At 39.7% G+C, this 144,179-nt stretch overlaps 1 protein-coding gene, 1 long non-coding RNA gene and 2 pseudogenes across 3 annotated transcripts; 2 read left to right on the top strand and 2 right to left on the bottom strand.

Annotated features, from left to right (window-relative positions):
• Positions 1-34,734: 34,734 nt before the first annotated feature.
• EDNRA (endothelin receptor type A) lies at positions 34,735-97,513 on the bottom strand. Of its 2 annotated transcripts, XM_055276080.2 has the most exons (8): positions 96,592-97,513; positions 91,837-92,327; positions 57,381-57,508; positions 46,971-47,169; positions 43,637-43,789; positions 39,710-39,843; positions 39,175-39,283; positions 34,735-37,201 (listed from the first exon to the last, which is right to left on the bottom strand). In XM_055276080.2, exons 2-8 carry the CDS (start codon positions 92,254-92,256, stop codon positions 37,061-37,063), a joined length of 1,284 nt encoding a protein of 427 aa, XP_055132055.1. In that variant the 5' UTR covers positions 92,257-92,327; positions 96,592-97,513; the 3' UTR covers positions 34,735-37,060. The 2 variants fall into 2 exon arrangements, with proteins under 2 accessions (XP_055132055.1, XP_055132056.1); XM_055276081.2 differs by lacking the exons at positions 46,971-47,169; positions 57,381-57,508 and having other exon boundaries at positions 96,592-96,871.
• LOC129481119 (uncharacterized) lies at positions 39,831-53,151 on the top strand. Its single transcript, XR_008657265.2, has 3 exons — positions 39,831-40,080; positions 47,035-47,181; positions 50,781-53,151. It is a non-coding gene; the product is annotated as an uncharacterized lncRNA (long non-coding RNA).
• On the bottom strand, positions 70,891-71,646 carry LOC129480392 (general transcription factor IIF subunit 2-like; annotated as a pseudogene).
• Positions 97,514-143,387: 45,874 nt separating the features above from the next.
• LOC129481117 (large ribosomal subunit protein eL31-like) lies at positions 143,388-143,774 on the top strand (annotated as a pseudogene).
• Positions 143,775-144,179: the final 405 nt, after the last annotated feature.

The raw sequence follows: 144,179 nt of genomic DNA, 5'->3' as shown, positions 1-144,179 counted from the left end.
CCACATGGTTTCACTATGACAAACCAAGACCGACACAATGGGGATTTCTCGCCACAAAGGAAGGATATGTGATGTTGGCTAGTAAAAAAGAAAAGGCAAATATTTACTGTAAGCACTATACTAGGGATATACAAAACCATCAGGATTTAAGCTTTTTCTGGAGAAAGATAACATAATGAAGTGGGAAGATTAAGAGCTCATCTCTACTAAAAATACAAAAATTAGCCGGGCATGGTGGCGGGTGCCTGTAGTCCCAGCTGCTCGGGAGGCTGAGGCAGGAGAATCGCTTGAATCTGGGAGGCGGAGGTTAGAGTGAACTGAGATCGCGCCACTGTACTCCAGCCAGGCAACAGAGTGAGACTCCGTCTAAAAAAAAAAGAAAGAAAAGAAAAAAAGAGCTCTAGACTCATATACCTAGGTCTAATTCAGGTTCCAACAGGCTGAGTTATGGTGGGAAAATTGCAAACCTCTCTGAATCCCAGTTATCTCATTTATGTTAACATTACTATCTATCTCAAAGATGCTTATGACTGCATAATCTGGTCCATTGCTATTCTATGACCTATCTTCTTCTACGACTGGTCTCCTTGCTGAACTCTGCTCCAGCCCTCCTAGCTTCCTTGCTGTTCTTTGAGCACACAAACATCTATCTGCTGTAGGCCCCTTGTACTTGCATGCTCCCAATGTCTGAAAAATGTTCCCCCATATGAAATTTGTTTTCTCACCTCCTTCATTCAGCTCTCTTCTCTCTCTCTCTCTCTTTTGAGACAGGTTCTCACTCTTGCCCAGGCTAGAGTATATTGGCACAATTCAGTTCACTGCAGCCTTGACCTCCCAAGCTCAGGTGATCCTCCCACCTCAGCCTCCTGAGTAGCTGGGACTACAGGTGCACACCACCATGCCCAGCTAATTTTTGTATTTTTTGTAGAGATAGAGTCTCATTATGTTACCCAGGCTGATCTCAAACTCCTGCGCTCAAGCAATCTGCCTGCCTCGGCCTCCCAAAACAGTGGGATTACAGGCATGAGCCACCACATCTGGCTACCTCTACTCTCAAATGTCACCTTGGCTTTGGTAATACCTTCCCTGACAACTCTGATGAAAATTAGAACTTATTTTACCTGGCACTACCTTACTTAATTTTTCTCTATAACATTTGTTACTTGTCTCTCTCCCTTCTCTAAACTGTAAGTTCCATGAGAACAGGAAATCAAATCTGTTTTTACGTGGCTGTATCTCCAGAGCCTTGAACAATGTCAGGAACATAAAAAGTGTTCAATAATATCTGTTGGATGAACGAATAATTGCAAAGTGCCTGGCATACAGTAGACACCAAACAAATGCTGATTGTTGCTATTTTTGTCAGACTCTGATTTCTCTTCCCATACCCTGGCCAGCCACCCCTAAGCTGACCTGCTTTCCCAGAGGACTTATGATCTAGTAATAAAATTTACCAATGCAGGAACTCAATCTCCTAATTCAACAGAAAACAACTAGAATATTGTAGTATTCATTCTGGTGATCACTTTTGGGATTTCACACTTATTCTTTGTTTTTTAATGTGTCTGATCTATGGTGGTGCTACCAAATGATTTGTATTAGCAGCTGGAAAAATCTAATAAAATTACTTTGAAAGTGACTTTTGGGCCAGGCACAGTGGCTTATGCCTGTCATCCCAGCACCTTGATAGGCTGAGGCAGGAGGATTGTTTGAGTCCAGCAGTTCAAGACCAGCCTGGGCGACATAGGGAGACTCTATCTCTACAAAAAATAAATAAACTAGCTGAGCATGGTGGTGCCTTCCTGTGGTCCCAGCTACTCGGGAGGCTGAGGTTGGAGGATTGTTTGACGCTTGGAGGCCGGGGCTGCAGTGAGCTGTGAGTGTGCTACTGCACTCCAGCCTGGGTGACAGAGTGAGACTCTATCTTAAAAAAAGAAAGAAAGAAAGAAAGAAAACGAAAAATCAAGGTGCATTTTGAAGCACAGGAGAGTCAGAATTTTTTTTTTTTAATTTATATCTCTAATAGGAAGACTATATTAGAATATAAGACTGCATATGACTATGTCACTGTTTCAGTCAGCATTCTTCAGAGAAACATTAGTTATAAGAAGTTGGCCTATGCAATTATGGAGGCTGGCAAATCCCAAGATCTGGTGGGGGGTCAGTTAGCCAAGGTGATATCTGAGAGTAGAGGTGAATGAAGAAGGTGAGGAGCAAGTCATATGGGAGGACATTTTTCAGACACCAAGGAGAGCCAATGCTTTAGTTTCAGCCCAAACCCAAAGTCCTGAGAACCAGGAGAGCTGATGGTGTAATTCTGGTCTAAAGGTCAGCAAGCTCAACATCCAGGAGTTTGAGTTTGAGTCTTATGGCAGGAAAAAAGCCAGTGTTGGCCAGGCATGGTGGCTCATGCCTGTAATCCCAGTACTTTGAGAGGCCAAGTCAGGCAGATCACCTGAGGTCAGGAATTCAAGACCATCCTGGCCAGCATGGTGAAACCCCATCTCTACTAAAAATACAAAAATTTGCCAGGCGTGGTGGGCACCTGTAATCCCAGCTACTCAGGACACTGAGGTAGGAGAATTGCTTGATCCCTGGAGGTGGAGTTTGCAGTGAGTGGAGATCACGCCATTGCACTCCAGCCTAGGTGACAAGAGGGAAACTCCATCTAAACAAAACAAAACAAAGCAAAACAAAACAAAACAAAACAACACAAAAACAAAGCCAGTGTCCTATGTTGAAGATTGCCAGGTGGAAGGAATTATTTTACTTGGGGGAGGGTCAGCCTTCTTATTCTGATCAGGCCCTTTAACTGATTAGGTGAGGCTCACTCACATTAGGGAGGGTAATTTTTCCTTAGCCTATTGATTTAAATGTAAATCTCACCAAAAAACACTCTCACATAAACACCCAGAATAATGTTTGACCAAATATCTGGACACCCTATGACCCAGTAAAGTTGACACATAAAATTAACCATCACGTTTAGGCTGGGCACAGTGGCTCACGCCCGTAATCCTAGTACCTTGGGAGGCCAAGGTAGGCAGATCACATGAGGCCAGGAGTCCAAGACCAGCCTGGCCAACATGGTGAAACCCCATTTCTACTAAAAATAAAAAAAATTAGCCTGGCGTGTTGGTGCACGCCTGTGGTCTCAGCTGGTTGGGAGGCTGAGGCAGGAGAATCGCCTGAACCAGGGAAGTGGAGGTTGCAGTGAGCTGAGATGGTGCCACTGCACTCCAGCCTGGGTGACAAAGTAAGACTCTGTCTCGGGAAAAAAAAAATAACCATCACATTCACTCTATCTTGTATATCTATCATCAATTCTTCAGTTGTCATGGAATAGTTGTTATAAAGGATAGTGGGAAACAACAAGCTCTTGAGTAAAAACATGTGTAAGTCAGCTCCAATATGTAGATGGACCCATTCAGTGCATGTGTGGAGGCTTTTAATGCTGAAATTAGCATAGCGATCCCATTGACGATATAACATCAGGACTACAACAAGGTCTGGGCGCTTGCATTTTAGTTCCTCACTAGAGATTCAACTTTTAGCAATTCATTTAACCTTTTTTGATTTGGTTTTCTCTTCTGAAAGTTAAGTGGTAGGACTAGATGTTTTTTTTTTTTTTTTTTTTGAAACAGAGTTTTGCTCTTGTTGCCCAGGCTGGAGTGCAGTGGTGTGATTTCACTGCAACCTCCACCTCCTGGGTTCAAGCAATTCTCCTGCCTCAGCCTCCCAAGTAGCTGGGATTACAGGCACCTGCCATCATGACTGGCTAATTTTTTTGTATTTTTAGTAGAGATGGGGTTTCGCCATGTTGGGCAAGCTCTTCTTGAACTCCTGACCTTGGATGATCGGCCCGCCTCAGCCTCCCAAAGTGCTGGGATTACAGGTGTGAGCCACCACGCCTGGCCAACTAGATGATTTTTTAAAGATCACTTGTAGCCCTGGAATCTTTGGTTCTAGATAACAGAATAAGCTGTGAGGGAAGCCCTCTATGCTGCTAGTAGTGTGACACACAGGGACGAAAACAACACATTTTTGGAGTTATGTATGGCAGTGCTGTCTGTCTTGGCAGCTAAATGACAAAAATAATTTGGCCTGGATTTTATTTGTTCCCAGTTGGCTGAAAGTAAACAGAAGTTATTCTAGGAACAACTGTGTCTTCTTTATTCTCTATTTTTTTCTTTTTCTTTTGTTTTTTGTTTTGAGATGGAGTCTTGCTCTGTTGCCCAGGCTGGAGTGCAGTGGCACAATCTCAGCTCACTGCAATCTCCACCTCCCAGGTTCAAGCGATTCTCCTGCCTCACCCTCCCGAGTAGCTGGGACTACAGGCTTGCACCACTACACCCAGCTAATTTTTGTATTTTTAGTAGAGACGGGGTTTTACCATGTTGGCCAGGCTGGTCTCAAACTCCTGACCTCAAATGATCTGCCCACCTCGGCCTCCAAAAGTGCCAGGATTACAGGCATCAGTCACTGCACCCTGCCGTGGACTGTCTGGGTTCTCTATTCTTTTTTTAATTTACCAGACAGAGGGGCTTTTGGCATTTCATGCAGTTACCAGACTGCAGTGAAGGTGCCAGGCTCCTGATCCATGAGAGCCAAGATGTCTACTCTCAGCATCTTGCACAGTGCCTAGCACAAAGTGGCCCCCCATAAGTGAGACATTGAACAAATGCACATGTCTGGCCCCTCGACACAGCACATGAAACACCCTGGGGTACCTGACTTAGTTCATTCGTGCTGCTATAACAAACTATAGTAGACTGCATGGCTTATAAACAAAAGAAACTTATTTCTCACCGTTCCAAAGGCTGGAAGTCTGAGGTCTGGGTGCCAGCATGGTAGGTTCTGGTGACAGCCCTCTTCCAGGTTGCGGGCTGCTATCTTCTTCTTGTATCCTCATATGGAAGAAAGACAGCAAGAAAGATCTCTGGGGTCCCTTTAATAGGGGCACTAATCCCATTCATGAAGACTTCACACTCATGACCTTATCTCTTCTAAAGGTCCCACCTCCTAACACCATCACAGTAGGGATAAAGCTTCAACATATGCATTTTGTGGGGGCACAAACATTCAGGCCACTGCAGTGCTTGCCCTGCTTTGGAGATTGCAGTGGTTTGGTCAGTTGCAGTGCCTATGAAGCCCCTCTCTTCACTACTGCCCTGCACTGTGCTTTTCTAACAGACACCAGATGCATTCTACCCTCCCTTCCATCTCTGTTACTTTGAATCTCTGGTATTGGTGTCAACAGCCCCCTTTCCCACGTCCCAGGCAGGGTAACCTAGACACTCAGTCTTCTGCTATACCTTGACTTCCCAGCCAAGATGGTGGAGGTAGGTATGAATTACTTTTATTAGTGCAGCCTTCAGCAGGAACCAGAAGAGTGGGAGCTTCTGAGGGTATTTCTTCATCCAGGTCTCTTGCCCCTTGTGGCCACTGAGAAAAGAAGAACTTTGGAAATCAAACAGAGCCTCATGGAGGGAGTGAGAAACTGGGGGTCTAAGTATGTGGATGGAAACAAATTGCATTTTTATTTTCATTCATTTCCAACTTAAAATTAACATTTGCTTCAGTTATGAATATAAAAAACACATCACAGTGGTACTAGCAGTACCTATGACTTTGTCACCAATAGAAATCACAGATATATTCAAATCATATTAGTTACTGACAAATCTCACAAAATACTATCTATGCTCAGGCCAGGCGCAGTGGCTCACGCCTGTAAACCCAGCACTTTGGGAGGCCAAGGCGGGTGGATAACTTGAGGTCAGAAGTTGAAGCCCAGACTGGCCAACATGGTGAAACCCCGTCTCTACTAAAAACACAAAAATTAGTCTGGCGTGGTGGTGCACGCCTGTAATCCCACCTACTCGGGAGGCTGAGGCAGGAGAATCACTTGAACCCAGGAGGCAGATGTTGCAGTGAGCTGAGATCGCGCCACTGCACTCCAGCCTGGGAGACAGAGCGAGACGTGGTCTCAAAAGATAAACCAAAAAGCAAAACCTTAAAAACAAAAATCGCCTATGCCCATCACTATGTGAAATTATGATAGTTAGATAACCTGCCCCTAGATTTTATTATCTAATGTGTTAATAAAGAAGACATATATTGTCTCATCACAAATTTGTTTTTTAAAAATTATTTCAATAACTATGTTTTAATATAATTGATGTTCATATAATTCTATGCATTAAAAAATGCATTGAAGAGATTTCTTCACTAGACTTCCAAGGGATCCATGATCCAAAAAAGATTAAGAGTCGCCTGTACAAGGAGAACCTTGCACTGAAAGAAATTAGTCATTGAGGTGGTATTGGTGGCATAGCATTTGCTGAACAAAATATCTTATTCAGGCATTCCATGAAATTGTTGTAATACTATTTAGCAGTATTTTGATAGTCGAATGGTTTCCAACTTATTCTTAGTTCCTTATTAGGCTCAGCTAGTTTCAACATGTGAGAATCAATAAGTTAGACTATAAAACTATTTCCGACAACAAATTAAAATGTTTTCTTAGAAAAGTTTAACTAATCCCTTGGCATCTTGACAGATACTTTCCCTCTTTGGTAAAGATGCTAAAGACTCATTGAATGGCTTAATATCTCACTTTGCCCTGTGTGTTGTGGGGTAGAATCTTTTATTCCTTTAAATGTCATGTTATTTATTTATTTTCTCCACATATAAACATTTCTCTTTGGAGAGATCAGAAGATATAAATTATTATCGATTTATTTAGATAGAATGCTTTTATTTGGCTTTGTATACAAGCTAAGTGCTCACAAAAGGTATTAGATTAATGAGGCTGGAGACTAAAGTCTTCTGTTTATCTACTTATTTGGGAAGATCTCTAAGTCATTTGGTGTAAACATGCTTGTCCTATGTAGCTAATTGACTCAAAGTTGACTCAGGAAACTTCAGAGCTTCATCCAAGAAGCCTTAAAACACCAGCTACCACTTTAAATCATTGTATAAGTAGCTTATTCCTTCCCTTTCCTCTTCATCCTTTTGCCTTTTCTTCTGGGATCACCAGGAAGCCACAGATTGGTATTCTCAGACTTTTCCTCTCCTTTTTGGATCCAAATACTTAAAGTGCCCACAACAATCTCCTTTCTAGTCTTTCCTAAATTCATTTTGTTCTTCTTTCTACCTCTTCTCTTAGCCCTGTGTACTTACTTTGCTCTGTTAGTTGTGTTTAGCAACTGCTTTCTGAATTAAACAGAAAAGTGGATATGTGGATTTCCAGTCATATTCTGTGAAGCTCCTTACTGCATAATCTGACCCAGGAGGGGGAGCCTCTGGTCCTACCGGCCCTGTTTCTGCAAGAACAGCTTTTATCCATTGTGTTTGCCTGAACATCCCTAATAAAATATCATTTGAACAAAGGATTTTGTGGGTAAAGGGTTTGGAAATCACTGAACTAAAGAATGCTCTTGGACTGGTTTACCGTTAGACTTTGGCTCTGGCACATGTTAGGAGAACACTTTGACCGTTCAGTTATCCAGTGATGTAAATCATGATAAATGTGTATAATAACAGTTATTATAATAAGATAATATGTCTAATAACAGTTACTCTGTTGGTCCCTGAAGCCACATTTTCATGTGGCCAAAAGGACAGAACTATGTGATTAGTTATTTTTCTTTGCAGCCTGTACTGGGTTGAATAGTGTTTCCCCAAATCCATGTCTACCAGGAACCTCAGAATGTAACTTTATTTGGAAATAGAGCCTTTGCAGATGTAATCAAGTTAAGATAAGGCCATACTGAATTAGGATGGTCCCTAATCCAATAACTGGTGCCTTAAAGGAAGATGGAAACTTGGACACAGAGACACAAACATACACAGGGAAGAAGCCATGTGAAGACAGAGGCAGAGATTGAAGTGATGGATCCATAAGCCTAAGATCACGAAGGATTGCCTGCAGCCACTACAAGCTAGGAGAGGGACATGGGATAGTTTCTCCTTCAGAGCTTCCAGACAGAACCTTTCATTTATCTCTCTTACTTCATTACCTGCTTCCTGAGATCATTTCCCAAATAAATTACCTGCACTTTTTCTCAAGTCTGTGCCCAAGACAGTGAGTACTGGAAGTGGCTCTCAATGAGTGGTGGTGGATACCTGCAGCCATAGCTCCTTGGGAGGCTGAGGCAGGAGGATTGCTAAGGCCCAGGAGTTGGAAGCTGTAGTGAGCTATGACCACACTACTGTGCTCCAGCCTGGGCAGCAGAGCAAGACCCTGTTTCTTAAAAACAAAGAAAGACAATCAGGTTGACCTTGCTTAGTGGGACTGAATCACTCAACAGCCAGATAGCAACAAGAACCCTGTTGCCAGTGGAAGTAGCATCATAACTAAGAGTCTCAGAGAAAGTCTTGGTTAGGCTGATGGGGAGCCCTTGGGGAAAGATTTCCCATTAGAGGAATCCTGTGATGAGCAAGAATGGACCAGCTCTAGAAACTTTGCCATGTTTAGTCTTCGACCAGGACTATGTGGCCTTTGAGTGAATGCTGCAAAAGACCTCAAAGTTGAGGCAGCTGGAGGCTGTCAGATAACTACATTCCTCATGGCAATTTCTTCCTTTAAAGGAGATCTGAGTGGTACACCCCAACAGCTGGATGCCTAAGTCTCCATTCTGTGTGGAATTGGATTTTATAGTGTCAGTTGTGATGATGAAATTCCAGAATAGCAGAGGTCAGGTAGTAGCATTTAACCATCAGTATCATGGTGGATGTAATTATCATGCCAGGTAGAAAGACCAGAGTTGCATCTGGGGCACTGAGTCCTGCACATATCTGTGGCAGTGTCTAATAGACTATATTTTCCTTGGGGTGAATGAGATAAACAGTGAGCTAGTACATTGCTTGGCTTATACAATCAGAAAAAAAATCAAGAGTTGCTGTGAAGAAAACTGGTATCAGCTACCATACTGGAAACCTGCAATCTCTGGTCCAGTTTCCAGCTTAGTTAATTCTTTTGATCAGAGACCACCAATTGGAGAGGCTGTGTCTGCCTAATGAAAGACCCCTCAATGCCACTGCAAGCATATACAATATACTTATATCAATCCTAACTCAAAGGAAACTGTAGCTGTTTAACAGAGTAATTGTACGCTGTAGAAAGAGGAAGACTTTTGAGAGCTTTTGGACATAGGATCTGAACTGATGCTGATATCAGGGGATCTGAAAATGCTTTCATGGCTCCATGATTACAGAGAAGACACGTGGAGTCTTGGCCTAGATCTATGTTACAATATGTACAGTGGGTCCAGAGACCCAACCTGTGATCATTTCCCCAGTCCTCTTGGGCATAATTGAGATTGATATTCTTTGCAATTGGAAGAATGCTCGTATTGTTTCACCCACCTGTGAGTAAGAACCCTTATGGTAGGAAGAGCCAATTGGTTAATGCAACTACTTGACTTCTGCTATTCTAAAATCCTGTCATCCCTGAGATTGTTTCTCCAAGCCAGGACAATTAATCAGAGCAATATTATATCCTGGGTGGAATTGCAGAAATTAATACCAATTTTGAATATTTAAAGAATGCAGGAGTGGTGGTTCCCATCATATTCCCATTCAGTTTACTGCTATCATCCCTGAAAAAAATCAGATGGATCAAGATGGGTGATGATGAGCTGAACCAAATGGTAGCCCCCAAAGCAGCATCTTATTAGATTATAGTATCACAGGTCCAGGTCCAGCCTCTGGCACTTGGTATGTGGTTGCATAACTGCCCAGTGGGTTCACCTTGCCCACTACCTAGACAGAGCTGATTTATCAAGACAGGGGAATTGTGATAGAGAAAGTAATTCACACAGAGCTGGCTGTGAAGGAGACCTGAGTTTTGTTATTACTCAATTCAGTCTCCCCGAGCATTTGAGGATCAGACGTTTTAAGGATAATTTGGTAAGTGGGTGGCAGCCAATGAGTTGTGGGTGCTGACTGATTTCGTCAGGGAGTCGAAGCTGTCTTGCACTGAATCGGTTCCTGGGTGAGGGCTACAAGATCAGATGAGCCAGTTTATCGATCTGAGTGGTGCCAGCTGATCCATCGAGTGCAGAGTCTGCAAAATATCTCAAACACTGATCTTAGGCTTTATAAGAGTCATGTTATCCTCCAGAGCAATTTGAGGAGGTTCAGAATCTTGTAGCCTCCAGCTGTATGACTCCTAAACCATAATTTCTAATCTTTTGGCTAATTTGTTAGTCCTACAAAGGCAGTCTAGTTCCCAGGAAAGAAGGGGATTTGTTTTGGGAGAGGGCTGTTATCATCTTTGTTCTAAATTGTAAACTAAATTTCTCCCAAAGTTAGATCAGCCTACACCCAGGAACGAACAAGGACAGCTTGGAGGTTAGAAGCAAGATGGAGTCGGTTAGGTCAGATCTCTTTCACTGTCTCAGTTATAATTTTGCAATGGCGGTTTCAGTTGTTGATCTGGCAAATGTTTTCTTTTCCCATCTGGAAAGAGGATCAAAGCAGAGGACATTTATGCAGAAAAGACAGCAAAATATATTCCGTGCTGCAAGGTTATGTTAACTCTTCAGGTTTTTGTCACAGTATAGTAGGAAGGAACTTTGTGTATCTTAACATTCCACAGAGCATCATGGTATTTATTATATTGATGACATCATGTTAATTGTGTTGGTGCAAGGAAGTGGGAAGTATGCTGGATACCTTGGCAAGACCCATGGGTCTTGGGTCATAGCCTGGGAGATAAATCCTACAGTGATTTAGGGGTCTGCCATACTTATGAAGATTTTAGGGACTCGATGGTTTGGGCTATGCAGGGATATCCCCTTTAAGGTAAAGCAAGTATTATTGTACTTCAAACTTTTCACCCCCCAAAAAGAGCACAGTAGCAATGGGCCTCTTTGGACTGTAGTGACAGTACATATTCTACTTCAGAATACTGCTTTGACTAATTTCTTAGGTAAGTGGGGAGACTGTTTTGAGTGGAGCTTGAAGAAGACTCAGAAGCAGGTGCAGCCTGTAGTGCAAGCTACTTTACTGCTTAGGCCAGAAGACCAGGCATATCCAATGGAATTAGGAGTAATAATGCTAGGTAGGGATGATGTGTAGAGTTTCTGGAAAGCCCCAGTAAGTGGTACACAGGAAAGACGTCTAGAATGAGCACAAATTAGCATATCAGAGAGGTACTCACCATTTGAAAAACAGCTTCTAGAATGCTACCACAGTAGAAATTGAGTGCCTGACAATGGGAGTATCAAATAACTATGGGCTTTGTCATGAGTTAGATTCTCCAAGTCATAATGTCAGGAAGGTGAAGTTACAATCTTGTATGATAGAAATACTACATTTGGGTTTCATTCCTGTAATCCCAGCACTTTGGGAAGCAGAGGTGGGAGGGTCATTTGAGGCCAGGAGTTTGAGACCAAACTGTGCAACATAGCAAGACCTCGTTTCTACAAAAAAAAAACAAAACAAAAAAAAACAAACAACCAACTTAGCTGGACATGGTGGCATGTGCCTGTAGTCCTAGCTACTCAGGGAGGCTAAGGCGGGAGGATTGCTTGAGCCCAGGAGTCCAAGGTTACAGTGAACTATGATTGTGACACTGCACTCCAGCCTGGGTAACAGAGTGAGACCTTGTCTCTAAAAAAAAATAACTAACTAAATAAAAGCACATTAGGGAGCTTGTCAGAGGGCACAAATAAGTCACAAAGTTCCAAGGACAATGAGAAAAATCACAAATGCGTGAAGAGAGAATTAAAGAACATATCATTTTAAATAAAAATGTGATTGTTAAATGTCTCATTAACAAATATGGATACTGAGGACACAAGCAATATCTTCAAACTTTTGAAAGAAAATGACTCTGTACCTAGAATTTGTTATCCAGCAAAACTATCAATCTAGTTACAGGGAAAAAATAAAGACATTTTCCAATATTTTCAAAATAAAGTCATTTTTTTTCCATTGAAAAAATTACCCAGGGATGTTTACTAGAAAAAAAAAATAAAAAACTTAAAAAGATACAGCATTCAGAAACAGAAACCAGGAGTTCAGTGGAAATCAGTTGCAGCCATCCTGCAGCTATATTTGGGATTCATGCCTGTAATCCCAGCTCTTTGGGAGGCAGAGGTGGGAAGATCACTTGAGGCCAGGAGTCATCCTGCAACTGCTTTCCTTGAAAGCTCAGAATGTGGTAATAGCACATAATAGAACAGGAAGCAGAGGCTCTGTAAAGAACATCTTTTTAAAAATGGTGTCCATCCCAACTTGTGTAACTAAAAACACAGAGCATCTTAATATCCTGAAAGTGTATTTCTCTATAGTCATCAAAATAATAAAAGGAAGACAATTAGAAGGTAAAAAAAACTTTATGTCATGCATAGTCCAAATACAAAATGAAGCAAGGCCCATACTGCCCTTCTGGTTTGTACTGCAGCTTCTAGATAGTTCTGCCTGGTCCTGTCTTGGTCAGAAGATGAGGCTTTCCCATTGTGATACTGTCATCCTGAGGCAAGAGAATAGGGCCTGGAGGCAGGGTACCTAAGGACTTCCTAGAACTAAATCAAACGGAACACTTTAGCTATGACAGGAAATATCCTCTTCATTTATATAGGGTGTACACCAAGTAAATAACTTTGTAACTTCACTTTAGATTCTTCATTTACATAGGGCACACACCAAGTAACCAGTGGAAACCTCTAGAGTGTATATAAACCCCAGAAAATTCTGTAACTGGGCTCTTGAGCTACTTGCTGGGGCCCGCTCCCACCCTGTGGAGTGTACTTTTGTTTTCAGTAAATCTTTGCTTTCGTTGCTTCATTCTTCCTGTGCTTCATTTGTGTGTTTTGTTCAAGATGCCAAGAACCTGGACATCCTCCACCAGTAACAATCTCACAATGTGTCAAGTTTCCAGAGATTGGTGAGCATTTTTTCAAACTAAATACTCATTGATGATGGGCAGTAAATGCTCCTTGGATGTTAATGTGAGTGACAGCTTGGGTTGAGTCAGGTTCCACTCCATTCTTTTTATTGGGATAGAAAGGTCTTCCTCTACCCTTTCGTTGGGGTTTGTCCAGTTCTTCCTCACATTTCTGATAGGCCCTTCTGCTTTCTTTTACATCCTCTCCATCCCAGTCTTATCTACTTTCTGGGAGTAGAAACATTGATACTGCAGGCACACTTCTGGGTCTTTATGACTGGCATTTTGTCCAGTGGCTTCGATTTTACTCTGACTGTTATAGACTTGGTGGCTACTTCCAAAGCGGGTAACTCATTTCTGTTATAACAAGATATAGAAAGGAAATTTCCCATTGGTTCAGAATTTTAGCCAAACTCTCAAAGCAGAGGAAAATGGTTAAAGTATCCCCACATTCTTTTTTTTTTTTTTTTTTTGGTAGAGTCTTCCTTTGTCACCCAGGCTGGAGTGCAGTGGCGTGATCTTGGCTCACTGCAACTTCCGCCTCCCAGGTTCAAGTGATTCTCCTGCCTCAGCCTCCCTAGTAGCTGGGATTATAGGCGCCTGCCACCATGCCCGGCTCATTTTTATTTTTTTTGGATTTTTAGTAGAGATGGTGTTTTGCCATGTTGGCCAGGCTGGTCTTGAACTCCTTGAGCTCAGGTGATCCACCCACCTCGGCCTCCCAAAGTGCTGGGATTACAGGCGTGAGCCACCGCGCCTGACCCAAGTATCCCCACATTCTAAAGAGAAGTGTTAGAGATTCACTATTTGCTAAGGATTGGCTACTGGGCAGCCAGACTGGCACAGCTACCATTGCCGGCAACAGCTTACTTCACGGAAGGCTATTTGTGGAAGAACACATGACTGTGATGACTGGAATCTCCGTGGGACTTTCCCTGCCATCATCTAGCCTAGAGCCATCCTTGACGGATGCTCTCTGAGTTGTGGAGTCACAGCTCCATGGAACTGGAGTACAGTTTGGTGAGATAATTATTGGGAGGGTTTTCTTATTTAAATAGTTTAAATAAAGTGGTGAGAGTGCTTTCCTGGAGTTTGGGAGCATGTGTGACTCCAGAGACCAGTGCTTATTGGTCACCTCAATAATTTTAAAGACAAGGAGAGGCTGACTGGTTTCCTCTGGCAGCTGAGGGCAGCTATGAGGAAAAGCTGCATTTAGAGGACAGGGCATCAAGGGCTAAATGGATGCCAGGCAGGTGACAAGGCTCAAGTCTGCTTGAAAGATCTTTGTCTTCCTGAGTGAGGAGGCCTTGGCAGGAAGAGGCCATGGGGTGTACTGCCAGAGGATAGAGTTGGGTGAGGGTGGTGATGAGATAACACCTGGAAGGTGATTTAAGTGCATTGCTCATGTCAGGAAAGGGTGCAATTTGGAGATCTCTGCAGCTTTGTGTGTGGCTCTTGTTCATCAACGCTGTCAATGAACACCTGCCACATTAAAGGGCCCGGGCAACTATTGTTGGCCAAAGGACAACCACCAACATGACCTAAGCGAAAATTCTTTTGCTCCTTTCTCCTCTGATACCTCCTTTCCCTTCCTCTGCATCAGATGAACCTGCAGTAAGAAGGGAAGAAAATTGGAAAGAGCAAGATCATTCTATCTTTCTCCCCTGCTGCCCTGAGTGTGGGTCAGGCCTGAACTGGAGGAAGGAAAAGAGCCTTGAAATGATGGTAGGATTTTGGTTAGACTGAACTGGACATTTTAACATCTAAGAACATGACTTTTCTAATATCTGAAAGTGGCAGCATCTGCTTGGGTTACTCTTAAAGAGTACACAGGGTAAGTCTGATGAAGCATTTTTTAAAAAAAATATAGGTTTTATTATTATTCATGTATGGTAAGGCCAACAGATTAGGAGATGTGAGTGATTGAGAAGATGGCTTGTTATACTCAGATCCCAAGAGAAGAGGGCACGTCATGCTGTTGTGGGGGCCACCTGGGGAAGCACCAGGGTTGGCTGGAAAGCTGAGAGACGGAAGGGAAAATTGGCAGGAGCCTTCACTGTGATTTCCACAGGAAGGAATGAGTGAGGCAAGGTCAGCAGGCGTGTTTGGATTGGCTAGTTTAAATAAAGTGGTGGGCTCTGGGGCCTAGGGGCTGTCTTTGGTTGTCTGGTTTTTACTCCTGGGGTAATTAGGGCAGAGGAATAGTGGCCCTGAGTGTGAGAGTGAAACTGCCTTTGCAAAATTATGACTGAGATAGTGACAGAGATTTAACCTAACTGACTCCATCTTGCTTCTAACCTTTAAGCTGTCCTTGTTCATTCCTGAGGGTACGCTGAACTAACTTTGGGAGGAGCTTAGTTTATAGTCGATGGTTTAAAACAAAGATGATAACAGCCATTTCCCAAAGCAGACTTCCTTCTTGCTGGGGGACTAGATTGCCTTTGTAGGACTCCCAAGCCACAAGATTAGAAATTATGGTTTAGGAATCATGCAGCTGAAGGCTACAAGATTCTGACCCTCCCTGCACTGCTCTTAAGATCAGTGCTTGAGAAATTTTGCAGACCCTGCACTTGACAGATCAGCTGGCACCACCCAGATCGATAAACCGGCTCATCTGATCTGTGGCCCTCACCCAGGAACTGACTCAGCACAAGAAGACAGCTTCAATTCCCTAGGGTTTCATCTCTGATCCAACCAATCAGCACTCCTGACTCACTGGCTTTCCCCCACCCACCAAATTACCCTTAAAAACTCTGCTCCCCGGCCAGGTGCGGTGGCTCACACCTGTAATCCTAACACTTTGGAAGACTGAGGCAGGCGGATCATGAAGTCAGGAGTTTGAGACCAGCCTGACCAACATAGTGAAACCCTGTCTCTACTAAAAATACAAAAACTAGCCGGGCATGGTGGCGCATGCCTGTAATCCCAGCTACTCAGGAGGCTGAGGCAGGAGAATTGCTTGAACCTGAGGGGTGGAGGTTGCAGTGAGCCAAGACAGAGCCACTGCACTCCAGCCTGGGTTACAGAGTGAGACTCTGTCTCAAAAACAAACAAACAAACAAACAAACAAACAAACAAAACTCTGCTCCCCAAATGCTGGGGAGACTGATTTTAGTAATAATAAAACTCCTGTCTCCCACACAGCCCACTCTGTGTGAATTACTCTTTCTCTATTGCAATTCCCCTGTCTTGATAAATCAGGTCTGTCTAGGCAGCGGGCAAGGTGATTACAAGAGTTCAATAAAGGAAGTGGTTGGGGCAGGGGCTCTGGGTTGGTTGGTTGCGTATGGAAGGCATGCTTTCAGGGAAGTTCTTTATTATCTCTAGATATGGATGAATCTGGGAGGGGCACTCCCACCCCAGGTCAGCAAGGCCTAGATGCCAAAGCATCAAATACAGAAATGAGAGAATATGGTTCTTACAGGAATGTTTGAAGGCAGTAGGAAAGGAATAAAACGAGCTGTTCTCTGATGTTACCTAATTAGGTTCATCCTCTGTACTCTTTAAGAGTAACCCCAGGCCGGGCGCGGTGGCTCACGCCTGTAATCCCAGCACTTTGGGAGGCCGAGACGGGCGGATCACGAGGTCAGGAGATCGAGACCATCCTGGCTAACACAGTGAAACCCCATCTCTACTAAAAATACAAAAAATTAGCCGGGCGTGGTGGCAGGCGCCTGTAGTCCCAGCTACTCGGGAGGCTGAGGCAGGAGAATGTCGTGAAACCAGGAGGCGGAGCTTGCAGTGAGCCGAGGTTGCGCCACTGCACTCCAGCCTGGGCGACAGAGCGAGACTCCATCTCAAAAAAAAAAAAAAAAAAAAAAAAGAGTAACCCCAGCAGATCCCAACCCTTTCCTGCCACTTTCAGGTATTAGAAAAGTCATGTTCCTGGATGCTAAAATGTCCAGTTTAGTCTAACCCCAAACCTAACTGATCATCATTTCAAGGTTTTGTCTCTTCCTCCAGTTCAGTTTAGTAAAATGATTAATTCATATGGTAGGCCAGAGTTGGGGAGGGAAGACAGACTTTAATTTTTCCTTTTATAAAATATATATACATATTTTTACCATGTTTATGCATTCCTTTTATAGACAACATGTACCATTTCAAAAAAACTGTTACAAAAGAAACAGAAAAAATAGTTTTTAGAATCTATATTTTTGAATTTCCCATTACAAAAAACTCTATAAAAATGCTACTGGTTGTATTTGATAAAAATTTTGCACTTGATTTTCCACTATTTAATTTAGCATTGGTCAAACTCTTTGAAGGTGGCAAACAGTGTTTTTCTTTCTTTCCATTTTCAGCTACTGCCTTCTTAAGCAGATTTTCAATGACCTAAGTTCCACTGGAAGTAGACCTAACATAACTAGGGTGAACAGGAAACCTCTGAATGTGAAAGTGAACACTATTAATACTTACATGAGGGCAACAGGCATGAACTGGAACAACCTTGGCCATGCTGGGACGTATGTTCACCCTAAGCAAAGGTCTTCTTCATTGGATTCTGTTTGCTTTATGGATAAATTTCAAACTCTTTAGAAAAGCACACAGCCCTGTATAATTTGGCCCTAGCCTATCTCTCATGCTACTCCATGCTTCCATTTTATGCTTGGGCAGAGTGTAACTGATTGTAGAGCCATCCCTGACCCACCTGCAAGCTATGCTCAACCCTCTGCTTGTTTCTGGAAGTTGGCCCATTCTGCACCCCACCTGATTGACCTCTCTCTTCACAGGGATCATGCTTATCCCTACTCAACAATTTTGTTAATTTCCTGCAGAAGAGCCTTGAGGGGGCAGCCTGTGCTACCATGTGCTTATTTGCTTATTCATTTATTTACTTTGAGATAGGGTCTTACTCTGTTGCCCAGGCTGGAGTACAGTGGTTTGATCATGGCTCACTGCAGCCTCAAGGTGCTGGGTTCAAGATATCCTCCCATCTCAGCCACCCAAGTAACTGGGACTATAGGCACCACCATGCCCAAATAATTTTTGTATTTTTCATAGAGATGCGGTTTCACTATGTTGCCCAAGCTGGTCTCGAACTCCTGGGCTCAAGCAATCTGCTTGCCTTGGCCTCCCAAAGTGCTGGGATTACAGGTGTAAGGTACTGCACCCAGCTTATGTGCTTATTTTTATTATTCTCTGCCACATTGTTTATACTTGTCTTAGTAACTTACTTACTTAGGTCTTGGTCCCTCCACTAGAATCTGAACTCCTCCGTGGTGACAGCTGCCTCAGTCTGTTTTTAATCATTGGCCCTGACATTTAAATATTTGTTGAATGAATGAGTGAATTAATGAATAACACACTTCAAATCCATTTTCTTAAAAAGCCTACAGTCTTTAGAAGGCAGAATGACTTATTCTTGGACAGAAATTCATGGATGTATCTATCTAGAACACCCATGAATTTGATCTTGATATCATTAATGTAAAACTTGCTTATCAGATTAAATGATTACTTTGAGAGGATGGATATTAAATGCATTGAGATTTTAGACCTGTTTTGAAGATCAGTTCTTTCTTTTATATATTTGTATTCTTTACCGATTTAACTTTTTATGAAACTCCGTCAGACAGGATGACTCAGGGCTGGAGCTCTGAGTTTTAATTTATTATTTTTTCCCTGACATCCTGCAGTTTGAAGTATAGTCTGCTACCCAGATAACTGTAGATAAATATGAAGACTTACCTGGATTTAAAAGAACTAAGATGGTTCTGTAACTGCTTATGGAAGATGTAAACACAAGAAAGGGATTATCATAAGGATGGTGGAAATGTTTTTTTGGTTTAGAGTACAGGATGTTGCTACATAGCCTGGCCTCTGTTTTTATGACTCAAAGAGAACTCAGAACTCTTTGATCTCAGTAGAGCACATAGTATCTGGAAAAGGAAATAATCTAAATATCCATTAGTAAGGCACTAGTCAAATAAATTATAGTAAATCTATACAGTGGAATATTAGGCAGCCATTGAAGTCAGTGAGGCAGCCGCTGAAGTCAATTTCTTTTTTGTTTTTTTTTGAGACACAGTCTTGTTCTGTTGCCCAGGCTGGAGTGCAATGGTGTGATCTCAGATCACTGCAACCTCCGCCTCCCAGGTTCAAGCGATTCTCCTGCTTCAGACTCCTGAGTAGCTGGATTACAGGCACACACCACCACACCTGGCTAATTTTTGTATTTTTAGTTGAGATGGAGTTTCACCATGTTGGCCAGGCTGGTCTTGAACTCCTGACCTCAGGTTATGTGCCTGCCTCGGCCTTCCAAAGTGCTGGGATTACAAGCGTAAGCCACTGTGCCTGGCCTGAAGTCAATCTAAGTGTTGTCAGCACTTAGATATGTAAGTATGTGTATAGGATGTATAAGATGTATACTTAAATGAGGGCAACAGGCTTATACAACATTTAGATGTATAAGTGCTGACAACATTCCATATATTAAGTGGAAAATATAGAATAATACATAAAGAATAATACCATTTTTGTTAAATATATGCTAATGTGACAAGATACAAACATTAAACTATTCAAATTTTTTTTAACTTTTAGTTTTGAGATAATTGTAGATTTTCATGCAGTTGTAAGAAATAATACAGAGATTCCATATGCCGTGCACACAGTTTCCCCAGTCTTCTACACTATTGTACAGTGTCACAACCATGAAATTGACATTAATACACTTCATTAACCTTAGGAAGATGAAGCTATTTTTAATTAATTTTTATTTTTATGAAAATTAAAATTCCCAAAGTGCAGTGGTGTGCACCTGTGGTCCCAGCTATCTGTGAAGCTGAGGAAGGAGGATCGCTTGAACTCAGGAGGTCGAGGTTGCAGTCAGCAGTGATTGTGCCACTGCATTCCAGCCTGGGCAACAGAGCAAGACTCTATCTCAGAAAACATTTATACATGCACATAGTTTAAAAATTAGCGATGAAGACTTATTACTACTAAGTATGAACAGACTAATGTCCCAATTGTCTATTGCTGCATGGCAAACCACCCTGATATGCACTGGGTGAAACCGACAACAATTTTATTATACTTCATGATTTCATAGATCAGGAATTCAGGCAGGGCTTGGCTGAGTGACTTCTCTGTTCCACATGGCATTGACACGGTATGTTTCAGCTGGTGGCTGGCCTGGTCTGGTGGGTCCAATGTAGCTTTGTTCACATGCCTGCTGTCTTGGTGAGGTGGCCAGAAGTTTGGGTTGAGCTAGTTCTTTCTGTCTTTTTCTGCAGTCTCAGGGCCTCTGCATGTGTTTTCTTGAGCAATGTGTTTGGTCTTCTGGAATTATGATTCATGGATTCAAGAGACCACGGTAGAGGCTTCTAATCCTCTTAAAAGCAAGACTGATCATGGGAAACTGTCCTGTCCACTAGTACATTATTGGTAAGTAGTAGAGGCCAGCCAAAATTCTTGGAGAGGGAAGATGGGCTCCCTCCCTCCATGTGAAGGGTGTCATTTGTGGCCATCTTTAATCCTCCACAGCTTAAATGAAAAACAGAAGCCCTCGCTCATCCTTCACTTCTCCTGATGCCTGCTCCCCTGAGACAACCACTTTCAGCTGTCTAACTGCTTATGCTGGTGTTTAACGCCATGTTTTTGAACGACATGGCTATCTGCCATTTCCCTGGATTTATCAATTTCAGACATTGGCTTCTTTTCAGAGTAGAGGGGGTCTTACCTCAATCTTTCTCTTTCTCTCTAATCTCTCTCTCTGTGTGTCTCTTTCTTGCCCCCTTACACACACACACACACACACACACACTCACGTAGACACACACAGAGATACACACATACACAGACACACACACTTTCCCTTCTCTAATTACCGCAAACACAGCAATGTCATAATTTGGACAATATTATGTAATCTACTAATTCTATTTCCTCCTGGAGACCAAATCTCCCTTCCAGAGCTTTCTGCCCTCCTGCTGCAGTCTAGACTGGCTTCTCTAAGCCTGTGGCTGTCAGCTGTCATGCCGGGCGTTCTCTTCATTCTTATTCTGGGAAGTCTGTTTGTCTCTTTCCTGGGTTGGGGCCCCTGTTTGTCTGAATCTCTTATTTTCTCTTTTTTGGTTAACTACCTTGTTTTACTGGAGATAATCTATTTTGGCCCCCAAACACTCATCTTGGGTTTTTCCCCTTCCTTCCTTCCTTCCTTCCTTCCTTCCTTCCTTCCTTCCTTCCTTCCTTCCTTCCTTCCCTCCTCCTCCTTCTTTTCTTTCTTTTTTCTTTTTCTTTTTTCTTTCTTTCTTTCTTTCTTTCTTTCTCTTCTCTTTCTTTCTTTCTTTCTTTCTTTCTTTCTTTCTTTCTTTCTTTCTTTCTTTCTTTCTTTCTTTCCTTCTCTCTTTGTCTTCCCTTCTTTCCTTCCTTCCTTCCTTCCTTCCTTCCTTCCTTCCTTCCTTCCTTCTTCCTTCAAGCTTTCTTTCTTTCTTTCTCTTTCTTTCTTCTTTCTCTGTCTCTCTCTCTGGAAGTCATTTGTCCTGTTGGGCATAGGAGGAAGGTAGTAGTGAATGTTTGGGCGACCTTCTTTAGCATGGGAAGCAAATCTCTCCCTTCTCTTTCAGAAATGGGAGGTCTGGAAATACTGTTTCTGGAGAAAGCTCTTCCTGACCTTCAGGAAAGGAATCAATGCCCTGGGGTCCAGGTTTAATGGATTATCATTCCTGTTAGCCATTAATAGCTACTGTGTCAGAAAAAAGAGAAAATAGAATTTTTTCGCAGTGGCAACAGGAGAAAGGGGACATAGGTTAAATTGGCTGAGGAATGGGGGAAAAGTGTATGTGTGGAGGTGAACACAAGGGCTAGCAGGGAGGTCACTGCCAGAGAAGTTCCACGCCCTACCCTGATGGTCCTGGTCTGTATTGGGAGCTTCGGTGCTGGCCTTAAGCGTCCTGCAGGTGAACCACAGCCACTGTGGGTGCCCAGCTGAGTCCTCTTTCCTTTACTCCGCAGCAATCAGAGGAAGCTACTCTCTGATTTGTAACCTACTTCTGTCTCCAGGACAACCATAAGACCAAAGGACTCCTTGGACACCTAGTCAGGAGGGTGGTGAGTTGAATTGAGCAAGCTTGAGCATCTCAAAGTGAAGTGGACACTTGTGCTTTATACAGAGTAGAAGTATAAAGACACTTGCGCTTTATACAGAGTAAGGCCCAAATTGAATTAACCTGGAGTGAGTCTGCAACAAGCCTAGCATCTGCATTTCTATAACTGACCTCAGCTAACACTGGAGCTACTTAAATTCCCAATGATTTTAGAAAACTATTTTTTTTTAAATGTGTGATTTGAAGGTAAATGAACCTATTCCAATTTAACTGCTTTATTTTTGTGGTTGTATATATAATCATATTTAAGCAATTTAAAATCCAAACTCCCTTTTGGAGCTGTTTTATTTTCTGAAGGGTCTTCCTTCCTTTTTCTTATGCCCAAGATGGTGTCTGGGTGCAGAAGGGAGCTTATTTACCTTCTGGCTTTGGGGAAGGGCTCCTTCCCCAAGTGATGTGGTTCTCTCGTTTCCCTGTTGATCACCAGTTGAGATATGTACTCACCTCACTTGACTTCTATCCTCACTGTGTCTGCTGATAAAATGTCAGTTTTGTCCTCCATTAGCTTTCTGGTGTACCCTGTGTAACCCGAGGCCTTCAGTGTCATCTCACCTCTCTCTGTAGTGACCCAAAGCAAGTTCATAGATTCCTGACTCTTGGCTAGCTTCTATGACTTTCTCTAGGAACAAGTAGGAGCTTCTAGCTCTTTTCTATACTGCAAGGGAAAGTGTGGGAAACTTGAGGATGGCTAACATAGTCCCCTGTAACAACTCATGCTTCTTTCTCCTCCTCTGCAAACCCCCATGCTGGTTTAGGCCAGCAGGCACTATGTGTGGTGTGATGGTCTGCCCCCCGTCCCAGACAGGAATTGCAGTGCCTGAGGGCCTTTTTCCACCCAGGGCACAATTCGCCAGTTTGAGGTTTCTAGCTTGTCTCTCTTCTCTGCCTCATTTCTGGCTCCACATTCAACCCCTCCACTGGTTAAATCTTAGGGATCCAGAGTGGGACCACTGAGATCCTAAAGAATCCAGACAGGGTGTGTACTTTGCTCCCTGCTAAGCTCTCCTGCTGTTCAGGAGGGGTGTGTGCCCTCTCCTCTATCTGGTAGATACTTCTTTCACCATTGGTTTTGAAATCCTCCACTGATGACTTTGTTGTTCTGGGTGTTTCCTCTGTCCTCTCCTCTCGTATCTTAATGGTGGATAGGGTTTTAGGGATTAAAAAAACCCTGGATTACTGAAAAGAAAAATGTTTAGAGAGGCATTTAAGATGATTTTTCTTATTATCACTTTTAAACCCATTGCTGAAGGTCTAGGTCCTATACCTGTTCTGTTGGAATCTTGGCCAGTCTCACAGTTTTTCTGGTCATTCTTAGAATAGTTATAATGGCCTTTGTTTAAAAAATGATTTCATATGAAAACTAAAATATGCAGATCAGCATAATAATCAAACCCTTATACTCTTACCTAAATGTCATTATGTAGGTTTCCCCCAAACATCACCTCCTCAGGTAGGCTTTCTCTGACCATTAAACGTAGCCTCATGGAAGTTCTAGGAAACCTTTGCCATTTCCTATGGTAACACCTTGATTTAGTTCACTGAACATATACATATTGGGGGCTTACTATGTGGCATTCAGAATTACTCTAGGCACTAGGAATATCACAATATATAAGATAAAGCAGGTCCTTTACCTAGTGGAAGGAGACAAGCAGTAGGCAAACAAATAGCAAGAAAAATATCATTTAGCAGCATGTGCTATGCAGAGAATTTTTTTTTTTTTGAGACAGAGTCTCACTGTGTCACCCAGGCTGGAGTGCAGTGGTGCAATCTTGGCTCACTGCAACCTCTGCCTCCCAGGTTCAAGCAATTCTCCTGCCTCGGCCTCCCAAGTAGCTGGGACTACAGGCACCTGCCACCACACCAGGCTAATTTTTTTTTGCATTTTTAGTAGAGACGGGGTTTCACTGTGTTGGCTATGCTGGTCTTGAACTCCTGACCTCGTGATCCACCCACCTTGGCCTCCCAAAGTGCTGGGATTACAGGTGTGAACCACCACACTCAGCCTATGCAGAGAATTTAAACAGAGTGACATGATAGCGTGACTCAGTGGCTAGTTTAGATTGTAGGGTCAAATAAGATCTCTCCAAGGAGAGACCTGAAATCAGGACAACCACCTTTAACTTGTTGCATACTGTGTGATCGACAGAAGCAAAATCTTGTAGGATTGTGCACCATGCAGCATAATTTCTGGATGAGAGTTCATGAGCATAACCACAGAATAGTCTTTGGAGTATTCTGCAACAACCTGGTGAAATGATGAGTGATTCCATGCATGGTGAGAGCTAATGCCATTATTTTGCCTCAACTAATTCATGGTTCAGTAGAATATTAAGCTCCCATGATCCTTCTATATTTTGATTGAAAAAGGCCCGAAATTCTGGGCTGATTACAAAAATGGGTGGCTATACCACCTAACCAAGTCCCCAGGAGTTTTGCGATTCATAGTATAATTGTTGGATATTTAAAATGATACTGGATCTGAGAAATAGGTGGACAATGTAGAGAAAGTGAACTCAGAATCCCTTCTGCCTAATAAATATTGAGCCCAAGTATATTTGGAATCTAGCACTTGGTGGAGGTGTGTGGGAGGGGAAGGAAGGAGTTAGAAAACAGTCTACTATTTTTTTTTTTTTGAAACAGGGTCTCACTCTGTCACGTAGCTGGAGTGCAAGTGGCATGATCTTGGCTCACTGCAACCTCTGCCTCCCGGGTTCAAGCAATCCTCTAACCTCAGCCCCCTGAGTAGCTGAGACTACAGGCATGCATGAACATGCCAGGCTAATTTTTATATTTTTTTGGTAGAGATGGGTTTCACCATTTTGCCCAGGCTGGGACAATATACTATTTTATAGATTTTCCGTGGACATACACAGGAGTGGAAGATAGGCATGTTAGACTGCCCTGGGGCTTCATTCCTGCAGCCACCCTAACTGATAGATTTGGAACACTTAGAAAGACTCTTTAATGTGGAAGAGCTTTGATATTAGGACATATCTGTCAAATAAAAGATTAAGGGATAGTTATGCAGATAGTATATGCCTTCAGCTTTGGAAATGTATTTTCTCTGGTTCTCTAAGAAAACATGCATATATAAAAAAAAGATTTTGATTTAACTTGAGTATATAGTGTATAGTCAACTGTTAAACTGAGGAAGTTTAAACACCATTATCATAAAAAATTATATATATATATATACACATATACATATATGTGTGTGTGTGTATATATATGTATATACACATATATATATATTATGTGTGTATGTGTATTTGACCACCAGAGCAATGAATATCCCTTATGGAAAAAATCTGCACAGTTATGTTTCCACTGGTACACAAAAATAGCCTTGAGCATGACTTAGATGCCTTCTGACTCCAGCCCTAGGTGAATCTTCCCCTAGTTCCCCTGGCTAGATGGTGGCCAAGGTAAAGTATTCATACTGGTGCATTGTATGGTTATCTTTCCAGGATGCTCCTATAAGGCACTATTTAAAAAGGCACTGATATAGTTTGTATATTTGTCTGTGCCCAAATCTCATGCTGAATTGTAATTCCCAATTGTATTAGTCCATTTTCATATTGCTATGAAGAAATACCTGAGACTGGGTAATTTATAAAGAAAAAGAGGTTGAATGGACTCATAGTTCCACATGGTTGGGGAGGCCTCACAATCATGGCTGAAGGCAAAGGAGGAGCAAAGGCACATCTTACATGGTGGCAGGCAAGAGAGCATATGCAGGGGAACTGCCCTTTATAAAACCATCAGATCTCATAAGCCTTATGAACTATCATGAGAATAGCAAGGAAAAAACCTGCCCCCGTGATTCAATTACCTCCCACCAGGTCCCGCCCATGACATGTGGGGATTATGGGGGCTACAATTCAAGATGAGATTTTGATGGGGACAGACCCAAACCATATCATTCCACTCTGGGACCCTCCAAAATCTCATGTCCTCAAATTTTAAAACCAATTATGTCTTTTCAACAGTCCCCCAAAGTCTTAACTCATTTCAGCATTAACTCAAAAGTCCACAGTCCAAAGTCTCATCTGAGACAAGGCAAGTCCCTTCTGCCTAAGAGCCTGTAAAATCAAAAGTAAGTTAGTTACTTCCTAGATAAACTGGGGTACAGGCATTGGGTAAATACACTCATTCCAAACAGGAGAAATTGGTGAAAACAAAGGGGCTAAGTCCGAAATCCAGTGGGGCAGTCAAATCTTAAAGCTCCAAATGATCTCCTTTGACTTCATGTCTCACATCTAGGTCATGCTGATGCAAGAGGTGGATTCCCGTGGTCTCGGGCAGCTCTGCCGCTGTGGATTTGCAGAGTACAGACCCCTCCTGGCTGCTGGCATTGAATGTCTGCAGCTTTCCCAGGTGCACAGTGCAAGCTGTTGGTGGATCTACCATTCTGGGGACTGGAGGCTAGTTACCCTCTTCTCACAGCTCCACTAGGCAGTGCCCCAGTGAGGACTCTGTGTGGGGACTCCCACCCCACATTTCCCTTCTCCACTGCCCTAGCAGAGGTTTTCCATGAGGGCCCTGCCCCAGCAGCACATCTGTGCCCGAACATCCAGGGGTTCCATACATCCTCTGAAATCTAGGTGGAGGTTCTCAAACCTCAATTCTTGACTTCTGCTCACCTGCAGGCCTGACACCATGTGTAAGCTGCCAAGGCTTTGGGCTTGCACCCTCTGAAGCAATGACCTGAGCTGTACATTGGCCCCTTTTATCCACAGCTGGGACACAGGGCATCAAGTCCCAAGACTGCACAAAACAGGAAGGCCCCAGGCCCAGCACACAAAACTGTTTTTTCTTCCTAGGCCTCCCTACTTGTATTGGGAGGGGCTGCGCATGAAGACCTCAGACATGCCCTGGAGACATTTTCCCCATTGTCCTGTAATTAACATTTGGGTCCTTGATACTTATGTAAATTTCTGCAGCAGGCTTGAATTTCTCCTCAGAAAATGGGTTTTTCTTTTCTATCGCATCATTAGGCTGCAAATTTTCCAAACTTTTATCCCCTGCTTCCCTTTTAAACACAAGTTCCAATTCCAAACCATATCTTTGTGAATACATAAAACTGAATGCATTTAGTAGCACCCAAGTCACCTCTTGAACACTTTGCTGCTTAGAAATTTCTTCCACCAGATACCCTAAATCATCTCTCTCAAGTTCAAAGTTCCACAGATCTCTAGGGCAGGGGCAAAATGCTGCCAGTCTCTTTGCCAAAACATAGCAAGAGTCACTTTTGCTCCAGTTCCCAACAATCCTCATCTCCATCTGAGACCACCTCAGCCAGGACCTTATTGTCCATATCACTATCAGCATTTTTGTCGAAGCCATTCAACAAATCTCTAGGAAGTTCCAAACTTCCCCACATCTTCTTGTCTTCTGAGCCCTCCAAGTCTCTAGGAAGTTCCAAACTTTCCCACATTTTTCTGTCTTCTTCTGAGCCCTCCAAACTGTTCCAACCTCTGCCTGTTACCCAGCTCCAAAGTCGCTTCCACGTTTTCAGGTATTCTTATAGCAGTACCCCACTCTACCAGTACCAATTTATTGGAGTAGTTCATTTTCATACTGCTATGAAGAAAAACCTGAGACTGGGTAATTTATAAAGAAAAAGAGGTTTAATGGACTCAGACTTCCACATGGCTGGGGAGGACTCACAATCATGGCAGAAGGCAAAGGAGGAACAAAGGCACATCTTATATGGTGGCAGGCAAGAGAGCATGTGCAAGGGAGCTGCCCATCAGATCTCATGAGACTTATTCACTATCACGAGAATAGCCTGGGAAAAACCTGCCCCCATGATTCAATTACCTCCCACCAGGTCCTTCCCACGACAAGTGGGGATTATGGGAGCTACAGTTCAAGATGAGATTTGGGTGGGGACACAGCCAAACCATATCACCAATGTTGGAAGTGACACCTGGTGAGAGGTGTTTGGTACATGGAGGCAGATCCCTCATGGCTTGGTGCTGTTTTCATGATAGTGAGTTATCACAAAATCTGATTGTTTAAAAGTGTGTGGAGATGAGTGAAGAGAGTTTCCCCCCACTCTCTCTCCCTTGCCCCTGCTTTTGCCATGTGACATGCCTGCTCCCTCTCCATCTTCCACCCTGATTGTAAGCTTCCCAAGGCCTCCCTAGAAGCTCAGCAGATGCCAGCACCATGTCATCTCCTGTAAAGCCTGCAGAACCAGGAGGCAATTAAACCTCTTTTCTTTATAAATTACCCAGTCTCAGGTATCTTTATAGCAATGCGAGAATGGCCTAATACAGGCACTTTTCTATGTGTGGCACAAATAGGCCTTTGTCCTTAAGCCTAACGTACAGACAGAGGACATGGAACTCATAGGAAATCCTATGCCCAGAGACACAGGCACTTTTGACCGTCAGTGAAGAACCTTCTTCCTTTCCAAGACTGCCATTTCCTCCCCCTCTCACCTTCTCTGGGAACTTCATCTATCAAGTATCTTTTTATTTTCATCCCTACACAATTTTTTCCCTTCACTGGCATCAATTCTTCTATCCTAAAAACGCTGAGGTTGTATTTTTCTTGAATATACATACACCTTTCCTTTGCCCCTGCTGTTTCCTCTGGCTGCCGCCCAAGTTCCCAAGTATTCTCACAGTCACACTCCTTGGACAAGCAGCCTGTGCTTGCTGCCTGCACTTTCCCGCCCAACCTGACTTAATCTTGTTACCTCTCTTACTGGTTTGCAGCTTCATAAATGACTCAAATTTTCACACGACAGCATTTGAGAGGGGCATGTTCTCTAAAGGGAAATTGCAGCTGCTTTCTGGCATGAGTAACATTTGGAGACACAGAAACGCCTAACAGCCATACCCCCTGAGAGTCTGAAATGGAGCTCCTACAGGGGTCGACGTGACTGTCCCACAGAAAAGCCATGCTCTTTGACAGCAGCTGGGACTGCAGCTGTGGGGGAGGAAGCTTGGATTGTCAGTTAGGAGAGAGATTTTAGTATATTATACTACGATGGCCCAGTAAAGAAAGTGAAAGAGTAGTTTTAAATAGGAGCCCAAATTTAGTATGCTGAAGAATCTAACATGATCAATGTCTGGAATTTGTCATTTATGTTCAGTAGTGAAATAGAAATTGTGTCTTTGCCCAGATTCTTCCTGAAGCTGATCTTGAACCAAGGATTTGGGTGTAAGTGGTTTGTTAAGGCACAGCTTCCAGAGGAAATTAGTAAGGGAGTGGAAGAAGTAGGCTGCGGGAAGGAAAGAGACAAACTAAGTAAAGTTGAGATGTCAGGTGAAGTCCCAGACTCAGCCTGATCTCCAGGGTGCAAGGTGTTTACCCCACCTCAAGATACAAGAGCTGGTGTAAGTCCACACCAGTAAGTCATTGGCTATAGGTGGGGGTGGAGGAGGACATACAATTCCCAGGCAGTTCTTCTTCTTACAGTCTAGGCAGGCTCCAGTGTCCAAGGGCGAGCCACCAAATGTTGCAGGTGTAAATATTAAGCAATAGAAACACTGAAGCTGAGACTGGGAATGGTGGCTCATGCCTGTAATCCTAGCAGTTTGCGGGACAGAGGCAGAAGAATCACTTGAGCCCGGGAGTTCGAGACCAGCCTGGGTAACATAGCGAGACCCCCTCTCTACCAAAAACAAAAAGTAAAAAAATAAAAGAAAGTCAGGTGTGGTGGCACACACCTGTACTCCAAGCTACTCAGGAGGCTGGGGTGGGAGGATTTCTCGAGCCCAGGAGGTCGAGGCTGTAGTGAGCTGTGATCACACCACTGCACCCCAGTCTGGACAAAAGAGCGAGACACTGTTTCAAAAACAAACAAAATCCAACAAAAAAACTCCAAAACATTGAAGCTGGAGATGAGTGCAGAGAGCTGGTAAAATGGATGCAAGGGGGTCCGGTCTGGTCTTTGACAGTGTCTGCTTACGTGTCCCTAACGGTGTATGCTCCTCCATCATGATGGTTCCAGTGTAAAGTGTGGCAATTGCATGGCATCTGGAGCTGCTGAACTCTTCAATGATGGATTAACCCAGGACTAGTTTGGCCATTCTGGAGACATCCTGGCTATAACTGGTGATATTAACTATATGCACAAGCCTTATGATCCAGCAGCAGTCCTGCTTACATCTCACAGAGAAATCATGCAAATCCCCCTGGAGACTTGACAATGATGTATAGCACTGTCTTGTTTAGGGTAGCAAAGGACTGGATAAGTAAGATATATATCCCCATATGTATTAGTCCGTTTTCAAGCTGCTGATAAAGACATACCCGAGACTGGGCAATTTACAAAAGAAAGAGGTTTATTGGACTTACAGTTTTATGTGGCTGGGAAGGCCTCACAATCATGGCAGAAGGTGAAAAGCATGTCTCACATGGTGGCAGACAAGAGAGCTTGTGCAGGGAAACTCCCCTTTTAAAAACCATCAGATCTCATGATACTTATGCACTATCACAAGAATAGCTTGGGAAAGACCTGCCCCCATGATTCAATCATCTCCCATTGGGTCTCTCCCACAACATGTGGGAATTATGGGAGCTACAAGATGAGATATGGGTGAGGACACAGAGCCGAACCATATCACCATATATAAGGTTTCCCTCCATATATACATGGATTGTTCATTAATTATTGTTCTGTAAGAGTTTTAAAGACATTATTGACATATTTGATATATTCTTTTTATAATTTGAAAGGGAAAATTATTTTTAAAAACTAATAACAATTGATGAATGAACTGAGCTAAATATGTCAAAAAGGAGCTGAAATAAGGAGTAGCAAGATATATAGACAAATCTCCTTTTTTTTTTTTTTTTTTTTTTGAGACAGAGTCTTGCTCTGTCACCCAGGCTGGCATGCAGTGGAGTGATCTTGGCTCACTGCAACCTCTGCCTCCTCGGTTCAACCAATTCTCCTGCCTCAGCCTCCTGAGTAACTGGGATTACAGGCAGTTAATCCCACCTGCCACTATGCTTAGCTAACTTTTGTAGTTTTAGTGGAGATGGGGTTTAGCCATGTTGGCCAGGCTGGTCTTGAACTCTTGAAATCAGGTGATCCGCCCACCTTGGCTTCCCAAAGTGTTGGGATTACAGGTGTGAGCCACTGCGTCTGGCCAATTCTCCTTTCTTTGGGAAGTCACCCTTCTACCCCCAGCTCCAGGGGTTGGCCCTGCTTGCTAGATCTAAGTTGGTCAGCAGAATTCCATTTGTCCCAGTGGAATTTTGACTGATAGGGACAGTAATCCAGGCCTAACCCTATCAGGTTTCATAACATAGAGAAAAAGTTGGACCTATGACATTAATTTTTCATTAGACACAAATATATTCCCTTTACCTGCTCAGACTTAGATGTTCTCATTTTAGGATATTTTAAAAGCACAAGCATTTAATTGAAGTTAACCCTAAAAGTCATACTCTGAGAGAAATAGAGAGCTATAGTTCATGGAGAAATGGCATTATTCTGAAAAAAGCATGCACAAATGGAATGAGTAAGAGGATGAGTGGGCTGGCTCATGCCTGTAATCCTAGCCCTTTGGGAGGCTGAGGCAGGTGGATTCCTTGAGCCCAGGAGTTTGAGACCTCCCTGGGCAACATGGTGAAACCTCGTCTCTACTAAAAATACAAAAAGTAGCGAGGTATGGTGACATGTGTCTGTAGTGCCAGCTACTGGGGAAGCTGAGATGGGAGGATTGCTTGAGCCCAGGAGGTCAAGGCTGCAGTGAACCGAGGTTGTGCCACTCCACTCCAACCTGTGCAATAGAGTGAGATCCTGTCTCAAAATAGAACAAAACAAACCACCCATCCTGCAAAAAAAAAAAAAAAAAAAAAAAAATGGAGTGAGTCAGAGCTGTCCTCTGTATGCTCTGGATGTGCCTTGGGCCTGTGATTTGGCTGACAATGTGGTAGTACGCAGACTGCGCAGGGTCATTACTCCCACTTGGGACAAATCTATCACACAACATCAAGTATACAATTTTATCTACCTTCATAGAATCAAATTCAAGTAAAAGATGATCAGTTCCATTTAGATAAACTAGATAAAGGGTCTGTGGTTTAGGACTAAAAGGGAAAAATTTGTGGAATTCTCTATATTCCTCTGGGAAGATTCCATGACTCTTCCGATTATAACTAGGGTTGGCATTGCTGTTCCTAATTTATTACCACCCCCAAAGAAATACAGCTGATAGAATCTACTGAATAATATTGATGCTAAAAGCTTGGGAAACTAGGAGATATAATGAGTTCTGGCCTCATCAAATCAAAAGTGAACTATTCTAGCATGCCTCAGAGGGAAAGCCCAGTTTTGCAGTTACAATGTTATTTTCAATCTTTGATTCTTTCCTGATTCTAGGAACCCAAGTCTGTCCCCTTTCAGTTTTAAAAACAAAAAAATTAAAGCATATCAATGCTGACCAAATATAGATCCTGGTTTGTCTTTGTTACTATTTAGAGAAAAGTATGGCAGAAACTTCTTCAACTATAGGATTATTAAAAAAACAAACAAACAAAAAAAAACACTTGGTTTTCATTGTGAAGACCCCGTTGGAATTTCAGAAACATTCAACTGCATATGGTAAACTTGCGCTCTGATTTAACTTTGCTTTGAAGTATGGAGTAAAATCAATAAATACAGGGCTGTACTCTATTATTTTACAAATAAAGAAATAGAAGACTCAGTATCATGAGCTTGGAGTGGTTTGGGAAGGCTGGCAGTATGTTTCCTTCACTCTACACATAAAAGGTTTTCCATGCTATCTCATGGACTAGTGATACTCCTAAGAACAACAATAGAGGTAATAGATTAGTCAAAGATTGATATTTGTCTCAGGTATTTCCTAATTATATCTAGGAATTGTGTTTCATTATTTTGATAATTTTAAATTACTTTTGAATGGAAAATAATATGTATTTACTGACTTTATAAAAACTCACAATGTAGAGACAATCTATATTGCTTATTCTTATGCCATTCTCCTAGAGGTGACATAAAGTTCATGCAAAGTAAAATGAGAGTTGTGGAAGCAAAGGCCCTCGTACTTGTCTGCTGATGTTCACCAACTGAAGTTAAAAGAATTTTGACTACTGTTTCCTTTGTGCTTTTACCAGCCCCTATGCTGACGTCTGTTGAGTCACCACAAAGCTCGTCACTGCATTTATTTATTTATTTGTTCATCTGATTTCCTGTTCCCAGCTATTAGCACAATGTAATATGATGATTGTTCATGGTATTTGTGTTGAGTGAACAGATAAATCAAGAAGGGGATGGAGGGATGGATGAAATGATGCAGCACAGGGATTTTTAGGGCAGTGGGGCTCTTCTGAATGATACTGTAATGGTGGATATGTGATATTATATGTTTGCCCAAACCCATAGAATGTCAAGCACAGAGTGAACCTTAATGTAAACTATAATCTTTAGTTAATAATATTGCATCAATATTGGTTCATTTACTGTAACAAATGTGCCACACTAATACAAGGTGTAAAAAATAGGGGGAAACTGTGTGGAGAAGGGGGAGAAAGGAGGGCATGTAGGAATTTTCTGTAATTTTGGATCAATTTTTCTGTAAACCTAGAACAGCTCTAAAAAACATAAAGTGTATTAAGTTACAACAAAAGATGATTCAAGATAACTTAGATGAGATGGTCTTAGAATGTGTGTATTGCAAGCAACAGAAAACCAGATTTAACTAGTGTAGGTGAAAAGGTAAATGTGTTGGTTTGTTTACTGAAGCCATGAGAAAGCATCAGGGAGAGCTAGAACTGGGGACTTTAATGCTCTTCTTCATCTTCATGACACTCTAGATTGACTTTCTTCATAATGCTCAACCACGGAGTCCGGCCACACCCAGGCTCACAACCTCCCAGCCGTGCTTTAATAAGAAAACAGCTCTTTCTGACTTAGTTCTTACTGAGAAACTCCCAGAGGATGCTGGTCAGCCTCACCTAACCTAATCACTTATAGGAGAGGAGAGACTGGCTCTAACTGGAATATAGCTGTTTACAAGGCTGGAAACGAGTAGGTGTGTCAGGAGCCTATTGTGGTTATCCTGGCAAGAGAATATGGTGCTCAGACTAGGGAGGTAGAGGCAGAGACAGAGAAGTGGTCAGGTTCTGGATATATTCTGAAGATAGGGCTCTCAGGACTTATGGAGATGTTGGCTACAAGGTGTGAGGAAAAGCAACGAGCAATGACTTCAAAGTTTTTATCCCGAACAACTCCTAAAAAATGGGACTGTCTATAACTGAGCAGAGGAATATTAGGCAGTGCAGGCTGGAAGATATCAGGAGCTTCATTCTGGATATATTACGGTGTACTAGCCATCCAACTGTGAATGTCAAATAAACAGTTGGATATATATGAATCTCTTCCTCCAGGTATCTACCTGACATATTGCTTACTGACTGTAATTGTTTATTGCCTAGAATGCAAGCTCCATGGGATCAGGGACTTCGCTCGTTTTGTTTACTATGTCCCCAATATCTGGAAGAATGCCTGGTGCATAGTAGATGCCCAATTAAACTCACTGGAAATGTAAATGAAGGAATGAATGACAGAGTTAAATGCTCAGTACAACAAAATAGGTTGGTTGAGAATAGAGGTAGGAAGTACCTGTTTGATAGTAAATTGCTTTCCGGGATATTACTAAGGAGAGGTTTGCAACAGGCATTATGTAACAAACATTTTCTATGGAAAACTATGTAAAAATGAAGAGACACTTCAAGGTTTCTGTAAACTTTTATTTTATACTTATGGGCCACTGCCAACTCAGGGCCTTGGCTTCTGGCTCATTTCTACAAAGTTACTTGTTGAAAAGATGAAGTAAAGGTAGAAATTGGAAATATTCCTACTAGTAAACCACAGTTACTTACCAGTCCATAAATAAAATGCACATTGAAGCCTTCAGAAATCTATGACTTTCTGAATTTATAAAATGCATTTTTTTCATATGAAAGAAACAAAGCATCTTGAAAAAAAGACAATTGTCTAAACAAAATGGTGTGAACCTATGGTTTATATTATAGGCATATATCACTGCATATGATGCGCCAGTGGAATAATAGATTTGACTGCTAACACACAAAAAGGGCAGTACTTCTTAGCCTTGCAATTCAAGCAACTGGAACCTGATGTTATTTTACCTGTGCCTGTCCTAAAATATGGTCCAACAAATTATCTTACCTAATTTATTATCAGCAATCTGTCTGGTGAAGTCTGAAAGAAACAGACAACCTGGCAATTTCATCACCACATTGAGTTGAGGATAAGAACAATATAATACTTCAAAGTGTAATGACTTTTGCTCCAGCACAGGAAACAATATGATCCCAAATACTGCTTCATCAAACCAACCAACCAAACAAAACCCTATATTGCTAGTCCACAGCTCATCCGCTTTCACGCTGCCTCTTATATCCCATTTGTAATGGTAACATGGTTACAAGATTTATGAACGCAGAAGGTTGTTATAGGTTAAAATGGACTGAGGCAGGTTGTCATGATGAACAATCACCTAGATTTTACTCAGACTATGCACTTTGGCACAACTGCGGGGCACAATTATTAGATTAAATCCATACATACCATCACACACATGCATATATCACACACACAAATACATTCCACAGAGACAGTCTAGAAAAATGGTCTAAAAGAAATTTACAATTGTTTATATATATATACACACACACTAGTAAAAATTTTCTGCTGTACTCACAGTCTGTAAACATCTGGGAAAATGCCTGGCAAAAGTTACTGTGGGCCCTTTGAAATGGTGACAATGTGGGAGGGAGACGTTGGGGTGGGGATTTAGGTTCATACTGAAAACCCCGAGAAGTGAAGAATCTTAAGTTCTGGTGGCACATGGGGGTAATTATTTTTCACTGACATGATAAACTCATCTGGTCACTTCAAAATTATGTTTCCTATATGGAAAAGGGAATGATCAAAAAAGACTTACTGCCAGTTAACATTTTAAGAAAAATTAAGAGAATAGGAGGTGATATGTATATACATATATATGTCACTATTACAAATACCTGAATGAAAATTTCCAAATCATCTGAAAAATTCAATCTTTTCCTCTTAGGTGTGCTTTAGACTTCTATATACAGTGCACTGAAAGTCTCAGGCAGAGTTAAATGACACATACATTAAAATTTTGGTACTTGACATTGATTTTTCTTACAATATTTACATGAAAAACAGATTGAACTTGTGAAAAAGAACTATCTGATTGAAGCATTACTTTTGAATTTAACATACAAAACATGTTCAAGATCCCTTGTAATAAAACACCATTTAAAAAAGAAAATACAGTTTTAAAAAAATTCTTTGAGTAGCATCTATTAAATTGCCAAATGTGTCATCAGACTGTGCTTTAGGGGCCTGTTGTAGCTTTAGAATTTGTGTTTTAAAAAAATAAACAGTGACATGGAAAATACTAACCTAATTGCTCACCTGAATACTATTTTTGTCTTTTTTTTTGCAAACTATGTGTAAATAAGTTCAAATAATCATGTTAGGCTATTACGCAGTTAAAAAATACTGGCACCAAATGACATTTCAAATAAAAGTGACTTGAGCCCATATTGTGTTTGGCTGAAGGACAAAAAAATCACTTAAAAAAAGTAGAAAATCTTGTCATAATCTCTAAAGTTTCATGGTGACCAGTTCCCATTGAACATTCACCAGAACTGCCATAAAAGCTAGCCATGTACTTGAAAGCTCTATTTTCATGCAAAAGTAGTAAATATCCTTCTGGTTTCATTTAACAGTCTTCATTCTCCCCCAGCTCCCACCATTTTTTAGTGCTGAATACAACACGCGGAATATGTAAATCAGATCAATTAAAGAAGTACGATTCGTAGATGTTGTGGGTGGATAAACCAGTCTACCCTTGCGGTTTTGGAAAGCATTTCTTCTTGGGTGTGGGAGTGAGTTAAGGAAGAAGGATCAGAGAAGAGATTTCCGGAGTCACAGTTGCCTTGTGATTTTTTTCTCTGAGAGGATTATGGGAGTACCGAGGAGTGCTTCTAAGGGTGGTCAGTTCATGCTGTCCTTATGGCTGCTCCGGTCTGTGTTGTGGTTGTTTTGATCGTGGTTCTTCCACTGGATGCTTGTTCCGTTCATGGGGACCGAGGTCATCAGACTTTTGGACTGGTAACAGCAGCAGCAGAGGCATGACTGGGGGAAGGAGGAGATTCGAAGTAAGGCGAGCCTACCAGCCCATTCCCAGCCAAACACAGCGGCCCTGGGCCACGCTAACGAGGGGCAAATGTCCATTCGCATTCGAGGGAAGTGAACCTTGACAGTAACCTAGAGTGGAGAGCCTGTTATCACCAGGCAGGAGTTACACTGTCCATTCCAGTGCAGAGAAATAGAACCCTTGTTTCTCATTTTAATTTTATTACCAAGTGCAAAAGAAAGGGAAGGCAGTGTTGGTGAGAGGAAGGGCTCTCCACGGCTTGGGGCAGGCATGGGTAGGGCTGCGCTGGCGCGGGGGGTGGTCTTAGCATTTCTTCAGTGTGCACCACCTGTGTGGCTCTCCACACCAGGTACCCCATCAGATTCTCACAACAGCCTTGGATGTTCTCCCATTTTATGCTATTCCCTCATTTTATGAATGAGGACAGTGAGGTCCAGAGAGGATAACGAGGACTCTCTAGATTTGGGCTCTTTCTCTTGGATATGCTGCCTTTTTAGGAAGATTCATCAAAAAGTGGGATTATTTTCTGATAATTTTTACCTTGATTTTCCCTCCCCCAATGAATATGTAAATTAATGAGTAAGTAATAATTAATTTCAGCTTATATAATGTACTAATTTTAACCTGCATGTTAGTCAATCCATTTTGGGCCGAGTGTTTTGTGACTGGCAGACATTTCCAAGAAGACCTCAGAAGTACGGCCCCAAACTTCCATACTGAGTTTCATCTGTTTGTGTGATTCCTTGGTTAATATATGTCTGCCTCTGTTTAGACTGTAAGTTCCATGCAGGCCGTTACTGTGTTTTTTCTCTCTACTCTGTCCCTAATAGTAATCAACTCATATTGAGCACTTATTATTTCAAGCATTTTACATATATTACCCTCCTTATGAGAGAGATACTGTGATCATCCAATTTTATAGGTAAGGAAACTGAAAAAGGAGAGGCACTAACCAGACCTGGGGTAGACAGTTAGCAAGTGCAGGGCTGTAATGTCCATCGAGGCTCTTTGCTTCCAGAGCCTGCATTCTTGACCTCTACCATACTCTGCCTCATATGTACCATAAGCTAAAGTTAAACAGCCTGGTCCAAGATAACAAAATCCAGTGAGGATTAAGCCTATGCTAAAATCATTTCAGGAACCAGAAAATGACACATCAATAAGACAGGCTTAGAGCTTCTGAAGGACGTGGGTGGCTGAGCTGGCTGGAGGTTTGAAAGCAGAAGGAAACTGATTTTGAATACAATTATATTTGTTCAGATTCCCACAGCAATAAGCATTTACTTTCCTTGAAGATTCTATTACTAAGTACACAATTAAATAGCATTTAATGAGAGCTTTCTTTTCTTTTCTTTTCTTTTTTTTTTTTGAGACCGAGTCTGGCTCTGCCGCCCAGGCTGGAGTGCAGTGGTCCTATCTCGGCTCACTGCAAGCTCCGCCTCCCGGGTTCACGCCATTCTCCGAGTAGCTGGGACTGCAAGCGCCGGCCACCACGCCCAGCTAATTTTTGTATTTTTAGTAGAGACAGGGTTTCACCATGTTGGCCAGGATGGTCTCGATCAGTGAGAGCCTTCTTAACAATAGAGCTTATATTTTGTCAAGACTTTGGTTCAAGTCTAAGACAATGTAAGGTATGAATAGGTCTTATGTACTCTCTGTGGCCTGGAGCATACATTGAAACATTTCTCTCTAAAGGAGGATTCTAAACTGGCATGTGATTTAGTCCTTTTGATTTTAACCTCTTTGTATGTGGTTGTCTAAATAGGAACTGCTTTTCTGTTATGCCGACAATCTGACTCTCTTTCTGGGTAATAAAACATGATTTTCACTTCACTGCTAAAAAGGAGTACAGCTGATCAAAGTAATATTACAACTGGAATTGGCTGTGTCTGTTGACTGTTTAATATACTCATTTTGTTGTCTTTAAAAAATACTTGAAAAATCATCTTACCTGGAAACAATTTTTAAATTTCTTGCTCACAAAATACAGAGCTATGGGGTTTATACATGAATTCATGGTTGCCAAGTTAATACCGATGTAATCCATGAGCAGCAAGAAACTAGAGCAAAAGAAAATGGTGTAGAATAATTAGAATATATTGTTTTAAAATCTGCTCACTAGCATTTCTTCCTAGAATAAGCATTTTTCTTGCCCAGAAGCCATTTCTTATGGGTGGCAGTTAGAATTTTGTAAAAAGTGCTTGTTTAAATGGCAGTTTCAGTTTTGCAGGACAGTTACAGATACATCACTAGTTGGTTAGCTCAAACCCTTATGCACAGCCTCAGGAGGGGAGTGGCAAGATAACAGATGTGGCTTGCACACATTTTGGGATCAGTTATAGGCTATGTCAGCTAAAGAAAAAAATCAACTTTGCAGTTTTAATTTTCAGGGCTAATGGGCATGTAGAGTAGATGGTTTTGTAAAAGTATTATAAATATGAAAATCTGAGAAACTCCAATTTTCTAGTGAGTACATAGGATCATACCTAAGTAATTCACATCGGTTCTTGTCCATCTCGTTATACACAGTTTTCTTCAATATACGGCTTAAATGAAGAGGGAACCAGCAAAGAGCAAAAATTACAACCAAGCAGAAAACTGTCTTTGCAACTTCTCGACGCTAAAGGAAAGTGAGAGAAAAAGAAAAAGGACAACAAATTTAGTATTTGTATACTAGATGCAAGAACTACAGTACCAGGAAGTAGGAGACATCAGGGAAAGAATAATTCAAAGAAGAGCCAGGAGAACAGCCTGGCTTACAGTGCCTCTACCTCTTCAAGATTCTAAGGTCAACGTTCTAACTAAGGAATTGCTAATGATGCTTCTGGGCAGCTTCCAGGAAGGACGGGGGTCTCAGGTTGGTTATTAGGGCAGGACAGAGGTTATATGCCAGGAGAGAGGTGGAAACTGGCTGGAGGCGAGCCAGCTGAGTCTGTGGCTGTGTGTGTGTAGGTGGCTGAGTCTGCCTGTGTGTGTGTGTGTGTGTGTGTGTGTGTGTAGGGGGGTGGGGTGTGACCGCATGGGGGAAAGGGTTAGCTAATGACTCTTAATAACAGGTAACTAATTAGCATTAATGATGGCATGGCAGGCAAGGAGACTGCACATCACATGATAATGCATGGACAAATCAACAAAGACCTTGGGAAAACAAAATAGGAGTGGGGACCAGAAAAGGAAAAGTCATAGCACTATGTTTTTTCCTTTTCCTGATCTTGAACACAGCTACTATTGGGATATTTTTGCTCTTTAAATTCTTTTCTTAATGACATGTAGTTCTTAATGACATATAAAAATATTATATACTGTTTGCAAGCAGAAGGATGAGGGTAAAGGATTATCAGCAGTGATGACTAGAAAATCTGGAACATGCTGACCTTGGACTGACTTCATGGAAGGTTTGCATGCCTTTGAGTCTGCTCAGGATCAGAAAAACTATAAATTAGGAATTATCTGCAACCATTCATTGGCGTGCATTATTTGAGTATTTTATTGCATGCATTTAGAAGCCGGACTAGGAACACAAAATGCAAGTTGTCTGTAACTGGGATCAGTTAATGTCAAAATAAAACTGATTAAAAACAGGGTCTGGAAGGGTAATGCTGGCTCAACCTGAAACATACAACATTAAGTCTGGGAAGCCTACAATAAACTCACATGATTGGCTGAGCCATTCAAAATATTCTGGGGCAGTTTTCATAACTCACTACTCTAGCTCAAAGAACTGGGAATTCTTTAACCTCTCATAGTTATTGGGCTAGCTGGGATATGGCTTCGGAGTAATGACTGAGGGAAGAAATAAAATATTCACATCTTCAGGAATGGGGGCTCTTTTTAACAGGGTCATTTTGTGTGTCCAGAAAGACAGTGTGCCCATAAAAATAGAAAAGCAGTGTATTAGGGGAGAGGTTACCTTTCCTGAGTGCATACTCAAAGAGGATAATGCTTTTAAAAGCAGTATTAGTACACTGCCATGATAGTCTGATACTTGCTTAACCAATATCCATTCTCCTGTCTTCCTTACCATCACTCTGGTCTTGATTTGTTAAGGCAGCTGGAGAACCTGCCCTAATTATCTACATGGCCACTTGGCACAGTTTTGTCCCATTAGATGAAATAGAAAGCATTGCATGGGTTTCCGGAAGAGTTACTGAGAAGTATAGGGACACTCCTTTGATGCACACCCACGATGGGTTGTTTTCTGTTCTTCCCCTCTTGCTGCTTGGAAATCAGATATAAAAGTAGAGCTGCTGCTACTGTCTTCTGAGACTGAAGCAAAGATCAGCAAAACAGTAGATACCTGGCCTCTAACTTGGCTTGACCACTAAATCTTGATGTCTGAACTTTTTGCTATGGGGGAAAGATAAACTCCTTCTTGGTCAACTAACAGTTATTTTGGGTTTTGTGTTCCCAGCATCCAAACACAACCCCTAATTGATAAAACTGTCATCATTATGATGAGGAGAAATTAGAGACAACCAAGCAAGAAGCAAAACTATGAGCCCCACAGAGTATTAGTCAAGATGGCAAGGCTTTGTGTTCTATGCTTGCAGTCCCATCTGCAGGACCTCCAGCCACCCTTGCTCTTCTGTACTTAGGATTTGCTACAGCTTTGAGTGGCACCAAAAGGAACGTTAACTGCATGAGGGCAAAATTTTGGGTTCTAATCTCCATTTGGTTGAGCAAACCTCTTAATCACCTGTATAATAAACAATATATATCCTCCCGATCTCAGAGGGTGCTTGGAGGAATCAAAAAAATAAGAAAAAGACATGGAAATGGAAATGCACTTTAAAAACTTAAAAAATGCTATGTAAACATGAAGCAGCATATGACAATTATTTAATTGTTTCCACAATTAATTAACATTATTCCAAAATTAAATAATTAATTATTTCCACAGCAAATACCACTCATAGCTTAAACAGGCTCAATCATGGTGTGAATGCAAAAATCCATATTTTAAAACACTGTTTTTCACAAACTCATTCTAACTACCTCCATTCCAAGAATGAGAGGAAATAATTGTAAACATATTAAGCAATTGGAGTATTTGAAACTTTCATGCCTGAACAAAGTCATACTAAGGTTTCTCAATGTAATCTTCCTGCTAAATGTCAATGAAAGATAATAGCTACCATTTTTATGGCATGTTAGATTTTATAAAGTACATGCATACACATTCATCCTTTTGATCCTCATACTATTGATTCATATATTATGCCCAATTTACAGATAAAAAGCTGAAGCTCAGAAAAATCAGTATAGTAGTTGAAGAGTTGCTGATGAGGAACTATGCGTGCACATGGTAATTATATAGGACAGATGTACAGACTCCATCAACAACTCACATTAACTTTTGGTGTAGTTGGCCATCATTATATACTTTTCTGTTGCAACAGGGAACTTACCTGAAGTCCTAGGTTTACTCTTAGAATTAATGTAGATTAACATTTGCTTAATACCTACTAGGAGCTGGGTACTATTAGGCACATTACATGTCTCAGGTAATCCCCATGATGTATTATTACATACATATTATGAGAAACTAGAAGTTCAGAGAGATTAAGCAATTTGCCCAAGGTCAGAGAGCCAAGTATGAGTCTAGTTTTGCCCTTGAAAGCCCACAGCTTTATCTGTTCTAATTTCACCCAGGAGGGACCAACATTAGCCTCCTATTGACATGTTCAAATTCCTTCTAGAACTTTGGATCCTCCAACACTTTACCTCTTCTAATGTACATGATCCCATTTCCTAGCATAAGTCTCACATTAGACATTGCTCTAGAGAGGTTCATCTCCTTTTTCCCATTCCCCAAATGCATGGTTCCTATTCCACGTTCTAACTAGACTCCTGTTCTTCCACCTGAAATGCTCTCTGTCAACTTCTTCCCCATCAAATCCCACTTATCCTCCAAGGTCTGGTTCAATCCCCCTCATCTATGAACAGCTTCCCTATGACTCTATCTCATACCATTCCTGGCTTTCCATAGCCCAGGCTACTTTTACCACACCTGTGGTTCTATTTTTCAGTTGTTTTGCATGCGTATTTTATTTCTACAACAAGACTGTAAATCTGCATGGGGAGAAAGTCACATGCTTCTTTGTGTCCTGGTACAGTTTCAAGCCCAGTTGAATGCACGAACTCACATACACACATGCTCAGTACACTCCTGGCAAAATAGAGGGATAGTTCTTCTCTATTTGGGCCCAGCCTTCAGGACCACTTGTTTTATAGGCAGGTTTCACATTTTACAAAAGAAATTTCTAACACTATTACTATAAAGAAAACAGTTACAAGATAGTATTTTCATTTTAGGAAATCAGGCTAATTCTACTAAAGACAGTATTTACAGGCCTGCTGCTGTCAAGGACTAACCAGTCCTGGCCAGATTTTCATGATGTTATGGGATTTACCTGCTTAAGATGTTCACTGAGGGCAATTCTCAAGCTTCCATTCCTTCTGTTCAACATCTCACAAGTCATGAGGGTGTAGAAGATCGCGGTGCACACCAAGGGCATACAGAAATAGAACCCGAAGAGCCACCAGTCCTTTACATCTTGGTAGAACTTCAAAGTGAAAAAAAAAAAGAAGAGAAAAGGAGGAGCAGAGTCATGTCAATTAACCGTGCTGTGCCTCTGGTAGCTTTAAGGTCTTTAAACTTGCAGATACGTCTGTAAAATCATGCTTTCAGCTTGCAGTAATGGGTTTGGGAGTGGTCCTCAAAACTCAATTAAATTGGAAACTTCAGAAATTATCCTGGCTTTAAACAGCACATAAAGAAACTGCACTTACAAAAATTATCTTGACAAGGATACTTTTCATAGATTGAAGGTTTCAACTACACAATGGAAGAGCCCTAATCAATAAAAATAATGTCCTTCTAAAGCTCATAAAACATGATTTTGAGACAAAAGAATATATATGTTTATCTTTATTTCTTCATGAACCTCAAAATTTTGTTAGTGCCTGCTTTACTTTTGACTATTTTGGTGAAAGTGTATTTAACCTGAAACAGTGAAGGTTATGAATGGCTTATCTGTGTAGCTTTGGTTAATAGGGGTTAACCCTCTGCCTGGTATGCCTGCTATGTGACCTTAAAGCCAGCCACTTTGAACTTCAATAGCTATACTCTTCTCCCTCCTTTAATACTTACCACCTGGAAACTATTGAGGCAGCATATCTCAACTGAAGGCATGTCTGGTATTATCTAGCTGGGCAGGATTTATAAATACCAAGATTATTCAGTTTTACATCTGCTTAAAGAAGAAAACTTAATACCCTATAAAAATGGAAAATGAAAAATGATATCTAAATTCTTCTTCCCACGAAATTAATCACCAACTTGGGACGAAATGCTTTTTCTTTCCTTATAATGCTTCTTCAGATTGTTAATTTACTAAGGACAATGCAGTTCCCACAGTAAAAAAATAATCATGTTGCTCTGTAAAAAATGGGACAGTTTCTGAATATAGAAAGAGGCTAAGTGGGCTGCATTTATAACATGCCTATTAAAATAATCTAAAAATGGTTCCTAAAGACAAAAAATTTGGGGGAGGAGTTCTTGACTATTTTTATGCCACAGACCCTTTTGGAAGTCTGGTAAAGACTATAATCCCTTCTGAGAATAATACTTTTACATGCATAAAATAAAATACATAAGACTGCAATGGAAACCAATTACATTAAAGCACAGCTATCAAAATATTACAAATTAAATTTGATATAGTAATATTGTGTTTATTCACAAATAACAAACCTAATGATGGTTCTAATAACTACTGAACTGTTGAAGTGCTGAAATTCTGAAGAGCATAAATAATATTTTGAGATTATACAAGTGTTATATGGCATAAAAATGTCTGCTATTTTTATTACTGAAAAAGTCATGATACTGGTAAACACTATGGTGATTTGTTGGGTACATTCATAATAGAACGAAATGATAAATTCAGTTAGAAGTTAGTGAAAATAAACATGTTGTTTCTTTTCCAACCAAGTTCACAGATCCCTGAATTCTATCCTCAGGTTAAGTGCAAACTCCCAAAGGAGTTGGTTTATTCTAAACTGCTTACACAAACATTTCCCTGTTCCCAACACACTGTAGAAAGATTTCAGTCCTGAACTTAAAAAAAGTCGGGAGCACTCTCTCTCTCTTTTTTGAAGTGCAACACGAACACTCCTTTGAGCACCCATTCTCCCTTCTTTTGTGTCCTCTTTTTCCGGGTGCATTTGCTGGCTGGGTATAAATGACCCAGAAGCAGCTGCAGAGGGTCTGGAGGCTGACCCTTGAGAGGGCTGAATGGAGTCCCCTGCCCCCTCCATGGCAAAGGCCCACAGAGAAATGGGTAATGCATGTCTTTGGAACTGATGTCATCAACATGGGTAGAGGGGGGCCTACCATCAGTCTAGGGTAAAGTTGAAGAGCAAGAATGGAAAAAATAGGGGAAATAAATTTAGAAAAAGAGAACAGGACTTCAGACTTGGAATGAACTCTAAAAAATTATCTGTTCAACTCATACCCTTTACTGCAACCGTCTAGCCCACCCATGCCTGAAGGGTAGCTACCCTTTACTTGAACACGTCTAGATAGAAGACTCTGTCTTTATGAAACAGCCCATTTCATTTTGTCTGGCTCTAAGGATTAGTAAGCTCCTTCTTATAGTGAACCTCTTTTCTCTAATGTTTGCATCTGGAATATCTAGATTGCTTATTCACACTGCCCAAATTCTGACAATCTCCTACTGTCTACTTTGTTTTTCACTTTGAAGACTAACCCAGTAAGAAACTTCAATTTTAAGTTGTTAGCTTGGCAGTTTTCATGAGCACTTTTAATTTTAAAACAATAATTTCCAAGCAGGATAACTGGTCAACTGTAAAACCACGAATTCTGTGAATTCTCCAAGTTGGGAAAACATACCTTGAGATGTCTGTAAATAATTACATGTGGAATGTGAGCTACATGAAACTTACATCAAAGCACTAAATTATACTGATTTAAGAGAAATAGTTATCCTTTTGGTTTCCCTCCTCAGTCCACATGTTAGTTTTGCAAAGAAAAGATGCATTTTAAATAGGTTTCCCAAAATAGTCATGTGATTAAGCTTTTCAGAAAAACATTAATATGGTCAGGTGTATTAAAAAAAAAACAACTGAATTTGTTAAACCAAAATATTCTTTTAAAAAGTTCTACAATTTTATATTATTTGTATATTAGACACAGAAACCGTACTAATATAAGTACATGTAAGTACTACTCTCTACTTTGAATTAGTAAATCCATCTTTAAAGAATGTGAGAAATGTGCTTCTCCCCAAGTGACATAAGATAAACATCAGCACGTCTTCTAGATGGAAATTGTTGTGTTGTATTCATTATTATAAAAACAAATAGCATATGTGTGTATGTATATATATATATATATACACATACACACACACGTGCGCACACACACACACACACACACACATCTAGTCCCTCTTAGTAAATTTGCTTTGGTATTCTTAGTGGTTTGGTGCAGAATAACAGATGTGTCTACCATTGTGGTATAATATAAGAGTGAAAGCCAACATAACTGTTCTATTCAAGAATCTAGACACAGGTTTAACATCTACTTTTCATGCAACTGAGGAATATTTGACAGAAGAAACCACACTTGGCATTGTGGCGACGTCATCAAGTCTCAAGATGGTGAAGTCTAACGAAGGACCTCTTCCCTTCCCTAGTTAATTCCTTTTAAACGTTTAGTACCTCCATGAATTTTGATGTGGCATTGAGCATACAAGTTTTATGCTGTTCACCCCTATATTCAAAGGGTACCATGACGAAGCCAATCGCTTCAGGAATGGCCAGGATAAAGGACAGGATCCAGATGGAGACAATTTCAATGGCAGTTACCAAAGGAATCCCAATTCCCTGAACACGACTCCAGGAGGCAACTGCTCTGTACCTGAAAAAAAAGGTAATGGAACCAAGTTGTTAGGAAATTTTAAATGTATTTCAATTAAACAAAAATTGTAAGTGGCAGGAAGCTCCTCCCCATTTCCAATACCAGTAATTGTCTTTTTAGGAATTTTCTGAGTCTTGGTATGAAAACCAAGTGGGGCTTTTTATTTATTTATTTTTTTTGAGACGGAGTCTTGCTCTGTTGCACAGGCTGCCAGGCTGGAGTTCAGTGGCGGGATCTCAGCTCACTGCAAGCTCCGCCTCCTGGGTTCACGCCATTCTGCTGCCTCAGCCGCCCGAGCAACTGGGATTGCTGGCACCCGCCACCACGCCCGGCTAATTTTGTTTTTGTATTTTTATTGGAGACGGGGTTTCACTGTGTTAGCCAGGATGGTCTCTATCTCCTGATCTCGTGATCTGCCCGCCTCGGCCTCCCAAAGTGTTGGGATTACAGGCTGAGCCACCACACCCGGCCACAAGTGGGGCTTTTAAGAGTTCCACCCATTTGGAAATCAACTGCCTGGCAGGCCTGAGGTCTGAGGTCTTTATTTGGTCTAGTGAAATCTTAGGAGAGTTTAGAATGTGGCGGTAACAGACAGCTGTGCCTATGTTTTTTAAGCTGGGGGAGAAATTGGATGGATGGGAGGGATCATGAAAGCTGCTGGTACTTGTTATAGTAATATCTTATTCCTCTTTATAAAATAAAAAAAGAAACCTTAAAGCATTATCTATGAAGTGGGCCTAGATATCCTTGAGTGAATAATGACCACAGATATTCCATTGTTTCCTCCCTTCTTTTACCCTCAAAATATGAGCACGGTGGGCTTGTACTAGGTGGCAGTTTTAGTAAATACCTATTTGTGGTAAATGTCAAAGAAGGACTATATCACTCCCATTATGGCCCTGTGCTAGAGCAGATACAACTTATTTAAAGACAATTTGGTTTCTAACCAAATTAGAGTTTACAATCTAACAGAAAAGAATGGTTCATACAGAGTATATAACATAAATGTGACTGAACGATTATGTGAATCAAAAAATTGTCTGGTAATAAGAAATTATGCTCACCCTATTTTTTACTTCACTATTTTAATGATAATAATCACATTTTTAAATGTTATATCTAAGGAAGGTCTGGTTTAGAAATCCTATGTTCTTTGACCTGATGTGATGGTCTGATGCTAACTGCTTTTAGACTTACTATTAAGAAGAGACCTGTGACGTGGTATGGTATTTTTGTGGCCTCATTCCTGAAATTTTTGTTGCTGCCGTAATGGAAAAGAAACATTTTCTTTTTATAGTTTTCATTAGTTAGTGCCAGAAGAAGGCTGTAAAACAGATTGAATGCACTGGAGACAGGTGCTCATGGGTTTGCAGGACATACAAAGTAATGTAGAAGATTAATCAATAAAGCCAAGGCAACATACAAGCTACCCATATCTGCCAAGACGAGCCCCCATCAGTTATACTTAGTGTACTGTCTCAGTACATTTACACAGTACATCTGTGAAAACACAACTCTTAGAATTATGCTGACTGATTCTTCATCAGAATTCCCTAGAGATGAGCATGTATAGATTTGGGTATTTTATGATGATGCCACATGGCGTATTATATAGCACAATTTGCTGGAGAAATGTTTTATAAAATATTTTTAGGGTAAATAAGATTTGTGTACAATACAAATCTCAAAAAAGTCCAGATTATTTCAAAATGGGATAAAATACAGCTATGCAAACAGACCAAGAAAATCCTTTTATGATATAATCAAGATTGAATTTTAAAATTTATGGTTATTTCCATAAATTGTCCAGTGGGATAAAAATCACTGTTTATTTTTCTTTGTTCCCTTGTTAAACTGGCAGCCTGATACCCAGTAAAAGCTAAGAGGAATGGAGACAGGATGTCTATATCCCAAAGCTGTCAACGGAGTTACATCTATTTCTTCTTCCCTTCTCTCAGGTTGTTTACCAGGGAAGGTGATTTAAATAAAACACCCTATTTCATTAGAGAGTAAGAAAACCTGATTTCCTTGCCATGATTTGGGGTGAAAAGTGGCTTAAGGAATAAAATGTGGTCAACACGTTCTTATGACGAACATGTTCTTATGACGAACATGTTCACAGACCAGCTTCATTTTTATAAAGTGCCATGAGTTCCCAGAATATTACACATCCATAATCCAATGTAAATTCAACATTCACAAATAAGTAGAAGTCATTTTTAGAGTCTAGTTTAGCAAATAATTCACGATCAGTCTGCTCCTTCATTAACTCACTCACTGAGAATTAGAATATTTTCCATTTATAATCACACAGGTCTTGATAACATCTCCATGAGATACGGGGAAAACAACCATAAGAACAATTAGAAACAATCATTTGTGATAATGGAGGTGGGGAAAGGTATGGAAACCACAAAACACTGGATGTTTCAAAACTGATTTCTATTTTGAATATAATGGCACAACACACTGACACACAAATGTACTTTTCTCATGAGGTGCGATTATAAACAGCCTTCCATCTAGTCAGTAAGTATATACATCTCTCTTTGTAATAGTCATTATAAAATAAAACAAATTAAAAAGATACCACTTCAACAAAATCTGTTTTTTTGTTCTTTTCTTGTTTTGATTCTCATAGGCATAGTTTGAATAGACTATAATCATATGACTCACAATTTTTAAATTTTAGCTTTATTTACATTAAAAATACTCTCCTATGTTTCTACATGGGCGTGGCACTTATCAATTTAATGGCTACACAGTATAACAAGATTTTGATATAATTTACTTGAATCTTTTTTCTATGTTCAAATCATTTCTAGTGTTTCACAGTTGTGAATAAGACACCTATAAGCTTGTTTGTACACATAATTTTTTTTCTCTTTCTGAATGATTTTTCTGGATTAATTATCTTGAGTGGGATTACTGGATCAGGGAATAAATAGGTGGCTGAAATGCCTTAACAAAGAAGTTTCTACCAAGTGCCTGTCAATGAATGCTTGCCTGTGTTAGAATTTATTATTTATTCTTATTTGCCACTTCCATAAGGTACAGTGCCACTCCTATCTTTACCTCTGCACATCTTTAATTAACAGCAAACTTGATCATTTGTAATGGTTGTTAATGATTTATATCTCTGATACCATATGGAGGTTTGGAAGCTAAATGCTAGCAGGAAGAATTCTTTTTTAGAGATAGGGTCTTACTCTGTCATCCAGGCTGAAGTGCAATGGCACAATCATAGCTGCAGCCTCCAATACCTGTGCTCCCTTAAGGGATCCTCCTACCTTAGGTTCTCTAGTAGCTACGACTATTGGTGCCCACCACCATGCCAGGATAATTTTTAAAAATATTTTTTGTAGAGACAAGGATCTCGCTATGTTGCCCAGGCTAGTCTCGAATTCCTGACTTCAAGCCATCCTCCTGCTTCGGCCTCCTAAGGCTGAGCCGCTGCAACTGCTTGGCCAATTCCAATTTAGAAGAGAATCAGGTGTGGTGAATTAAAAGACAGCTGCAAATGCTTTACCACTTCTTCAGTTGAGTTCTTAAATTGAGCTGGCCTGTGACTACTTTGATCAATTGAGTGTGGCTAGAATGATGTTTTGCAGTTCCAGGTCTGGCCTCTGAAAGGAGCCTTGAGCCTGCCGGAGCAAAAACATTGAGAGGACCCTGAGACTACATGGAGGGGGAGATGGGCTCTGCTGAGCTCAGACTTCCAGCTGTCCCTGCCAAGGTGCCAGGCATGTGGGTGTTGCACCTCTGACACAAGCTCAGAGTCAGCTGAAGTTCACCAACCCCAGCTGAAGTGACAAGGAGCAGAAGAATTGCCCAAATTCCTGACCTTCAACATGGTGAGATATGATAAAACGGTTGTTGTTCTGAATTGCTAAGTTTTGGGGTAGTTATCAAAGAGAAATGGGGTAGCAAAATTAACCAGTTGCCTGATCTTGAAAATAGAATAAGATAAAAGAACAAATAACTCAGTGCAATAGTGAACAGACTCCCAAATAAGATCCTATTGCCCTACCCAGCCTTGGACTTTGTCCAGTTCCCTGCTCATGTCTTCTGGCTCAGACCCTTCCTCTGTGTCTTCACTATTGTCACGGTGCAATAGAAAACTATAACACCAGGAAAATAAGGAGAAACCAAGTCCAACTCTAACAAAGAGGTTTTTCTGAAAACCACCTTCATGTTTCTTGAGTTAGGATATACCTTTGAGAATATCACAGAGACCACTGAGCAATTATTTGAAATGATGGATTCAAGAACTGACATCAGCTTTTCAGCCATATAAAACAAAGCTGCCTTATTAATGGATCTTTGCAACTTTTCCAAGTATCTAATAACACATCACTCTGGAATAGTTGTTAAAAGAGTTTTATCTTTTTATAGCCTTCTTCCCCAGGCAACTTTTAACAAGTTGGATCTGTACCCAGACCTTTTTACTGGTCTGATCCCATCATCATCATCTTCCACTTTAACACAACTTTGCAAAGAACAACAGTGATCCCTCCTACCCCCCTCCTGCTGCTGCTTTTTTTTTTTTTTTTTGCCTCCGAACATACTCAAAGTAATATATAAAACTTGTCACTTTCAGCATGTAAAAATACCTATTTTAATAGCTGGTAATGGCTGGTTATTCATTTCTGTTGGGAAAAGTTTGTTCGTTATAGAAGTATACTGCCTTAGAATTAAAAAGATAATTCACCGAAAAAGCTGGATAGGGGTCAAAATTTGTTTCTGAATTTCTTCAGTTCCTGATTTGTCTTTTTCTCAAATGACCAAGGATGTGAAACTAGATTTGTGGAGGAATTATTCAAAAAGTTAAACTGAGACAAGTCCATAGTTGAAATTAGCAATGAAAGCCTATCCATTCTGGCAGAAATCATGTGCTTTCTCTCAGTCCTGTTTATCTTATTCAGATTAAAAGCTGATAGTGAGAAAGCTAGATCTTTTCTTTGATCTTACATCATTCTGTAATCATTGATTAATGAAGTAATGAAGAAATCCTATAGAACTTGGATGTATGGTTTCTCTCATTTTCTTTCAAACAACTCTGAAATGTGAGATAATTATGTTTTTAAAATACTGTGTAAAAAAATCATGAGAACTCTTTGTCCTGGGCCATAACTTATTCAGCTCATAAAATGAAAGTAGGGATTCACAAACTGCAACAGATTCCAAACTCCCTTTTCATTCCTTGTTTCATTTTAAAAAGTGTTGTTTTTTTTTGTTTTTTGTTTTTTGTTTTTGTAGTAGTAGTAGAATATAATGCAACCAAATGAAGAGTTAAAGCAAATGGAATCTTATCTTCAGGAATTAAGTGTGAATGATTCATTCTCTCGTGTGAAAGCTTTTGAAATAGAAATGTCAAATAGATTCCCTACATACAAGTCCTGAAGCTTAGGGTCAATACCAAATGAAATGTAAAAATAGTAAATTGTGTGTCTAGGGAACAAAGAATGATTAGTTTATTTTCAAGGAAAAACCTTTTGGATTAAGGCTGATTTTTGTGAGAGTGGAATTTTAAAATAGTTCATCTCCTTGATCTACAACTCAGATCAAATCTTAATGAGATAGATTCTTGGCATCATTTTTTCTTACTTTCATTGTTTTTCTTTTCTTTCTTTTCCTTCCCTTCCTTCCTTCAGTCCTTCCTTTCTTTTTAACTAAGAATCACTCACATTTCATTTGATACACAACTATTTATCGTGATGGAACATCTTATTTCTCTTTCTTCATGCATGAGATGAAGAGAGGAGGTGGTATGGGTGAGGTGACCCGACACTAGATATAGGAATCTATGACCTAACCTTCCCGCTATCTTCCCGACTCAACACTGGGCATGATTGAAGCTCCGCATGATGCTCCGAGATCCCCCCAAGGAAGAAAGAGGAGGCAGAACAAAAAAGTGAGGAGGAACCAGCTCTGCCCCCTGGGCCTGTGAGAGGAGTGTCAATTTTTCCCAGCTTATTACTTTTTTTTTTAAAAAGTTTTATGAATGTTTAATCTGAAGGTTTTAAAATACTATATCTTAAAATACATTTATAATTTTATTCAGAATTTCTACCATTCTTTTAAAGTTCAGAAGGGTCTTCCTTCCCTTTCCAGAGATCAAAAAGATAGTCTATTTTCTTCTACTGCTTTATGGTGTAAACAAAAAATAAAATTCTAAGCCCCTCAAATGACTGAATGGACCCCTCCTCTTGGCCAAGGGGATTTCAAAGAAACCTAAAATACGAGTTCAGGCCATGATGGGAAGGGGATGTCGGATCTGCCTCTTCATACTTTCCTCTCTTTGGAATTCAGGCACAACAGGCCAGCATTAACGTTAAAACAGATCTTAAGACTAACAAAACAGGACGGGCGTGGTGGCTCACGCCTGTAATTCCAGCACTTTGGGAGACTGAGGTGGGTGGATCATGAGGTCAGGAGATTGAAACCATCCTGGCTAACATGGTGAAACCTCGTCCCTACTAAAAACAAAAAATAAGCCGGGCATGGTGGTGGGCACCTGTAGTTTCAGCTACTCAGGAAGCTGAGGCAGGAGAATGGCATGAACCCGGGAGGCGGAGCTTGCAGCGAGCCGAGATCAAGCCACTGCACTCTAGCCTGGGCCACAGAGCAAGACTCTGTCTCAAAAAAAAAAAAAAACCAAACAAAAAAAAAACCCTAACAAAACAGACTCTGTGTAGCAGTGAGATACCAAATCCCAAGCATGCTCTAGTATAGCATTACGTAACAGAGAGAAGGCCCTGAAAGAAATAGAAGTATTTCACTCCAAAATATATTTCTTTGAGCTATTTGAAATGGCCCTGTATAGCCATCTCTTGTGGGGAAAATTTACATTCTGTAGATAATTCCCTTCCATTTCCAGGTCTTTTCCTGATCCAGGAGAGATTTAACTAAGAGTCTGGCACCTTTTAAGATCTGATAAGAGACATTTACCATCTATTCTCATACTACCTGGAGACTTCATCTACATAGAACCTTGGCTTCCACAACCCTCTTATCCTAACCCCAAGCACTTCTTGTCAGCATTTGCTGACTTCAAATCTTTAGGCAAAACTTAACTCTTTCAACTAAATGCCAGTCAGGGAATCTTTGAATGCACCTATCACCTGGAAGCACCGCCCTGCCCTCCTCACCCAACCTCCACTTCAAGATGTCCCATGTTTCCAGGCCAAACCACTGTAAACCTTACATGTATGGATTTATGTTTTTACCTGTAACTTCTTTCTTCCTAAAATGTATAAAATTAAACTGTAACTCAACAACCTTGGGCACAGGTTCTCGGGACCTCCTGAGGCTGTGTCACGAGTCATGGTCTTCACATTTGGTTCAGAATACGTCTCTTCAACTATTTTTCAGAGTTTGGCTTTCTTCATCAACAATGGTTTGAGTTTTTACATGCTTGAGTATAGTGGTTAAGAATGCAGACTATCAACATTTGATTAGTGGCTCCAACACTTAGTAGCCACGCTGACTTGGTTAATCTCTTTCAACCTCAGCTTCCCTGTCTGTAAAGTGGAGATAACACACTAACTATCACAGTTACATAAACTAATTTTTTTTTTTTTTTTGAGACAGAGTCTCACTCCATCACCCATCCTGGAGTGCAGCTGCTGTTGTCTAACCTCGGCTCACCGCAACTTCCGCCTCCCGGGTTCAAGCGATTCTTGTGCCTTAGCCTCCCAAGTAGCTGGGACTATAGGTGCCTACCACCATGCCTGGCTAATTTTTGTATTATTTGTATAGATGGGGTTTCACCTGTTGGGCAGCCTGGTCTTGAACTCCTGGCTTCAAGTGATAGGCCCACTTTGGCCTCACAAAGTGCTGGGATTACAGGCATGAGCCACCTCACCCAGCCCTAAACTAATTTTTGTAAAGCATTTTCAATAGGGCCTAACACTTAGTAATACTCAGTAAATGGTAATAATTATAAATATTATTATTGATATGTACAGAAGACTTTAACAGGTTTTTTCCCTCAGATGGCTAAATAGCATTATTTATTGATAAATCTTTCCTCCCCCGATTATATTCAAAGTGATTTCAGCCTATATTATTAATACATTCTTGTGTATTCCAGCACCTGAGTTGAGTTTTCCCACTGATTTGTCAGTGTGTTCATGGGTTTGCATTACATTGTTTAAAACACTGTAGCTTTATAGCATTTAAAATGACCACATAGGCCACTGCATTCTAGTCCGGGTGACAGAGCAAGACCCTGTATTTTAATAAAAAGAAAAATCATATAGGAAGAACGTGTGTAGGACACATTGTTCTTTTTTCAAAATGTCATGATTATTTTCCCATTTCTTTTCTCTACATGAATTTTAGAGTTGTAACTAAAAAATTTAATTAGATATTATAACGAAAATACATGGTTACATCTCTGAAAGAAATGTAACTTGATGATATGCAGCTTGATGAATACAGGAAAAATTTTACTTGTATTAGCAATGTAATAGGTGCAATTTAATGCTTTTAATTTTTAGATAATATAACACTTTGAATGAAAGAAGAAATGATGTTGGGATGCTGGGAGTGGGAACATCAGAGTGAGAATTTATTAGTGAATCAAATCCACATCATAAGTGTTTATTCAGCTTTTTATGGTCTAAGGTACCATGATCTATTTAGTCAAGTGGAGATTATACAGTGGCCACCTATGGTATGTAAGTGTTTTTATGCAGCAGCCTTTAACATCTAATATAATGTAGATGTAACCCAAAGAGACCCTAGACTTTCCTACAAATGACTGAAGGGTCTTATTAATAGATGATAAAATTATTTCTGATCTTTGTGTTTACCATTGCAATGGGAACATTTTTGTCAACGGTATGATTGCATTTTAAATTACTAATGAAGTTTTTTTTTGTGTTTTATTTTTAATAATACATTTTTATTTTGTGTTTCACAGTTATAGCCATTTATTTATTTATTCCTGGGCTCAGGTGATTCTCCCACCTTAGCCTCCTGAATAGCTGGGACTACAGGCATGCATCACCATGTCCAGCTAATTTTTTGTATTTTTGGTAGAGATGGGGTTTTCCTGTGTTACCCAGGCTAGTTTCAAACTCCTGGGCTCAAGCAATCAGCCCACCTTGGCCTCCTAAAGTGCTAGGATTACAGGTGTGAGCACCGTGCCCAGCTGACATAAATTTATAACAAGGATACCATTCTAATTTTCTAATTACTGATTGAAGGCACATTTTTATGTTTTAACAGTAACAATTTTTGTCCTAACAACAATTATAAATGTAAAATAACAGAATATCTGTAAACGCTTTAATGTTCTTTAGGAGAGTGAGCCTTTTATTTCTATAATGATGAGACTCAGGTTCCCTGATAAAGTGATTGTCAGGGAATGAGTTAGAATGAAAACCTCTTCTAAAGTGTATGCAGGCTAATTAAATAGGTCATTATACACCACTTGTGTGAGATTATAGTAAATATAAAAGAGTACCACAGATGTGTTATAAAGTTCCTAATTTCATTCTTATAATTGCTGCTATGAAAACCAGAAGGTAAAGAAAATACCATCTAGAAGTTCACAGAATTCAGAAGGGCTTCTTTAGGGAACGCTTAACAATCATGTGTGCGGATTCTGGAAAGAATTCAGAAGGGCTTCTTTAGGGAACGCTTAACAATCATGTGTGCGGATTCTGGAAAGACTTCAGGACATTTGATGGAGTTTTCGGAATTGGATAAAGGGATGCTTCTGGTGTTGCCCTCTTTTTAAAACTTATGAAACATTTCAGTCTTTCAAAAAGGCAGGGAGAAGAACATAGCAATATGGTGCACTTATCTCTCACTCAATTAAACATTACAGATATAATTGAACAGTATCTTTTTTTATGATAAATTTACCAGGTGAAATATAGGATTTGCATATCCTGGAATCTCCTTTTGACAAAGTTTATTCCATCTAATATGTTAATTTTCCCTTTATTGCCAAAAGGGTGTCAAATGGGTATTCTTGATAAAATGCTCTAGGTACATAATTGTCGGAGCCAAAGATGGCGAATAATCAGCAAATGTGGAAGGCAATTCTAAACAGCAAAGGCAAGATGGTTAATGCTTTAATTCACTTGAAGCTAATCAACAGCTGTCCTGGGCACCAATTCTCTTGACTTCTCTTTTTTTTGAGAAAAGTGCTTTTCTAAGCCCAGCAAAAGAGCAAAGGGAAAGAACCACATTACCTGTCAACACTAAGAGCGCAGAGGTTGAGGACGGTGATCCCCACTGAGGACTTCTGCAAAAAGGGGAACAGCTTGCAAAGAAATACGCCAAAGTCATTGTGATCAAAAGGCCAGCGCCCAGCCAGCAGCTGAAAGAAGGAGACACAGTGGTAAGAAATGGTAGAGCTGGCATGGAGCATCTGGGCACTTACAGTTGTAGTTTTGTGTCCCAACTTCTCAATTTTATTCACAGTGCTTTCCAGTTAGCACTGTAGCAAAAGAGTATTACTATTGTTATTTTTTTCTTTCAGATTTTAAAGCCTCAGCAATTTTTAGTCTGGAAAGATATCAATATAATTTATTATTATTAATATATAGTAACATGAATATATTGTGATATATTTAATATATAATACTTAATATAGTGTATTAATATTATAATACATACTTATATATTAAATATATTATGGTTATATAATACATTTTAATAACAGAGGAGATGTGCCTTTGATCTCACATCAACTAGTCATGCTGCCTACTTTTCAAACAGTAGCAAAAGTTTGGGATTTTGGGAGACAGCTCAGCTGAGAAGCAGACAGTGGTTTTTTATCTGTGCTTACTAAACCATGAGTAAAGCAAATAATTTCAACTACCAGAATTGGCAGATTATATTATCTCTGAAATTAAGAATGAAAGGTTAGGGAGAATACTGGAAAAAAAAAAGTGGTGTAGAAGCTACTAATTTTGGCAGCTAGCTAACACCTAAAGCCAATTTGAACTTACATTTTCCTCTGTGCTTAAGGGGCTGACTGTGCTTCAATAGATGTGATGTAAGTGGCTTTTCCCTATGTGGGCTCAAACTTCCCCTTACTATACAGAAAAATGTGGTTACCTTGGATCTGTTGGTATCATATGCAGAAAAATCTGTTCTTCCATGTTGACAATTTCCAATCTTGTTTGTAAGGCAAGAGTGGACGCCCTCTAGTGGCTGTGCTGGGTAGCAGGCACATAACAATAGCTACCAGTACTCTGTATTTGTCTAATTAGGTATTATACTAGGAGCATGGGCTTAAATAATAGCTCAGCTACCTAAAAAGGGGAAGGAAGTTCCTGCTGAACATATGATGCCTTTTCAAGTGTGAAAATCGTATTGATTTCCTTTCTAATTTTTTGTTTAGTGACTCAATTTAAACTTACTCAACTCACTAGGAAACAGTATCCTACTAACTTTACAAACTCCTTTTTCTTTTTTTTTGAAAAGTTCTTTTTGCCATAGTAAATCTAAGCTAAGCTTTGAATTTCTTTTCTACTATTTCCAAAAGATGATGTGAGGTTTAATTTCATGGTCAGTGTGATCCATAACATGAGTCCTTTGAAAGAGATTGGGAAACCAGTAGCCCGTAGATAAAGAATGAGAACTTGGTTACACAGGGCAGTCTCTCATTCTTTGATTTTTGGCTAAGACCCTATAAAACTTCATTATAGAAGTTTTCCCTCTTTAGTTTTCAAGATTACTTCCCTTTCTTCTAAATAGTTTTCGAAAAGAAACTTTTTCTTCAATCCAGTTGTGCCTCTGGTTTCTTCTTCATCTCACTATAAACAGTCTCAATTGGTCTCTTCTCAAAATTTCCTCATAAACTTTTGTCCAAGGACAACCGCAAAACTCTTTGCACAAACACTGCCTTCATTTCTTATGGTTTTCATGAAGCTGACAAATAATTATGCCATTGCTGACTGCTGGTTATTAATGCTTGGTGCAAGTGAAGACTTAAAACACTATTTCTGGGATGAATCACCCTATAAAAACAAGAAAACCTGAAAACTACTTTTTATAGAATAAGAATTTAGAATTCTGGCCCAGAATTATAATTCTTCAAAGACCACAGATATGTAATTAAAACAGCGTAGGCACAGTTATGAGATATACTCTGGAATGGTTGAATTGTTTGTTCATTCCCAGAGATTAAGAGGACCCTGATAATCCACATGAATGGATTTCCCAATTTACACATCTAACAATGAAAGAAAAGAAAAAGATGTTCTTGCTTAATAAGGGAGACTCTGAAATCCTGTGAAGGTCTCAGTGGCAAGTGCTAAGAAAATTATCCAGAAAAACCACAAATGATCATGGATTCTCTCAGATTCTTCCAATCTCAATTACATTTTTTCCTTTTATATGCTTTCTTAAACTTTTAACTAGGATTAGGTTAGGGTTAGGCATAAAGAAGGACAGAGAGGAAAGACATCATGGAATCAGTGCAAAGCAAAAAGATCATGGAATTGTCTTTCTTTGAGACAAATGGGTGTGTTGTTGGTGGTATTCTTTTTCCTTTTCCTAGGAATGAGCATTGATTCTCCTTGGGAATTATAGATAAAGGGGAAGGAAAGAAATCATTGGAGAAAATTATTAGGTGTAATGACTGTGTAGACTTCCCTAACTTGTATCTCCTTCATTCTGAAAGGATGTGTGGGTAGTAAGTGTCCAAGGCTGCTAGGAGGAAATTAGGTCCCTGCCTATAGGCAACATCCCCCTCTTTTCCTTTTCCTCTCTGGTTCCATGTGGCTTCCTCAAAGAGGCCCTCATTAACTATCTAACCTCAAGCAGAACCTGCTTGTTAATGTCTTCCATGGAACCAATGTTGGAGCAGTCCTACATTCAAAATCTCCTTTCAGCTTGCTCTGCTGGAGCAGAAGCAAGAGTCCTCATGGAGGCAAACAGTGGGGCTCATCAGTTTCTCTTATTTAGCAGAAGCACTTGGAGCTTCTGAAGGACTACTGGGAATGCATCCTGTTATTTACTAGCACTTAAAATTAAAAATATAGTACATAAGATGGTAAAAATTAAGCTGTATAAAAGCTTATCTAATGAAAAGTTAAGTCTCCCTTCCAATCAAGGCCCCCAAACTCCCTGCCCAAAGGCAACCACTGTTAATTGCTAAGTGTGTTTTCTTCCAGAAAACATCCTACGTACATAGAAGCATATGCTTTTTTTTTTTTTTCAAAAAGAAAACAAGTGGGAACATATGGAAATAATCTTTTAGTACTCTATTATGATCTTTTTTTCCCGGAGTAATTTTCTGGAGAGCAATTCTATTGCTTAATCAAAAAGTTTTGATTTTTAAAAGCATGTTAATGAAATAGACTAGGAGAGGAATAAATAAGTAACTGTTTAAGAGAATACATCCTAGACCATGGCAAAGAACTCACTGATTTCATTAATGTTAACAAGCTACTGTCCATTCAATGAAAAAAAAAAAAAACAAAACAAAAAAACCCAAAAGAGTCTGACAAGCTGACGAGTCGTATTGGTTCAAAGGGTTAATCAGGCACCTCAGATCAGTCATAGCTTATTTTTGTTACAAAAGAGTCTATGTATCCTAATATTTATAATTTGCCACCCTCATATTTATAATTTCCAAGGACATTACACAGTACCTAGCACATAGTATTTGTTGGATGAATGGATGACTCCAACTATTAAATCAGATCATATTTTCATGGTTTGAAATGAGACAGTACCAATTTTGCCCTGAAAACACATTCACTTTGAAATTTATTTTCTATATGAAAGTTGTTTATCAGTATCTCAAAGTAGTGCTCCCACTCTTTATGTTGAAAGAAACCTGCCATCGAGTTGTTTGAGGAAGTGGGAGAATACTGTGCTATTTAAGAGCCTAGGCTGAAGAGAGGCTGCCATTTACTCTTTGCTTGGAGACATCTCACTTTGGACTGTGATGAGACTGCCCACCTTCCTAAGAGCTGCAGGGCAGGCCCTCAGAAGTGAGGCACATCCCGTGGTCTAAATGCACATCATGTTCTCCTCTTCTCAAGCAGATCACAGAAGAACACCACAGAAACAATCACGGAGACACAGAAGGCAATCTGATGAGCCAGGATTTTACATGCCTTTGTTCTAACTCAGGGGATTTTTTTATAGTTGAAATATAATTAAAGCCCCTGATCCCCACCTGAAAATGAAAGCGCTTCTAAATGGCAGAGATTAATATAGGAATTTTGCATTTGTGTGGTTGATTTGGATTATATCAAAATCAACATCATAAAATTGACAGGCTGCATGTTTTAACCCGTCAAAAACAGATTTAGGTAAGAACTTGTACCGTATGATACACTGATATGCACCCTGTTTGTAGAATGGATAGAGCCAAATGCAGGATGTACATTCACCACTGTATTTAGTGCAATGCAAGATCTCACTTGGTTGGGACCTCTTAAGTACGGGGAACATATCTGTTTACATTAGTTTTCTGGAACATACTGACAACCAGAAAGTAAACAAAAATGTAAGGAGCCAAACAGTTGTGAAATTTATGCCCTAAAGCTCATGTGCTTTAGTCCTCAGCAAACTGCCTGAGTCTTCACCAGAGGGGGACTGATTCTCACTTTACACCCAGTGGTGTAAAGCTTAGCTCTTATTGTGCTCTAGCCCATTGCACATCCAGAGCTGTTCATTAATAGAGACTCTCCAGAGGCATAGTTCTCAGTGTTGCCTGTATATTAGAATGATTTTGGGAGCTCTTCCATATCCCAGTGACTTGGCCATCACCCTAGGCCAGTGCTTATCCACCAGGGGACAATTTTGCCATCCCCCTTCCCCCCACCACCACAGGGGACACTTGGCAATGTCTGAGATATTTTTAGTTATTACAGCTGGGGGTGGGTGTGCTACTGGCATCTAGGGGTAGAGGCTTAGGATGCTGCTAAACATTTTGCAATGTACAGGACAGACACCCCCAACAAATAATCATCCCCCTAATCAAATATCACTGGTGCTGAGGTTAAAAAACTGTGTCCTAGACCGATGAAATTAGAGTCTTTGGAGGGGGACATAAGCATTAGTAGTCTTTAAGGCTCCCAGGGGATTCCCAAGGACAGCCAAGGTTGTGAATCGTTGCTGTGGAGCAGCAGCTCCCAAGACTTAGCAGCTGCAGAATCACCTGGAGGGCTCATTGAAACACAGATGGCTGGGCCCCATCCCCAGAGTTTCTGATTCAGTAGGTCTGGGGCAGGGCCTGAGAATTTGCATTTCTAGCAAGTTCTCAGGTGATGCTGATGCTGCTGGTTCACCAACCATACTTTGAGGATCACTGCTCTAGAGGCACCATGGTCAGCAAAAATGACAGCTGACAGTCAAATGGAACAAGAGGAGCAGAAAAAGGTATAAAATATAGTCACAAGACATAAAAGATCTTGGGCTGGGTGTGGTGGCTCACACCTGTAATCCCAGCACTTTGGGAGGCTGAGGTGGATTGATCACTTGAGGCCAGGAGTTCGAGACCAGCCTGGCCAATGTGATGAAACCCTGTCTCTACTAAAAATACAAAAATTAGCCAGGCGTGGTGGCACGCGCCTATAATCCCAGCTACTTGGGAGACTGAGGCAGGAGAATCACTTGAGCCTGGGAGGCAAAAGTTGCAGTGAGCCGAGATCATGCCATTGTACTCCAGCCTGGGCAACAAGAGTGAAACTCTGTCTCAAAAAAAAAAAAAAGAAAAAAAATCGTAATGTTTGGGGCCGTGTAGCCTGTATCCCCTTACACTCTCACCCGAAGACATCAGTTCCTAAAGACATCAGCACATAAAGTCACAGTACAGTAACAGATGTTCTACTGCCCCAGGCCTCACCAGCTTAGCACTACAAAATAAGGCTGTTCTCCCCTATATTCAAGATGGGTTGTGAACCTATAAGACTTAGGTTCAAGTACGAGATTGACCTGTTGCTAACTGTGTGACCTTGGGTAAGCCAGTTCCCTGTTGTAAGTCTGTGTTTCTGTATTTGCTAAATGGGGGTAGTTCTCATACCTGCCACAAGGATATGATGCTCATTTGGGGTGCTCAAATGGGTTAATGCATATGAAAGAATCCTGCAGACTGAACATATACCACACAAACGTTATTTTGAATTGCTATAATTTGTAATCATAAACTGAAATGTACCATTTATGCACAACCATGAAAATATAAATGAACTTATGCCTCTTTATCCATTCCAGATGTTAGTATACCCTGCTACTTAATCCTATTACTTATACAGTATTTTTGTTATTGTCATGGCATCTTAAAATGGTACAAATAAAACTAGTGGCATATTTTTCTTTGTGCTAATTTTCCTCTCACCCCATCCTGTGAGGCCGAAGGATTCTTCTCCTCTCCTTTATCTCCTGTCTGTCCTAGACAAGAATGAGGGATTTACAAGCACAGTCTGTAATAGCTGCAAACCTCAAAGCAAGGAAAACCTTCTCTTCCCTTCAATATGAATTATTATAGGGTCACTTAGAATTGGACATGACTGACCAGGTATCAGGCTTTAAAAACTGAGGTTCTGAGGTTTTTTTTTCTCTCTTTCTGGCGGAGGGACTGGGATGTAAAAGTTGGTACCTAGTTGACTCAGTAGCAAACAAAAACATCTTCCAACAGCACAGACTGAGATGATTATAAAGCTTGTGATGCCCAGGACAGGCCATTTATGAGAACGTGCTGTCTGGCCACTGCAGATCTCAAATCAGATACTACGAAATAAGTCACTGTGTGTGACCAATAATAGATTTTGTTCTTCTGTTATGCATTAATTGCTTCAGGATTGAGACAGAGCATTCATACAAATGTCATAAAAGCTATGACGTCTCCCTATCCCCTATCCATACACTTTTTCCTTTGAACAGGCTTTTCTTGCCTCCTGACCAGTGCAAGAATTCAGGATGTATGACAAATGCAGAGTAGAGCAGAAATTCCATAAATGGTTTTGACTCTGGCCTTAGGTGCCCTCCATGAGCTGGGGGGATGGAGAAGCCCTCCTTTTAATCAAGACAGCTGGCTTGGCATAGTAGCTCGAGCGTGGGCCCTGAAGCTGGATTCCTTGGGGCAGACTGACCCTAAGCTCTGCTGTCTTCCTGATCTTGTGACGTTGGCGTGCTCGTTAACCTCTGTGCCTGTTAGTTTTCTCTTCTATAAAATGAAGATCGTTCTGGTAGTTACCACAGAGGATTACTGTGGGCCAGAGAAGAGAGAGTCCAGAGGAAGGGCTTGGCAGAAGTCAGAATATGGAAGTGTGAGCCATAACTATTGATGGTTCATGGTTATGGTCACCCATGGTCCAGGTCACCAGGTGCAGGGTGGTGGCAGGCCACACAAGAACAAAAGACCCCACTCTCTAGGAACTCATTCCTAGAAGATAAGCAGAAATAAGGGCTTCTCAAGAAGCTCTAAGCAATCTTCCCTGGGGACTCCACAGAAGAAGAGGGTGGTGTGACCTAACAGTAAAGAGAACAGGCTCGGATGACTTTGTCCCCTGGCGTGACTTAGACATGTTAACTGTTCCTCATGGAAAACTGCAGATAAAGAGAGTGCCCATGCATATGGTTGATGTACTAAATGGGTTCATACATGAAAAGCACTTACAGCAGGGCCTGATCTATAGCAAATCATAAACGTTAGTTCCTGTAGGAGATGGATTCTGAGGAACTGCTTCTTGCTAAACTGCATTTAGATGGAAAGAGATGGAATTGTTGCTACTCACTAACCACATCTTTCACTATTGAATATTCGGTGTTTCAGTCTCTGCTGAGGTCTTCACTTTTTAGAATCTGAAATACATAGATGTTAATAACAACAAGGTGGATGAGAGGAAACAAGGAGAAAGAGAACTTTTTAAAGCCAGAGTTCCAGAGCCATGAAGATTTTTTCCTTCGAGGACAGATTATTCACCCAAGATATGGGCTTATCACCCCTGAGAATCTCAGTCACCTGAAGGCTGGGAATCAAGAGGAACATGTCTTTTTAATAACTCTCTTTGCTGTAAGAGTACCAATCCAAAAGTGAGGGACTTGAGGCTTTTACTTATTTTGTAAGCATACGACCAAAGGATCACTGGATAGAGAAGAATGGAACTTTAAAGAAGAAAAATTAGAGAGCCTCAATATTGAAATTGCAAGGTTTGTGCTGATTGTGTGTGTCAATACTTTAAGGTTTAATTCATAATGGAGAGAAGACTCATGCTAGAAAGAAAGAAACTTGGTTTTCCTGGAATGGAGAAAAGATTTTCCATGTGTTGTGAGTGGAGCCCTACATTTTGTCGTAACAACATACAAGCACAGTTTTGGGCCTTATTGTGTATCTGGGTCAGAGCTCCCATCACAGAAATGGGGTGCTCTGACCCGGACAGATAATAAGTCCCAAAACCTAATGGAAAAGTTTTATAGTTGATTTTAATCATCAGTCTCTATGGTCAGACATGCTAGTGCCTATTTAAAAGAAACAGGCAGGCAAAACCAAAGCAGAACAAAACAAGATAAAACAGAATAGCAGAGATCCTCACATATAGATTTAGGTAGTGGATCCCAAAATCTTATCAGTGATGTAGGTGATGATGAATAGGAAAAAGGGAAAACAAATGGCATATTTGAAAACATGCAGCTGATTTAATGATCTAATGTATAAGTTCTGAAGAAACTTAAGTTCTTTATTGTAAAGTGTGTCATGTGGTCACAATTATCTTAAGTGGAGATGGAAACAATGAGTCAACAAAGATATGGTATGCAGCATGAGCAAAATAATACCATATGTGTGTTCCGGGAAAAAAAGAATAAAGTAGAATAAAGCTGATGCTCTCACTGACTTGATGGTAAATAAGGTTGAGGTGATTTTGAATATTTAACAACAGAAATACATTAGAAAATAAAACTTCACAATTACTCATAATTGGGGCATAAAGCAAAATAGAAGACGAAGTCAGGATGGCTGGCTTACTAATCATATTATGAAACTTCAGATAAGAATGGCATACATTTTAATAATTCACTATAAAGTTTTAGAAGCCAGGCTGTCTTCTAGGGAAATGCAATTTGTGGTGTCGAGAGTATTAAAACCACAAAAGTTCTATTGAATGCAGAGATGGAAGGATGGAACATACTGAAGGAGAAGTTAGAAATGCTGGCTTCCAGTCTAGCTCTGTCAAAAATCTAGAAGATTTAGCTCCCTCCTCTGCCAAAGAAGAAATGTTAGGCTAGAACGAGATACTCTGAATTCTCTGCCAGCTCTGAAATTGTATATTATTTTCATATCAGAACTCTAGTCTGTAACTAGTTTATCTGAAACTATTATTAACTCCATTTATCTCTAAACTAACCTGCACCCTTCCCTGTACTGTATATGATTAATTTTGCTTTCTCAATTTCTTTTCATTCTTCTCATGAAAGAGTGCTTTAGTCCCTTTTTTTCTACCTAAAAAGATTAAGGATGTCAGAACTTGGGGAATCCCACAGATTGAAGCCTTGAGACTATTTATTTACCTTGACTATATGAACACTATTTCATTACTCCCAAAGGAAAAGCTAAAATACATAGTAAATTTGCCCAGTGAGCTGTAAGCATCATATTGTATACACAATTTGAGTTATATATAAAATGTAGAAAAAATATCAGTTAAGTGGCAATTTTAAGCTTCCAACCACGGGTCTGTTATAAACAATAATGTAAAATTAAAGCTTTTTGAAAAAGTTATAAAAATTAGTTTGATGTTACTTTATGTCTTATGGTCATTTGGAAATGAGATAACATTAGGTTGTACTAGCCTAGAATGATAGATTTTTACCTAGTTTTACTTCTCGTCTTGAAGTTTGATATATATTGTATCTCCACTATAAGCATTTTGTTTATTTTTAGTAGAACAACAAATATACAAATTTGAGGTCTAATACAATCAGCCTACAGTGACACTGGGCTCCTTTCCTAGACACCTGCAAACCCAGAGAGCCTTCTTTTGCCATTTTCTTGAGATTAGGACCAGTGTTCTATTTCCTTTCCATCTCTCTCAAAGGACTAGATACATTGTTCTACACGCAGCAATTGCCTAAGAAATATTGACTGCCAAGAAAACCAGCCATTTAAGTATATTTTGTAAAGACAAATCTGATCAACACTGTTCATCTTAGGTTTCAAAAATTATAGCATTTTACACTTGGATGGGAGCTTAGAGATCATCTAGGTCAGTGGTTCCCAACCTTTTTGGTACCAGGGACCCGTTTTGTGGAAGACAATTTTTACACGGACCTAGCAGGGGGGGCAGGATGGTTTTGGGATGATTCAAGCATATTACATTTATTGTGCACTTTATTTCTATTATGATTACATTGCAATATATAATAAAATAATTATACAACTCACCATAATGTAAAATCAGTGGGAGCCCTCAGCTTGTTTTCCTGCAACTAGATGGTCCCATCTAGGGTTAATGGGAGACAGTGACAGATCATTAGGCGTTAGATTCTCATAAGGAATGCATAATCTAGATCCCTTGTGTGTGCAGTTCACAATAGGGTTCATACTCCTATGAGAATCTGATGCTGCTGCTGATGTGACAGGAGGCAAAGCTCAGGAGGTAATGCGAGTGATGAGGAGTAGCTGTAAATACAGAGGAAGCTTCACTCGCTTGCCTGCCACTCACCTCCTGGTGTGTGGGCGATTCCTAACAGGCCATGAACTGGTACTAGTCTGTAGCCTGGGGGTTGAGGACCCCTGATCTAGATCACTGGTTCTCTCAGTGTTGTATGCAGACCACTGGGGAACCCTGGGAACCTTCTGTGAGCTCTGCAAAATCAAAATAACACTCAGAGGTTATTGCCTTTTTTCACTGGTTGACATGTGCACTGTTAGTACAAAAGGGATAGTGGGTAAACTGCTGGTGCCTTCGCATGAATCATGACAGTGGTACCAAACTACCTAAAGGTCATTGTACTCTTCACCATCACACATTTGCAGGAAGAAAGCTGATGGTGCAAAAGAAATAGAACTTGAACAAAGTCATAGGATACAAGATCAATATGCAGAAAACAACTGCATTTCTGCATACTAGCCATGAAAAATCTAAAAAAATTTAAAAAAATTCCATCCAAAACTGTACCAAAAAAGAATAAAGTAGTTGAGAATACATTTAACAAAAGAAGAATTGATATTATTAAGATGGCAATTCTCCCCAAATTCACCTAAAGGGTCAATGCAATTCCTATCCAAATCCAAGGAAACTAACAAATTCATCTTAAAATTTACATAAAAATATAAGGGATCTAGAATAGCCAAAACAATTTTGACAAAATGCAAAGTAGGAGAACTTATAGTACTTATTTAGAAACTTACTATTAATATAAAGCTCCGGTAATTAAGACAGGATGGTATTGGCATAACAATAGAACACAGCTCACTGGACCAGAAAGAAAGTCCAAATACAAGCTCTTATATTTATTGTCAATTGAGTTTTAATAAAGGTCCAAGGCAATTTAATGAGAATAGTCTTCAAAGAATGGTGTTGAAAAACTGAGTATCCATATGCAAAAAAATAACTTAGATGCCTGCCTCATATCATACACTAAAATTTAACCAGAAAAGATTACAGACCTGAATGTAAGAGCTAAGCCTCTAAAACTGTTTGAAGAAAACATAGGAGAAATTCTTTGTGATCTTGGGTTAGGCAAAAATTTCATAGATAGGACGCTAGGGCATGATCCATAGAAGAAAAATTTGATAAACCGGATTTGATCAAAATAAGAATTTTTGCTCTTCAGGCTGGGCGTGGTGGCTCATGCCTGTAATCCCAGAGCTTTGGGAGGCCGAAGTGGGTGGATCACCTGAGGTCAGGGGTTCGAGACCAGCCTGGCCAACATGGCGAAACTCCGTCTCTACTAAAAATACAAAAATTAGCCAGGCGTAGTGGTGCATGCCTGTAATCCCGGCTACTCTGGAGGCTGAGGCACGAGGATCGCTTGAACCCGGGAGGCGAAGGTTGCAGTGAGTGGAGATCGCCCCACTGCACTTCAGCCTGGGTGACAGCGAGACTCCATCTCAAACAAAAAAATAAATAAATAAAATAAAGAATTTTTGGCCGGGCGCAGTGGCTCACGCTTGTAATCCCAGCACTTTGGGAGGCCAAGGTGGGCGGATCACGAGGTCAGGAGATTGAGACCACGGTGAAACCCCATCTCTACTAAAAACACAAAAAATTAGCCGGACATGGTGGTGGGCGCCCGTAGTCCCAGCTACTCGGAGAGGCTGAGGCAGGAGAATGGCGTGAACCTGGGAGGCGGAGCTTGCAGTGAGCCGAGATAGCGCCACTGCACTCCAGCCTGGGTGACAGAGCGAGACTCTGTCTCAAAAAAAAAAAAAAAAAAGAATTTTTGCTCTTCAAAAGGCATGAAGAAAATAAGAACAAATCTGCTAACTGGGAAAAATATTTGCAAATCATACATCTGATGAAGGACTTCTGTCTAGAATCTGTAAAGAACTCCTACAACTAAAATAAATGCTTAATTAAAAATGTGCAAAGATTTAAATGAACATTTCAGAAAGCAGATATATAAGTAGGTAAGGACATAGAAAATGCTCAACATCCTTAGCCATTAAGGAAATGCTAGTTAAAACCACCATGGGATACCACTATACACTATTTGAATGGCTGTAATGAAAAAGACTAACAATAATAAGTGTTGGGGTGAGGATGTGGAGAAATTAAAACCTTCATATAAAGCTAATAGGAATGTGAAATGGCACAATTTTTTTTGATGTTGGTATAATCTACCAATGTCATTTCCCCAGTTTCACATATACTAATTTGTGTGCATTTAGCTCTATGCAATTGAGTAACATGCGTAGGTTTGTGTATTTATCAATCAAAGTCAAGATACAGAACAGGTTTATCACCGCAAGGACCCTTTTTGATGTCCTCTTCTACCCATATTTCCCTTCTCTCCCCTTCCCAATCCTAACCCCTGGCAACCATTAATCTGTTATCCATCTCTATAACTCTATCATTTCAAGAATGTTATATAAATGGAGTAATATAGTATGCAATCTTTTGAGATTGGCTTTTTTCACTCAGCACGGTTCTCTGGAGATTCACCCACATGGTTGTGTGTATCAATGACTTGTTTCTTTTCATTGCTGAGTAGTAGTCTCTGGTATGGATGTACCATGTTTGGTTTGACCACTCACATTGAGGGACATCTGAGTTGTCTCCAGGGTTTGGCTATTACAGGTGAAACTACTGTGAGTGTTAATGTACAGGTTTTTTTTTTTTTTTCCCTCAAAATAAGGAACTTTGGCTTTTTATTCCTTTTAAAAGTTTCTGTAGTTGATTGTTTTTCTCTTCCTGTACTATTCTCTTTGATTCTGCACTACCTCAGCTCCTCAGAGATACAGCAAGGGCAGAGAGTCCTCATTGAAAAACCGTTTCCTAATTTTACATGCTAAAAGCTAATATTTAAGAGAAATCCTCTTAATCCTCCAACCCTTATTCCCATTGTGAATAACCTGGTTTAATACAAGTTAAGTCTATAAATAAATTTGTTCTTTCTCCTCAAAAAACACTGAAGAAACTTTACAATAGTTATAGGTTTAGAAAATTTACCGAGAGAAAGGAAAGTATTGCCACTTAGCCCCTATTAACATACGGTGTTCAAGCCTTCCAGTATCAACGCGTTTTGCTTAGCATTGCTGTTGTTTCAGTAACATGCTGGCTAGGAGCTATCTTAATCACTCATTTCGTCTCCTTGATGATGTCTGTACTCTGGTTTCAGCTCCCACGTGTTTATGTGGATCTCTTTTACATTCTGAAGACCAATTTCTTTTAAGAGTTCCCTCAGGTATACCACAGGTTGTTTTGCGATGTCCACCAAATCTTAAGATGATAATATTGATATTTCTAAAGGCTGAAAATAGCATGTCTGAAACTTGTTGTTTATTAGCTGGAGCTTGTTTTCCATCTGCTTTCTCTTTCCTTTCATATTCAGTATTGTATTGATTAGCAACAGGTTCGAAACTGGCTGTTACAACTTTGTCCAGTTGTTGTGATAGCCTTACAGGTTTGGAAGATTCTTCTATTTGCAATCTTTTTAATCTCATGTACTTTTCACTGGCAGTCTGTTGGCATTCAGTTCTTTGTACCACTATTCCTTCCAAAGACAGCTTATCTGATGAGCTCTCAGAAAATATTGTTCATATACGGCCTCCAACATTTTGCAAGACAAATGGATGTTCTTTATGAGCACTGACTGAAGCTGCTTTTCCGCCAATATCATGAATCTTTGCAAGATCTTCAAAGTAAATGACACCTCAGTCCTTCCTTGAGTCTTGGCAATCCACAGTTTCCCAACTTCACCTCTTCCAGGGGCTTTAGCTCTTTGCTGTGACAAATATTCAGGAACCTGCGAGGATACTGGGAATCCGGGGAAAGAGCAATGTACAGGTTTTTGCATGAACGTAATTTTCACTTCTCTGGGATACATGCTCAAGAGTGCAACTGCTGGGTCTTATCGTAATTGCATATTTAGTTTTATAAGAAACTGCTGGCCGGGCGGGTCACTCACGCCTGTAAATCCCAGCACTTTGGGAGGCAGGCGGATCACGAGGTCAGGAGATTGAGACCGTCCTGGCTGACACGGTGAAACCCCATCTCTACTAAGAATGCAAAAAATTAGCTGGGCGTGGTGGCAGGCACCTGTGGTCCCAGCTACTTGGGAGGCTGAGGCAGAAGAATGGCGCGAACCCGGGAGGCGGAGCTTGCAGTGAGCCGAGATAGCGCCACTGCACTCCAGCCTGGGCGACAGAGTGAGACTCTGTCTCAAAAAAAAAAAAAAAAAAAGAAACTGCCGTCGGGGCAGGGTGGCTCACGCCTGTAATCACAGCACTATCGGAGGCTGAGGTGGGTGGATCGCCTGAGGTCAGGGGTTCGAGACCAGCCTAACTAACATGGTGAAACCCCGTCTTTACTAAAAATACAAAAATTAGCTGGGCATGGTATTGCACACCTGCAATCCTAGTTACTCAGGAGGCTGAGGCAGGAGAGACTTGCTTGAACCTGGGAGGTGGAGGTTGCAGTGAGCTTAGATCATGCCATTGCACTCCAGCCTGGCAACAAGAGCACAACTCCATCTCCAAAAAAAAAAAAAAAAAAAGAAAAAAGAAAAAAGAAAAAAGAAAAAAGAAACTGCCAAACTCTCTTCTAGAGTGGCTCTACATTCCGTTTCCACCAGCAGTTTCTCTTCATCCTTGACAGAATTAGGTGTTGTCTCTCTTTTTTTTTTTTTTTTTTTTTTTAAATTTTAGCCATTCAGATAAGGTGTAGTGATATCTCACTGTGGTTTGACTTGATTTTCCCTAATGGCTAATGATATTGAACATCTTTTCGTGTGCCTATCTGTCATCTGCATATACCCTTCAGTAAAATTTCTGTACATGTCTTTTGTCCGTTTTCTATTTGGATTATTCATTTTTTTTACCACTGAGTTTTGAGAATTCTCTATATTCTAGATATGAATCCTTTTTTTTTTTTTTTTTTTTTTTTTTTTGAGACAGAGTCTCACTTTGTTGCCCAGGCTGGTATGCAGTGGTGCAATCTCGGCTCACTGCAACCTCTGCCTCCCAGGTTTAAGTGATTCTACAGCCTCAGCCTCCAGAGTAGCTGGGACCACAGGTGCATGCCACCATGCCTGGCTAATTTTTGTATTTTTTTTTTTGTAGAGACAGAGTTTTGCCATTTTGCCCAGGCTGGTCCTTAACTCCTGAGCTCAAAGCAATCTGCTTGCCTTGGCCTCCCAAAGTGCTGGGATTATAGGCGTGAACCACTGCACCTGGCTGTTGTCTTTTCCGCCTCTTAACAGGGTCTTTTGCAGAGTAAAAGTTTTTAATTTTGATAAGGCCCAATATTTTTTTCTTTATGGATCATGTTTCATGAGTTTCCCTGTTGAAGCAGCACAGAAATTATAAATTTTTAATATATCTTGAGCTTTGGTACATGTCTTTTTAATATTCCATGTGACAAAGAATTGGTGGTGATATTAACGAATGTAGTTTTTTGATATTATATAATTAAATAAGGCAACATCGAGAAGATCCTTATAATTGGTAAACTAGTAATTCCTAACCACCAATGTCTGATGTTGCAAAACCATGCTTATGTAAATGATCTATGCAAAGTACAGGAGAGACAACATATTTTAATGTAATAGTGTCTGAAAAGTTCATTAATATGGTTTCAGATTACACATTGCAACTAATCTTTACAAAACTGCCAATGGGAGAGTTTTGATGTAGTATCAAAGAATATTCACAATTATCTGAAAAGATGATTAAAATTCTCATCCTTTTTTAAACTACATTTTTTTGTGAGGCTAGAGTTTTTTCATATGCTTCAGCCAAAACAACATAGTACAACAGATTGCAGAAGCTGATATGAGTTTTAGCTGTCTTCTATTAAGCCAGACATTAAATAAACAGACTTGTAAAAATGTAAAACAATGCCATTTTTCTCACTAAATAATTTTTTTGTTTTGGAAAATATAATTTTTTTCATAAAAATATACTATTTATGGTAACATTTAATGGGGTTATGTTCATGAAAACTAATAAATTTTTTAATAAAATGATCAGTTTTAACTTGTAACATTATAAATATCCATCAATATAACATAGATGAAGAAAAATTTGGTGTCCTCAATGATTGTTCAGAGTATAAAGGGATGCTGAGAACAAAAATTTGGAGAAACACTGATCTAGATTAATACTCTGTTTTGACGATGAAACTCTGAAGGTCACATAGCTTGTCAGAGCATCTTTATAATAATTTTAATATTTAATTTTCTTTGCTGGTATGGCAAAAAAATTACAATCTGTATTTCTCTTCCTTTCAAAATTGTGGTAATCACTTTTTTGAAAGAGGTGGTTGCAATTTCTAATCGACTGTAACTTTTAACATAATTATTTCTATCTACAATGAGCAATATAGTGGCAGGCATCAATATGGTTCAATACAGAGGCAGCTGAGCATTTGTTTCTACACATGGGAACTAAAAGATCTTTTCCTGCTCTTTCCTGATTCCTGTTCCCTGTGATTTCTGCTTGTCCTGGGAGCTCTGCCTAGATGCTGGAAGCTCAGTAGATTGAGAGTCTTGTCACTTAGCTCGGTCAGGACAAGACTTGCAACCAAGGTATTCAACCAGTTGAGTAGATTATGTATTACCTACATTAATTTAGAATTGGCTTTCTATTAATTTCTGCTAAAAAGAAGTGTGTGTGTAGGATGAATTCAACAAAGTGAAGCCTCATATCTACAAATATTTTGTACAAAATAAATTTTAAAACATATCTGAAAAAATATAATGGTGTTTTACAATTCTCCCAAATTTTGAAATGACATTTCTCTTTTTTATGAAAACTAAAGCTCTCAAAACAAACTCAAGGCTGAACAAAAGAAAATGTAAAAAGATTATTTTATTTACTGGAAAGCCATTGTTTTCTTCAAAAAACTAAACCTATGAATTTAGGTATAAAATTTAAAAGTCAATTTCAGGCTGAATTCATACTACATGAAGTTATAAACTAAATAAATGAAAAAAAGCAGTCATATCGGTCCTAAAAATATGAAGTATTTCAGCAATTAGGCTAAATACATATTTTTGAAGAGATATCTCCCATTCTATTATCCTAGATTATTTCCAAAAAAGCTACAGACATGTTATCACATGACATTAACACTCAGTTGTCGCCGTAAAGTTGTCATTCAGAACGTCTGTCTCAGTCCTCAACTACTGCCTGAACAGTAGAAAGGTCTGGGGTAAAGTTTGGATATTGGCTGCTAGGTTTTTCATTATGATCTGTGTCAAAAAATGGGAGTCGAAACTGGATGGAACTTAGCTACTAAAATTCATAAATTAGTTTTCAAAACTGTTATATTTGGAAAAAGTACAATTCGTCAGACTCAATGCACAGGCTTATCTTGGTTTCAACCTGAAATATCAAAAAGCTGTTCAAGTTGAAGATGAAAATAATTTGGTTCCATTATGAGTACTTTTTTGATATATAAATGACTGGGCAAAACTGGCACAAATGCGTCACAAATCCTTCTTCTAAATATCAATAATCTAATAATTAGAGTTTATATATTTGACAATTTTCAGGTGCATGAATTCTGAAATAATTTAGTGTACAGGATCCACTGACAATCAGTGATTGCTTCAGAGTAGAAAAAATATCTAATTTTCTATGATACTTTCTTGAATTAGTGTCCTTTTCATTATGGGTAAAAATGTATACTTTTGCAAAAGTAAATGACACATTAAATTATCATTGGGCATTTGATTCAGTGACCCAATACGTTTTCCAAAATTAGTTTCCTATTTTTTCACCATTTTTTATAAGTAATCTTATTGTATAGGAACAAAAAATCTTCCTCCCTGACATTTTCTATTTAAGATAATCCAAAGGAAAGAGAAATGCCTAATCTAAAAATATGTTTAGGCAATGGGGAAATAGGAACTCCTACATTGCTAATGAGAGTGCAAGACAGCACAATTATTATGGGGGACAATTTGGCAATTTATATCAAAGTAATACAGACACTTGACCTATGGCACAGGAATCCTATGTGTGGGAATTTGTCACATAGCTGTACCCATAGATATAAACATGACATGCACATGGTTACAATTGTAGCATAGTCTGCAAAAGCGAAAGATTGGAACAATTGATTGTATAACCTATGGCACTCTCCCACAATGGGATACTATGAAACTATTTAAAAAATGAGGCAGCTTTTCATATATTGATATTCGGAGAGCTCCAGGATACACTGTCAATTGAAAAAAGCAATGTACAGAACATTGTGTAATAAACAGGGGAGAGAATAGAAATATATATTTGGATTTTCTTATATTTGCATGAAGAAACACTGGAAAGATACAGAAGAATCTTTTAAAGGTGATTCGCTACAGAGGGTGGGAGTTGGGAAATTTGGTGATCAGGACTGGTCTAAGAGGAAGACTTCTCAATGTATGCCTTTTTCTATTTTCTTGATTTTTGATCCATTTGAATATATTCCCTATTCAAAACATGAAAAATTAGGATTTTCTCTAATTTATACAAAGGCATAAATGTGCGAGACTGTACCTCCTACTAGTGTGGGAACTGCCCCTGCACAGGCATGTTTTTAGCAGAGAAGAGGTAGTCTGAACAGAATGTGGCATGTACCAAGGATCACAACCCCAAAAGTAATTGAAGGACAAATATTGAGCCCTCAGGCACTTAACTTTTCTCCACTCATTCATTTATCCAAAATTTCTGGCTAAGAAAAATATACTTCATTAGACATCTTCGGTTCTAATACCAGCTTTTTCTTCTGGGCCATTTCTACAAATAAACTAAATGTTTATCACTTCATGAGGGTTCACTGGAGCTACTGCAAGCAAGTAAAGAATTTCAAAACCACAAGAGAGATGGGCTTTGGTGTAGATACTGAGAGGCTCTTACACCAGCCTGTTTGGAGGGCCGATCCAAATGAGTGCCTCTGCAAAAATCATGAATAGGTCAATGCTCTGGTTCTTCAACCTGCTTTCACATAGCTGGAACTACATATGTTGACTCCTCACATTTTGAGAGTCCATGCTCCCTCCCTTTCTTCCTCAAATATATGAAATGTTACTTGGGTGCTGGCAGAATGACATGGTTGAGTCCTAAGGATGGGTCTCCACTACCCAATTCTGCTTTTTTTCCCTCCATCCCCTGTAGTTCCCTTGTCCTTTCCTCCCAACATTTTTTTTTTTCCTTCCAAGCTGGAGTGCAGTGGGAGCAATCATGGCTCAGAAGCCTCGACCTGGGCTTAAGTGATTCTCCCACTTCAGCCTTCCAGTAGCTGGGACTGCAGGCACGTGCCACCACACTCAGCCAATTTTTGTATTTTTTGTAGCAATGGGGTTTCATCATGTTACTCTGACTAGTCTCGAACTTCTGGGCTCAAATGAGCCTCTGGCCTTGGCCTCCCAATGTGCTGGGATTACAGGCATGAATCACCACACCTGACCACTAGCAGTTTGGAAAAATCTAATGTAAACAGAGAACATCTGTGTCACAAAAAATAACATGTATGCACACACACATACACCTAGTGTTAAAAAATGGAATATATTTCTTATCTTATCCCCCACTTTGCCCTTTGTCTAAGACATGGCTTTTCTGTCCATTATTAAAGAAATAGTCCCTGATTTTTACAGCATAGAGGTAAGAAAATTCATCTGTTTTTAGTTATGATCATGTAATTCAATTGGTCCATCCAAAGAAATATAAAGTGTTGTGATTTTCTGACTGAGTAACTTCAAGTATGTAAAGCTTTATCTTTCAGACTTTTAGAGGCTGGGTGTGGTGGCTCACACTTGTAATCCCAGCACTTTGGGAGGCTGAGGCGGGCAGACCACCTGAGATCAGGAGTTCGAGACCAGCCTGGCCAACATGGTGAAATCCCATCTCTACTAAAAATACAAAAATTAGCTGGGTGTCGTAGTGGGCACCTGTAATCCCAGCTACTCAGGAGGCTGAGGTAGGAGAATTGCTTGAACTCGGGAGGCGGAGGTTGCAGTGAGCCAAGATTGCATCACTGCATTCTAGCCTGGGTGACAGAGTGAGACTTCATCTCAAAAAAAAAAAAAAAAAAAAAAGACTTTTAGAGAGTAACTATATTTTCTTATGAAATTTCTCTAAAATAAATGAAAAATCTTCATCATCTCCTTTTCCTTTTTCTTTTTCTTAACTGAAACATAAATGGCTACCCAAAAATCTAGCCACCTGGCTTAGTGCTGCTTTTAATTACCCAAAGGACAATGTATTGAATATTTCTAAGTGTGTGACAAAGAATTTAAAAATTGTTTAATTTTGATTAGAAAACATGTGAATTGTGGTTGCCAAGACCTCTCATGAGACCAAGGTTCTGATATTTACTAACATAAATCGAGACAACGAAGAGACAATAGACCCTGGTTGTTGTAACTGATGTTGGCTGTCAGCTTAGGAATAAGCCTACTTTGTGTCATTATGCCTAGTGGGATACCATGAAATGGTCCCTTCTTTATTTATTTTTTTCAAATAAAAATAATGACTTGAGGCCGGGCATGGTGGCTCACGCCTATAATCCCAGCACTTTGTGAAGCTGAGGAGGGAGGATCACTTGAGTCCAAAAATTTGAGACCAGCCTGGGCAACATAGTGAGACCCTATCTTTACAAAAATTCAAAAAATTAGTTGGGCATGGTGGCATGTGCCTGTAGTCCCAGCCACTTGGGAGGCTTAGGTGGGAGGATTGCTTGGGCTCAGGAGCTTGAGGCAGCAGGGAGCTGTGGTTATGCCGCTGAACTCCAGCCTCGGTAGTAGAGTGAGGCCCTTCCTCAGAAAAAGAAGAAAAAGAAAAAGAATGACTTGGGAGGTCAAGTGATTTATTCAAGATTAGTGATAAACCATTTTAAAAAATAAAACATATTTTGACTTCTTGAGATTATGCCCATTTACTTCTTGGGGTTAAGGCATTAGGCACTTAAAAATATCAAAGGTTATGAAGTGTCTGGGCACAGTGGCTCATGCCTGTAATCCCAGTATTTTGGGAGGTTGAGGTAAGAGAATTGCTTGAGTTTAAGAGTTCAAGATCAGCCTGGGAAACAGTGAAACCCCGTCTCTGTTAAAAAGAGAAAAAGGTTGTGAAGCCTTATTCACATTTCTGAAGTTCAGATCTTGGGCTTTGACTGCCTGTGGGTCCAAATGGAGGTAGATGAGAGCCAGGGATGAGAGGAAGGGGCAGGGCAGTTGGTGAGATGCCACCAGGCTTGACAAACTTTTTCCATAAATGGCCAGATAGTAAATATTTTAGGCTTTCTGGGCCATATGGTGTCTGCTGAAACTACTCTCAAAAGCTGCCATAGAAAATACGTAAGCAATAGGTATGGCTGTGTTCCAGTAAAACTTCATTTACGAAAACAGGCGGTGGGCCAGATTTGGCTCACTAGCTGTAGTTTGCTGGGCCCTGGGTGAGCGAATCAAGCAGCAGAAAGCAGCAGTGCTTGAAAGTGGGTTCTGGACGGTCACCTTAGTGCATACCACTCCCTCTGGGTTGACTTCCTTTATGATGGTACAGGAGCTGGAGATGATTCTGAAGTCACTCCATACAATTAATGAAAATATTACTGTGAAGCTATTTCCCCAGAACAAAAAGCAGGAAAAGTGTCAATGACTCACTTACATTTAAACTCTTATTCATCAGATTGCAAAAATGCAGTGCTCAGACATTTCACAGAGTTCTGAATGACTTCCTGGGAGTGTTTACATTGTAAGATGGTTCCATTTCATACGTGGTCAGTGGGTTTTCATAAATAACATTTCTTTTTGGGATGTTGCAAATGCAAATTTTGCTGATGATATTAAGAGAAATTTTTCTTTTAGCTCTGTCTTCATGTGTTCCAATTTGGTAAATTTCTATGACAACCATCCCTACCCTGGCAATCTTGTACTAAGATGCTAATCTTTCTATTTTCAATGAACATTTTTAGAGGTATTTCACATTAAAAATAGTATCTTTGTGTTCTTCGGTTTCAAAAAGTCCAAGACAGGCTGGGCGCGGTGGCTCAGACCTGTAATCCCAGCACTTTGAAGGCCGAGGTGGACGGATCACGAGGTCAGGAGATGCAGACCATCCTGGCTAACACGGTGAAACCCCGTCTCTACTAAAAATACAAAAAAATTAGCCAGGCGTGGTGGCGGGCACCTGTAGTCCCAGCTACTCAGGAGGCTGAGGCAGGAGAATGGTGTGAACCCGGGAGGCGGAGCTTGCAGTGAGCCGAGATCGTGCCACTGCGCTCCAGCCTGGGTGACAGAGCGAGACTCCATATCAAAAAAAAAAAAAAAAGTCCAAGAGAATACTTGAGTATAAAACTCCGCTGGTATCCAGGCTAACTTTATTGACTATTTGCTTGTATCCTCAAATAGAACGTGAGCAACTTGAAGGCATGGCTAGCCTAGATTCCTCTGTGTTTTCTACAGGTACTTAGTCAATGTGTGAGTTGATCTGGGAATTATCCATTATGAAGGCAGATAATAGATTTTCTTGAAAGGCAAATAATTATCATGGACCAAATTCATACACAGGCCACACAAGTCTTAGAGCCTTTAGAATTAGAAAAGAATTCTGGGCCAGGCATGGTGGCTCATGCCTGTAATCCCAGCAATTTGGGAGGCTGAGATGAGAGGATTACTTGAAGCCAGGAGTTTGAAACCAGCCTGGGCAACAAAGCAAGACCCCATCTCTAAACAAAAAAAAAAAGAATTCTATTGCTTAGTTCTTAATTCTGTACCTTACCCTAGTGTAATTCTCCAACATTACTGAATAGTAAAATATAAAAGGGTTATGGTCAAGAAAAATTACATAAAAAGTATATATTTAGATACATTTAGTATGTAGCTATGTTGATACATAAATATTACAGATATCATTATATACACAACTATAGGTTTTTATATCTATATACTTACATATTCAACATATATATGCACCAAAAAGATGCATAGGAGAATGTCCACAGCTGCACTATTCAAAATAGCCCAAAACTAGAAACTACTTAATAATGCCCGTCTTTAGTAGAATTGATAAAGTGCGATATTCACACAGTGAAGTGCTATACAATAATGAGAATGACTGAAGTACAACTGAATGCAACAATATGGATGACTCTCACAAACATAATGTTGAGTAAGACAAGCCAGACACAAAACAATACATATAGGCATCATAGGATTCCATATGCTGGAAACACAAACACAGGCAAGCAAATTCATGCTGTTAGATGTCAGGAAAGTGAGTGGCTTAGGGGTTAGGATAGTGACTAGGAGACTTCAGGGTGCTGGTAATGCTCTGTTTGTTGATCCTGGTTACACATGTGTTCATTTTGTGAAAATTAACAGAGCCGATGCTTAGGCACGTTATTCTATGTGTATGCTACATTTCAATAACATTTTTAAATTTTAAAAAGTATTATGACTCTTAAATGATATAACATAACCGTAATTTTCATAGATTTCACTTCTTTAAGCAAGTAAAATTTATGGAAACAATGAAAATATGCAGAGAAATACCATACTTATGACGTCAATGACACCATTTTAAAAGAGAAACTTTGCTGTATTCTAGATATTTCTATTTGGTGAAAACTGAGATTTAAATCTTCTTTCAAACTAAAAGTTCACAGTGGTTAGAGATTTTTTTTGTACAGACATTCTGCAAAAGTACTTTGGTGGCATAAAACTCATGTCGTATGTGGTATAATGTGTTATTCAATATTTTGTTAAGAAACGTGTATCCATTACCTTTCATATTTTGATAAGCAATATTTTGGACATTGAAAAAATTTTCAATAATGTTTCCTTTATTTGTTGCTTTTAAAATTAGGAATTAATAATGAAGTTCCTTATGCATTAGATTTAATGGAAAGGTTTCACAAAAGGTAGGTTTTATAGGCAAATCTTTAAAAATTGAGGATTACTGGCATCTTTTCAATGATCGGTTTAGACATATCCACAAATGTCATCTATTATGCTTCCACATCCTCCTTTTTTTTTTTTTTTTGAGACAGAATCTCGCTTTTTTGCCCAGGCCAGAGTGCAGTGGTGGTATCTCGGCTTACTGCAAGCTTCGCCTCCCGGGTTCACGCCATTTTCCTGCCTCAGCCTCCTGAGTAGCTAGGACTACAGGCGCCCGCCACCGCGCCCAGCTAATTTTTTGTATTTTTTTAGTACAGACGGGGTTTCACCGTGTTAGCCAGGATGGTCTTGATCTCCTGACCTCATGATCCGCCTGCCTCGGCCTCCCAAAGTGCTGGGATTACAGGCGTGAGCCACCGCACCCAGCCCACAGCCTCCTTTTAACTCCTGCGCATCTGGTAAACCCCCAAGGAGGAAAGTCTAGAAAAGCAGCCTCTAGCTTTTTCAGTCAAGCCTGATGTTTCTAACCCAACTGAAACTATGGGCTAGCCATAGACATTCATTCTTCTGTATCCTGTCCACAGACAAATTGCCTTGCCTTTTAAGTGATGACTAGATGAGCCATTCGTTTGGCAAAACGCATTTCTCTGAGCAGATGTGTCGAGGCAATCAGTCCATCAAATAACTCAATCTTCCCTCTCAGTTTATTTATTTTTTATTTTCTGGCTCTCCTTCTGTTAGTTGACCTCACTGACAAGACAATGAACATAGGCTACACAAATCCTGTTCACCAGATGTCCCAAGGCCATCTGCAAGACTTACAACATAGATGCTATTTTGGAGTGCAATCTATTGTACACATTTTCTTTACAATGTGTTACTTCTGTCTTAAAGAAGGAACTAATGAAGCTGTTGGATTTAGTGGAGAAGATAAAAGGAAATGATTTTCTTCTTTGAACAGTCTTTGAAAATCTATTTGTGTTAGGGATGACATTTTGGTAATGATAAGGTTTGTCTTACGAGGTGTATGGAAGAATAGTATAGCAGGCTGGCTAACACCACAGCCTCTGGGATCAGGCTGGATCCAAATCCTGGACCTGACATTTCTAGCTGTGTGACTTTGAGGAAGTTATTTAACACTCTGGGACTCACTTTTTTCATATTATCATTCAGGCAACAGTAGCATGTCATAGATTTGTTGGGAGGGTCATACGACTTAGCTTGGCATAGAGTAAACGCTACACTTTAGGTAATATTCTCATGTTATATATTAGTATATATAACATATTTTAAGTTGCATATTTTCCCTTCATTGATTTAGGAAATACTTTTCAACATAGTAGCCAACACCTAGGCTCAAGCTATCCTCCCACCTCTGCCTCCCTAGGTGTTGGGATTACAGGCTTGAGCCACTGTGCCTGGCCAGAATGTTCCTGTTAAAATGTAAACCAGTTCATGTCACTCATCTGGACATAACTTTCCAAAAACTTCCTATCTCATTCAGAGAAAAAAGCCAAAGACTTTTAAAGGTGTATAGGTTTTCCTTGTTTACCCAGGACAGTCCTGGTTTATGCCTATTGTCCTGACATAATAGTGTCTCCCTTCACTCTCAAAATTGTCCTGTTTGGACAATAGATGATATAGTCACCATGCTATCAGGCCCTATGTGCTCTACCTCTCCCCTACTCTTGCTCCACCCTCATATCCTTGTGATCTCATTTGCCACGACTCTCTCTCTCCCACTCAACGACCATGGCCTCCTTGCTCTTCCTTTAACCCTCCAGGCACATTCCTGCCACAGGGCCTTTGCACTTGATGTTTCCTGTAACTGGAATGCTCTTACCTTACATAGCGGCATTGTTTGCTCCTTCATCCCTTCTTTTACTCAACTGTCACCTTGCATTGAGATCACCCACTCAATATCTCTCTTCTTTCCACTCCCTTTCCCCATTGTACTTATCTACTTAGCACTTATCTTACATACTATGTATTTACTTATTTTTTTCCCTTTTTGTCTTGCTCTTCTACCAGAATCCACAAGGGCAAGGATGTCTGTCTGTTTTGTTTGCTGCTATTTACCCAATGTCTTTATTGAATAAATGAAGAGCAGTTAGAGAATAAATACCTTATATTACTGAGTAAACAAGTGGTGAATGAGTTGCCATCTTTATTGCCTTCTAGTATAAATTTGATCTAAAATAACAGGAGTCTTATGTTTAGGGCAAGTATGAGATGCAAGATTTGACTTGCTTCCTTTCTTGGTACTAGTCTCCAAGGAAGTTGTTTTAAAAGTTGGAATGTCAATAAAACTCTTAGAGGTGTTTAAGTTCTGAGAAGCGACCTCTAAATGTGCACAATCTAAAATAATATTAAGTCTTTCTGAGGGCACATTTGATTTTAGGTTCCCGAGCCCAAGAACATTGAAGGCTTCAAACCTTCCAAATTTATTTATTTTATTTTTTTCCAGGTTGCTCTTCTGCAAAAACGTACCAAATTTAAATAGATGCTTCAGAGCATGCAGTTTTGTATAATATTTGATGTTCAAATTTAAACATAAGGCTACCAAAAATTAATGCTGAATGACACATTCAGTTTTATTATTAAATTTAATTTCAACCATTAACTTTTAATCTTAGGACAGTTTTTCCAATAAAAACTAGACCTAGTTAAAAATAAAATTGTAGATATAGAAAGCAGTAGTTCTAACTCCCAAGAGAATGTGGTAGATCCAGAAGGCAGTTGTAGAATTTCTGGCAGTATATCAAATTTATTTTGATGGAATTTCTTAGAACAGCCTTTATTTAACCACTCCAGTCTCAAAATCAACTTCAGAGACAACAAACTTGATTCCCCAGCCCCCTTCATTTTAGTTTGCACACTCTTTATACTAACTGTATATACTTTGTATAATAATCAAGCAACTCATAAGACTACCCTATAGAAATACTTCAGGATAAAATGGCCTGAACTTCTGCTTTTATTGATCAGAATGCTGGAACCAGAGCAACATTTACACACACACACAAGCACACACACACATACACAATGTATCATGCGAAAATTATTTTCTCAAACCTAAAACTTTCCTGCATCATTATTTTATGTTAAATTTAGAATATAGCAAACTCTTCCAATGAGCTAAATGAACACTTTGATGGGGGAATATCATCAGCCATGAATATATTTTCATCTCAACACCTTACTAACAAGAACAGGACTGAAACCATCTCTCCCTCCTCAGCCATGGGAACAGTCTTGCAGTGATGGACGGTTTCCACCCCCCATCACTGACGCGGGAATAACTGTGCTGTGAGCCAAATGCCGAGGGTTAGCAGAGTAACCTCACATGAGAATAATTATTTAACATGACCATGAGAGAAGGCAATGAGGTTCCCAGACACAGGAAACGAAAAGTCAGAAGGGGAGGTAGAGTTGGACAGGGTTCTGAAGCCTTTCCAGACAGCAACTTCCTTATAACAAACAGCAAATTGGCTAATAAATTTATCACTGTCATTTTATATGTACATATATTCTTAAGCTAGCTAGTTAGCATAATGTTTTGCAATGTACATATATCTTAGTATTGCCAGAAAAATCAACCTATTTCGTTTTCTCTCAAGAGCAAAAAAAAAAAAAAAAAAACTTCTGTGATATGAATGTTTATTTTGATATTCCAAATCACTTATAGGTTAATATTTCAATCAAAACTACAGTTACAACTATGCTTAAAGAATGCACAGAAATAGTTAACACAATGCCTGAACCATGAGACAAGAACTCTTGACCCCTAGAGACAAAGGGAAGGGGAAAATCATCTTGCTGTTATGTGCTGCTCTGCTTCCCACGAGCTTCTCACAGATTTATGGACCCTGAGACATTCTGATTTTCAGAAAAAAAGGTAGAAATTCAATAAACTCAATAAGCAGGTCTGCTTGTAGATCTGGAATTGCATGGGAGAAAAACATTCTAATAGAGGCAACTATAGTGCATTTTCTTTTTTCACTCATTTACCAAATATTTTTAAAGCTGGGCACAGGAGATATAGTGATAAATGAGAATGATGGCAGCATGCCTCAAGGAACTTGCAGACAGGCCAAGGAGCTGGGAAATACAATAGAGTATGTTTTAAGTGCCAGTACAGGCTTAATAAAGGGGGTCTTGGGAGTGGCACTACCCAGTTTGGATCATGGATACTTGCCAAAGAGATGAGTAAGCTAACATCCAAGGAATAAAGTGGAAGAAGCCAGAGAAGGCCTGAGGAAAAAATATTCCAGGTAGAAGGACCATATTCCAGGCAGAAGGACTCAGATAGATAGACCAGGTTAGCTGGAGTATAAAGAGGTAGCAGAAAAGCGTGGAAGGAGAGGTGCTCACAGAGGAGGCAGCGTCAGAGCTACCCTATGGGAAAACATCTAGCTGGAATACAATGCACCAGTGAGGAACAGAGATCTTGGTCAAGGGACACATTTTCTCTCTTAAAATTTAGAGAATGCAGTTTCTATAGCTAATTTTATGATGATAGCATGATTCTTGGAGTACATGAGAAAAGTGTGTTTTTATTTGCGTGATGATGCAGTAAAAGGGAAATATGCTTATCACACACAGAATTTGGTGGGTAACTTGACTAAGTTGGGGAATAGTATGTGCATACCACTGATAATGTCTTCTGCCTTGTCTATAAATGAAGAATCCCTTTGACAAATCATCATCATCGTCATCACCACCACCCCCCCACCATCATCATCATTTTAATTTGAATATCTCAGATTAATCTGATTTGAAGTTAATTTAAGAGGAAGGCCCTTATCAAATCAAACCATAACAACAAGCATTACTGAACATCTACTATGCTTGAGGCATCTAATCTGTAAGTTGTGACAATTTATTCTTAAGACACAATTTGCTGTGGTGATTTGATATGTCAAGAAGCAACTTTTGTAAAGCTGCCCCAGAAGGATGGATCCCAGTTGCACAAGATGTCAAAGGCTGTGTGAACATGGAGATAACTGGCTCTATGTGGATGTCTCTCATTTCCACATTGTTCAGATCCTCTGCCAGAGCAACATATTGAGAGTCTTGACTTTTCATTGCAAAATATTCGTGGTAATTTCATGCAGAAATAAGATGTGTTTATTTTTCATTGTTGTCCTCAATAAGGGGTGGTTGCTTAGGGTAGACAAAATTAGTAATCAACAGTTACTGGATTCTATCATTGTTGTTCTCACAGATCTGCTTTGTGCCACATGCTAAGTGGAGACATGATTTACATGGCATATTATCCATGGCATCAACTCCCTGCTATGCAAGTCAAAAGCGTCTATGGCAAGCCATTGGACTGTACCTCTTACTTCTTTCCCTTACTCCATCTCTCTCATACATACATTTCCCCGCATTCTTGTTTCTGCTTAAGAGATGAGGTACAGTGATATATGGAAATGTCTGTGTGTACATATGGCAGAGCTGTTATCCTGAAGCTACATGGTGCCAAGCCTTGGCTCATGTACAAATATCACTTGTAGGGCTTCCACTCTGTTCAAAATTATAACTCATCTCCCTATGGACAATACTCTATGGCATACATGTAATCTCATGAATCATTAAATAATACAATTATTAAATTCTATACTTCTCATCTATTTTGTCATCTAGTAATCAGGGGTTATTTTTGGTCTCCTAACATGGATACAATGTTTTAACTATTTTGCCATTCTAACAAATGTAAATATCCTATATACAGATTAATTTACTTGGCTAAGTTTTTGTTCTTCTTGAAAATTTAGGATATCAGATAATGTAATTTATTGACAAGAATGAATCCACCAGCAGTATGGGTTATAAGCTTGGGTATATGAAAAAATCTGCTAACTCCTTTCCTTTCCTCCTTCCTGCTTTTGTCAATCTTCTACTGCAATTAGTAATATTATCCTTTTTTTGAACAACTAAAAATCAGTTATCCTTTGATAATCTTAGAAATAGTTTTTTCTTCAACATTAGCATTTGCAAGGCCATTGCGTTTGAAAACCAAGAAGGCAACTGGCATTCATTGGCTTGCCTTGGTTCCTTCTGCCTTGCATTTTACTTTCTTAGATTGCTGAGTTTATTTTATCATCAGGTTGTGTGTGTGTGTGTGTGTATGTGTGTGTGTGAGTGTATGTAAGCAAGGGCTATAGGAACTTCTTTTCATCTTTTGGGTTATTTCTGTTTGATGCCACATATATAATTCTAGGCCTAGCTCATTTTTCAAACTAGGATCTGTAAATGCTTCAGCAGCAGCAATTCAGTGATTATATTCAGTCTCTTTGAGAATGTTATTTAGGGCAAAGTACGTTCCTTGGGGGTAGTGATAGCATTTTGACAGAGCTGAGCCATGCATGTTGGGAATTAGTAGGAAGGAGGTGAAGCATGGCCAAAGTGTGGAGGGCCTTGATTGCTAAACATGGATGACAAGGGGGACAGGTGGGAGCTCCTAGGTGCTTTTGTAGAAGCAGTGGCACTTGACAGATGGAAGCAAAGTCCCGGATATGTTATGGGGAAGAGGCTCTGAAGATATGGAGATCAATTAAGAAATTAAGAAATTTCTGAAAATTTAGGTGTGGAATGACCCCACCCCACCTTCCATGCCACAGGCCATCCGGAGCCACCAAGCAACAGCTACACAGGTTAATGACATCCGAAACAGCCAGCTGTTTGATATCTGTTGCATTACTTTTCAGTTGCATTTTATATCACATTGATCTGTGAAACTGTTTCAGTACAATCTTTTTCAAAGTGAGAGAAAGGGAATAAAACGTTAATAGGAAGAATACTTTATCATGCCTTCTTCTTTTTCTTGTAACATTATTACAGTCTTATCAGCAATTCTAGCTTGCCTCAGATATTAATACAATCTTTAAATGGTCTACTTCCACTTATGCTGACTCTGATATGACTCAAAGCAATGTTGTCTGTCTGGAGACACCTTAGAACTGAGCATAAAAGCAACTAAGAGTGGGTGATGAGAAATTTCGGAGTGGGTACAATGTATATTATTCTGGTGATGGATACCCTAAAAGCCTTGACTTCACCACTATGCAATATATACATGTAACAAAACTACACTTGCACCCCATAAATTTATACAAATTAAAAAAGAAAAGCAATTAATATAATTGTTAAACACAAAAATAGGTGTGATTCAAAACTCATCTTTCTTTGAAGAGCATATTAGATACTTTCAACTATTTATTCTTCTTTCCACCTAATCCTTCTAATAGTGAGGGAAATAAAGAAGGCTCACACATCCCTTTAACTGAATATTCTCCAACTGTATGCATTATTTTCATAGCTACATAAATGTAATGGTAAAGTGAGATGGACAGCTGCTACCTTGTCCTGCAATACAGAGGTAGTGAACTTGATATAGTTAGAGGAATCTATAGGTTTAATATGTGACAGACTCCAAAGCACCAGAATTTTACTGTGGGAGGCAGCTATGGGGGAAAGGGATGGGGGCCTGTGACTCACATTGCTTGGAAGAATCTCTTGAGTATCCTGGTTAGAAGTCAGAAGAATAGCAACATGTATGATCTCATGACCTAGAGAAGAGGATGACAGAAAGATGTGGAGATCGCTCCTAAATACTGTGAGGCTTTTTAGCACACTCCAGTGCTTTTTTTCTCTTTTCCTCTGGAAAAAGATTGAAATAACTGAAGAGTATTTTTTTTTTTAGTCTAAAGGTTTACTTTCTAAAATTAATGATAGTTAACTGACTCATTACATGAGTTTTGGAAAAACAGGAATTACACAAATGTACTCCTACCTATGATGTAAAAGTACCAGTCAAACTGTCCACATTATTCAGAACTACAGTAAGGTATACAAAGTATTGGATTCCCAGGAGGGGAGAACAATATGGTCAAATAAGAATATGTTAATTTTTATTCATTGCTAGGTGAATGTAAAGCAAAGTTTTATTTGCATTTTTACCAAATCTGGAGACATGCCTGATGATCTGACTTAAAAGGTTGCCATGGAATAGAAATGATGCTTAGTCTGGTGATTGGCAGTAGCAAGTAGAGATAGCAGGTATCCTTCCCAGCAGTTGTGGATATTGATTGGCTAAGAAGCTGCTTTGCACATGGTCAAATCTACATAGTGTGCTTCAAGGTGAACAGCAGCAGGGAGTTATTAATGCAGAGATGGTTAATTATTTTCTTGAGCCATGATGGGTTGGTTCGCTAGTTCATAAGTATGAATAATCAATGTTTGATACTCCACACTCTGGTGGCTGAAGAGTCAAAATTTGAATTTTCCAGTTTATCATTAAGGACAAATGTCAGGAGAAAGTCAAGTGGTTGTGTACACATAGTATTTCATAAAGAGAAAACTTTTTAAAAGAAAAGATTAAAGTTATGTAGCATATGCTAAACATTTTAAACCAATTATACATTTTCAATTTTGCATCATAGTTTAGTTCTAAATTCCTATTTAAAGCTCTAATAGAAAACACATGTATTTATGCTATCCTGTGGAAAGAGATGGCAATTTTTTGATTATTCTCTAATCTCTTCAATTTTGGAAACAGTGTATTGGTGTAATTTTGGGAAGTTTTTATTTGCAATGTCAAAATTGTAACCATTGTTTTCATCTATATTGTCAGATCACTGATTTTTCTGCTAGGGTAATATAATTTAATCACAGCTTAAGTGTACTTATTGGAAACTGAGAGATTACTGTTTTACTTAAAATGTGTTATATCTTCAACTGACAAAACTTGCTATTTAAAGTAATATTTCAGAATAATACCTCTTAGAATAGTTGCTTTCTATGCATAATACATAGAAGGAAAAAACAAGGCTGAAGAAAATACTCTTCCTGTGTTTAGAATAAACACATTTCATAAAATCTAGCATAGATCAGGCCATTTCATTTGAATTTTAGTATATTTGAATTCTTGCAGCAATTTTTCCCTCACAACAACTAGACCAAATATGGAATACCTAATTCCTTCAGCTTTAGTTTGTTTTGGGACTAAGTAGTATCTGATATAGTTTGGATGTTTGTCCCCTCCAAATCCCATGTTGAAATGTAATCCCCAATGTTGGAGGTAGGAACTGGTGGGAGGTGTCTGGCTCATGGGGGCAGATCTCCCATGAATGGCTTGGTGCTGTCCTTGTGTTAGTGAGTGATTCTCAAGACATCTGGTTGTTTGCAAGTGTGGTGCCTTGTCCCCTTCTCTCTTGCTCCTGCTTTTGCCATGTTACGTGCCTGCACCCCTTCCCCCTCTGCCATAATTGGAAGCTTCCTGAGGCCCTCACCAGAAGCAGATGCTGGAGCCATGCATGTACAGCGTACAGAGCCATGAGCCAATCAAATCTCTTTTCTTTATAAATTACCCAGCCGTTTTTTTTTTTTAATAGCAATGTAGAAATGGCCTAATACAGTCTGTAAGCAAGGTTAGTTATCTTCCTCTCACACTGAGGCACTGACTTTGTTGTGTTTTTTTTTGGTTCCTTACTGCCTAGCTCAGGGGTGGGCACACAGTGGGTGCTTGATAAATGCAGACTGAAGAAATGCAGGAGACCACAGTAAAGCAGGCCAATTTTAAGTAGTATTAGTTAGTAATGCTGCTCAGCAAGGTCAACACTGGCCTGCTATCATGTGGACCCCATTATCTCTAAGTCACCCAAATCACTGAGAAAAGCCAGGATGCCCTTTGGCTTTAATCATTAATCTAGACAGTCAAAAGAAAATAAATACCATTCATTTCAAGCTGGACTGTAGATATCTGGCTTTGGAACAGCATCATATTCAACAGGTAGCTAAACTCAAGGATATGTTTGTTTCAAGTATTTTCTGGGCCCAGTAGCTCTCACTCTGGAAATTGCATTTCATAAAAATCCAGGGATCTTGCCAAGACTGCCTATCCAACCAGCAAGCTCAGGGATGGCATGAGAATCCAAGTCATGAAACACCATGATTCTGAACCATCATCCCTGAAATACTATTTTGTTACAATCAAGATAGAAACTAAGGGTAACATAAGACAGATAATAAAATTTTTAAATCTTAAAACTAGTAGTTAGAAGATAGCAGAAATAGCTCTCCGTAAAAACACAGATAAAATTCCAAAGGTCAGAAAAGTCTGCAGCAACTCTCCATGTGGAATCAGAGCATGGGTTTAAACCTGCAAATACATTTGTGGTTACTTCCTACCTTAAATACATTGATAGGGAGATCAATGACCACATAGATAAGGTCTCCAAGGGCAAGACTGGCTATCAGCGCGTTGGGGCCATTCCTCATACATTTGTTCTGGTAAATGATCCTGAGCAGAGTTGCATTCCCCACCATTCCCACGATGAAAATAGTACAAGATATCACAGTGTTAATGTATTTGAAAGCTGAAGTAATTTTAGTCTGCTGTGGGCAATAGTTGTGCATTGAGCCATTGCTGGGTAGGACCAAATTAGTGGGTTGATGAGTGGTAACCAGGAAGCTGAGCTCTGTGCCACGAAAAGTGGTGAAATCATCCACATGGTTGCTTAGATTTGTGCCATATCTCTCAGGATTATCACTGATTACACATCCAACCAGTGCCAGCCAAAAGGATGCCCTGAGGCAATGGGTTTCCATCTTGAGGCAAATTTGAGGAAATATCTCTTATTGCACTTGTGCTGCTTTTACACCTTCACTCTTTTTTTCACCTGAAACAAAAGGAAAAATAATTTTTGTTACAAAACCCAGTTGCCAAAAAGATCATAACCAATGATTATTTATTGATTCAATTAAAATGCAGGATATATTTGGTGATTAGATAAGATGTATGTATATCAGGTTACCCTATGACAGAGCAAAACCAGAAAAAAACTAAAGCTCTATTAGGGCAAGCTCTATCTCCTCTATGTCAGTCTCCATCTCCATCTCTATCATCTCCATCATCTCCATCATCTCCGTCATCTCCGTCTCTGTCTCCGTCTCCATCTCCATTTCCATCTCTATCGCTATCTCTCTCTGTCTCTATTTCCATCTCTAGCTCTATCTCCATCTGCCTATCTCTCTAGCTTTGTCTCTCTCACTCATCTCTATACATAACTATACTTATATCTACATCATAATATGGATGAGGCTATGTCAGTTTTTCCTTTAAGTAGTAGTTACTTCTTTCTCTACATTCAGGCTGATAAGAATCTGAATTACAAAAATCTTCAAGAGTTGAGATACAAACATATTTTTTAATGAAAGAGAAAAGGCATTACATGCTGAGTAAAGGGTACAGAGTATTGAGGCATTAAATAAAATTATCGAATGTAAAAATTCAATCTTCTAAAATGTGTGCTGTCTTACATATGATAAATAATGAACATAGGAATAAAGTGCAGCACAGGTAGCCATCTAAACTGTTATGAAATGTTAATCAGAACTCCGGTTAATACCATTAACACATCTAACAATTTTAATTTCAATTAAGAATGAAATAATTGATAAAAACAAAACATTTGTTTTGAAAACCTTGATGATTAATATATAAAATCTAAATTTTCTACAGGAGTTTTTTTGCTTTTTCATTTCTCAGAAATTATCCTCACAATGCAGTATTTGTCGATGAATGAAATAGGAGTAATGAAATTTCCCAGGCTAGTCATAGTATTTGGTTTTCCAAGGGACATCTGTCCCCATGCTATCTTTTAACCATCCTATATAGCTACATTTATTTTATGCCAGTCACTGTACTCAGTACTATATGTGCATGATTCCCTGTAATCCATACAATGGACCTGTGGGGTAGATCCACGGTTCAATTTTGAAGATAGGGGAACAGAGGCCCAGGAGGGTGAGGCAGCTTGTCAAGGCCACAGGTGATGGGTGGCAACACTGCGATTCTAAGGCAGGTCAGTCCAACTCTGAGCCGGAGCTGTTAACCACTAAACCATCCTGTCTCTCATTCTCGTGCTTTATTTGTATGTAAAATATTTTAAAGAAGTCTCCAGAGTTTAGATGAAGCAATAGACTCAGGAGGGTGGTTAGACATTTTTAAAGACCATCTGGTGTGGTTTATCTATTTATTTATTTATTTTTAAGTCACTTGCAGAGAGCAAGTGGTCCTTCCTGTCCAGGAAGTCTAGGAGACCTTAATAAGGAATAATCAAAGATAACTAAAAATAGCTCATCCTATTTCAATATTTTATATATTTCCCTTTCTGTAGGCTTTTATGAATCTTCAAATGAAGACATAATCTGTTTATGCAATGGTGCGTGTACGTGTCTGTGATGTATATACCCAGGTCATAATTTAATCTTAAAAAAAATTGAGTCCTGGCTGGGTGTGGTGGCTCATGTCTATAATCTCAGCATTTTGGGAGGCCAAAGCAGGAGGATCGCTTGAGCCCAGGAGTTTGAAACTACCCTGGGCAACTTAGTGAGACCCTGTCTTTACAAAACATAAAAAAGATTAGACAGGCATGATGGCGTGTGCCTGTAGTCTCAGCTACTTGGGAGGCTGAGGTGGGAGAATCACTTGAGCCCAGGAGGTTAAGGCTGCAGGGAGCTATGATCGAGTCACTGCACTCCATCCTGAGCAGCAGAGTGAGACCCTGTCTTAAAAAAAAAAAAAAAAAAAAAATTAAATAAATAAAAAGTAAAAAAAAAAACTGAATCCTTTTTCTGAGTGTATTCAAGGTTGATATTAACCACTTTTAGGAATTTTGACAATTATCTTGGGAAATCAGTAAAGCTTAGGTTTGGCCAATATGTGGATAAAATAAGATTTATTCAAGTTGTATAGAAAGTATAGGGTATATATAAAGTGCAAGTATTGGATACTTTTGCCTTCCCCAGAGATTTCCCCCTGAACTCTGAAATAATAATAGTATTTACATATAGTAACTTACTATATATGTATCTGTTATCTGCCTTGAGCTTTACAACTCTAGGTAGGCAGGAGCAGTATCTCCATTTTACTTATAAGGAAACCGGAGTCTTGAAGAAGTATTTAGGTCAAGGTTTCAAAGCCAAGAAATGGCAGGACACAAAATTTTGCTTATAGGACTTGACTCACTCTGATTAAATGGGAAAAATATCAATTTTTCAAGGCTAGAGGCAGGCCATGTATTTGTCAGCTCTGACTAGACTTAATTATAAACAGTTTGCAGTTTTTTCCTGCTTCTTATAATCTGGAGTGAGTATCTGGCCAAAAATTGATAGACCTATGAAATGACACCATTTCCATTCCAAAGGGAAGACCAGGACTCCAAGAGAAAAGCTTCTTGTCATCCTCCTCTTTGGATCACAGATATGGGGGGAGAAGAAATATTTTCATATCTTGTGCTGTTTAGTGACTAACGTCTTCTAGCTTCCCAAATGAAAGGGAACCTTCATTAACAGCTTTCTTAAAAATGAGAGAGAGAAGGCCTTTTGCAGAAATGGAATGGCTCTCTGCTGGCTAAAGTCGGCTGGGAACTGACCTGTGAACTGACCTGGCTACGGTGGGTACTGCTGTACTCATCAGAGGTCTCGTGGTGCTTTGAACGTTAGCATGCTGGTCTGCTTGGTTAGCTGATTATGGCAGGAGGTAAGGCCAGCGCTGTGGGTTCTTAAAGCATGAGAGCCAGCTATCATTAAAAACCCCTTCCTTCCTCCTCCAACAATGACACCACCACAGAAATCATTTCTGATGACTTCTCTGTCAGCTCTCCACACATGTTAAGCTGCAAAACTAAGGGATACTTGGCAAAGGCCTGTGGGTGTCATATTATCATTGGCCGAAAAGTACAAAACCAAATGAAAGAAGCGCCTCAACTGCAGGTTCTTCCCAGGTGGGTCTGTAGCTCATTTCCAGGAATCTGAGTCAGGCTGTGCTTTGAATCATCAGTCATAATCAGTCATAGCGCTAGTGAAGCATCTCAGGTTCAGACCTGAAGGGCATGGTCTATAGATTCAGCATTCTTCCTGTTTGGAATCTGAGAGTTTGGGGAGTGCAAAAACTATTATTAAAAAAGAGGACTGAATCCTTATGCTTACACTTTAACTATTTAACATATGAGACTCTCAGGATCAAAGTTCACCTGTAATTGGTAATTTGGAAATTTAGACCTTATCAAAATGGCATGAGTTTAGAGCATTCAATTTACATGAAATGACTGCCAAGATGTTTCTCAATTAGCTAACACATAGACAACTACAGGTGGAGGAAAAAACAAGTAAAAGTAGGAACTTTCTACAAGTTTTCTGAGGTTTTGCTCTCCGGTTAAGAAATGAGCAACTCTCCTTAGAGACAACGCCTGACTTTAATATGCCTCCCACCCCCAGCTCTATCCGGGGAGAGCCATTAGGATGATGTAAACAGAGGGTGATTATCTAGAAGCAGCCCTTGTTTTCTGCACGTGAGAAGCAACAAGTGTCCTTTAAAGGAGAGCACAGAACAAAACGCCCAGACCTCCACAGGCAGGTTTCCAAAACTAGCTACACAGGGGGTTTTCCCAAACACCTCAGTCCCTCACACCGAGTGCCCTTGGCTACCCTTGGCATACCCAGACCCAGATGTGGGGGAGGAAAAGCAAGCCAGTAAGAAAAGGCTGTGGAGCCAACTTCACAAGTAGGCGCTGGAGCAAGCCACAGAGCTTGGTGTTCCTCAAAGTTCTTGCATGCCTGGGGAAAAGGGGTCACCCAGGGAAAACTATTGGGCTTCCTCTTCCTAAAACTCCGAATCCTAAATCCTAACGTGGGGAGGTGACGTTCCCCGAACCCTACACGTTCCCGGAGCGCACCCCTCACGGAAGGCGCCCGCCTCCCCGCGCGCCCTGGGGCAAGTGGGTGCCAGCCCTTGCTGCGACGGGTCGCCCAAGCTGCAGGGCGGTCGGACCAGAACGTTTCCAGCTCTCGTCTTCTCCCGCCCGAGGGGCCCAGGCAGGGTCTCCGCCATCCCCGCACCCGCCCCAGTCCCAGTCCCCGATAGGAAAGACTCGCACCGACCGTGGAGCTCGGCGGGCGCAGACAGCTGCCTGGTCCGCGCGGCGCCTGGGCCAGAGGAAGCCGGAGTCGGCGAGGGTGGGTGGCGCGGAGGGTGGCCGGTGTTCAGGGCTCCGGCGCGGCTGCGGCTCCGGCTGCACAGCTACCCCGGCTTCAGAAAACTTCCTGGGCACTGCTTCTCCGGGGGAGGTCTCGCTGGGACCCCAATCCCCGGCGACGAGCGGGTGGGATGGATGAAGCCTCTCCACCGCCTCTCCACAATCGTCAGACCAGCGGGATGACTGTACGCGCGCGCGAGGGCTCGCACGAAAAAGAAAACTCTGGAGGAACACGCCTCCAGTCTGTCCTCCCCGTCTCCTCCCAAAGCTCCAGACCTTCCACTCCACTCCGGGACCGCAAGAGCGTCCTAACCTTCCAGCTATCCTGGGACGCAGCCACTAAAAAGCACAAAGCTGCCGCCCCCTTCCAGGCCTTTTTTAACTATTTCCTTCCTGAAAGAAGAGGTGGGGGATGTGGAGGAGAGAGGGTAGAGTTTGACAGACAAGACTCAGAATTCCGAAAGGCCTTGCACAGGAACCCATCTTCTTAGTGCAGGCAGATTTGATCTGTGATGGAACAACTGGACACAGAGCCAGGGCCCACGGGTGGTTTCTTCTCCGTCTTCCCTGCACCCTTTGCTTGGCTTGCGTGCTCCTTCTTAAGCTTAGAGGCCGTTGAGGAGCCGAAGTGGACAGCAGTTTACTGGATCAGGTGGTTTGCTTCTGTCTTGTCCCTTGTAGCCAGCATCCCACGGCTACAGACCTCCAGCCCAGGGCAAAGAAGGAGTCTCAGGAGAGACTATGGAAGGTTCCAGTGCGTGGCTCTGTGAAACCTCAAGAAATTCAAACAATGAGGAAGCAGACCTTACAGAAAGTGGGTCTCAACATCTTTATCATGGCAAATACTTTATCCTAAATTGGGGGTGGAAGAGGAGATGAGGGACAAAGTCCACTGCCTGTGACATGTGAGTAAAAACTGGGGGCTCCTCAGGGAAGGCCTGCCTTGGAGTCCTTCAGTGCACTGCTAGAGTCAGCACATTGTAGAAGTGTGAGGTTGGAGCACTGGTCATGTTATATCCCATGCTGTTCCGGTTATCTGTTGCAGCTAAACAAATCACTGTAAAACGTAGTGGCTTAAAACAACAACACTCATTTACTCTGCTTATCAGTCTGCAGTGTGGGCAGAGCTTGTCTGGGACAGCTTGTTTTTGCTCCATGTAGCAGGGGCTGGAGGATCCACTTCCAAGATAGTTCACTTGCTTGGTGTTGAGTGTTAGTTTTTCTCCACGTGCGTCTCTCCACAAAGACTTGTGGAGACTTGTGGTTTGGGCTTCCTCACAGCATGGTGGCGGGGATCCAAGAGTGAATGTCCCCAGAGACAGAAAGTGGAAGCTGCCAGTTTGTTAAGGGCTGGGCCCAGAAACTGGCACCGTGTCATTTCTGCTCCATTCTATTAGTCAAGCAGTCACAAATCCCAGATTGAAGGTGAGGGTATATAGAGCCCAACCCTCAATGTGAGGAGTGTCAAAGAATTTAGGGACCATTTTGTAAAACCATCGAAGAGATCTACAGAAAACCACCACTGAAAGAGGCCTTAATAGTCATCTAGTAGGGTTAGACTAGGTATTACCCTGTGCATTAATCTTACAGCTTCTCTATGAGGGAGAATCAGCCAACCAGAATAATTAATAGCTTTTATAAGTGCCATCGTTTACATTAAAAAAAGGTGACCCCTTGGGCATGTGGCTTGGCAAGGTGACAATATTTTCGGGAAAGAAAAACTTACTGCTTCCTCCCAAAAGAGGCAGTTCACAACTTGGCCTATGAAACATGTGCTGGATTTCAGCCCTTATTCACTCTGTGGCCAGACACACTTGGACAGTGCATCACCTGCATATCTGAATGTGTCAGTCTGTCCAGTCTTTGCTAGAACACATCCATCAGGCCCTATCTCTTGAGAAAGCTGATCTCACTGTGGCGTAGGACTAGTTACTAAAAATTCTTCCTTCACACCTATTAGGATAGCCATTATAGTAAAACAAAAGCAAAAACAGCAAAGAACAAGTGTTGGCAAGAATGTTGAGAAATTGGAACCCTTGTGCATTGCCAGTCTGAACGTAAAATATAGTGTAGCAGCTGTGGAAAACAGCATGGCGGCCCTCCAAAAATTAAACATAAAATTACCCTATGATCCAGCAATTCTACTTTTTGGTATTTACCTAAATAATTGAAAGCAGAGTCTAAAACAGATATTTGTACACCCATGTTCATAGCAGCATTATTCAGAAAAGCCAAAAGGTGAAAACTAGCCAAAAGATGGAAACAATCCAAATATCCATCAATGGAAGAATGGATAAACAAAATGTGGTATATACATGTATGTATATGTATATAAATACATGTACATAACACAGAACATTATTCAGCTTTAAAAAAGAATGATATATGCTACCACATGGTTGAACGTTTAAGATATTATGTTAAGTGAAATAAGCCAGACACAAAAGGAAAGATAGATATTTTATGATCCCACTTAGATGAGGTACCTAGAATAGTTAAATTCATAGACACGGAAGGTAGAATAGTGATTACCAGGGGCTTGGAGGTGCCGAGGGGAGAATGGGGACTTACTGTTTCATACGTTTCAGAGATTTAGTTTGGGGTGATGAAAAAGTTCCAGTGACGGATGGTGATGATGGTTGCACAACAATGTGAATGTACTTAATGCCAATGAACTGTACACTTTGAAATGGTTTAAATGGTAAATTTATGTTATGTATCTATTACCATAATAAATTCTTCCCGACATCAAAATGAAATCTGCCTCTATACATTACCTGTTGATCTGCCCTCTAAATTCATAAAATGAGTTTACTGTCTCTTTTAAGATCTTTAAACATAAATAAGTGTATTTATGTGAATCATCAGCATAGACCTGCCTTTGTAAGAGAGTAGGATTGCCTCATTCTAGATGAGAACAACATAAATGTTCTTTAGCTGTTGGAGATTTATATCCTCATTTTCTCAGCTTTACTTGGGGAAAATGACTTCAGGGGACTCGAATCTGTTTTTAGTCAAGTTAACTTTACCTCCAGTTACCCTTCTCCCCATAGATAATACTTTATATACTTGCCCCAACTCTATATTCCATGCTTTTTACTTTCAAAGAACATAGAATTAATATATTTGACTAAGCTTTTCAACTTGACTTCCAAAGGTTATTTCTTTCCCCTGGAAAGTGGGTTGGATGCAGATTTGCAGGTTTTCTGGGTTTCGGGGAAACTATCCTGATCACACTTGACTTCTGGTTCAAGTAGCTCATTAAGTGGAGGATTACTGTAATGAACTTATCTTGGCATCATGTTAGTATTGTATTGATTTCATGAACAAAAATTGCTGAAGATTAAGAAGTACTCAATATAGCACTTAAAAACCATTTTTTTTCATGTGTCCTTGGGGCAAATGTTCTTCTGAATTTAAGTTTCTTGATTTAAATTTGTAAATCCATTTCACAGTTGCTAACTCCCAAGATCCTCAAGCTTGAAATGCAGTAGTGGTTTTGAGTCTCACAGTATTTGCTAGAGATGTTGTGTTCACGGTTAAGCTCTCTAGGAGAAATGAAACATGAAGGTTTCAGAGAAGAACCACAAAGACTGGTTGTGAGAGTAAAGGCAGAGAAATTGGGGAAATGTATGTCAGAGACCTGAAACTGTCACTACAGCCTTCTCATTGGTTTGTGCTGTGGCCAAGACTATTGGCAGCAAACAACACCTGTCTGGAGATGAAAAGACAAGCCCTATTAGTTGAAGATCCATTTTTAATTAAAACTGACTAGAGGCAATTTGTTTTTGAAGTAAGCACAGTCGTGTGCCATGTAACATTTTGGTCAACGGCAGACCACACGTGGTCCCACAGGATTATAATACCTAAGTTACAAGAGATTTGAGAAATATGCTTTTTTAAAAAAAGAGGAAAAAAGATTATAATACTATATTTTTTTTTACCATACCTTTTCTGTGTTTAGATATGTTTGGATACACAAGTACCATTGTGTTACAACTGCCTATGATATTTAGTACAGTAGCTTGCTGTACAGGTTTGTAGCCTATGAGTAATAGGCTATACCATATAGCTTAGATGTGTAGCAGGCTCTATCATCTAGTTTGTGTAAGTATACTCTATTATGTTCACACAACGATGAAACCACATTTCTCAAAACATATCTCCATCATTAAGACACATGACTGTACTCCAAAATTAGTCTATAGATGAGCTGCTGGAGATTCTAAAGTGCTTATGCATTGCAACAATGTTGCACATGGTGGTTTAGACCAGGTTATACCATTAAAATATATTTAATATATCATGTAGCCCAAAGTTTTTTTTAAATTGCTGGTGGCCCCATTGGAGAGCTGAGAAATCAATCAATTTTAGTATTACTAATGATAGGGTAACCAGATATTAAGTGTCCACTGATCATATATTCCATCCATTTAAAAATGTTTCAGTTGGCCGGGCGCGGTGGCTCACGCTTGTAATCCCAGCACTTTGGGAGGCCAAGGCGGGTGGATCACAAGGTCAGGAGATCGAGACCACGGTGAAACCCCGTCTCTACTAGAAATACAAAAAAATTAGCCGGGCGTGGTGGCGGGCACCTGTAGTCCCAGCTACTCGGAGAGGCTGAGGCAGGAGAATGGTGTGAACCCAGGAGGCGGAGCTTGCAGTGAGCCGAGACTGTGCCACTGCACTTCAGCCTGGGTGACAGAGCGAGACTCCGTCTCAAAAAAAAAAAAAAAAAAAATGTTTCAGTTGAATATAATCAGGTCTTCAGCTGTAACTTCCAGTTTCCAACAAAGATAGGGAATAGATGAACAAGGTAAACAAATACCATGAGGATGCAAATAAACAAATCTGGAAGTTACAACATTTTACAGGGCAATTAACCCATCTATTCAACAAGTCAAGCAATGAAAAGATGATTATCTTTTTCTAGATTAAAAGAGATTTAAAGGAACACAACATCCAGTTGCGCTGTTCTGGATTGGATCCTGGTTTGGCTAAACCAACTATAAAGCTCATTTTTTTGTGCAGGCAGCTGAGAATACTTGGATTTAGACTAGGTACTAGATGCTATTAAGGAATTATTAATTGTATTAAATGTGAAAATATTATTTTGGCTATATAGAAGAATGGTCTTATATCTTAGAGATTATTTTAGGGGGAGATATAACTTACTTTGAACTACCAAGGCACAAACAAACAAGGCACATGTGTCTTAATGATGGAGATATGTTTTGAGAAATGTGGTTTCATCGTTAATATGACATGAGTTAAAAAAAAAAAGTGAAAAGTACAATGAAATACAGTGGTGGACAGGCATAAGACAGACATTCCCATCCCAAAGGGAGACATAGGCAGGACCATAGGGCTATTCAGCTGCAAACGTGCATGGGTTATTCTTTAAGGAAAGGGAAGAATGGCCCCAAAGGTGATTCAGAGATCGTCGGGGCTGCCACTCCACCCATGGGCCTGGGATCAAGGCTGTTTCCATCTCACTTTCAAAGGGTGGGATTGCCTCTTGGTTTCAGCAGGCCAGGATGGCACCTTCTAGTGCCTCAGGAGCAGGGTTGCCCCACAGAGCGACAGGGTGACATTTTCATCCCAACATGCCTGAAGGGCAGAGTATGGAACTAAAGTGGATTATTTTCCAGTCTTAAGATCTGGTGGGATTTTCCCTGCTAGGTTTTGAATTTGCTTGGGAGCTATCACTCCTTCCTATCTTCTGGTTTCTCCCTTTTGGAATGAGAATGTCTATCCTCTGCCTGTCCACCATCGTATTTTGGAAGTATGTAATTGCGTGGTTTCATAGGAACACACACACACAGAGAAATTTTGCTTCAGCATGAATTGTACCTTGAACCTCACCCATATGTGATTTAGATGATTTTTAAATGACTTTGGACCTTCCACTTTAGAGTTGATGCTGAAATGAGTTAAAACTTTGGGGCTGCTGGGGTGGAATGAATGCATTTTGCAGGTGAGAAGGACATGAATTGTGAGGGGCCAGGGGCAGAATGTTATTTTTGTATCCTCCCGAATTCATATACTGAAGCCCAAACCTCCACTGTGATGCTGTTTGGAAATAGAGCCTTTTGAAGGCAATTAGTGTTAGATGAGGTCGTGAGAATGGGGCCGTCATGATGGGATTAGTGCCCTCATAAGAAGATACACCAGAAAGCTTGCTTTCTCTTTCTCTGCTATGTGAGGATCCAGTGAGAAGGCAGCAGAAAGAGACCCCTGAACAGAACCAGACCTTGCTGGCACCCTGATTGTGGGCTTCCAGATTCCAGAATTGTGAGAAAATAAACTTCTGTTGTTTAAATTGCCCGGCATAAGGTATTTTCTTATGGCAACTGACTAAGACACCAATTTTGCTTCTATTCGTAAATTTATTTCAATGTTTCTGATTGCTTATATGCATGTGGGTTTATTGAATTTTCTTTTGAACTTTTAGTGGGAATGTTCCCTATGGCCATATTCTTCTACAGACAGTATTATTTAGTTAGAAGGCCTTTTCCTCATCTGGATAGTTGCCAAAACATAACAATGCCAGTAGAATGATCCCTTTAAAATAATAATAATAAACACTGTTTTTACATTTACCACGTGCAAACATGGTGTTGAGTGCTTTGTGTGTGTTATCCCATGTAATTAATACAACAGCACTACAAATTACTGTTTTGACTCCCAGTTTACAGAAAAGAAAACTGAAGCCTAAAAAGGTTAGTTGACTTGCCCAAGGTTATAAACTTAGTGCTATGGTTTGAATGTGTCCCCTCCAAAATTCATGTTGAAACTTAATCCCCATTGTGGTGGTATTAAAAGGTGAGGTATTTTGGGTAGTGATTTGGTCATGAGGGCTCTACTTTAATGAATGGATTAGTATTCTTCTAAAAGAGGTCAGAGTGAACTAGCCACAGCCCTTTGTAGCCCCTCCATCCCTTCTGCCACGTGAGGACAGAGCATTCATCTCCTCCAGGAAGATGCAGCAACAAGGCGTCATCTTGGACACAGAGAGTAAGCCCTCCCTCTTGGATTTCTCAGTCTCTAGAACTGTGAGAAGTAAATTTCAGTTCTTTATGAATTGCCTAGTCTCACGTATTTTGTTATAGCAGCCAAATGGACTAAGACATTTAATAAGTAGCAGACAGGTGGAAATGATGTTTTTGGGCTGGAATGAACCTTAGCAATCATCTATACCTACTCCCTCATTTTATGGAGAGGGACAGAGTGTAAGTGGATTAAGTTTCCCAGTGATGGCAATGGTTGCTTAGTAATTAAGTTTCCTAATATCTGGCAAGTACTCTAATAGTCCCCTAACAAAACATCATGGAAAGTTATTGTTTTGCCTCCAGTTGCAGTAAATTTTCCATTGTATCATATTTAATTGACTCCTACCTACATTTGCCATTAGTCTCTTTTCCCATGCCACTTACTGCTGCCTCTTTGCCATCTTTTACTATGCTCTCAGGAAACTTCATCTTTTAATTCCATCTGCATTAGTCCATGTTAACCAAAGAGTGGAAATCTCATTTTCCTTCATTTTGTAGGCATGTATCGTAATTCAATGCTCTTTTGAAGCTTCAAAATCTTCCTGCTGTGATGGCAGTAAATCTTTGAGCGGCAAGAAACTTAAAAATCTACAGACAGCTTACATTCTTTTTCTTTGGAAATAAAACATAAAGTAGTATCTGTGGCTGGCAGAAAGGCTGTATTATAAAATTAACTGCTCCATTTCAATTAATAGAAAAGATAAGAGAGGTTTTGTCTAGACGTAGAGAAAATGAAATCCAATTAAAACACTGTACATTAAGAAAATTATGTTGACACAAAAAATAAATATAAGTGAAGGGAAAGAAAAGTCTCCAGGCAAAAAAAATCCAACTCTTCTATGTGTATTTTGCTGTTACTGATGGCATCTGTGGCAGTTAAATTGATTAGAGCATGACCAGAGTGGGGTCATTCATGAGTCCGAGCCCCAGAGAGCCTATTAAACTTGTCCTTGTCATTATTCTGGAGTTAGATTGGCAAATGTTTTTTGGAAAGGACTGGATGTTAAGTATTTTTGGCTTTGAGGGCCATATGGTCTCTGTTGCAATGAACCAACGTTGCCTTTGTACTCAAAAGCAGCAATAGAAAATACGTAAACAAATGACCATGGCTGTGTTTCAATAATACTTTATTGATAAAAAACAGATGACTCGCTGAGTTTGATCCATGTACTGTAGTTTGATGACCCCTAATAGTGAGGATCAAATATTAGTAGGCTACCTTGCAGATAGATGACATCACTAAGAAAAACAAAAAGCCATTTATAATGTTCTTTGTGCTTCCTCTTGGGTGATGGTGGTGGTGGTAGCAGTAGTGAATTCTTGTCTCACCAAAAAAATTATACAGGTAGTGAATAGATATATTGTCACTTCAAACAATACAGAAGTATATAAACATATTGTCTCTTTAAAAACCTAAAAAATACAGAAATATATAAAGTAAAACATAAAAGGGCTTCCCCATCATATTCTTTGATTTCACCCCCCTCTCTTCAGGTTGTAGCTTTTAACCATTTAGTGGTTATTCTTCCAATCCTTCTTCTACTAATTTAGAAACATACGTACACACATCTTTATACCTACACGCATATACACATACACTTTTTCACTTTTTTGTTTGCTTATTTTACATAAATGGGATAATATTATATCTCATGTAATGCAGTATGTGAATTGCTTTTCTATATAACAATATATCTTAGGAAATTTTTATTTCACAGATACATAATTCTATTAAACAGTACTTTGTATTATAGATGTACCACAATTTGTTTAATCTATCCCCTGCTCATGGATGTTTAGGTTCTTTACAGTTTTTTCCTTTTATAAACAGGGCTGTAATGAACAACTCTGTATATTTCTTACTGTGAAAGAATACACAGGAGTACATTTGTATATTATGTTCAGGTTATTCCTCTAGGATTGCTAGTTTTGAGTGGCAGTTGCTGTCTTCAAAGAAGGAATGATTGATTCACCTTAGAAAATGGTAAGCTCTAAATACGAGATGACAGCTGACAGGATTCGGAGGTGAGACTGAAGATAAAACTTCTTACAATCATGGTGAGAAGCCCCTGTTCCAAATGAACACTGTCTGTGGCTATAACTTTTAAAGTAATGGAGAATCTGGTCTTCTAATGTAGGAGTCCATTCAATAAGAAAAAGCTTTTTTTGTAAGTGTTTATAGCATATCACAATTAAAAGAGAACTAGAATGAAAATTAGGGAATTCAAAATCTAGTTCACTTCTACTGTTAAGTAGCTGTGTAATCTCTGGCAAGTTCTTTTGACTTTTTGAGTCTCAGTTCCGTCACATGTAAGGGGAAGTTGTAAGATTAAATGAACTAAAAGCATTTTCATGATTTGTAATTTTACAGTTTATTTCTCATGGCAGTTCTCTTATAATGGTTTTAAGATCAAAGTAAATGTTTTGAATATAAAAATAGGCATTTAGGATATAAAATTGACTTTATATTTAGAAAATAAAATGCCATCGCTTATCATTGATCAGGATGTGGTGAAAGAAAAGTTTTAGGATGATTAATTTGGCAGAAGTGTTTTATGTACCTGAATAGAAATTAGAGGTAAGGGTGGAGCCAAGATGGCCGAAAGGAACAGCTCCAGTCTACAGCTCCCAGTGTAAGCGATGCAGAAGACGGGTGATTTCTGCATTTCCAGCTCAGGTACTGGGTTCATCTCACTGGGAAGTGCCGGACAGTGGGTGCAGGAGAGTGGGTGCAGCGCACCATGCATGAGGCGAAGCAGGACAAGGCAGCACCTCACCTGGGAAGTGCAAGGGGTCAGGGAATTCCCTTTCCTAGTCAAAGAAAGGGGTGACAGACAGCACCTGGAAAATTGGGTCACTCCCACCCTAATACTGTGCTTTTCCAATGGGCTTAACAAACGGCACACCAGGAGATTATATCCCATGCCTGGCTTGGAGGGTCCTACACCCCCGGAGCCTTGCTCGTTGCTAGCACAGCAGTCTAAGATCAAACTGCAAGGTGGCAGCGAGGCTGGGGGAGGGGCGCCCGCCATTGCCGAGGCTTGAGTAGGTAAACAAAGTGGCCAGGAGGCTCGAACTGGGTGGAGCCCACCACAGCTCAAGGAGGCCTGCCTGCCTCTGTAGGCTCCAACTCTGGGGGCAGGGTACAGACAAACAAAACGTAGCAGTAACCTCTGCAGACTTAAATGTCCCTGTCTGACAGCTTTGAAAAGAGTAGTGGTTCTCCCAGCATGCAGCCGGAGATCTGAGAACGGGCAGACTGCCTCCTAAAGTGGGTCCCTGACCCCTGAGCAGCCTAACTGGGAGGCACCCCCCAGTAGGGGCAGACTGACACCTCACTCGGCCGGGTACTCCTCTGAGACAAAAATTCCAGAAGAACGATCAGACAGCTGAATTTGCGGTTCACGAAAATCCGCTATTCTGCAGCCACCGCTGCTGGCACCCAGGCAAACAGGGTCTGGAGTGGACCTCTAGCAAACTCCAACAGACCTGCAGCTGAGGTTCCTGTCTGTTAAAAGGAAAACTAACAAACAGAAAGGACACCCACACCAAAAACCCATCTGTACATCACCATCATCAAAGATCAAAAGTAGAAAAAACTACAAAGATGGGGAGAAAACAGAGCAGAAAAACTGGAAACTCTAAAAAGCAGAGTGCCTCTCCTCCTCCAAAGGAATGCAGCTCCTCACCAGTAATGGAACAAAGCTGGATGGAGAATGACTTTGACGAGTTGAGAGAAGAAGGCTTCAGAAGATCAAACTACTCCGAGCTAAAGGAGGAAGTTCGAACCAATGGCAAAGAAGTTAAAAACCTTGAAAAAAAATTAGGCCAATGGCTAACTAGAATAACCAACACAGAGAAGTCTTTAAAGGACCTGATGGAGCTGAAAATCATGGCACAAGAACTACATGACGAATGCACAAGCCTCAGTAGCCGATGCGATCAACTGGAAGAAGGAGTATCAGCGATGCAAGATGAAATGAATGAAATGGAGAAGAGAAGTTTAGAGAAAAAAGAATAAAAAGAAATGAACAAAGCCTCCAAGAAATATGCGACTATGTGAAAAGATCAAATCTACATCTGATTGGTGTACCTGAAAGTGATGGGGAGAATGGAACCAAGTTGGAAAACACTCTGCAGGATATTATCCAGGAGAACTTCCCCAATCTAGCAAGGCAGGCCAGCATTCAAATTCAGGAAATACAGAGAATGTCACAAAGATACTCCTCGAGAAGAGCAACTCCAAGACACACAATTGTCAGATTCACCAAAGTTGAAATGAAGGAAAAAATGTTAAGGGCAGCCAGAGAGAAAGGTCGGGTTACCCACAAAGGGAAGCCCGTCAGACTAACAGCTGATATCTTGGCAGAAGCTCTACAAGCCAGAAGAGAGTGGGGGCCAATATTCAACATTCTTAAAGAAAAGAATTTTCAACCCAGAATTTCATATCCAGCCAAACTAAGCTTCATAAGTGAAGGAGAAATAAAATCCTTTACAGAGAAGCAAATGCTGAGAGATTTTGTCACCACCAGCCCTGCCCTAAAAGAGCTCCTGAAAGAAGCACTAAACACGGAAAGGAACAACTGGTACCAGCCACTGCAAAAACATGCCAAATTGTAAAGACCATCAAGGCTAGGAAGAAACTGCATCAACTAATGAGCAAAATAACCAGCTAACATCACAATGATGGGATCAGATTCACACATAACAATATTAACCTTAAATTTAAATGGGCTAAATGCTCCAATTAAAAGACACAAACTGGCAAATTGGATAAAGAGTCAAGACCCATCAGTGTGCTGTATTCAGGAGACCCATCTCACGTGCAGTGACACACATAGGCTCAAAATAAAGGGATGGAGGAAGATCTACCAAGCAAATGGAAAACAAAAAAAGGCAGGGTTTGCATTCCTAGTCTCAGATAAAACAGACTTTAAACCAACAAAGATCAAAAGAGACAAAGAAGGCCATTACATAATGGTAAAAGGATCAATTCAACAAGAAGAGCTAACTATGCTAAATATATATGCATCCACTACAGGAGCATCCAGATTCATAAAGCAAGTCCTTAGTGACCTAGAAAGAGACTTAGACTCCCACACAATAATAATAGGAGACTTTAACACCCCACTGTCAACATTAGACAGATCAACAAGACAGAAAGTTAACAAGGATATCCAGGAATTGAACTCAGCTCTGCACCAAGCAGACCTAATAGACATCTACAGAACTCTCCACCCCAAATCAACAGAATATACATTCTTTTCAGCACCACACCACACCTATTCCAAAATTGACCACATAGTTGGAAGTAAAGCACTCCTCAGTAAATGTAAAAGAACAGAAATTATAACAAACTGTCTCTCAGACCACAGTGCAATCAAACTAGAACTCAGGATTAAGAAACTCACTCAAAACTGCTCAACTACATGGAAACTGAACAACCTGCTCCTGAATGACTACTGGGTATGTAGCGAAATGAAGGTAGAAATAAAGATGTTCTTTGAAACCAATGAGAACAAAGACACAACATACCAGAATCTCTGGGACACATTCAAAGCAGTGTGTAGAGGGAAATGTATACCACTAAATGCCCACAAGAGAAAGCAGGGAAGATCTAAAATTGACACCCTAACATCACAATTAAAAGAACTAGAGAAGCAAGAGCAAACACATTCAAAAGCTAGCAGAAGGCAAGAAATAACTAAGATCAGAGCAGAACTGAAGGAAATAGAGACACAGAAAACCCTTCAAAAAATCAATGAATTCAGGAGCTGGTTTTTTGAAAAGATCAATAAAATTGATAGACCGCTAGCAAGAATAATAAAGAAGAAAAGAGAGAAGAATCAAATAGACACAATAAAAAATGACAAAGGGGATATCAACACCGATCCCACAGAAATACAAACTATCATCAGAGAATACTATAAACACCTCTATGCAAATAAACTAGAAAATCTAGAAGAAATGGATAAATTCCTCGACACATACATCCTCCCAAGACTAAACCAGGATGAAGTTGAATCTCTGAATGACCAATAACAGGCTCTGAAATTGAGGCAATAATTAATAGCTTACCAACCAAAAAAAGTCCAGGACCAGATGGATTCACAGCCGAATTCTACCAGAGGTACAAGGAGGAGCTGGTACCATTCCTTCTGAAACTATTCCAATCAACAGAAAAAGAGGGAATCCTCTCTAACTCATTTTATGAGGCCAGCATCATCCTGATACCAAAGCCTGGCAGAGACACAACAAAAAAAGAGAATTTTAGACCAATATCCTTGATGAACATTGATGCAAAAATCCTCAATAAAATACTGGCAAACCGAATCCAGCAGCACATCAAAAAGCTTATCCATCATGATTAAGTGGGCTTCATCCCTGGGATGCAAGGCTGGTTCAACATATGAAAATCAATGAATGTAATCCAGCATATAAACAGAACCAAAGACAAAAACCACATGATTATCTCAATAGATGCAGAAAAGGCCTTTGACAAAATTCAACAACGCTTCATGTTAAAAACTCTTAATAAATTAGGCATTGATGGGACGTATCTCAAAATAATAAGAGCTATCTATGACAAACCCACAGCCAATATCATACTGAAAGGACAAAAACTGGAAGCATTCCCTTTGAAAACTGGCACAAGACAGGGATGCCCTCTCTCACCACTCCTATTCAACATAGTGTTGGAAGTTCTAGCCAGGGCAATCAGGCAGGAGAAGGAAATAAAGGGCATTCAATTAGGAAAAGAGGAAGTCAAATTGTCCCTGTTTGCAGATGACATGATTGTATATCTAGAAAACCCCATTGTCTCAGCCCAAAATCACCTTAAGCTGATAAGCAACTTCAGCAAAGTCTCAGGATACAAAATCAATGTGCAAAAATCATAAGCATTCTTATACACCAATAACAGACAAACAGAGAGCCAAATCATGAGTGAACTCCCATTCACAATTGCTTCAAAGAGAATAAAATACCTAGGAATCCAACTTACAAGGGATGTGAAGGACCTCTTCAAGGAGAACTAGAAACCACTGCTCAATGAAATAAAAGAGGTTACAAACAAATGGAAGAACATTCCATGCTCATGGGTAGGAAGAATCAATATCGTGAAAATGGCCATACTGCCCAAGGTAATTTATAGATTCAGTGCCATCCCTATCAAGCTACCAACGACTTTCTTCACAGAATTGGAAAAAACTACTTTAAAGTTCATATGGAACCAAAAAAAGAGCCCGCATCACCAAGTCAATCCTAAGCCAAAAGAACAAAGCTGGAGGCATCACGCTACCTGACTTCAAAGTATACTACAAGGCTACAGTAACCAAAACAGCATGGTACTGGTACCAAAACAGAGATATAGACCAATGGAACAGAACAGAGCCCTCAGAAATAATTCCACATATCTACAACTATCTGATCTTTGACAAACCTGACAAAAACAAGAAATGGGGAAAGGATTCCCTATTTAATAAATGGTGCTGGGAAAACTGGCTAGCCATATGTAGAAAGTTGAAACTGGATCCCTTCCTTACACCTTATACAAAAATTAATTCCAGATGGATTAAAGACTTACATGTTAGACCTAAAACCATAAAAACCCTAGAAGAAAATCTAGGCAATACCATTCAGGACATAGGCATGGGCAAGGATTTCATTTCTAAAACACCAAAAGCAATGGCAACAAAAGCCAGAATTGACAAATGGGATCTAATTAAACTAAAGATCTTCTGCACAGCAAAAGAAACTACCATCAGGGTGAAGAGGCAACCTACAGAATGGGAGAAAATTTTTGCCACCTACTCATCTGACAAAGGGCTAATATCCAGAATCTACAATGAACTCAAACAAATTTACGAGAAAAAAACAAACAACCCTATCAAAAGGTGGGCAAAGTATATGAACAGACAATTCTCAAAAGAAGACATTTATTCAGCCAACAGGCACATGAAAAAATGCTCATCATCACTAGCCATCAGAGAAATGCAAATCAAAACCACAATGAGATACCATCTCACACCAGTTAGAATGGTGATCATTAAAAAGTCAGGAAACAACAGGTTCTGGAGAGGATGTGGAGAAAAAGGAACACTTTTACACTGTTGGTGGGACTGTAAACTAGTTCCACCATTGTGGAAGTCAGTGTGGCGATTCCTCAGGGATCTAGAACTAGAAATACCATTTGACCCAGCCATCCCATTACTGGGTATATACCCAAAGGATTATAAATCTTGCTGCTATAAAGATACATACACACATATGTTTATTGCGGCACTATTCACAATAGCAAAGACTTGGAACCAACCCAAATGTCCAAAAATGATAGACTCGATTAAGAAAATGTGGCACCTGTACACCATGGAATACTATGCAGCCGTAAAAAATGATGAGTTCATGTCCTTTGTAGGGACATGGATGAAGCTGGAAACCATCATTCTCAGCAAACTATCATAAGGACAAAAAACCAAACACCACATGTTCTCACTCATAGGTGGGAATTTAACAATGAGAACACATGGACACAGGAAGGGGAACATCACACACCAGGGACTGTTGTGTGGTGGGGGGAGGGGGGAGCAATAGCATTAGGAGATATACCTAATGCTAAATGATGAGTTAATGGGTGCAGCACACCAACATGGCACATGTATACATATGTAACAAACCTGCATGTTGTGCACATGTACCCTAAAACTTAAAGTATAATAATAATAATAAAATAAAAAAAGAAATTAGAGGTAAAAAGACAAGTTAGTGAGTTATTCTAATATGGAGCATAAGGGTGGAGGATAATGTGATGATGCCTACTGCTTTAGTGGTTTGGGGTAAAGTTTAAGGTACAAATCCTAAAGATGTTTATAATGAAGAAGATCAATGTAGCAGCTAGCTTATGTTGTATAACAACCCCCCATGCCCCCAGAAATATTGGCTTAAAACAGCAATGGTTTATTAGCTCATGATTTTATGGGTGAATGATTTGGGCTAGGCTCAGCTGGGTGGTTTTTTGCTGGTCTTGGCTGGACTCATTCGTGCAATGAGGTTTCCTTATGTACCTGCAATCAGCTAGCATTTGATGGCTTCACTCATTTCTCTGGCTCTTGGCTGGAGTAGGGGAGTAACTAGGCAATGTATCTTTCATTATTCAGCAGGCTAGCTTGGCTCTTTCACCTGGTGGCACCAGAGTTCCACATGCAGCAAGAGAGGTCAAGTTCCAGTGTTCACATACCCTTCAAATGTCTGATTGCATCATATTTGCCATTATTCCATTGGCCAAAGCAAGCAACATGTTCAAGTCCAAAAACAGTATTGGAGGGCACTAATCAAGCACAGAGAGAGAGGGAATTATTGCAGCCATTTTTGCAAATGATCTAATGCAACAAATAATTTTTTTAAGGGGGCAGATTGAACCTAGGGGATATAGTGAGAAGAGTCAAAAGATGACTCTAAAATTTCCTAGAGGGAGTTCAAAATAGTTCAAAATTCCTTGAGTAAATGCTGTGTACCAGGCACTGTGCTAGGTGTAGAAATAAAAAAAAGAGTAAGACTTGACCCTATTCTAAAGAAGCATAGAGTCTAATGGGGGAAAGATGTGTGAACTGCTTAAAAACAAATTACTAAATGTTAGCATAGAGTTGCCTGCTAGATAGGAGGTGAGAAAATATTTTCTGTAAAGGACTGTCTAGTAAATATTTTTGTCTTTGTATATCATCCAGTCTTTGTCAAAACTACTGTACTCTGCTGTCATAGCACAAAAGGAGCCATAGACAATATGTAAAAAAGTGGCTGGGTAAGAAAAATGGACAGCAAAGGAAGTTTGAAAGGAAGCCAGATTTGGAAGGAGTGCAAAAGGGGTTTATGTGGGAAGGAGAGCAATTCAATTTTGAAGCAGTTTGAATACATTCCAGTGGAAATGGCTGATATCTGATGGCATATGGCACTGTAGGCCTAGGTGAGGACTTCAAGTTTGAAATATGAGAGTGTAGTAATTAGTAGCTGCAGCCAGGAGTTGGATGCATTTGATTTAGAGACAGAATCTGAAAAAGAAAAGGTCAAAGAGACCAGGACAAATCTCATACAAGGCATGCAGTTACGATAAGCAATGACTAGAAGCTTATCAAAAAGAGATAGAAACATCAGAGAAAGAGTCAGGGAAGGGTAGTGTCTGCAACACTAATAAAGAGGAGAGTCTCAGGAATGAATGGGTGGCCAGGGGGGGGTAAAGGTCACGAAGAGTGAGGACAGGCCATGGAGGGGCGATGAAGGGTATTGTTCTAAGGGTGTCAAGCCTCGCCTTTAGGCAAATTCTTCTTCCTGACACACACTGAAAACAACTTAGTAATTAGAAACAGTGCAAAAAACATGCAGAAACATTGCTTAGCAGTGAGAATAACTCTTTTTGCTAATTTTTTTTTTTACTTATTTTATTGTGTAATAAATGGACAATTTACAGTTGTATAAATTTATGGGATACAAGGTGATATTATCATTTATGAATGCAATGTGAAAGAGTTAAATCAAGCTAGTTAGTGTATCTATCACCTCAAGTACTTAACATTTTTATGATGAGAACTTTTGAAATGTAGTCTCTTAGCAATTTTGAAATATAAAATACTCTGTTATTAACTGTATTCACCATGCTGTTCAATAGAACTCAAAAAATCTCCATATTCCTCCTCTTTAACTGAGACTTTGTACACATTGACTATCATCATTCCATTCCCCCTGAAGGCCTTAGCCTTTGTAACCACCATTCTACTCTCTGCTTCGATTGTTTTAGATTCCACATATAAGTAACAATGTTAGGTAGTTGTCTTTCTGTGCCTGGCTTATTTTACTTAGCATAATGTTCTCATTCCAACCATTTTGTTGCAAATGATAAAATTTCTTTCTTTCTTTCTTTCTTTCTTTCTTTCTTTCTTTCTTTCTTTCTTTCTTTCTTTCTTTCTTTCTTCTTTCTTTCTTTTTTTTTTTTTTTTTGAGACAGAGTATTGCTTTGTTGCCCAGGCTGGAGTGCAGTGGCACAATCTCGGCTCATTGCAACCTCCGTCTCCCAGATTCAAGTGATTCTCCTGCCTCAGCCTCCCAAGTAGCCAGGATTACAGGTGCCCACCATGATGCCCGGCTAATTTTTGTAATTTTTAGTAGAGATGGGGTTTCACCATGTTGGCCAGGCTGGTCTTGAACTCCTGACCTCAAGCGATCTGCCTGCCTCTGCCTCCCAAAGCGCTGGGATTACAGATGTAAGCCACTGTGCCTGGCTATTTTCTTTGTAAAAGCTGAATAATATTTCTTTATGTTTATATACCACATCTTCTTTATTTATTTATGTGTTGATGGACACTTCAGTTGGTTCCATTTCTTGGCTATTATGAATAGTGCTGCAATAAACATGGGAATGCAGACATCTCTCTGACCAACGGATTTCAAATCTTTGGGTAAATACTCAGAAGTAGGGATTGCTGGGTCATACGGTAATTCTATTTTTAGTTTTTCTATTTGTGGAAGAAAAATCAACACCATCTATTGTTAGCATGTGCTACATTAGACTTTTTCAAGACTTCTTGGTAACTTCTGGAGAAGAAATTTTCTTAGGAAGCAATTCTAATTATATTTTTATATGGAGGTGAAAAAGAAAGCAGTAAAGTTGTGAGATAAAGCTTGAAGTAGTGTTTTTTTTCTAATTTCTAATTTATATTTTTAAAATTTGAAGATGTTTTTCATTACCTTAGCTGAATTCTGAGTTTAAAAAGCAATAATTGCCGGGCCTGGTGGCTCACGCCTCTAATTCCAGGCATGAGAGGCCTTTGAGAGGCCAAGGTGGGAGAATCTCTTGAGCCCAGGAGTTGGAGACTAGCCTGGGAAACATAAGAAAACCCTATCTCTATAAAAAGTTAAAAAAATTAGCTGAGTGTGGTGGCATGTACCTGTGGTCCCAGCTACTTGGGAGGGAGGATTGTTTAAGCTTAGGAGTTTGGGGCTGTAGTGAGCCATGATTGCACTACTGCACACAAGCCTGGGTAACAGAGCAAGACCCTGTCTCAAAACATAAAAAATTTTAAAAAAATTTTAGAAAGGCTATAATTGAGACTTTCAGCTCTCAATGTAATTTTCAGTAATGTAAGTCTAAATAATGTCTAATGCAGAGTGTGTTCTGTAGCAAAGACTTACAATTTTTTTCATCACTGTCAACCAAGGCTTTAAGACTACAGTTCTGAAATAGATGGGTTTTGTGCTGTAGAGAATTTTGAATCAAGATTTCAGAATTGTGTTCTTATTGTACCATCTCCAGCAACTTAGCCATCTTCCATGGATATCCAGTATTCTTCTCAGGCATTCTTTTTGTCCTTCAGTTGAAAGACTGAGAGGTAGCCTTGCCCAAAGGATGATGGATAGATTAGATGGTATCCCAAGGACCTTTGTCTACAGCTTTCTGACTGAATATATTTGGGAGGGTGTCTGTGTTAGTATGCAAAGGCTGCTGTAACAAAATACCTGACTGGGTGGCTTAAACAACAGAAATTGATTGTCTCACAGTTCTGAAGGCTGGAAGTCTGAAACTAAGGTGTCCCCAAGTTTGGTTTCTTCTGAGACCTTTCTCTGTGACTTGCAGATGGTTGTCTTCTTCCTATGTCCTCACGTGGTCTTTTCTCTGTGAGTGTGCATGTCTGTCCTGCGAATGTCTGTGTCCTAACCTCCTCTTCTTTGAAGGACCCCAGTCACATTGGATAGGGCATGCTTATAGCCTCATTTTACCTCAGTTACCTCTTTAAAGGCCCTATTTCCAAATATGGTCACATTCTGAGGTCCTGGGGGTTAGGAATAAAATATATAAATTTTGGGGGACATAATTCAGCCCTTAATAATATCTACACTTACTCTCTATGGCTTGAAATGACATTTTGCAGACATTTTTATATACATCGCTCTGCTCTGGGCTCTGTAGCTTTGTTCCAAATTGCTGCCTCATGAATTGCCCAAAGGCTTGAAAGAATTAAAAAATCTTCACAGTTTGCTTTATATGCTTCATAAAGGTATATATTTCTGTGGAAGTACTGTAAAAATTATAGACATCATGACATTCACCCCTAAGTAATTCATTATGTATCTCTAAAATATAAGAAAATTTTCCTACTTAATTTATTTGTGATTCTATTCAATGTTTATTTCTTCTCAAACTATGAATTCAATTTTGATATTTTCTTGAAGCATTTTTTTTTGCTCTTTCTTAATCAAATGTGCATAATATCTTCTAGGTTGGTGTTTTATCAACATTTTATAATTCCTAAAGCATTCTGCAGTTAAATCACATTAGGAAATGCTGATATGGGTGAGTCTTGAATATGTGGTTATGCATTGTTACTCATCATTTTAGTGATGCTATGTTGATGTTAGTCACTACAGGTAAGGTTTACTCACGCTACAGTTTGTAATTTCTGTCTGCATGAGACTTAAAAAAATCATGCCTTGAAGGTACTAAAAAAGTATCATGTCTTGAAAATACTAAAGCTTTAGATGTTGTTTGAATCCAAATTCTTGAAGATACTGAAGTTTTAGACATTGTTTTAAGCAAAATTCTAAACTCTTTTATATGAAGCCCTAACCTGCTTTATTTATTGGAGATGTTCTCTTTTTTTTTTTAGTTCTGGCTGTGGTAGTGTTTCTCGAGAATATTTATTTTCTTTATCCTTAATACCTCGTAGGAATTAACTTGAGAGTTCATTTGAAAGACTCCATTCCCATTCCCTCTTTCTATCTTATTCAAAGCCAGTTCCAGAGTTCATAGAGCCACTATGATCTTAGCTTCTTAGTCCATTTGGGTTGCTCTCACAAAGTACCATAAACTGGGTAACTTGTAAAAACAGAAATTTATTTTTCATAGTTCTAGAGGCTGAGAAGTTCATGATGAAGGCACTGGCAGATTTGGTGTCTGGTGAGGTGTTTGGTTCCTGGTTCACAGATGCCGCCTTCTCTCTGGATCCTTACATGGCGGAAGGGACAGCCAAGCTCCCTCAGGCCTCTTTTATAAGGGTGCTAATCCCATTTGTGAACAGTCCACTCTCATGACCTAATCACCTCCCAAAAGGTGCCCCCCCGACTCCTAATACCATCACCTTGGGGTGAGAATTTCAACATATGAATTCTGGGGAGACACCAACATTCAGACTGTAATGGCTTGTATCTACACCCCCATTCCAGAACCCTGCAAGGATATTCACTTTCTTCCACCCTGAACTACATTAAACTAAAACTTCTGGTGGTCTCATCTCTCCATCAGCATTGCAAATTGAAATTCTACTTGATTGTATTTATTATTTGATATAGGTGAGTCTCACCCTTGAGCCTGCATGCTCTTTGAGTTGAGTCAGAAAAATATATTTGATAACTTTCATACAAGTTTCATCCTCTCTTCCCTCCAAGCCTTCACATATTCCACTAGCTCTGACCAGAATACCCTCCCAATTCCTTTTCAGAAACACTCTCATTGTTATATCACAACCTGACTCACCTCACTAGTGGGCTATCTTCAGATTTGGCTGGCTGAGTCCACTTACACTCATCTCTCTGGGGGTTAGACTATATCCATTCTCTCTCTTCTAGATTACTTAAATGATTGTTAAATTATGTTCTTTTTTTGTTTTCCTTATTTGGATTTTATAATGGAAACATATAGGTATAATCTTTGGTCCCACAAATTTTAAAAGCCATGTATAGCATGCTGGCCACCTTAGGATAGAATATTCCAGGGTATGAACTGAATTCTTTTATAGTAGTTTGCATCTAGTTCACTTAATTTTTTTCAAAATGCAATTATAGCCAACATTTTTAAAGTTTCATACTATTCCTGTGAGAAAGGTAGGACAGGTATAGGCATATCTCATTTCCTTACCAGTTTCTCTGAAAAGTGCATCATAAGGTGAATCATTGTAAGGAGATCCTACTTTCCTGAAAGGTCAATGTTAAATTTGAGGGCTATGTACTTTAGGAAAAGCTCCCACTTACCTTACAGCTATTCTAAAACAACATAGTAGGTGCCCAATGACAAACCTGACAAAATGCTTTCACATATTTCTTCTCATTGACAGTATTCTTTAAGATAAAGGACCAACCCAAAGAGTGTTACCTTTATCCTCTCCAGCATCCTCAATTCATTCAAAGGTACAAAAGTAGTTGCTTAATAGCAGACAGATGGAAGATTCCCGTCCTTCAAAGATATTGGACCTCCAGACACTTTGTTGACAGACACCAGATATCAGAATTCCTCACACTCAATGATAACCTATAAGTTGCATTACCAGGGTATAAGACCAGAGTTTTAAAATGAAACATTATTATAATAGTGCTACAATTGGAATAAGGTACTGTCTTAATTCAAGAATATAGACATTTTTTGCTTGTTTGTTGACAATGAATTGTCCCCTGAGTGCCTGCAGGGAGTCCAGCACTTCCTAAAACATGAAGGTGTGCACATCCCCACGGAATACACTTCCTTCCTGGCTCCCATCTCCTCCTCCAAGCTGTACAATGAGGTTCGAGCCTGTAGGGAGAAGGACTGTGACCCTGAGGCCCAGTTTGAGATGCCTTATGTGGTACAGCTGCACAACTTCCACCAGCTGTCTGCATCCCAGCCCTGTTTCACCTTCAGCCATCCCAACAGAGATCCTACGATTGACAACTGCTACTGGACCTTGGAGTTTCCCGTGGAGGTGAATACAGTACTGCATGGCTTTGCAGCCTACGTTGAGATGCTTTATCAGGACATCACTCTGAGTATCCGTCCAGAGACCCACTCTCCTGGGATGTTCTCATGGTTTCCCATCCTCTTCGCTATTAAGCAACCAATAACGGTGCGTGAAGGCCAGAACATCTGTGTGCATTTCTGGTGAGGCAGCAATTCTAAGAAGGTGTGTTATCAGTGGGCTATGACAGCACCAGTCTGTTCTGCTATTCACAACCCCACAGCCTGCTTATATACCATTGGTCTCTAGCCCTGCGTGCGAGTGTCCAGAGCCTTGGAAGCAGCTTCAAGTTCTGCTCCTGTAGCACAGAAGATGCAGTACATCTATGGGCTGCGATTCCCCTTGCCCATCAGAGAGGAGCATTTCAATCTGCTTTCCTGCCTTATATCAAGGTGGGCAAGGGATTATAATTAATTGCAGGGCTCAAGCCACCAATCTTTGAAGACCTCAGGCCAGGTGTTTAGGAATTAGTGCTGGATTTGAAGCTGCGCACTCAGCATCAAGAGCTCCCTGGAATATGCCTGAGAACATGGGGTTTGAACAGATTTTCATCCCTTCTCTGTTCTTGTTTTGATGGTTTTGTGTAAGAGGAAATACAAATAAAGTTATAGCCCTTTCCTGCACTAAAAAAAAGAATATAGACTTTAAAAAATTATTTATTTATTTTATTTTTTTTAATTTTACTTTAAGGTCTGGGATACATGTGCAGAATGTGCAGGTTTGTTGCATAGGTATACAGGTGCCATGGTGGTTTGCTGCACCTATCAACACATCATCCAGGTTTTAAGCATGGCATGATTAAGCACTTGTCCTAATACTCTCCCTCCCCTTGCCCCCACCCCCTGACAGGCCCTGGTGTGTGATGTTCCCCTCCCTGTGTCCACGTGTTCTCGATGTTCAACTCCCATTTATGAGTGAGAACATGCAATGTTTGGTTTTCTGTTCCTGTGTTAGTTTGCTGAGAATGATTGTTTCCAGTTTCATCCCTGCCCCTGCAAAGGAGATGAACTCAAAGAATATATACTTTGGATAGTGGCAAGTATGGATTACTAAAGGCTATAAAATTAACGCATGTGTTAATTATCATTGCTTGAATATAGCATCAAAATCACTGATTTCACAAAATTTTATTTTATTGAACTTCTGTAGGCCAGGCAGTGCACTGGGTAGCAGGCAAGAAGAATATATTTGCCTTTATGGAGCTTATATCCTAGAGGAGGAGACAGACGATTGACAACTGGACAAAATACACATATAAAACAAAATTTTAGTGATACATGTAGTAAGAAATGTAAATCAGGGTAGGTAAAGATTCTGATTGGATGGGGGCTCTTTTAAAAGAATGATCTAGAAATGTCTCTCTGTAGTGTGGCATTTGAGCAGAGACCTGACTGAAAGAGGGAGTAAACCATTCGAAGGTCGAGAGTAGAGCATTCCAGGAGAGAAATCAGCATGCACAAAAGGCCTGCGCAAAACCACTTGGCAAGGAACAAATGAAGGGCAGTGCCAATAGAGTAGTATTTGTAAGAAAGAGAGAAATAAAGACAAGCTGGACAAGGCGGTCAGGAAGAAGATCACACAGAGCCTTATGGATGTGCATGTTGGTCTGGGCTATCCAAGCATCAGATGTGAAGATGAGATTAAAAGTGGAAGCTACTCAGGAGGCTGAGGCAGGAGAATCGCTTGAACCTGGGAGGTGGAGGTTGCAGTGAGCCAAGATTGCGCCACTGCACTCCAGCCTGGCAACAGAGCGAGACTCTGTCTAAAAAAGAAAAACAGGCCAGGCGCGGTGGCTCACGCTTGTAATCCCAGCACTTTGGGAGGCCGAGGCGGGCGGATCACGAGGTCAGGAGATCGAGACCACGGTGAAACCCCGTCTCTACTAAAAAATACAAAAATTTAGCCGGGCGTGGTGGCGGGCGCCTGTAGTCCCAGCTACTCGGAGAGGCTGAGGCAGGAGAATGGCGTGAACCCGGGAGGCGGAGCTTGCAGTGAGCCGAGATTGCGCCACTGCACTCCAGCCTGGGCGACAGAGCGAGACTCTGTCTCAAAAAAAAAAAAAAAAAAAAAAAAAGAAAAACAAAAAACAAAAAACAAAAAACAAGTGGAAGGATTTTATGAAGTGAATACCTGGATGACAGAAAATAGGGAGAATCTAGTGAAGGTTGAGAGAACCATGAGACTGTGATACTGTGATGTAAGTCTGCTCTGGGCAGAGGAGAGAGAAAGATTGGGTGGAAGTGTGTGGACTGCCGAACAGTGTGAGGAAGGTGCAGCAAGATCATTGATGCTTCCTTGAGTTCTGGTTGGCCATCAGAAGAGTATTGTGATCCCAGGAATTAGTCTGATTTAGTATTAGTCACTGGCTGGGAGCAGTTGGTGGAAAACGTGGCTTTGGTGCAAACACAGTGATGAATCAGAATGTCCTGAGAGGCAGGGACCTTTGGTTAATTATGGTCTCTGTAGTCTGTGCGTTCTGTGGTAGCCATAGTGTGGTAAAGAATTTGGATTTTATTGTAAATTGGAGGGAAGCATTGGAGAGTTTTGAATAAGGGGAAAATATAATCTAATATGTATAAAAACTTCACTCTAACTCATTGCAGGACTTCAAATGGAAAGACAAGCACTCTGACTAGGATAGTAGCAACAGAGATTATGAGATGTGGGAAGATCATGGATGAATTTAGAGGCAGAGCTAAGGAGCTGCCAATGGATTGAATGTAGGTAGTGAAGAGTTCGGGATGACTTCTAAGTCTTGGGATGGAGGAAATAGGTGTATATTCTCATTCACTGAGATGTAGAGCACTAGGGGAGGCAGGAGCTACATCAAGGGTTCAGCTTTATGTATGCTAAGTTTGAAATACCGATTTCAAATTTAGACATCTAAATGGAGATATGTGGTAGGTAATTGTACATATGGGTCTGAACAGCAGAGGAATTGTCCTGGATAGAGATATAATTTTTTTTTTTTTTGGTGGGAGGGGGATCATCTGTGTTATTTAAAGCCATGAAACTGAATGAGGTCTTCTAGAAAGAGTGTGGTAGTGAGGACAGGAAGCTGAGGACAGAGCCTGGGCCACTAGCTCTTGGAGGTCAGAAAGAGGTCCAAAAGAGGAAGAGATGGGAAAGGAAACATCAAAGAAATAGCTACTGATGTGAGAGGAGAACTGGGGGATGTAGTGTCCCAGAAAACATGGGAAGACAGTGTTTAATGAAAAAAATGACCAATTTTGGCATATGCTGCTGAGAAATTGGTGGGGACTCTCAGCAGTTAGGCAAGATGAGGGTCTTGATGACTTTGACGCAAGTGGGTTCATTAGTAGTAAAAAAACCAGATGGCTCAGAGGATGGGTATTGATCAAATGCAGACAGTGAATGGAGAGAGTCCTTTGGAGGAAACTGCAATAAAGAGAGCAGAGAAGGGAGCTGTATCACAGCATGTTTGTATTTTGATGGGAATGATTCAGAGGAAAGAGAGAGAGAGAAATTGAAGATGCAGAGCAAGGGGCTATACTTGCAGGAACTAAACTTTCAGCTGGCTTCTGGAAAAGGGCTTCATAGAACAAGTGAATGATCTGGTCTTACATAGGAACAGGGAGGGATTGGTCATTGTAACAGGAGGAAAAGTTGAAGGTAGAGGTACTGGCACAAATGCTGGTGGATTCTGTGGTAGAACAAAGAGGAAGCTATTTTCAGATCACTTGTGTTTTCATAGTGAAATAGGAGATAAAGTCACTAGTTGAAAATGAGGATTGAGGAGGAATTGATGGAAGTTTGAGAAAAAGAAGGGGTGAAATAATTGTCACTAGTCCCAGACTCCAGGAGAGCATGAGTGATTGACTAGGGTATAATACAAAAATGTCTGGCAATATAGAGGGCCCATCTCAGATTTGTGTTACCAATATTGCAATGTGGCAACGTGTACCATTGAATGTACTTTATCTTTCAATTGTTCATAGCAGTGGTTCTCAACTGCAGACAATTTTATGCCAAGGGGACATTTTTGGTTGTCACAGCTGTGAAGTGGGGAGGGCAGTTCTACTCATATTAGGAGTTGAAGATTTGGGTGGCAACCACAGCACCAGTAAAGAGTTTAGATTTATTGTAAATTCACAGAAAGTCATTGAAGGGTTTTGATACTATGCTTGATCTTAGCCAAAAGGCTGAGAAGCTATCACTGAAGGGTTTTGAATAAGAGAAATAGATGATCTGATTTATTTATAAAAACGAGGCCAGGGATGTTGCTAACCATCCTGCAATGCACAGGGCAATCTCCCACAACTAAAAATTAGATGCTGTCAAATTCAGTAGTGTCAAGGCAAGTATTTTCTTAGGTCCTGATACGAGGTCAAAATTCACGTGTGCCTGAAGAAAGCACACTGTGTCCGTTCCCGCATTAGAAATTTGATCTTTATGGATACTTTATGGATATGATCTTTACAGATATCATTTGATCTTTATGGATACTCAACAGTGTATTTAAAATGTTCTTAAATTGCTCAGTCTCATCAGCTTCCAGGCTCTAGGGGTTACTCTGGCTGATCCTGATGCACTGAGGGTGCAAGGGTAAAGAAGGCTCTATTTATGTCCTGTTTCATAGATTTCCTTCACCATTGTTGATACTGGACATATCCTGGAGGGGCCTGTGTGTTTGTGTGTATGTATATCTGTATCTATATCCATGTGTACATCAATATAGCTATATATTTAACATGGATTCTGTGTTTTAATTAGCATGGCATTATAGTTTGTTTTAATATTTGTTAGGGCAAATTTCTCATTTTTTTTAATTTTTAGCACTTCTTTTGGGGGTCAGATTTACTATTGCAAGTCAACTTTAGAATCAACTTTTCAAGTTTGCTTGAAAATAGTTTGGATTTTTGTCCGAATTGCATTGAATTTATAGATATCAATTTGGTCAAAATCAATATTTTTACCAATGGAATCTTCCTATACTCAAAAGAATAATGTATTTTGATGTTTATTAGGATTTTTTTACAAAAAATTTTCAAAAAATATTTAATAATTTTCTTACACCTCTCATTTGATTATTCTTAAATACATTATATATACATTTTAATTGTTATAAATATGCAATTATATTGCATTTAATGGGTTATTGTTGTTTTATAGTAATGGCATTATTTTGGTATACTTACCTTGTATCTTGCTTCCTCAGGAAACTCTCTCATTAGCTCTAATAATTGTAAATTGAGTATCTTCAACTAGAACTCTGCTCCCTTTGTGTGTGTGTGTATGTGAGAGAGAGACAGAGTGTGTGTGACACAGAGAGAGAGAATATGTGTGTGTGTGTGTGTACATGTGCCAATTGTGGATGTCTAGAGTTACCTCAGAGTCTGCTGTGCTTCTGTTTCTTGCCTTTTTTTAGCCGTCCTGCCCAGCTAGAGTCTCTAGAAGTGAATAGTCCAGCCAAAAGATATCCATAGACAGGGAGAAGCAGGGACACAGCTGGCTCGGTTGTTCTATAGGTATTTCTTTGTTTTCCTGATGATTTCATCATCCACTTTGCCCCGCCCATATTTGTGTATTTAGAGCTTGCAATTTCTCTCTAGCAGAGTCTCATTCACAGACGTCATTCCCACACCTATTGTGTGTTGTAGTTTTCTCTGCCTTGAATTTTCCATCAGTTTAATACCATCTGCTTTGTATTTCCTCAAGATTTCTGGTCTACTGGTTATACTTTTTCTTGTTTCCAGTGCTGTTAGGGATTTATTCTTTTTTTTTTTTTTTTTTTTTTTTGAGACGGAGTCTTGCTGTCGCCCAGGCTGGAGTGCAGTGGCACGATCTCGGCTCACTGCAAGCTCCGCCTCCCAGGTTCACGCCATTCTCCTGCCTCAGCCTCCCACGTAGCTGGGACTACAGGCGCCCGCCATCACGCCCAGCTAATTTTTTGTATTTTTAGTAGAGACGAGGTTTCACCATCTTAGCCAGGATGATCTCGATCTCCTGACCTTGTGATCCACCCGCCTCGGCCTCCCAAAGTGCTGGGATTACAGGCTTGAGCCACCGCGCCCAGCAGATTTATTCTTTAAGATGTATCTTTTCGTATTTTCAAATGGGGTTTGGGAAGGAATAAGAAGTAAATATATGTGTTTAGTCTGTCACCTTAGACCGAAAGCTTTGTAAGCTCTGTATAGCAAATGCTGTTAGTTTATTAGACTCCTGCATGGTCTCTTTCCCACCAAACATATGCTTTTTTTCTTCTATTGTTGATGAATTAATATTACAGATTTAAAAAAATGTTTAACATTATGGTATTGACTATAAATATTTCTTTTAATCACTTCTAAATCTTTAGCTTCTTTTTTTTTTTTTTTTTTTTTTTGAGACGGAGTCTCGCTCTGTCGCCCTGGCTGGAGGGCAGTGGCGCGATCTCGGCTCACTGCAAGCTCCGCCTCCCGGGTTCACGCCATTCTCCTGCCTCAGCCTCTCCGAGTAGCTGGGACTACAGGCCCCCGCCACTACGCCCGGCTAAGTTTTTTGTATTTTTAGTAGAGACGGGGTTTTCACCGTGGTCTCGATCTCCTGACCTTGTGATCCGCCCGCCTCGGCCTCCCAAAGTGCTGGGATTACAAGCGTGAGCCACCGCGCCCGGCCAGCTTCTTTATTATGTTAGAACCATTAACTTAGCCTGGCCAAGATGGTGAAACCTGTCTCTACTAAAAACACAAAAATTAGCCAGGCATGGTGGTGGGCACCTGTAATCCCAGCTACTTGGGAGGCTGAGGCAGCACAATTGCTTGAACCCAAGAAGTGGAGGTTGCAGTGAGCTGAGATCGATCCATTGCACTCCAGCCTGGGTGACAAGAGCGAAACTCTGTCTCAAAGAAAAAAAAAGAAAAAAGAAAAAGAAAAAAAACTGTGGACTTTATGATAGCCCACTCAGTAAGGCCAGTCTGGAATTCAATCACTAAATCAATTGGCAAAGGATTGGTATGTAACCCCTCAGAAAGTGATAGTATTGGGAGATCTACTGTCTTCTGCTTACTCAAATGGGACATTAAGTGGTGTCATGAAAGGACCATTGGGTTTGGAGTTTGGAGTCCAATAATTGGGTTTTGCCTTGGGCACTCACTGGCTGCGGGAACTTGAGCAAGTCCTTTAAATTTCTGAACTCAAGTTTCCTCATCTGCAAAATGGCAATGATTATACCTGCCTTACCCTGTCTCCTACATTTCTTGTGACAATCAGATATGATAGTGAATGTGAAGGGCCTTTAAGAAAAACAAACAAAAAAAAAAAAAAAAAAAAAAAAAACAAAAGTCAGGTAAATGTAAGTTAGTATTGAGTATTCTCAGACCTTACCAATTATTATCTTCCAACAAAGATCCATATTTTTAAAATCAATAGAATTTTCAACCTCCTTAGAGATGACTCCTTGGATTCAAATATTTATTGTTTTTTATTGTTAAAATGAGACTTTAATGTATGGGAAATGACAAATGCAGAATAAGAGGTTATTTGTTTAATGAAGTAGACCAATTCATTAAATCTGATGAAAAGTAGAGTTTGTTTACATTAATGTTTCAAAATTATGGTTCCCAAAAGGAACTAATTTGGAGATGTTTTCACAGAAACATCTGGATAGTGGGTTAGAAAGGCTTAGAATGTGCTTGTCTAAGTACACTTAATTTATCTTGACTGAGTAAGCCTTTTTTCCCAGAATTCTAGATATTTAGTAGTCACCTTCCCTTGGTTAGTTTCTTATAACTAGTATCACCTGAAGAGACTCACTTTTTTCATCAGAATGCCAATCAGGAAGTCTGATTTGAGTGTGTGAGTCAATCTTCAACTTGAGAATTCTGCCAGGCAGGGAATTGTAAAAGAAAAATTTTTGAAGTCAGACCATGAAAAAAACTGTGCCTGGCTAATTTGCCAGGGAAAATAACCTTGGAGCATATTTATTGCAGAAGAAAATTAAACATTCTAATCACGATTAAGCCTTCGGGAAAAGAGAAGGACTCATTATCAAAACAATCCCTCTCTACTATCCAACCTTCTTGTGACCTGAAGCTGTGGAAACAGAATCCTCGGCAGAACAAAACCTGTTGAAAGTTTGTCTGTGGTGGTTGAAGGGGAATGGCATTCCGTAGAAGTGAAACAGAATAACAGATGTAGAATAGAAGGCCTAAGACGGCCCTGTTTTCCAGTGGCTAAAACTCTATAGACATTTAAAAGCTGATTATATTGGTCTAAATATACTTCCTAACTTACCAAACTCTTTGGGATGATAAATAGATTGCATATGTGCACATTCAAATGTAGAACCTAGTGGAATAAGAATGTGAATTAATTTAAAACACCTTAATGTTTTTGAGCATCATAAGCTCTCTCTCTCCATCTTTTTTTTTTTCTTTTGTAATACAGTTGAGCATGCTGGTCCAGTTAGGCAGGGATTTTTTCAATAAATATGGTTAGTACAGTAGGCCCTCCCTATCTGCAGGTTCCACGTTTGCAACCAAATGCAGCTTAAAAACAGAATACACAGGATGTGAAAGCTGACTTTGGGACTTGAATAAGCATGGATTTTGGTATCCAAATAGAGGTCCTAGAACCATTCCTCTGCAGTTACTGGAGGATGACTGTACTTTCAATGTACTGGGGAGACTTTTTTTTTTTTTTTTGAGACAGGGTCTCGCTCTGTTGCCCAGGCTGAAGTGCAGTGGTGATAACAGCTCACTGCAGTACTCAACCTCCCAGGCTCAAGCAATCCTCCTGTGTCAGCCTACTGAGTAGCTGAGACTACAGGTGTGCATACCACTCTCGGCTAATTTTTACATTTTTTGTAAAGATGAGGTCTCCCTATGTTGCCTAGGCTGGTCTTGAACTCCTGGGCTCAAGAGATCCTCCCACCTTGACTTCCCAAAGTGCTGGGATTATAGGCGTGAGTCAACATGGCTGGCTGAATATTTATTTAAACAGAAAAGATAGAAGGATTACTCTTTGAGTACTTGGAAAGAATGCAATAATCTTTCTTGACTTTGTTTTTCCTTCAGCTAAAGCCCTATTTCTCTGGTCTCCTTTACAGAATCTCTTAAAAGAATTGTCTATACTCATTTTCTTTCCCCCATTCTCTCTTCCAATCTACTTAATGTGAACTGGCCCAGACCAGTTTGGTCATGTATGACTCTTAGGTTCTAACCCATAAAGAGAAGCACATGGAGGCTTGCCATTCATTGACCACCTCATTACCAGGTCATAATAAAAGCAATTTTCAGAGCAAATTCTTAAATATGTACAACTTTTATTTACAGCAAGCAGGCACCAAAAAGGTATAAAAGTCTCAAATCTTTGTGTTTTAGGTGTTCTGGCCGTAACTTGTTTGAAAATGTCACTAAGGCTAACATGACAATATTTTAGAGGCACAGTCCAGACAAGTATCCCTTGAATTCAAAGCTGGATACAGGAGCAATTCAAGGTGCTGGGGTGCCACTGTGAAGTGTGCAGGCTACAGAGCATGACAGAGTTTTACAGCATCTTCATGCAAAGTGGGGGCAAAATATTTTGGGCAATATACATTATCATGACTATCACTAACTTCATCTAGGAAAACCCATTCAAACATGCATAATGATTATAAGCAAGATCTCTGGTGTTAACCAGAGACGAAAATTGGAGATGAAATGATTTTAGTAGCTTCCTTTGTAGTGTGGACTTTATAGTTTTAACTGCACCAGAATTACCTGGAGGACTTGTTAAAACACAGGTTGCTGGATGCCACCCCAGGTTTCTAGTTTAGAAGGTGTGGGTGGGCATACCCATACTTCTTCTGAGAAGGTGCATTTCTAACAAGTTCCCAAGTATTACTGTCTCTGGTCTGGATCCATCTTTCAGAACTATATATATAAGTCATTTCAGGTTTAGTATTTCTTCTTGAGTTAATTTTTATAGATTTAGAAAATGGCAGATTTTATCTATGTTTGTAATCTTAATCCATTTATTTTTAATTCTGATCTTTTCTAATGTACATATTTAAGATTATAATTGCCCCTTTAAGCATCATTTTATTTACATTGTGCAAATTTGATATGTAGTATTTTTGTCAACATTCAGTTCTAAGTATTTTATAATTTCCAGTACGATTTTTATCTCCTTGATGAATTATTTAAAATCATGGTTTTTAGTTTCTAATTTTATTTTTTATGGATTTTTGTTATTGATTTCTAACTTTATTGCATTGCTGTCAGGAATAGCATCTGTATGATATCAATTCTTTAGTGTTAGATGAAAGTTCCTTTGTGGCATAGAACACGGTTAATTTGTAAGAATTCTCTGTGATCACTTTGGGAGGCCGAGGCGGGAGGATCACGAGGTCAGGAGATCGAGACCATCCTAGCTAACACAGTGAAACTCCGTCTCTACTAAAAATACAAAAAAATTAGCCAGGCGTGGTGGCGGGCACTTGTAGTCTCAGCTACTCAGGAGGCTGAAGCAGGAGAATGGTGTGAACCCGGGAGGCACAGATTGCAGTGAGCCGAGATCGCACCACTGCACTCCAGCCTGGGCGACAGAGCGAGACTCCGTCTCAAAAAAAAAAAAAAAAAAAAAAAGAATTCTCCGTGATCCTGGAAGCAATTTGAGCTCCTCAGATATCCTATGCTCTCCTTAGGTCCTTTCCTTCTGTCCATGCTCAGGGATTCTAGACCAGTGGTTCTTGAATATTAGCATGCATCATTACCACCTGCAACACTTGTTACAACACATATTGCTGGGCCTCACCACCAGAGTTTTGGATTCATAGGCCAGGTACAGTCCAGGACTTTTACATTTCTAAATTTCCAGGTGATGCTGAAACTGCTAGTTTAGGGATCACACTTGCAAAACTGTTGTTCTAAGCTATAACACCTCCTATATTTCTTATGGCCTTTTTATCCAATATCCCTGCATTTGACTGGGCAACCCATATCTAATATTTTGTTTCCTTTACATATTTCCTGAGGTTGTTTCATCCAAGAGCTGAGCTCTGTTCTGCAACCTAACTCCAACTTCTGATTGTTCTATTTGCTTTTTCCAGACCTTGAGCTGTAGCTCTATTGATCATCTCATCACGGGTCAGTGATTCGCAACCCTCACTTTACAATAGAAAGACTCACGAAGGTTTTTAAACATATACATTCATGACCTTCTGCTAGAGATTCTCGAGTATGGCTGGGCATGTGTGAATTTTAAATGCCTTATAGTTTTTTCTAATGGATTGCCATGATCAAGATCTACTGAGCATATGGGTTAGCAGTAAAGCGCCTTGTAGTCTTCCTCACTTGGTGTGCCATTACTTCACTTATTCAAGAATATGTTAATATAAAATCGTGGCTATGTCTTAAAGTGGCAGCTTTAGCACACCAGAGTAGATAGTGACTCTGAAGATAGGCTAAGGTTGGATATAGATAGGGAATTAAGGAATTATGAACACAGAAGTGAACATTGAAGCTACGAGAATGATACATTGTCTGCAGGGTAAAGAATGGAAAATAAGAAAAGAGGGTCAAGGGCTAAGCTTTGGGAAATACCAACTTGGATTGTTGGAGACTCATGTTATATAACGAAGAGTCATTTGTGTAGGAGAACCAATGATTTCAGGGAAACGATCAACTTAATTCATCATTGTCTTTGTAGAACCAGCTTTCCAATTTCTGTCAAGAGTAACGTCATATTCCAATTTGTCCAGGTTTAATTCAAAACCATATGTAAATCTTCTTTTTTCTGATCCCTCAGGTTCATTCAGTGGATGAGATCTGACACTTCTCTTTGTACTATTTCCCATTTATCATTTTCTTCTCATTACCACTTGTTCAAGTCTTTATATCTACAAATCTGGCTTATCATGAAGATCTGCTAACTACTCCTCCAGTCATTTGATCTATCTTGCACATTCTTGGCAGATTGATCTTTTTAAAGCTTTATTTTCTACCATATGTTCTTCTATATTGTTGGGATATTTTAAATGAGCAGGTGTTGCCTTTATAACAAAAACTGATATTTACAAATAAACAGCATAGAACAGAAAAAATGTCATTTTGACTTGTTTATTTTTTGCTTAAAAGTTTCAGTGTTTTTTTTTGTTGTTGTTTATTTGTTTTGGTTACCAGTAAAAGGTACCAGCTTATCTTTCCAATCTTATATTTTTTTCTACTCCAGGCAGACTGGAGTAGACTCTTTACCTTTTTCTTTTTGCTACATACCTTTTGCCACCAATCTCCTTAGCATTTAGTGAAATCTTATTCATCCTTCAAGACTCAGATCAAACTTTGTTTTTCTTGAGCCTCCTTTGGGTTTAGACTCCTAAGCTATGTCTGGATTCAAATCTCTAATTTGCTAATTACTAGTTGTGTGACCCTGGACAAATCACTTAACCTTTCTGAGCTTCAATTGCCTAATCTGTAGGTGAGGATAATATGACCTCTCACAGGTTGTTGTAAAAATTAAATGAGTTAATGTATGTAAAGTGTTTAAGATAGCCTGTGAAGGTGATGGTCATGATGATGATGATGATGATGGTGTAAGTCTTCCTTTATCATCTTACACCCCTCTTCTTATTTCAGTATTTACTGACTAAATTACTTAATAATTTACTCATTAAATAAGACAGAATGACACCTTTTCTTGAGTTAGTAATTACCTCAAACTGTTTAAGTATTATCTCCTTCTTTAGATGTTGAGCTTCTTGGTGAAGCTAGGGGAATCTGACACTTCTCTGCAAAGATGGAAAGGGACTAAAAACATCTAGTTAGTGAGAAATGTGGTTAAAAATAAAACCAAGTACCTTTGACATTATCCTAAGATGAAATCAACCTGAGTATATCTAGTTGTATATGCTGATGAAAAAATAAACAAAAACTAAAATCACATTCCAAGTACTTTTTTTTAGTGATTTGAAGTTTGCAACAATAAAAGAAAGAACTGAAACATATGCTTATACTCTCTACAAAGAAACACATTCAACAATATGCTTTATTGGCTGGAACATAATTTATTTTCCTCATTAAAATAATCTTTTTTTTTTCCTTTGAGAAATACTCTTTCTGGCTACAATTTAAAAATGACAACCCCATTATAGAACATTGAAAAGAATCTCTGTGATTATAGCTACTAGGATTTGGCTAGAATAGAGGAAAAGGTATCAAGAAGCCATGGTTGCCAAAAACTAATGATTCCGGTATTAATTGACAAGTCTGGACTAAATTGTTTTCAGAGGCAGCGGTTAAAGTAACAAAGGGGGTAATAATTACTTACTCCAAAGAGCTACATGCCCAGTCTTGGCAGTCTTATAATGAACAAAATGTTCAATAGATCCTTCAGATTTATAGTTACATTTAATTAGAATATGAAACACTATCCATTAAATTTAGGAGTCAGTCTTTAAGTGACTAGGCCAAAAGCAAGTAAAAAATTCAGATAAGAAGTTTTGAAAATTTAGACCATCCAGGGCTAACACTCATCCCTTATTTATGGCCACAGATAAACCACCCAACCTTGCCTAACATTAATTTTGTTTTCTAAAATAATGATGATAGGCTTTTTATCTACCAGAAACTTGCAGTGTGACCTTGAGCTAGTACCACTTCGAGCTTCAGTTTATCTACAAAATGGGATTTAAATTCAATAATCTCTTAGGGTCATTTCCACTCTAAGACTTCTAATGGTATATAACAGCGTGGGCTTTCTCCTCTATCTTATTTGGCTGTTTATACTTTTTCTTATTCTTATTTTTTTCAAACAGGTTCTCACTCTATTGCTCAGGCTGAGTGCAGTGGTGCTATCATGGCTCACTGCAGCCTGGGCCTCCCTGGCGCTATATTTCTTTATAGGCTCCCTAAGTGGAGATTCCAGGGATCCTTTTCCTTCTCTTCCCTTCCTTCCTCTCTCTCCCACCCTGCCTTCAGTGCTCTATAAATGCATCAATACTCTTCCTTATGGAATGCACTGTTAGGTATTTTTCACATTGTTCCTTTTCACTTTCCTCATAATTCTGGAAACTGAGGCTGGAAGTTTTATAACTTGTCTCCTATTACAGAACTAGTGAGTGGCAAAAAAGGGATTCACATCCAAGTGAGTCTAACTCCAAATTCATGCTCATTTTATCCACGGTGCTGCTTTTCACCATCTCTGTCTTATCTTTCCTTATTTCTGTACCGAATCACCTACAGGATTCCTTTTCTTCCTACTTTATTTGACTGTGGCAGCAATACTCCCAAGGCTTCCTCATGTGGATGTAATTACTCATGTTCTCACATAATATAAACATGATATATATTCTACCATTATGCAGCTTTCCTTAAACCCTAAGTAAACCCTTGAATCTCCCAGAATTCCTGTAGTCTCTGTAAGTTGTTTTTCTGTTTGTTCTTTAGTACTACTTTTAAAGCAGGATTTTCAGCAATTTTCATCATTTCTTTCTAAAATTCATCTTTTCCTTGAAAATCTGCCAGTATTTCTTTCCTGCGTCCTTCCTAAGTGTCTGTTGACAGCCTTTCATCAATATCTGCATGTTCTTGTTTTATCTTTTGGTAAAAGCCTTTATCTTTCACTCCTTAATCTTTTCTATAATCTTTCCCCATGTACTAATGTTCACTTTTGTAGAGATATTTCTATCATTCTATGAAACAAGAACAAACCCATTCCCCTACATTTGGCCTTAAAATGGAAGCAAGCCCACTATACTCCCACCCAAGACTTTGGACTATAGTTAAATATCAAAGCTACATTAAAATCCCATTGTCACGATGATTCTTCTTGAATGCTCACTTACTTATGAAGATAGTGACAGTTTCTTATATCCCTTGGTAGATCTGAAGGTGAAAAACAATTCTATTGGATGCCACCAAGGACTGGCATCTGACTTCGATTAAATTGTAAAGTTTGCTTATAAATAACTGGGAGAAAGTAAGACTTTAACATATTGCCCATGTTCTTATACATTTTTCCACAACAATACAATTACACCATTACTAGCATACATATTGGCCTCTCATAAGTTAGAGTTGAATAATAAATTTCAGTCAAGATAAAATGTAGTAATCTTTAAGAAATACAAATACAAGCAACTCCTTCCATAAGACCTCAACTGTTATCAGTTATTGTTTAATTTGGCAGTGAATGCTTTTTGGAAAATTTGTTACCAGAAACAAAGGTTTTCTCCTTTGAAGCATTTGTGTACTTTCTTTCACTGATATTATATAACTCGCTGTGTTTTCCTTTTGCTCTTGACTGCCAAGAAGCTTGGGGCCATGCGTAGAGCTCAATCACAGTAACTGAATTATCCTTTGTGGTCAGAATATTTGTTTCTTTCTTCTTTTCTGGTTTTAATTTCTATTTCAACAGTATTATTTTATACCTGATTTTAACAGAGAGCTATAACATTTTTTTTTCTTTTTTAAAGAGTCAAGAAGTAATAATAAATAAAAATAGATTTACCTCTCTGGATAAAATACAATTCATTTTGACTTCTTTTTGGTCAAAAATTTGCTTCTAGGTTCTACTTGTCTGGCTTAGAACTTAATTTAACTTTGCATTAAAACACGTACATGTGCACACATACTCAATATATAGTAGACCCTGTATGTAAGTCTTTAATTTCTTCCCCTTATCAGAAAGGAGGTGGTGGTTTTTCTGTTGGGTTGTTTTAATTAGTCATGGCATATGACTTTCCAAATGCCCCTCTTTAGAATTGAATGGCTTGGCTTGGCTCTTTCTTACTTTACTTCCTAATGATTAACATCTGAGGGTGGCAGGGATGGGGGTAGGTGAAGACAAGTTGCCACTTTTAATAGTTCCCCGCATCTGTTTTTTTGGACCAGTCAGGAGATAATCCTTACAGTGACCCAATTATCCTTCCCAACAATTTATTTATTTAGCTAAATTATTATGCTGTTTAGCCTAGTGAACCTAAAGTTCACAACCTGCTGAAGATCTCTATGTCTCTTCCAGTGCTCTTAAAGTATATGAGTATATACTTTTATATATAATTATATTATACATAATATATGAATATAATTATATATAAAGGACATTTATGAAAAACCCACAGCTAACATAATAATTAATGGGATTTTCCTTTGAGATTTGGTAAAAGGCAAGGTTGCCTATTCTTACCACTTCTATTCAACATGGTGGTGGTACTACTGTCAGGAGCAACCAGACAAGACAGAGAAATAAAAGGTATCCAGATTGGAAAGGAAGAAGTAAAACTATCTCAGTTTGCAGATGAAATGATCCTATGTATAGAAAACCTCAAAACTTCACCAAACAAACCTGTTAGAACTAATAAATGCATTCAGTAAAGCTACAGGATGCAGGATCAACATATAAAAATTCATGGCATTTCTACATAAATAATAACCTACCTGAAGAAGAAATCAAGAAAATAATCCCATTTATGATAAGTGTCAAAAAAAACTTAGAAATAAATTTACCCAGGAGGTGAAAGACCTATGCACTGAATACTATCAAACATTGATCAAAGAAATTGAAGAGGATACAAATAAATGGAAAGATATTCTATGTTCACGGACTGGAAAAATTAATATCGTTAAAATGTTCACATTACCCAAAGCAATATAAAAATTCAATCCATCCCTATGAAAATTCCAGTGGCATTCTTCACAGAAATGGGAAAAATAATCCTAAAATTCTTTTTTCTTTATTATTATTATTTTTAATAGAGATAGGGTCTTGCTCTGTCATCCAGGCTGGAGTGCAGTGGCATGATTATAGCTCACTGCAACCTTTAACTCCTGTGCTCAAGCTATCTCTCTACTCCAGCCTCCTGAGTAGCTGGGACTACAGGTGTGTGCTAACATACCTGGCTTTAAAATTCTTATGAAACCACAAAATATCTCAAATAATCAGTCAAAGTAATTCTAAGAAATAAAAACAAAGTTGGAGGCATCACATTTCCTGACCAAATTATATTACAAAGCTATAGTAATCAAAACAGTATGGTACTGGCATAAAAAACAGACATATACATCAGTGGAACAGAAAAACGAGCCCAAAAGCAAATCTGAACACATATGATCAACTAAGTTTTGAAATAGAAAGTATTAATATTTGTAATTTATTGAAATGGTGGGACTATAGATAATTTTTAAGATTCAACAGTTATAATATTTTTAATAATATATATGTGTGAATATATTTATGTATTGACAAGAAGAAAGTGTCCACAATGGGGAAAAGATAGTCTCTTCAATAAATAATGCTAGGAAAACTGAATTTCCTCATGCAAAAGAATGAAATTAGACCCTTATTTTACACAAAAATAAACTCAATATAGGTAAAAGACCTACATTCAAGATTTGAAGCCATAAAACTTCTAGAAGAAAACATAGGGGAAAAGATCCTTGACACTGGCCTTGGCAATGATTTATTGGATCTCAAACTGAAAGCCCAGTCCACAAAAGCAAAAATCAATAAATGGGACTACATTAAACTAAAAAGCTCCTGCCCAGCCAAGGAAACAACTGATGAAGTGAAACCAACCTATGGATTGGAGAAAAATTTTTGAAAACCATATATCTAATAAGGGGTTAATATTAAAAAAATAAAGGACTCATACAACCCAATAACAAGAAAATATATAACCTGTTTATATAGATAAAACATATAACCTGTTATATATTGAATAGACATTTCTCCAAAGACAACATAAAAAATGGCAAGCAAGTGTATGAAAAGGTTCTAAACATCATTAGTCATGAGAGAAATGCAAATACAAACCACTGTGAGATACCGCCTCAAACCCATGACAATAGCTATTATAAAAAAGACAAAGAGACAAATGTTGGTGAGGGTGTGGAGAAAAGGGAACCCTTGTACACTGTTGGTGGGAATGCAGACTGGTGCAGCCATTATGGAAAACAGTATGGAAGTTCCTAAGTAAATTAAAAATAGAATGACCACATGACCTAGTAATTCCTTTTCTGGGTATGTACCCAAAGGAAATGAAATCAGCACCTCATAAAGATATCTGCAGTTTCATGTTCATTGCAGCATTATTCACAATAGCCAATCTATGGAAAAAACCTAGGTGTCCATTAATGAACAGATGGATAAAGAAACTGTAGTATGTATATGCAATGGAATATTATTCAGCCTAAAAAAGGAGGAGATTCTTCCATTTGCTACAACATAGATGGACTTGAAGGACATTATGCTAAGGGAAATAAACCAGACACAAAAATAAAAATATTGCATGATCTTACTTTGGTGTGGAATCTGAAACAAAAAAGGTCAAATATACAGATACAGAATAAAGCAGTGGTTACCAGGGTTGGGGTTGGAAGAGCAAATGGGAAAATGTAGGTCAAAGGATACATAGAAGCAGATATATAGGATGAACAGGTATGAAGATCTAAAGCACAACATGAGCATTACAGTTACTAATAGTGTATTGTAGTCAGGATTTTTTCTAAATGAGTAGAATATTGCTGCTCTTGCCACAGTGGGGGAAAATGGGTAACTATGTGAGAAGATAAATATGCTAATTTGTCTTGCTATAGCAGGCATTTTACTCTATGTATCTCATAACATCATGTTGTATACCTTAAATATACACAATAAAATTTATTACATAGTAAAATGTATATTATATATACTTATATATGTGTATTATATAAATACATAGAGACACACACACATAAATATATTCACACATAAATATCCCAAACAATATTAGAACAATTTAATCTTAAAAATGATCTATAGTCCCAACATTCCAATAAATTACATATTTTATTAAGATTTCCTATTTCAAAAGCCATACTTTTTTGTACTTTTTATTTTCGATACAGGGTCTCACTTTGTTGCTCACTCTGAGTGCAGTGGTATGATCATGGCTCACTGCAGCCTCCCCAGGCTCACGCAATCCTGAGGAGCTGGGACTACAGGTGTGTGTTACCACGCCTGACTAATTTTTTATTTTTTGTAGAGATGAGGTCTCACTATGTTGCTTAGGCTGGTCTTGAACTCCTGGGCCTAAGCAATCCTCCTACCTCAGCCTCCCAAAGTGCTGGGATTACAGGTGTGAGCAACTGCACTCGGCCCGCATTTTAAACCCACCGAAGCAAGAGGGAACAATACTTAAAACAAAATTATGAAATGGTATTTGTCTTCATTAGTTCCAGTTGCTATTAACAAACAGAATACTTTACACTAGGTAATTTATAAAAAACAGAAATTTGTTGCTGACGGTCCTAGATGCTGGGAAGTCCAAGATCAAAGTGCCAGGAGATTTGGTGTCTGGTGAGGACCCATTCCTCACAGACAGCACCTTCTATGTGCCCTCACATGGTAGAAGGGGTGAACAAGCTTCTTCAGGCTGCTTTTATAAGGGCACTAATTCTATTCATGAAGGTGGAGCCCTTGTGACCTCATGACCTTCCTCAAACTCCACCTTTTAAACCACTATATTTCAGATTATGTTTTAACATATGAATTTGGTGAGGGATGCACTCAGACCATAGCAGTACTCTTACAACTTAGGTTAAACAGTAAAGATCTTTCTATGATGAGCAGGTATTTATATTAGCAGAGCCTTGCTGTTTTCCCTCCCCTCTCAATATTCATTCATCTCTTGACATCATTTTGTTTTACTTTTTTCTTTTTCCCTCAAACTATAGATTTCTTGGGCTCTTCTTAGAGTTCATTTTCAGTTTTTGACTTTTTCTTCACCTACTCACTTTGATGACTTATTTAGCCTTTAGTAAATTTTATGTACAAATAACAAGTATTTTCTCTCTCATTTTCAAATGTATTATTTACATCTATTACCTGTTGGCCTAATATACATACTCCTCCCCCTACACCTGCCTTTGCATACCAAATGCCAAAGAGTCAAAAAGTTTTTATGAACAGCCTGGCCTTCTGTTTTGGAACACCCTTCCTATCCAGCCTACCATCATATCGCCACAGGAGTTGGGCAATTCCCATAATGTGTCACAACATTGAATTAAGCATATTTGTCAGCAAGCCTTGTTCATAAAAAGTCGTTGCTCTCTGTGGCTGGACGTCCTGCATTTTAGTCAAGAGATAGCACTTTCTCTCAAGGTCAAATGTCTTGAGGTTACCTATTTTGAGACCTCAAAGGACCCTGACTTTTTCTTTCTTCCTGAGAAGTGGATAGTCCCTTCTCCGCCCTCACTGAAACAGTGACCTCTGAATGGGTTCCAGGAGCTCTCTCATTCCTGCACCCCAGCATAGAGTCCTTCGCTTTTACTTGACTTGGCTAGTTCTCATTATTGGTGATCTTTGAAGGTTTGTCTTAAAAGAGCAAAGTTTCTGCTTCTAGAGGAAAAGATTCTGTGCTTCTACAGGAATCTGAATTTGCTAGTCACAATAAATCCAACATCCAGGGCTCATCCCTTTGCTGCCTCCTCCCTCTCCTTGCCTCACCTGAACTTTCCCTGCTTCCACATCAGGAGCTCCTTGCTGCCCTCCCCATCCCAGCCCAAACTGGAGTAGGAATAGTAAATGGTAGACATGGCTTGGAAGTCTCACTCCTACCACAGTGGCAGTGTAGTCGTCACCACCAATTTTGAAACAGGAGTTAAAGAGACCCGAATTACAGTTTCAGCTTTGCCATAAACTATAAGCCTATGTGGCCTTAGGAAAATTAATCTCCGAGACTGTCTTTCTTCATCTATAAAATTAAAAAAATACCCTACCCTACCTGTCTAACCATGTACCTAAGAACGGAATGTGGTAATATATATGGAAGAACTTTGAACATGACTTATACTTTTATTATAGTATATGTGGTGGGAGATAATCATGGTTTACCACTTCACATTCAACTAGGGCAGCTACAGTGGCAGAGTTGTAGATTCTTTATGCAAGAATGGGGTATTTGAGGGAACTCTGGGATAGTGAGTACTTCCTTGTTCTTGCTAGAGTGTCTCTTAACTGGATCCCACATCCTTTTCTACTTCTCTATTTCATTTCTCCAGGGACAGTTTCTCCCCATTTTTGGGGTTCTGTGGGCTTGAGACATTGTGCTATGTTGTGGATAGGACACTAGCCTTTGGAAAAGCTGCATTATTAATAGTTTAACCTGGGCCTGTAGAACTGGCCCTCTTGGAAGCCACATCCCATCTCATTTTGAACATTTATTTGGGCATGTGGTGTGTTAGGTGCTAGGAGAGAAAGAAAAATGACACACAGTAAATTTTTGAGTCAGAGTCACAAATAATGAGAAAGAAATACAAGTAACCCCACCCTGATATGTGATAAAACCTCTAATTCTGGTATGGGCAATACATTTTGAAAGTGCAAAAGAGGAGAGATTAATTCTAAGTAATTGACTCTAGAAAGGCTTTGGAAGATATGGGATTTGAGTTGTAAATATCTAGCAGCTAGAGCTTTAGTTGGGTCTATACAGGCATACCTTGATGCTATTGTGGGTTTAGTTACAGACCATTGCAATAAGGCAAATATCGCAATAAAGTGAGTCACACAAATGATTTGGTTTCCCAGTGCATTTAGAAGTTATGTTTACACTATACTGTAGTATGTTGTGTGCAATAGCATTATATGTAAAAAAGTATATATATCTTCATTAAAAAATATTTTATTGCTAAAAAAATGCTAAGGATCATTCAAGCTTTCAGTGAGTCATAATCTTTTTGCCAGTGGAGACTCTTCTCTCAATGTTGACGGCTGCTGACTGATCAGGGTGGTGGTTCAGGTGCTGTGGCATTTTCTTAATATAAGACAAAAATGAGGTTTGCTGCATTGATTGACTCTTGCTTTCACAAAAGATTTCTCTGTGGAATGAGATGCTGTTTGATAGCATTTTACCCAGAGGATAACTTCTTTCAAAATTCTTCAAAATTCTTCAAAATTGGGATAGATCCTCTCAAACTCTGTTACTGCTTTATCAACTTTTGTAATGTTTTAAAGCCTTGGCTGTCATTTCAACACTGTTCAGAGCATCTTTCCCAGGAGAAGATCCATCCTAAGAAAGCACTTTCTTTGGTCATCCACAGGAAGTAACTCCTCATCTGTTTAAGTTTTATCATGAGATTGTAGCAATTCGGTCACATCTTTAGGCTCCACTTCTAATTTAATTCTCTTGCTATTTTCACCACATTTGCAGTTACTTCCTCCACTGACATCTTAAACCCCTCAAAGTCATTAATGAGGATTAGATTCAACTTTTTCCTAACTCCTGCTAATGTTGCTATTTTGACCTCCTCCCATGAATCAGATATGTTCTTAATGACATTTAGAATGGTGAATCCTTTCCAGATAGTTTTCAATTTACTTTGCCCAGATCCATTAGAGGAATCATTATCTATGGCAGCTATAGCCTTACAAAATGTATTTCTTAAATAGTAAGACTTGAGAGTCAAAATTACTCCTTCATCCATGAGCTGAAGAATGGGTGTTGTGTTAACAGGCATGAACACAGCACAGATCTCCTCATACATCTCCACCAGAGCTCTTGAGTGACTTGGTGCACTGTTAATAAGCAAGAATATTTTGAAAGATATCTTTTTTTTCTATGCAGTAGGTCTCCAATGGTGGGATTAAAATATTCAATAAACCAGCCGGGCGCTGTGGCTTATGCCTATAATCCCAGCACTTTGGGGGGCCCGAGGCTGGCGGATCATGAGGTCAGGAGATCGAGACCATTCTGGCTACCATGGTGAAACCCCATCTCTACTGAAAATACAAAAAAAATAGCCAGGCGTGGCGGCATGCGCCTGTAGTCCCAGCTACTCAGGAGGCTGAGGCAAGAGAATGGCATGAACCTGGGAGGCAGAGCTTGCAGTGAGCCGAGATTGTGCCACTGCACTCCAGTCTGGGCAACAGAGCAAGACTCCGTCTCAAAAAAAAAAAATTCAATAAACCATGCTGTAAATTTGTTGTTTTGTTTATAGAGCACAGGCAGAGTAGATATAGCATAATTCTTAGGGGCCCTAGGATTTTCAGAATGGTAAATGAGAACCTGGCTTCAACTTAAGGTCACTAGAGGCATTTGCCCCTATAAAAGGGTCAGCCTGTCCTTTGAAGCTTTGAAACCAGGCATTGACTTCTTCTCTCTATAAAATTCCTAGATAGCAAGCACCTTCTTCCAATAGAAGGCTGTTTCGTCCACATTGAAAATCTGTTGTTTAGTGTAGCCACCTTCATTAACAGTCTTTGCTAATCTTCTGGGTACTTGAAGCTTTTCTATTAGTATTTGCTGCTTTACCTTGTACTTTTATGTTACGCAGATGAGTTCTTTCCTTTAACCTCAAGAACCAACCTCTGCTAGCTTCAAACTTTTCTTCTGCAGCTTCCTTGCCTCTCTCAGCCTTCATAGAATTGAAGAGAGTTAGGGTCTTGCTCTGGCTTAGGCTTTGGTTTAAGGAACTATTATGGTTGGTTTGATCTTCTATCCAGACCACTCAAACTTTCTCCATATCAGCAATAAGCCTGTTTTGTTTTCTTCTCATTGGTGTGTTCACTGGAGTAGCACTTTTAATTTCCTTCGAGAACTTTTCCTTTGCATTTACAACTTGGCCAACTGTTTGGCACTTTCCATCTGTCTCAGCCTTTGGCATGTCTTTCTCACTAAGCTCAATCATTTCTGTTTTTGATTTAAAGTGACAGAAGTGTGACTCTTCTTTCCCTTAAACACTTAGAGGCCATTGTAAGGTAATTAACTGGCCTAATTTAAGTGTTGTTGTGCCTCAGCGAATAGGGAGGCCCAAGGAGAGGGAGAGAGATGGAAGAACGGCAGGCAGGTAGGTGGAGCAGTCAGAACACATGTTATTTATCAATTACATTTGCTGTCTTCTATGGGCACAGTTTGTGGTTCCCCCAAACAATTAAAAGGGTAACACCAAAGATCACTGATCACAGATCACCCTAACAGATATAATAATAAGAAAAATTTGGGACCCAGCAGAATGGCTCTCGCAAAGAAAGGTGGTGAGAAGAAAAAGGGCCATTCTGCCATCAACGTGGTGGTGACCTGAGAATACACCATCAACATTCACAAGTGCATCCATGGAGTGGGCTTCAAGAAGCATGCCCCTCAGGCACTCAAAGAGATTCAGAAATTTTCCATGAAGGAGATGGGAACTCCAGATATGCGCATTAATACCAGGCTCAACAAAGTTGTCTGGGCCAAAGGAATAAGGAATGTCCCATATTGTATCCGTGTGTGCTTGTCTAGAAAACGTAATGAGGATAAAGATTCACCAAATAAGCTCTATCCTTTCGTTACTTATGTACCTGTTACCACTTTCAAAAATCTACAGACAGTCAATGTGGATGAGAACTAATTGCTGATCATCAGATACATCCAATAAAGTTATAAAATTGCCTTTAGAAAGAAAAATTTAAAAGATACTGTGAGAATTACCAAAATGTGGCACAGAAACATGAAGCGTACATGTGCTGTTGGAAAAATGGTGCCTATGGACTTTCTTGGTACAGGGTTGCCACAAACATTCAATTTATTAAAAAAAAAAGCATTCTCTGTGAAGCACAAAAATGCAAAGCACAATAAAATGAGGTATGCCTTTAAATAGGAATGGGTGAGATTAATTGAAGGGAAGAGATGAATTTGAGAAGGTGGAATGCAAGAGGGTAGGTGAGGGTGGCAGGAGAGAAATCTAGAGTGCAGAAGAGTAGAGAGGGGCCCAACTGTAGAAAGGGCATATTGCATTCTGTTTTCTTCAGCCCAT

Source organism: Symphalangus syndactylus, chromosome 4 (genome assembly GCF_028878055.3).
Source record: "Symphalangus syndactylus isolate Jambi chromosome 4, NHGRI_mSymSyn1-v2.1_pri, whole genome shotgun sequence".
NCBI classification, from domain to species: Eukaryota; Metazoa; Chordata; class Mammalia; order Primates; family Hylobatidae; genus Symphalangus; species Symphalangus syndactylus.
This window is presented reverse-complemented; position numbering and strand designations above follow the sequence as displayed.

Bases quoted from the DNA above. Each gene is read 5' to 3' on its own strand.
- EDNRA (XM_055276080.2), bottom strand. From the start codon at position 92,256: ATGGAAACCCATTGCCTCAGGGCATCCTTTTGGCTGGCACTGGTTGGA. The intron at 39,844-43,636 runs GTAAATCCCATA...ACTTTCCTTTAG, and splicing joins TCAGTGAACATCTTAAGCAG to CGTCGAGAAGTTGCAAAGAC. The intron at 37,202-39,174 runs GTAAGATGATTT...TCCTTCCCCCAG, and splicing joins AATTTAAAAATTGTTTCCAG to TCATGCCTCTGCTGCTGCTG.